We start from the raw sequence: 144,179 nt of genomic DNA, 5'->3' as shown, positions 1-144,179 counted from the left end.
ACACATAGTTATGTGTGGTATACATTATATTTCTATTGAATCATGCTGATCTACATAGTCCAATTTCTTGTCTATTACCACACATTGTGCAGCAAGAGAATGCCAACTTGGTAAGAGTGCTGAAAGCTTGAATTTTTTGCCCAGTGTTGTTCTTCTATTACAACCGATACTTCTATTACAACTGTTTAATACTGAGCTCACGAGACAGAACCAATTCCAGATTGTTGAAAGGAATTTTCAATTATTTATGGACTATGACCACATCACAAATCCTTTTTGGAAATCATATATGTCAACCGAGCCAATATTCCCTCACTGCTATATTCATGAACATGTGTCAGTGAAACACGAACGCACAAACCAATAATCATTCATAGTTTCCTTGTGTTCTGGAAAATCAAGCCTTTGACCACGTCTAGGATTTTTCTCACTCCTAGGCAACTGTTTGTGAGCTTGTACACATCAGGTTAGAATAGGTAACTATAGTTCAGAAAGAAGAAGGGAAGAGGAAAGAGATGGGAGGAGAGAGGGAGGCCAGGAAGAGGGAGGGCACTGGGGGGACCTACCCTAATGTGCATAATGCTATGATACATTTCTAAACGATTAAGAATAGAGTAGGAATGTCTTACTATGACAAATAAGTAAGCAAAGAGATAGTTACGTTAATCAGTCATATAGAAGCATTCCACATTGTATATCAAATCAGCACATTGTACCTCATAAATGCATTAATGTACACAGTTATGATTTAATCAAGAATTAAAAAAAGAATAGGTCTTATATTCTAAGAACAGGTACCTCATGCATTTACCATACATACATGTGCATGCACGTGCTCTTCACCCCCTCACATTAACCATTAGGCATTCCTGACTATTAATAGACATTCACTGATTCCCTATTGTATGCTCCACAGATGTGGGCTTGTATAATGGCCTTTGCACTGAGGAACTTCTAAGTTTCTTGAAGTTTATGTTTCATCTTCAGTAATGCCCAATGGTACCTTCCTGACCCTTCCCTATCCCTCACCTTTAAGCTGACCTAGTTCTCCTTGTGCCTCAGCTTGGGGAAAGAAGAACGAATAAATGGCCACTGGAAAAACCAAAGAAATTTTAGAAATTATAGGCTTGGGTCCAACCATGGCACCACAAGTCACAGCAAACTCATCTTGGACTAGCATCCTAGGAGTCATTATAGACCGATGTTCAAGAGCACAGGCTCTTTGGGTCTGAATCCTGATTTCACTTTTTACTAGTTGGGTGATCTTTAGCATGTTATTTATTTACTCTCATACTTAGTTTCTTGTAAAATAAGGATAATTATAATTATTTTCTTTTACAGTGACTGTAAGGATGCAATGAGCTACTCCCTATTAATTTTTTAGTTTAGCATGTTGGCTTTAAGGGAACAACATCTATCACTGTTCTGTCCAGGCTTGGCTTCACTTATCAGCAAGTAATCGTCTCAAATTTCATATTGCCCTCTGAAAAGTTTTCTTTTATCTATGAAGTGGAAGTTCGGCATTCTTTTCTATATTTATTTCCTTTCTCCTTTAAAAGTAAATAAAGATTTTATCATTGAATTTATGGGTAATTCTCTTAAGAACACTCTTAATAAAAAGACTAAGGACTTACTACTTTACTGATTTAAACACTGATTTCACTATTATAAACAATTGTCTCTGAAAACACAATTGTAGTGCACTCATAACATTCTTAAAGAACAATCACCAGGGCGGCGCCTGTGGCTCAGTCGGTAGGGCGCCGGCCCCATATACCGAGGGTGGCGGGTTCGAACCCGGCCCCGGCCAAACTGCAACCAAAAAATAGCGGGGCGTTGTGGCGGGCGCCTGTAGTCCCAGCTACTCGGGAGGCTGAGGCAAGAGAATCGCTTAAGCCCAGGAGTTGGAGGTTGCTGTGAGCTGTGTGACGCCACGGCACTCTACCGAGGGCCATAAAGTGAGACTCTGTCTCTACAAAAAAAAAAAAAGAACAATCACCAAATTTTCCATGGCTCTATGTGACTGTATGTGGGTATACATAGGACATAACAGTGAATAAACACACTAGGGTGCCTTTCAGCACTATACAATGTTATGGCTTTGTTTCTGTTCTGAGTTCAAGGACACACACACATACACACTCACCCCCACCCTATATGTATATATATATACATATATATATATATGTATTTTTTTCCTTTCTTTAATACACACACGTCTCACTCTGTTGCCCAGGCTGGAGTGCAATGGCATAATCACAGGCTGATACATATATATATGTATTTTTTTTCCTTTCTTTAATACACACAGGTCTCACTCTGTTGCCCAGGCTGGACTGCAATGGCATAATCACAGGCTGAAGCAATACTTTTGCCTTAGCCTCTTGTGTAGCTGGGATTACAGACTCACATTACCATGCCTAGATAATTAAAGGAACATTTTTATAGAGACAGGGTCAGATCTCGCTATGTTCCCCAGACTGGCCATAAATTCCTGGCTTCAAGCAATCCTCCTACCTCAGCCTCCAAAAGTTCTGGGATTACAGGCATGAGCCAATGTACTCAGCCAGAGTTCAAGTATATTTTTTATTATAACAAAGATACTAAGAATTTTAAGAAGTCCTTCCACCTACCCCTGACCTATTTATCCAGTTTCTTCTTGTCTCCTTTAGCTGATAGGGCCAATTATTAGGAGGTCCTTGTAGTAAGGAAAAAAGGTGCCAGTAATTAGTCCTCTTTTCAAATAAGAATTTACTGGATTAACCTGTTCTAAAGCTACATTAGAATTTTCTTTTTCTTTTTTATTGTTGGGGATTCATTGAGGGTACAATAAGCCAGGTTACACTGATTGCAATTGTTAGGTAAAGTCCCTCTTGCAATCATGTCTTGCCCCCATAACCAATGGTTGTCATAAAGAACTTGACTAGTCAATGTAAATATGGTTTACACTACAAATAATTTGGCACACACTTAACACAAACAAGCATATTTATCTAACATTAAGTTTATATATGGACTACTTACTTGGCAGAGTTCTTTGTTACTTATCTTTTTCAGCATCAGAAGCAATTCCAACTGAAAACATTTAAAGCAAAATTGTATGCTGTGTCATGTGCTCCCAGTTGGATGCTTTGCAGCTAGTCTATTCTTTTTCACGGTGTGTTAGTCAGGTCAGAAAGATGACTCTAGAATCATTCTAAATTTAGTTGGGCAGCCATCTCTCTAACAGATGTTTTTATACAATCTTTCTGTTGACCAGTGAGAGCTCATGAGACTATTAGCCATATGGCTGTGTCGGATGTATTTCATATGAGCCAATAATAGCTAGACATCAAATTGAGTTCCCTTCCAACAACATTATTTTCTAAGAGAGTTTATGACAGTTTTGATAGTTACTATAACCAATACGTACTTGTTCAAAGTTCTTTAGTATCACCTCACCCAACAGGATTCCCCTGTTTTGGGGTTAAGTTAGAAGATTGCCATTTCCCAGGGCATCTGGGTGCAGAATATTTTGAAGGAGGAGAGTGTGAAATGCCAGGAGGCAAATCCTTGACATTTGGAAAATGAGCCACTTCATTTGGAAGATGACATTTCTCTGTTGCTCCTTTCCATCATTGTTGAAAATGTCAGGAAGGGGCCAAGATTGTACAGTGAGTCTGCAGGTGCCACAGAAAGATAGGGCTGCCATGGTGTCAGCAGCAGAGATACGGTTTTTGCAATTTCCCAGTGTTGATTTCAAATGCCTGCAGAAGAGGCTGGCATAGCACCCTTCAAGTGGACTACTAAACATGCAGTCTTTAAGACCCCCAAAGGAAAAAAAGATATGTATTCTGGGGTGAAGGACAGGATATAACCTGGCCACAGGCAGCATATCTGGTGGCAAAGACTGGTCAAAAAGCTCTCAGGGAGAGTTGGACCTTGGTGCTGCAGGCAGGTAGTGTGTCCTAACTGCTGGCTCTGCTTGTTGAGCACAGAAGGCTGGATGGGGCTCAGCAGAAGGAGATGGAACAGAGCAATAGCGGAGGGCACCAGGCTGAGTAACTGCCAAGTCACGGAGTCAGCCAGATGTGACTCGGCCCTCTTGCCAGGCAGTGTCATGCCACCCAAAAGAACACAAAAACCCAGGTGGACAAAGCATGAACCCGTGCTGAGAAGATTATAACAGCCATCATTTGAGGGATAGAGGAGAAGAGAGCCAAACCGTAGGGCAAGGATCAAGGATACATCCTATAGATACTTGTCCATGCACAAAGAAATCAGGAAACCATTGAATATGATAGAAATACACACTACAAGTGCGCACATGGCACATCACCTACAATAACAACAGACTCTTTCAACACCCAACCCTTCATGAGGCCCCCAAATCTTTCTTTTTTGCTTGGTTCCAGAACAAATAGTCACTTACTTGACTATTAGCTGTTAGGACTCACAAATATAAACCCTTAACTCTTAACTTCCTTTGCCTGGATTGATTTCAGTGCATTTCTACATCTTTCGTTTTTGTTTTGTGATATGTTTTTTCAAAATAACAACCTAGTTCACATAACTGGACTCCATATGTGTCTTCTTATTTCTAGAGTCTAACCACAGCTTCACCTCTGAGCCCAAGGCACATTCATGGTCTTGGATCTATGTAGCAGACATTAAAGCTCATGTAGAAGTGAGAGTTAATTATAAGAAACAGCTTGATGATAAGAGCCTGGGGAAGGCTCTCCTTACCATGAGAGCTCGCGAGATGAGAACATCAGTGATCGGCGGCAGTCTCTACAGCTGTGGTGCAAGTAAGCACGAGATCACATCTCTAAGAATCTGCAGGAGAAGGCAGTCAGGGAGTATACGTCCAGTCTTTCATGGATTCGCTCACTCTGACTCTTTCGCTTCTCCTGCTCACAGTAGGCCTCTTAGTAGAGAGTGTCTACTCTCTACTAAGACTGCTAAAGATGCATTCTCTTACTAAAACTGTTTGTCTCCTTCAAAGATTGTTTCTCTTCCTTCTGCTAAAGCGAATAGCCCTCAGGCACCCAAGGGTAATTGTTCCCGAGCTACATAGCACAGTGGTCCATGTCTGGAACATAGCTAAGCCAGGGCCAGAGACCTGGCCAGTTCTGGCCCTGACACGTGGCCCCCCAGATGGGACAGTGAACAGCCACTGAGAGATCTGGCTGTCCTGCCTCTACATGACACCACTGTTCATTCTGCCCTGCTGACTGGCCCTGACCCATGGGTGCTCCTCCCTGGTTCACCTGGGTCCTTTCCCTTGATAATCTTATGTCATTCCCACTGACCTAATGGAGGTTTCTAGCAGCATAATCTGGAAACAAAATGCAAGTGCCAGTGATTTATTTGGGAGATATTATCAGGAAAAAGTAGTGGGAGGACACAGCAATGGGAAGTGATAGAGAAAGCCAGGAAAGATGAACTATGAAGAAAATTCCCACTCTGGGAAAAGGGAACTGAGTTTTCCCAGGGAGCCCTGGGAGACAGTATGGAACACACACCCCAGAGTCATCCTACCTACAAGAATGAGGATATTTACCCATCAACTCCTCTCTGACATTGTTTGAGAGCTATTCCACACGGTGACTACTCCCCCATGTTTCTGGCTTGCCTCACACGTAGAATCTGGTGGGCAAAGGAAATCTTTAAACAAAGGGTGGAAGCTGATGGCAGTTGATGATTAGTTTTCTACATGGCAATAATAACACTAAGGGGAATGGTAAGTACCTGCCACATCTGCCTCTTTCCTTTAGAAGAAATCAAACATCGTATTCCAGCCACACAAGCCTCTACATCCAGCTGTGACTTTGCTGTGAGCTCCAGGTGCATACTCACACTACCACGCTCATATTCCTGATGGTGTAATAAGTGCTCAGGACTCTAAGATGAATGAGTTATGCATGCTTCCTCCTTTAGGAAGTAAACTGTTTAGAATTTAAAATGATTTTTCCCTTCTTCTACCTATCAAAAGAATCCCACTTCCCAATGTCCTTTATGGATAGAGTCCTCATGTCCCTATGACACTCAGGTTCACTATACTGTACCTTCAATATCAATTTGTTGACACCTTCTTCCTCAAGTAATCTCTTTTTAATTTACCAATAATCACTTTCTTTCTTGATGTTTCCACCTTGGTCTGTTTCTTTCCATTCCCACTGCCATCATCCAAGCAGTTTCTTGTGTTTTTAAGTCAGCATCCAGTACTGGCTTTTTAATTTTAGAGACAGGGTCTCACTCTGTCACCCAAACAATAGAATGATCACAGCTCACTGCAGTATCAAACTACTGGGCTCAGGCCAGCCTCAGCCTCCCAAGTAGCTGACACTACAGGCATGCACCACTGTGCCCAGCTAATTAAAAAAAAATTTTTTTTTTGTAAAGATGAGGTCTCACTCAGGTTGATCTTAAACTCCTGGGGTCAAGTGATACTCATACCTCTGTTTCTTAATTTTGTTGGAATTATAGGTACGAGCCACTGTGCCTGGAAGCTTTTTTTTTTTTTTTAATAATGCCCCCAGTTAATAACCCTACCTTTCCATTGTTTACACCCCTATCTCAAAATACATTTATCCCCCACACCATGATTATTTTTCCAAAACACATCATTTTCTGCTGAAATGCCTTTCAGTTCCTAAATGCTTTATAAAGTCTCAAAATCATGTCCAATTTTTCCCAACTCTGCCTTGTCTATTTTCTGGGCAAGCAAGATAATCTACTCCATGTCACCTGAACAAAGCATGTTTATTCAATTTTCATACTTACCACTCACACCACTTTCCCAACTTTTCTTCCCTGTCCTAAATGCTGCACAGACTTGGAAGTGCTGCTCAGGTCACTGGAAACTTCTGAGCACATTGATTCATGCTAATCCTCCTTAACAGAGTCTGTTATTGCCTATAGTGATCATTGACATTTGTGACATTATTTGCATGTAATTTTATCTATTTTAGTAATCATAATACCTATTATCAAACACATTCCAAGATCCTGTAAAAAGTTATCTTTTTAAATTTTGTAACAGTACTATATTAGGTAACTCTTATTTCTCCCTATTTAAGATGAAGAAACTGAGCATCAGAAAGTATAGAAATTAGTCCAAGAAAAAACATGGAGAACTTTCAGAATTAGAATTTGAAACCAGATTGCTTAATTCTTAGCAGCTATAGAATCTTTCCAATAAAATTATAAATTTATGGGTAGCACCTGTAGCTCAGTGGCTAGGGCACCAAGCCACATACACACAGGTTGACGGGTTTGAACTTGGCCTGGGCCGGCTAAACAGCAGTGACAACTGCAACAAAAAATAGCTGGGCATTGTGGTGGGTGCCTGTAGTCCCAACTACTTGGGAGGCTGAGGCAAGAGAATCACTGAAGCCCAAGAATTTGAGGTTGCTGTCAGCTGTGACACCATAACACTCTACCAAGGGAAAAATAGTGAGACTGTGTCTCAAAATACATATATATACATATGAAAATTCATTAACCGTATGAATCAATCTTATTTCTTCTTTGTAAGTTTAATGCTTTATATGTACGAATGTGGTAAGAGTTTTAATCAAATTATTATTTAGATTTTGGGGAAAATTTCTTGGATGGCTTTCAAAAACATTGTACAGTACTTAGCTACAATTTGTTTTATTTTGTCTACATGGTTTAAGGAAAGCTAATGATTTAAGAAAATGGCTGTGCCCATGTTTGGTGAATCTGCTAGCCTTTAAATTTTATGAAATTGTCATTGATCATCAGTGTCCTTATGTGCCTACCACAAAAATTATTTGTTGAATGAGAATTTCAGAGTTAATATGTTCATATGAATTCTTTTAAACAAAAATGTCTAGAATATGGGTTATGCCAGTCATAAAGACGTGATATGGTCTTAAAGGGATTATAGATAGTCACAGAACTGAACAACTTACAGCAAACAGGATGTTCTGTTTGCCTCAGTTTTTGTCTCAGACTGGACTAATGCCTTCACAAAAGACATATGAGGTTGTTATTCCCAATTTATGACCTTTTTTGTGAGCAAAAAAAACTCATTCTGCCTTTCTTTGGATGAAATAATCTAACATCCATTTCTCATTCTCTGGTGATAGTCATCTCAAATAGCCCTCTTCCTGTTTACTTTCCTTCAAATGTCAGTACCTGAACTGATGACACGAATAGACTGATAATTGAAAATTTGTACCTCTTTTTGTCAGAGCTTCTTAAACTGGAGTCCATAGATGGTCTCTAAAGGTCCTGCAAACTCTTTAACATTGTCTACAAGATGTCAAATGCATACACATTTCATTTTCTGAGACGTCATTGTGACTTCAAAAGATTCCTGAAAAGGTTCATGACTCTGAAACAAGTATTATTGCTTTATGTAAACTTATTGAATTATAGTCTTGCTTATTATTTATTAATGAAATCTCTAATTTGTAAATATTTGCCCTATATCTCACATTCCTGGAATAGTGCTAAGTATAATGAGAGATGCCAAAACTTGCAAACAGATTTCTCATCAGTTTGAAGAGTAAGATGATCTCCTTTGGGTTAGTCTTTTTGGGGTTAGCTGGCACTTAAATTTACAACAGCTCAATTTACAATCACAAAAACGTGGAAACAACCCAACTGCCCATCAACCCATGAATGTATATGCATACCATGAATACATGTACCAGCCATAAAACGATGGAGACTTTGTACCTTTTGTATTTACCTGGATGGATTTGGAGAACATTCTCCCAAGTAAAACATCTCAAAAATGGAAAAGCAAGCATCCCATGTACTCAATACTATGCTGAAACTAGGACATCAACGACTACAGGCCCACATGAGAGAAAAACACAATTAAATTCAAGACGGGGGTGGGGGAAAAGGTGGGAGTGGGTTTGGTAAGATCCTATCTAACAGGCACAATGTGGGGATGTTTGGCACATTTTCTGGGTGAAGGACTCAACTGCAACTCAGATTTTACCTTGCAAACACAAATATTGCAACCTAATTATATATACCCTCACATTAATCTAGAAAAAATAATTCTGGTCCATTAGGCAGGAACTTGATATTTTTCTTCAGAAGTAACTAAGAACAGCTTCTCTTTACCACCTTCTCTAACCCACACAACTTGAGACATCTCATGTCGTATGAGCCCCCTTTCCAGGAGTGAGAGTACATTGTGAAACCACAGTGCTGATTTCTTGCCTATGGCTGTCCTTCACTGTCTAGTCTCCTCACACCTCCTGTGGATCAAGAGCATCCAAGGACAGGATGCTTAAGTGGACTTAGAAGGAATGTCAGTGGCCAATATCCAGAGAGAATGGAACCTATGATGTTAGCTCACTACCACTCCGTGCTGGCCAGACAGGAAGAGAATTGTGGTCTTCAGTGCCCCTGCAGGGTTGCTGATCTTCTGTGGGGATTTCTCAAGCAGACTTAAACACTTGGCCTTTGGCAAAATTACTATAATTTTTATTATATCTAAGGAGCATAATTCCTTTTTTTCTGTATTGCTGTATTATACTTTTGTCATCACTCAGTAGCAGTCCATTTGTTCAAGTATAATAACTACACTGTGTCGGGCGGCGCCTGTGGCTCAGTGAGTAGGGCGCCAGCCCCATATGCCGAGGGTGGCGGGTTCAAACCCAGCCCCGGCCAAACTGCAACCAAAAAATAAGCCGGGCGTTGTGGCGGGCGCCTGTAGTCCCAGCTGCTCGGGAGGCTGAGGCAGGAGAATCGCGTAAACCCAAGAGTTAAGAGGTTGCTGTGAGCCGTGTGATGCCACGGCACTCTACCCGAGGGTGGTACAGTGAGACTCTGTCTCTACAAAAAAAAAAAATAAAAAAAAATAACTACACTGTGGTAGTTAACACCTAGGAGCCAGATGTGTATTGCTTTTGTTTTTCTATGATAAGGACAGGACTCAAAAGAAAGATTTTCATCACAATCTCAACAGCCTCCCATCTCTAAGGTTTACCACCTTACTATCCAAACCTTAATTTTTATTCTTCTCTTCCTCTTTTTTATTTTTTTCTCCTTTCTTTAAAATGCCTAAAGAAGGGCGGTGCCTGTGGCTCAAAGGAATAGGATGCTGTCCCCATATGCCAGAGGTGGCAGGTTCAAACACAGCCCTGGTCAAAAAAAAAAAAAAAAAAATGCCTGAAGAAAACTTCTTAACTATAAAATAATATAAAATAATTTGACTTTATTATTTTCATCCTTAGGAATATCATTATTATTGTATCATTCACTTGATTAAGGTATATGAATTTTTTAATGTAAACATTTTTATGTCACAAAATAATAAAAATAAATGACTTGTCACAGACAAGCTTTTTATTTTTTTGAGACAGAGTTTCACTATGTTGCTCTCGGTAGAGTGCTGTGGCATCACAGCTCACAGCAAGTTCAAATTCTTGGGCTTGAGTGATTCTCATGCCTCAGTCTCCTAAGTAGCTGGGGCTACAGGTGCCCACCACAATGCCCGGCTATTTTTTTGTTATAGTTGTCATTGTTGTTTGGCAGGTCTAGCCTGGGTTCAAACCTGCCAACCCCAGGGTATGTGGCCAGCACTTCAGCTGCTGAGCTATAGGCACTGAGCCCACAGATAAGCTCTTTTTATGAAATCTCTCATTTCAGTATGTTGTAGCAGAAAAAATGGGCAAAATTAAGTAATTTGAAAAAGTAAGAAGGTATTTTGTCTACATTTCCAATGGCACTAAAAGAGACTGGCAAGGAAGTCTAGACTTGGATTTATGCAAAGACAGCTATTTCCTTTGAAAAACATGTCAAATTAAGAAAACTTTAAGAATTTTGTGGCCTGTCTCAGAAAATATTTAAGATCTCAAATCAGCACACCTTATACCCTTTGGTGGGTTAGAGACTAGATGAACATGCTAATTAATGTCTCTAAGTTGATTCGCAAAAATGTCTATAGATGTTTCTAAAACTATTATTACTGCTAGTATACAAATAAAACTCCAGTATTTCCTTGTCACTGAAAAAAAGATCTATATCTTTTTGAATATTTACCAAGTTAAAGAACTTGATTATTAAAAATAACCCATTTTCTGTTTCTTAAACATAGTTGGTCTAGATGAACTTCTGCCCACATACCAGTTAAGCCTCTCAGTCTACCATGGAGTAAAAATTCCAGGAAGGATGGTTTATGTGTCTTAGATCAAAGCTGAGTGGCTATGAATCTTAGCTGGAGGCAGAGTGGCATAAGAGAAAGACATGGGCTTGGGAGCTATAAGGCTTGATCTGATTCCGAGTGTCAACATCCAGTACTTACACAAGCTTGGAGAAGTGATTTATCCTCCCTGACCTTCAATTTTTCAACAGGAAAATTTGAACAATACAATAAACCTCTCTGGATTTTTTTAATAGTTAAAAATAACACATGTAAATAGTTTACAGTGTAAGCCAATGTTGTGGGCTGAATTGCAAACCTGTAGAGTTCATATGTTGAAGTCCTAACCATCAGCGATTCAGGATATGACTATATTTGGAGATAGGGCCTTTAAAGATGTCATTAAAGTAAAATGAAGTTATATGGGTGGCCCTGATCCAATCTGTCTGGTGTCCTCATAAAAAGAGATTAGAACACAGACACATGTGTGGAGGAAAGCGTGTGAGAGGAGAAAAGGTTTTCTACAGGCCATGGAGAGAGACCTCAGAAAGAACTAATATGCCGACGTCTTCATCTAGGATTTCTTGCCTCCGGAATGACAGGAAAATAGATTTCTGTTTAAGCCACCCAATCTGTGACATTTTGTTATGGCAGCCCCAGAAAACTAATAACGGCTCATCACAGATCCTTGATGGATGAGAGTTGCTGTTAGTTTTTCCATGGAGACACCCAGATATAAGTGGTTAGGCTGGGGAAAAAGGCTGGCTCACAGTTGATGATGAGTAACCATCCACTGAATAAATTAAAGAGCACAGCAAAGCATAAGTCCTTAAATTATCCCCAGCCAGCATGCCACAGTATTAGAAATCCCCAGCTCATTTAGGTTAAAGCAATGAAGGATCCTTTTCACATGCACATTAAGCTATTATCCTCCATTAACATCTTCAGACAAATAATTTAGAAGATTATAGCTAATCTCAGAGAAGAGGATCTTGAGAGCCCAGTATCTGGAGTAAGGAAGTTTTCAGAGTGGGTAGGGAAAAGGAAAGTGCTAGGACACAGGGCAACTTAGGTGAAGAAACTTTCCTACAGAGTCACCAAAGGCACGGCAAGAGTTGTGCCCACGTGTGGTCACGGAGTCCGCAGAGGGCACTGATGTCAGGAAGGTGCTGTTGAAGGGCCCCTGAACACAAGCTGTCTCAGACCTCTAGGTGAGATTTGCTTGTCTGTAGGAGACACTGTGTGTGTGTGTGTGTGTGCGCGCGTGCGCGCGCTCTCACACATTTCCCCTGCAGACTCAGAACAGTCACATGGGACTATGAATTAATACTCATATTCAGACCCTGAAGCTCAAATGATATCTTAGCTTTGCTACCCTTAAGGTACTTAGAAGGAGAAGTGTATAGAAGGTTGGGAAGAGAATTGAAGAAGAGAACGAGGGAATAAATTGAAAATATGAAGGCATATGGAGATCACAACAAGATAATAGAGACAAAGGAAATTTTAAACTCAGAAAAAATTATAGACTCAGAAAGCTCAAAATGTATCTTAAAAGCCTGTCATCACTATTATCCACTTTTCCCCAATGTTTAAGTCAAATCCCTGTCAGTGCAACTCACCTCAGTGAAGACTAGTTAATGACTTTATCTTAATAACTCTTCATGACTTTTAAAGCATCCTGTGACTTAGAGGTAGTTAAAACCAAATTAACTAAAGAAAAAAAATAGAATGGGAGAAAATTAAAGCAAGTGAATCAAATAAATTCTACGGAAAGCAGACAACTTTTACCTGACTGTAAGTCAACGCTGATACCAAACCTGTTAGTTAGTTTTGTTGGGTTGTCAACATATAATCAAATCTGAAATTTTAAATGGGAAGGAAACTTATGAACCTCATTCTCCCCACTTACAAAATTATGAGGTTGGAGTAGATGATCCTGACATCCATTTCATCCATATTATACCATAGATGTTATTTTATAACACCATAACTTAAAAATTTTTTTCTGCTCATTGGGTATTAGCCAAGATTGTGATGGCTTTTTGAGGATAAAATGAAATAACACAAAGCTTATAATTCTAAGGGGTCTATTATCAAAAGAACTGTGTGCTAAATCAGATAATTTTCCAAATACTAAGTTCAGTTTCCTCGATTTGGCTCTTATTTTTCATAAAACCAGTCCAAAATTTAGGTGTGAAGTCATTTCTTGGACTATGACTTTTTAAAAATTGAGGTCACTGAATCTGAGTTTCATTTAGAATTTTCTCTTTCCTGCCCATTTTTTGACAGTTCCAACCTACTCAACAACACCTTCTTTATCTGGTACAAACCATGGAACCCAAGAGGCCATGAGCCAAATAACATTGATCCTCCTGACTGAAAAAAAAACTTCATTCCAGTAAAAATATCTGAGATCCTGTTTGATACGCTGGCAATTAAAGAAAAAATACTGAGCTGTGGCACATACATGATTGCAAAATACCTGCAACAAAATATATTTCAAACACAATAACTTGCTTTAGAAATGAACAGCAAAACAAAAACCTGCTTTAGGTTTTAAAGTTAGTGAAATGAAAACAACAAAATACATGAACCCATGATGGCTCTGAAGTCAGTAGAAAATCAACCTCAATTCCTAGGTGTTGATGGAAATGAAGATAGGACAGTTGGTGGCTTTAAATCAATGTTTAAGATGACTCCACAGCACCAAATATGAAAAACTATTTCAGTCAAACGTATTTTTCAGTTTTCTTGAGAAGAAGAGTCATTTCTCCTTCAACTCTGTATTTTCAATGGCATTTAACATGCCTATTTATTTTTTCTCCGCCATCCTCCCCTCTCTCTCCCCTTTCCCCCTATTCTTAGGTTATAACTGGGTTATAGCTTTCATATGAAAGCCATAAATTAGTTTCATAGTAGGGCTGAGTACATTGGATACTTTTTCTTCCATTCTTGAGATACTTTACTAAGAAGAATATGTTCCAGCTCCATCCATGTAAACATGAAAGAGGTCAAGTCTCCATCTTTTTTTAAGGCTGCATAATATTCCATGGTGCACATATACCACAATTTATTAATCCACTAGTGGATCGATGGGCACTTGGGCTTTTTCCATGACTTAGCAATTATGAATTGGGCTGCAATAAAGATTCTGGTACAAATATCTTTGCTATAATGTGATTTTTGGTCTTCTGGGATTTAACACAACAGGCACTTTATATGCATTATATCAAAAGCATGTATGAGAGAGCTACTCTTATGAATCTGAATAGGTCAGAAGCATCAGAAATGTATTCACCTAGAGCTGATTTTATAAAAAGTAATATTGTTTGGGGAGTTCTTATACCAGCCAGGAATGGAAATGCCAGTAGAACAAAATGAACTAAAAAGGACTTGAGAAAAAGATATGTGTGCGATTCAAAATAGCATTACAAGTTTTTTTGATATAAGATATAGCGTAAAGTGTGAAATTTTGATATAAAATGTGCTGTGAAGTAATTTAAAGGAGTTAAATAATGTACATTTGGGAGACCCATTTGGTTTATTACACATTTGAATATGAGATTAAGTAATTATATATAATGGATCTGTGAACAGCTAGTAAAGCTTTACTGGAGGGCAGTTACCTATCTCCTCTTTATGAATGGGTGCTCAGCTTGGCTTTTCAACTCATGCTTTCAAGCTTAAGAAGGTTGAACAAGCAGCGTTGAGAGCTATAGTTTTTTAGTCCAGTTTTAGGAAGGAAGCATTCAGGGAAAGTCCTAAGCCCTTTGAAAGGTATCAGAGGCTACGGGGTAGATTGAATTAGGATTTGTTTCTTGCTACTGAAACCTTAGTATGACATATTAATTTGAAAGATGATACTGTTCTTTATTGCCATCCTGCATGAGAGGACAATATTCAACAAAACACATTGAAATTATTTTTTCTGGCTCCCTGGGGTTTCCATTCCTTATCATTGAAGGGAAGTCTACATATTTTACTTCTCCTAAATGTTTAATTATCAAACAGGCGTCCTATATGCTCTGCTTTTTGTAACAATGCTCAGGAGTAATTGAAATCAACAACCTACTTTAAGAAAACCAGGCTGTTTAAGCCATGAAACTAGAATAAAGATTCACTTGTTTAAATAATTTAAGTATGACATTTAAATCAGGTACGTTATGCACATTGTCCCCCCCCTGCAGAGGGGCATGTGAAGAACAGACAGATCTTGTTGCTCCCTGATAGGGTCAGAGAAGCTTAGCTAGAATATAGTGATGCTTAAAGCTCATTGGCTTTGCCTATGGTGCGCAAAACGGTTACCATGACTACAAAGCTGCAGTTGCTACAGCATCCACAGACTCATCCAATGTCATAGCTTTCAGGTGGCCCAGCAAAAAAGCTATTACTTTATGTGGTTTTCAAGAAGTCTCTGAATAGTAGTACATAGCTGAAATAATTCCCAGTAAATGAAGTTTTCTATACTTTTCTATGTAGACAGAAGGCTATTTATTCTTCCATGTGTAAGTAAATTATTGAACACAAATCTGTTCTCCTAACTAGATCATCAGAGAAATAGAAGACGAATATAAGTCTGTACAACCAGCATAAAGTACTGCATTACTTTCCATTTCTTAAATGTAAATTTAAATGTAATGGAGAATTTTTAAATGATCTTGCAAAAATCTATCAAGTATTTAGATGGGCAAGCCAAAGCAGCAACTCACTAGTAAGAATCAGTGGTGTTAACAAGCTGGAACACAGAGTCACAGAATGCATCAGAAGTGGCAACTCATCTATACCCTGGCCTCTAAAATAACCAGCATCAATTAATTATGTGTCTATGCCAAGATTAAATTCAGCCTTTTGGGTGTTAATGTTGTATAACGATATTCATGAATCTATTTTCTGTGTGAGAGAGAGAGAGAGAGTGAGAGAATGAAAGTGTGGATACCTTCTTAGGATATTGACTTTTAGGTCAGTTGCATAGTTTTACTACATTAGCCCTTTCTCTAACACTATCCCCTTCCTGGAAGGCTGTGTAACAAGCCCCTACCAGGGTGTAATACTGCTTTCAAGTGATATTGAACTTGTGCTTTGGTTTGTGGAGACAGAGGGTTTTAGAGTGAGATGAAAGAGAAAGGATAGAAGTTAAAATTTGAGTCTTTACTATTTGACAGATACTGTACTAAGATTACTTCATTTAGCACTTGAACTATCATAAGGTAGGTAAACTTATTTTCATATTATAGATAAGGAAGTAGACAAGTTAAGTACAAGTTCATAAAGTAAGTGGTTGGCCTGAGATTGAAATTTATGTGCCTGTGATACCAAGCCTTTTCCTTCTTTTTCTGTGTTGTGCTACCCCAGGCATGTTGTCTGAACCACAGAAATTCACATCTATTAAATAGGGCTTGAAAAATGAATGGTGGAAGTGTTCACAGCATCATGGTGAAACACTGGGAACGGACTTTAAAGATTTTATCTAACCCCAGATGCCTGAACCACCTATAGCCTTTACATAAACCCCAGCTATAATGTCAACCAGCCAGAACTCCTCAGCTAACCAGGAACTCAATATCTCCCAGGGCAAACACTTGTGTTAGAAAATTATTCATTTTTGTTTGTTTATTTTTTGAGAGAGAGCCTTACTATGGCACCCTCGACAGAGTGCTGTGGCATCACAGCTTACGGCAACCTCCAACTCCTGGGCTCAAGCGATTCTTCTGCCTCAGCCTTTCGAACAGCTGGGACCACAGATGCCCACCACAATGCCCAGACTTTTTTCCTTTGTTGCAGTTGTCATTGTTGTTTAGCTGGCCCCAGCTGGGCTCGAACCCACCAGCCTCGGTGCATGTGGCTGGCACCATAACCACTGTGCTACAGGTGCTGAGCTGACATGTCTCTTAGCTGGTCATGGGATCTGACAGGAATCCGGGCTTTGTCCTGCTTGGCTAAACCCAGGTTAGGCAGGCGTGTTGTATTCAAGGTGTGGTACATAGCCCTGGGCATGGCTGGGGAAAGTAGAGAGGAGGCTCTTCAGATTTACACTGTCTGGAACCATGAAGGGTCTAAGGTTTTACCCTACGTGTAAGGAAACAAGTTAGTTGGCCACAGTTTCTTACATACTGGCAGAAAACAAGAGACTTCTGGTTCAGAGATAAGAGATAGTTTATTATTCCCTGCAATAGCAATAGCCACAGTGTGAGCATTTGTCTAACCTCTCACGGGGCAATGTGAAAAGGGTCTGGTAATATCTGCAGATACAGCGGCTTGTATTATAGAAGAAAAACAATAAGTTTAGGGAATTTTTTATAATGGACAGTAAAGCCCATTTGAACTTACTCTCAGAGTCTCAGAGGAGGAAGCTATTTCTTTCTATATTCCAAGATTGTTTGCTATACATGTGTCCTTGGAAAGCTAGTCCAGGACAAAGTCAGCTAGTGTCTCTTCTTGTGAGACATATGGACCCTGTGCACTGGGGGTGGCAGGTTCAAACCTGGCCAGTGCCTGCTAAACAAAAAACAAAAAACAAAACTAAACTAAAAGACATGTGGAAACAACAGAAACCCATAGAGAATTATCTACCAAAAATACTTCCTCTTCCCTATATAGCATACGTTTTTTCTTAGAGACAGAGTCTCACTTTGTTGCCCTCGGTGGAGTGCTGCGACATCACAGCTCACAGCAACCTCCAACTCCTAGGCTTAGGCAATTCTCTTGTCTCAGCCTCCCTAGTAGCTGGAACTACAGGCACCTGCCACAACACCTGGCTATTTTTTGTTGCAGTTTGGCTGGGGCTGGGTTCATGCCCACCACTCTTGGTAAATGGGGCCAGCGCCCTACCCACTGAGCCACAGGAAATTTTTATAATATGACTTAGGAATGTTAGGTTTTGTGTTTTTGTTTTGGTTTTTGAATGGCTATTCCATATTGCTGCCTCATGATGAATTACTACTGACCAAATCTTCGTATTTTCCAGCATAGGTGCTACAGCTATACCAGGTCACCTCAAACTTTACTTGTGTCATTAGATTTTTTTTTTTTTTTTTTTTGGGCCGGGTCTGGGTTTGAACCCACCACCTCTGGCATATGGGACCGGCGCCCTACTCCTTGAGCCACAGGTGCCACCCATGTCATTAGATTTAAAAAAATTGAAATTCAGGGGTGGTGCCTGTGGCTCCACTGTGGCTCCACAGTCGGTAAGGCGCTGGCCCCATATACCGAGGGTGGCGGGTTCAAACCTGGCCCTGGCCAAACAGCAACCAAAAAATAGCCAGGTGTTGTGGTGGGCGCCTGTAGTCCCAGCTACTCGGGAGGCTGAGGCAAGAGAATCGCTTAAGCCCAGGAGTTGGAGGTTGCCGTGAGCTGTGTGAGGCCACGGCACTCTACCAGGGGCCATAAAGTGAGACTCTGTCTCTACAAAACAAAACAAAAATTGAAATTCAGGCCTTTAAATTCATTTTTAATAAAGTTCTTTTTCAGAAGAGTGGAGGCACCAGCATCCTAGTCCAAGCTGAACTGTGGTGATAACTTCCTAACTTGGTTGTTCACATCCTAGTTACTTACCTTGAAGTCCTTCTCTAAACCAGCAGTGAAGGTTGGAATTAACTACACAGAACTTAGTGTGTCCTGATTTCTGACTTCCATTTTCTATAAAATAAAACCATTTTGTACTTTCCCTTTGTTTTTGGTATAAAACCTAAATTTTATCACAGGGCTGATAAGGCCCTGTCTATATTCCACCCTCAGGATAAAACGCTCTTCTTCCTCTTTCTATTCCTGCCATAAAAGTTGTGGGGGCAGATCCTTAAATATGTCATGCCTCAGAGCCTTCACACTTGGAGTTCTCTTTGCCTGGGATACTCTTTCCTTGTTGCTACCCTTTATCTTAACTCATTTCTATTCTAACTTGCAAATTTCAGCTTCAAAGTTATTTCTTCATGGAAACCTTTTTTGACACCTATACCAGATTGCTTCCTTATGTTAAATACAATGTTGTCCCCCTTTTCACAGAATGCACCACGTTTGTAAATCATGTAAGTCTATTTTTTTAAGTTCATAAGACCAAGTCTGTTATGACTCCTTTGCCCAATGCCATGTCCATAACAGTGTTCAACCTACGTGCACTAACTGGTTTAAAAGAAAGTGTGAAGCTTATTTGGGAAGGAATAAATTTTCCAGTTTGCCTCATGTATAGGTTTATGGGCTGAGGTGGTAGATAAATTTGAGGTTATAGTGCCTAGAATCTTCCAAGCAAGACTGAGGCATTTATTGATTGAGTAGACAATGGGAAATCTATGTAGTTTACCTAGTATGAGGTAGAGTGTGACAAAGTCAAGAGTATATGCCCCTGACTTTTACCTTGGAGCCAAGGACAACACAGCCAGGCACACATACTGTGTTTGTCTGTCTTGTCCTGTTACATCACTGCTCCAGAGTCATGGCTATTCGTGCTTATAAACTTAGGCTTGTTCTTATATTCAGGATCCAGAATTTCCGCATTATGTGATTTACCAATGCAAATAAGGTAACCTGACAACACGGAGTTGTAAAAATTGTAGTATTCCTGATGCCATTGTGATTTTACTGCCAACTTGGTCTGGAAACAGAAAGACTAACTTAAAAATAACTCTAGAAAATGTCCTGAAAAATACATAGCCTCCCTTGGGCACAGCTCAGATTTTGTACAGGGAACAAAAACAGAACCAAACCAACACTAGCATTACTTACCCTGTTTTCTGCTTAAAAAAAAAGGGCGGTGCCTGTGGCTCAGTCGGTAAGGCGCCGGCCCCATATACCGAGGGTGGCGGGTTCAAACCCGGCCCCGGCCAAACTGCAACCAAAAAATAGCCGGGCTTTGTGGCGGGCGCCTGTAGTTCCAGCTACTCGGGAGGCTGAGGCAAGAGAATCGCTTAAGCCCAGGAGTTGGAGGTTGCTGTGAGCTGCGTGAGGCCACAGCACTCTAACTCTGTCTCTACAAAAAAAAAAGAAAAATGGTCATTATCCTACGAAAGTCGGCTGCTCTGCAATTAGAACTGCTCTGAAATCAAATCCAGAAATGACAGTGTAAATGAATATTATTTATTTAATTGGCATGTTTTTAATTGACATATATAATAGTGCTGAAACAAAAGAACTGCCAGCCTTGGTTTCTATACTAAATGACCTCTGAGTTATTTTGTCATCAATAGACTTACTAAACCAGTGGTTCTCAATCTTCCTAATGCCACGACCCTTTAATATAGTTCCTCATGCTGTGGCGATCTGCAACCATAAAATTATTTTCATTGCTACTTCATAAGTGTAATTTTGCCACTGCTATGAATCGTAATGTAAATATATGATATGAGGGATGTGTTTAGGTGACCCCTGTGAAAGGGTCGTTCAACCCCCAAAGGGGTCACAACCCACAGATTGAGAACCACTGTACTAAACAAACAAAAACAATAAAAGGAATTATCTAGGCAGAGAGAAAAAGAGCCTAGATGAAAACAGAAATTACAGTGGCAAGAAAACATGAGAGAAAGCAAATATATAGGATAAATAGAAATGAAATTGACCATATAAAACAGTATTGTAATAGTTTATGGTGATTAAAATATATATTGCGTTAGAATGCATGACAATAATGACACAGCAGAAAGATGGAAAGTAAATCTAAACTATTCTGTGTTTGCAGTCTTATGAAGTGGTAAAAATAAGTATTTGCATTTTTGTCAAGGATGCATGAGTTCAACCATGAAATTGTGCTTTCTAAAAGCCCAGTGAACATGGCTGACTGTTCCCAGGTCAGCTTCTTTCGATGTCACTCACTTAGCACATTGCCACTTTCTTCCACGCATCCTTCCACTTCTGCATCCTCTATAAATGTTCCAGGTCAGAATTCAAGGGCAGAGTAGTCTCATTATTTTCTGTGTCATCTGAGCAGTCAACTTGCAGCAAGTCAAGACTTTGTAAGATTCATTGCCTTCTAGAGCAAGACCAACAGCTGATGTCTAGATGTTTCTCTCATCATCCCTTCAATATGCCACCTCTCTGACGTGGACCATTAAAGTCTTTTACCTGGCTGGATGGTGTGTAGTAAAACCCTCACTCGTGTTACTCATTCATCTCTCTTCTTCTCTCCTCCACTCAGCACGCTTCTTCTCCCTTTTGCAGATCTGAGGAGCAAGCATATTTTACTTACTTCTATTCATTTTCCTCTCAATTCAATCTGCTTCTTTTGAGCAAGGAATATCCTTTCAGGAACATGTTCTCATTCCATTCCAGCAGATCTGGGAGACAGTGATGAGCTTCTGTTTATATTTATTTGTTGAAATTGATATTTTTTTAATTTGTGGACTGGTCATCATGTTCTGTGCATCTTTGTATCTGTCATTTCCTATACATTTCAAACCATTTCCTTCTCTCTCAATATTGACGTAGATAAAACAGAGACTTGAGTCAGATTGCCTTCCTTCAAAATCCCAGCTCCAGGGACCGCGAAATAGCCACAGCCATTTTTCATAATTTTTCCTCATCTTTAAAGTGACAATAAAGGAAATAGTAGTATCTATTCTTATTTGGGATTTGGGGTATTTTATTTGAAGTAATATAAATAGAACTCTTAATCACTTTTGCCAAACTGTCAATAAATACTGGCTTTTGTTCTCATTCCTTCTTTGTTATTTCTTCTCTTAGCTGCCCTGTTTTATGGTTGTATGTGATGATTTTTTAAAATTTCCTTCACATTTAAGTTTAGCAATTTTTCCAATCTCTGGCTAATTTGTTTTTTTTTTTTAAACAGAGTCTCAAGCTTTCACCCTGGGGAGAGTGCTGTGGCATCACAGCTCACAGCAATCTCAAACTCTTGGGCTCAAGCAATTCTCTTGCCTCAGCCTCCCAAGTAGCTGGGATGACAGATGCCTGCCACAGCATCTGACTATTTTTGTTGTGGTTGTTGCAGTTGTCATTGTTGTTTTAGGTGGCCCAGGCTGGAGTTGAACCTGCCAGCCTCGGTGTATGTGGCTGGTGCCGTAACCACTGAGCTACGGGCACTGCCCGATCTGTGGCTAACTTGAACAAAAAATTTTCCCTGTGTCAATTCCCAATTTTTCTCTCTATGCATGCTGTTCTCTTGTCACTCCACTTCTGCCTTTAAATGCTGCAGAAAACAGTTTTCTTTCCCACCTACAAGCTCTTCCAAAGGTGCCTGTTTTATCCCCTGTAAGTGGTGTTCTCTGTAACCTCCCTGTCTTCATTTCATCTCTCCTTCCATTTCTACCCTGTCCTATCACTTTCTTCTCTAGCAGGGAAGGTGAAGTGAATCTGCAATGCTGATCATCTTAGGATACTTGCACAATGCACATACAGGTGAGCCTTGAGCAATGCTGCGTTTTTTTGAACTACGTTGGTCTATTTATATGCAAATTTTCTTCCTTCTTTGCCACCCCAAGGCAACAAGCCCTCCTTTTCTTCTTCCTTCTCAGCCTACTCAATATGAAGATTAAGAGAATGAAAATCTGTATGATGATTCATTTCCAGTTAATAAATATTGAGTGTGATTTCTCTTCTTATGATTTTCTAACAGTTTTTTCTAGCTTACCTTGTAAGTATAAAATATATAATACATACCACATACAAAGTACATGTTAATCAACTGTATATGTTATGGTAAGGCTTCTGAGCAGCACTAGGCCATTAGTAATAGTTAAATTTGGGGAGATATGGGGAATTTCAATTCCTGTGCAGGGTCAAGCCCTCCATCTCTCACCTTAATGTTGTTCAAAGGTCAATTGTATTTTGCATTTGAATGTCAAAGACCTTCAATGTCCTGTGTTTCTGATTTGGAAGCTACTTAATGCTCCCAACGTATACAAGCAATCTAGCTTTGAAGAGCTAAAAATTAAGTTGCACATGACAGGAAGAATGTTAGGAGGCATCCTGTTTGGCCAAGGATGAGCCTATGCTCTACCAGGTAATAAATTTAGCAGCAGTAGGATCTCCAAAAGGAAGTGAGGGCAGGAGAGGGCAACATGAGGGCACCAAGCTGGAGAGGGAGGGATAATGTGGCCAAAATCGGGAAACCACATAAAGGCACAGAAGTCAGATGCTATCTTCCCATATCCGCCAGTTATTAGCCTTAGTACACACAACCACACTGGGGGAAAAAATGCAAGTGATTGATTTATTTAGTCAGCACTTCAAAGACTATAATTTAAATATTTGGGGTTTGGTTTGGCAAATTGAAAATACCCTCACAAAACACTTTCACACCTAGATGTTTAATAGGGTCTTGATGCCTTTTTATTTCTATTACCAACACGGTTTCTGAGAAAATCCCTTTGATGTCAAGGAAGCCTTTCTATGTAACTCCTAAGAGTATTTGTTGTTTTTTTTCTAAGAAACAGGAAGTTGCTCACTTTCTTTGAAGAAAATAAACCAGAATGCTAAAAGGCACGTTTTGCAGGTCACGACTTCAAGCCCTAGGTAGAACAGAGGACTCCATCACTCATTCATTAACTGAGATAATGCCAGGAAGGCTATGTTAACCATTGTGATGAAAATGTGTCAAATGGTCTATGAAGCGAGTGTATGATGCCCCATGATCATATCAATGTATACAGTTATGATTTAATAATAAAAAAAAAATTCTACTGTACAAAGCCAGCCCGTTTAGCAAATGCAGGGCTGTTTTCCCTCCACCCTACGGGGAGCAAGATATTACTTTAGTTCTACTAGGACCTTGTGTGCTGAGAGGCTGGCTGAGTCTTGCGCTCAGGAACAATTCAGGAATTATTCAACTGAATTTCCTAATAAACTCACTAACTTTCAGAATCAGATAACTTTTACAAGCCATTACAGTCTAACAAAAGAGTATTTATACACACACACACACAAAACATACACATGTGTATACATACACACACTACAAGTTGAGTATCCCTTATCTGAAATGCTCGAGATGAGATGTACTGTGGAATTTAGATTTTTTTTGAATTTTGGAATATCTGAAAATATGTAATAAACTATCTTGGGGATTGGATGCAAGTCTAAACACAAAATTCACTTATATTTCGTACACACCCTATAACATAGCCTGAAGGTCACTTTATATAATACTTTTAATAATTTTGAACATAAAACCAAATTTTGACTATATCTTGACTTGGATTCATCATGTGAGGTCAGGTATCAAATTTTACACTTGTGACATCACATTGGTGCTCAAAAAGTTTTGGATTTTGAATTTTTGGATTAGGGATGCTCAACCTATATGTAGTATCATTTTATACGGCAGGAAGGAACTAAATATTCTTCAGTCTTTATAATAGACATCTGTGATGGAGGATACACAGAGATGCTTAGTCATATTCCTGTGTTCAGTGTTGTTTTGCCATGCAGCTCGCTGAGGAGAGAGTACATAGTGGGCATCAGATTCTCAGAGGAGTCTTTGAAACTTCCTTAGACAGAATAAGCTAGGAATACTGCACTAACAAATATAATCTAGAGTAACAAGGACTTAGCATACCAATATTTCATCTCCTCCTTATGAGTATATGTGCAATGCAGTTTGATTGGGGGTAGGAGAAGGCCACTCAAGGGTCCAGAATAATGGAAGCGCCACCATCTGGATCATGGCCTTCTTGGTTACTATGGCAGGGGAAAAAATAGCATGGGCATCTCCCATTTGTCCTTCTATGATTCCTATGATGCTCCGTAGGAATACTTGCCTATTCCACTTGCTTTAATTTGTTAGCAACAACTCATCATGTGACCCCCACCTAACAATAATATGTCTGGGAAGTATAATTTTTTGTTCGCCTAGAAAAAGAAAACCAGATATTTGTTTTGCAAGAAGAACTTCTCTCATGGACCCTAAGGAGACCTGTGATAATATATTTATCAAATAATATTATGAAAAATTACAGCCTCCATTAGTAGCTGAAACTCTGACGGGCAACATTACCTATGTATAAATGGATAAAAAAAACATGTAAAGGATCTGCAATTAAGTTATAGGGGTCTTGGAGTTTTTTTCCTACTAACATTTATACTTGTAAACTGAGAAAAAGGAGGACAGGACCTAGAAATGCAGCACAGATTATAGTAACAATTGTGTCTTTGGTCATGTAATTCCATTTAGGAAGATAAAAATGCTTTCAATAATGTACAGCATTTTAGTATAAAAACTATTTCAATTTTTGGACATAAAAGCATAAAATGATTAGAATTACAGCGGAAATAGATTGTTGACATGGGGAAAGTACTTTACAATTTCACTTACGTCATTTTGGAATTAAAGGAGATTTGAATGCACCAGGAAAGTCCATGCTGAAAGGCATTCCAGTTCAGAATGGTATACATGCCAATAATCATAATTATTACTATCTGGTAAAAAAGTCAAGGCTAAGATTAACACAACTTTGTAGTAAGAGGAGAACTTTGAATTTATTTTTATTGCCCAGGCTCTTTCTCCTCATAGCTACTGGAGTTATCTCACCATGTTCTTCTGTTTAAAACCTTTCCGTTCCCTGTCAAGTACAGACTGAAATGCAAACTCTCTGACACACACTCCAGAGTTCGAGGTCACGTTGCCCCTGCCTTCTTCCATTTAAGTCTGTATCATAACCTCTTCATTTCTGTATCATAACCTCTTCATTCCATTATCTTGGAACCCCACACTACTTCCTCTAGGCTGTGATCCACTGACTTTGGGTATTTTACATGTAGTTAGTAACCACCATGGAGGAAAATAATTAGCAAAAAACATCATTAAAATATTCTGGTTGTAATCCTGCAAAGAGAAACTTTTAACTGCAACATGCTTTCTTATTTGAAGTAAAAACAAAGAAAATTCATGCTTGAACTTTCACAGGCTCATTTGGATCTCATATTCCATTTTGTAAAAGCAGAAATGTAGACCATTAATTAAAGCCCTGCGTCTTTTATAAGATTTTTTTTCCCATTCTGTATGTTACAAATGCTACTAATAAATGAAATTCAAAAGTATATTAGTAATAACACCTTAATGTTATGATATATAGTAATATTGACACAGGAAAGAAATTCTCAATTCTGGGAATCACTTGAAGTGGGTCTTAGCTTCACACAAGAAGGAATTCAGGACTAGGCTGACAGTATAAAGTGAAAGTGAGTTTTATTTAAGAAATAAAAAAATCTACTCCACAGACAGTCGAATCTAGTTCTTCCTAAGGAGGAGAACTGCCCCCCCAGGAGTCATTTAGCCCCTCTTCTTAAGCAATGGCTTAATCATAGGCTAAAGAAGGGGGAAAATATTCATGTTATTGCTTGGAAAGAGGTAGTGTTTTTCTAGAATTAGGGTGATGCCCTCCTTTTGACTAAATATGGTTGAACTGGAAGTGTCACGGCGTCAGGTGCATGGTGGGAGTGGGAGGCCTTCTTAGAAACTTCTATGGCAATGAGATATATAATGAGCAGCAAGGTCAAGAAGTAATCGCTTGCTATCTTGGCTCTAACCAATTTACTTGTCCTGCCCCTCATCCAGTTTTGATCAGGGTGCTTCAAAATTTTGAGAATTCCTGACTCAGTTAAGTAACTCCTGCAACTATTAAGCATGCCTGAAACAGCACCTGCCCATTGCCTGCCTCAATATCATACCAAGATGATTAATAATAATTTTGTACTCCTCCTTCAGTCCCCTCCTTTCCACCCCTTTACTCAGTCAGTACAAATAATCTTCCATATGTTATTCCTCATCTTTCTCCACATTCATGTATCAAAATATGTAAATGTATCAATAAGCCTTTTTTCCCCCCACTAATAGTAGAAAACTCAACCCAAACTCATTTGGATGAAGAGCACATATGTAGCTCCAGGTAGGACTCAAATAATACACTAAGGATTCAGTCCCCCCCACCTTTCCCGAGTTGGTGGCTACTCAAAATGCTGTACTAATACTATTATCAGCTGTTGAATTCCTCAGTTCATTCTCTCACATGAAAGCACGAGACACTTGTGAAGTAGCAAAAGCAACCAGCTTTAAGCAAGTACACCTCCAGACAGGGAGGGGGCGCACCGAGGAAGATTAGCAAGCCATAGTGCAAGAGCACCCTCCAGCAGTGCGGGCAGGGTAGGGGTGGGCACACATCCCAGGGACAGTGACCCTGGGGTCTCTGTGCCATTACTTTTTCTCCTGTCTGGCCTCTCCTCCTTTGTGATGTTGCTTATTATTTTTTTATTTCCCTTGATCAACACAGATGTTGTCCCCTTCCTGCTGTTGTGTGGAGGAAGTTTTCCACCTTCTGCGGTGTCTGGAAACCCCAGGGGGTGGGGGAACTGTACAGTATAATGATTCTGGTGTTGTGACTGTTATGTTTCGTGTGATAGTTGTGCCCCCTCATCTTGTTATTGTGACATTGTGTTCTCTTACTCAGCCTCGCATCTGTTCATGTGCTTTCGTGTTCCCTGCTCATGTCTCACTCCCCTTACACTAACACCCCACACTCTGGGACACGTGTGGCTACTCTTACCTGGTGGTGTGTTTGCTTACTCAGTAGCCCATTTGTTTGCCCAGCCTGGTCCGTACTTCCCCTGTTCATGTCTCAATATCCCACCTGTGCTAACACCACCATCACCAGTGTGCCCTTCTCCCGCCTGGGCTGAACATCCTCAAAGCACCTCCACCCAGTGTGCCCACTCAAGGCCTTCACTGCCGCAGACTTAACATGCAATTTCAAGTCTGCGAATCTCATTCTGTGCCATCCCAGACATAGACTGTGCCTTGCCATGCCCAGGATTGCTCAATAGTTATTTTGGCATCTATATGGTCACCACTACTCCTTAGAGGCAGGGATTATACACGTGTCTTATCTATTTATGTTTACACCCTCTGATATCCCCTGTGATGACTGATTACATGTGTCAACTTGATTAGAACACAGGGTGCACAGATATTTGGCTAATCATTATTTCTGGGTGTGCCTGTGAGGAGTGTTTCTGGATGAGATTAGCTTTTGAATGGGTCATCTAAGCCAAAGAGATGCTCTTCCTCAATGTGGGAGGGCACCATGTAATCCACTGAGGGTCTAAGTACAACAAAAAAAAGAGAGGAGAGAATTCAAGCGGCATCTGTGGCTCAGTGGGTAGGGCACTGCCACTGAGGGTGGTGGGTTTGAAGCTTGCCCCGGCCAAACTGCAACAAAATATAGCTGGGCATTGGGGCGGGTCTTTAGTCACAGCTACTTGGGAGGCTGAGGGGAGAGGATTGCCTAAGCCCAAGAGTTGGAGGTTGCTGTGAGCTGTGACACCATGGCACTGTACCGAGGGCAACAAATTGAGACTGTCTCTTAAAAAAAAAAGAAAGAAAGAAAGAGAGAATTCACATGTGCCCTATTTTCTCTCTTTCTCTCTCTCTGAATGCTTGAGTTGCAACATCCATCTTCTGCCCTTGCCATCAGAAAGTTCCTGATTCTCAGACTTTGGAAACTTGAACTGAGGCTACACCACCAGCTTTCCTGGGTATCTAGCTTGCAAACAGCCAATTTTGGGGCTTCTTGGCCTCCTTTTTTTTTTCTTTTTGAGACAGAGTCTCATTATGTTGTCCTCAGTGGAGTGTTGTGGTATCACAGCTCACAGCAACCTCAAACTCTTGGGCTTAAGCTATTCTCTTGCCTCAGCCTCCCAAGTAGTTGGGACTACAGGAGCCCGCCACAAGACCCAGCTATTTTCTTTGTTATTGTAGTTGTCATAGTTGTTTAGCAGGTCTGGGCCGGGTTCAAACCCACTAGAACTGGTGTATGTGGCCAGTGCCCTAACCCCTGAGCTATGGGCACCAAGCCAACTTTTTGGCCTCCTTAATTGCACACGCATACACAAAATAATTTATATATATATTATATATACATATAACAACATATGTTTATGTATATTCTTCTGTTGTTTTTTTTTTTTTCCTGGAAAATCCTAGTTAATATATCCCCTTAAACACATTTGTAGTTTAAAGGATTAGATAATGCCCTTCCACATTGAGGAAGATCATCTCCTTAACTTAGTTGACCCGTTCAAAAGCGAATCTCATCCAGAAATACCCCTAAAGTGATATTTATTGTGTTGAATTGCCAAACTGAAACCAAGATCAACACCATGAACATATGGGGTCTCATTCTTGCTCAGGCTGGTGTCCTTGAACTCCTGAGCTCAAGCAATCTACCCACTTTGGCCTCCCAGAGTGCTAGGATTGCAGGAGTGAGCAACCTGCCTGGCCACTCACTTGTGTTGCTTTGAGTCTATAACTCTGCAAAGCAATTAGTATTCCCCAATTAAAAGTATTTACCTTTGCCTTGACAAAAGATTCCATTTCTTTTTTTAAAATCCAATTTCCATACTGCCTCTAGAATTTTTTAATGTTTCCTAGAAAGACATTCATCCATATTTTGTAGATACAGCCCTATTGCATGTTGATATTTGGAAAATGGCCAATTAATTCTTTCATTGTGAACTTGGGCATGCAAATTTAAAGACTGGGTAGGTAAATTTTCTAGCTCCATTTTCAATTTTTTTATTCCTAGAGAATGTGAATGTCTTTGTGATTAAGTGATCTAAAATATATTTTTCTATCAAATTAAAAAAAACAACTCAGATCATTTATCTGAGTGGATGTATTCATGACTCAACTTTCATCTAATATCATTTTTATCTGAATTTGTAAATGGGTGAGCTGTTTGAAATTAAGCTCCTCTCACTCATCACATAATTGTGAGAGCAATGTAATATGTTATTGTAGGAGAAGAGATTATACTAAGTAGACTTTAACATACTTGTGTTTTATCTGTGGAAGACAGTAGAGAAATGACGAGGGAAGTGATCTGAGTACCTACATTTATTCTGACTGAATTTCATAGGTATGCTGTTTCTTACTTCAATTTTTTTCTCCACAGGAATTTCACTGTGTCACAAAACTGCCAGATACTTAGCATAGCAGGTAATACATGAGAGAATCTGTTTGTAGTTAGAAGGATCTTGGTAGGCGACTTAAAATGCACTTATGTTTCTTAAGAATTCCTCTAGTGTTTCAAAATCTTTAAAAATCAATCATTTTTCAGTAATTCAGTAATATCGTCAATGATTTCATATTTCAGTTAAAATAACAAAAGCAGAAGCCCAAAGAGGTAAAAATACACCCATAAGCCAAGGAGCCCGAATTAGCCCACAATTCATGGTCCAAGGCTACAAAATATTGGTTGCAAAATCATTCCTCCAAGAAACTGTTGAATAAAAACATGGTTAAATAGTCTTATGTTCATCTTCATTTCTAACTGTTCTTCTGTTTTTCTTAACTACATTTTAAAAGTTATAACCTCCTTTATTAAACCAGGTATTTACCTATAGGCCTTATTCACCTTTGTATCCTTAGTGACTGGCAGAATGCTTGCAGGTAACATGTTTGTATAACCTAATGTGTTTTTTTTACCTGAAAATTATTTTCAGATAATTGAGCTTTATCCTCCCACTTCCGTATCAATTGATTAGAGTGATATATTAGGATATCATCATTTTACAGATGAGGAAACAAGGTCAGAACAGCTCAATTACTTGTCCAAGGCCACACAAATAAGTAAAAGGAGGAACCTACACTTTATCAATCCAAATCTTCCAATTTCTAGCCTGGAGCTTTTCCGATGCCTTCCAGAGGTGGCTCAAGACCTTGGATGGGATCATTACTTACTCTTCGTATTGGTAAACAATGACTCAGGGCAAGTAACCCCACATGGTATTGTGTCTGTAATCAAAGAGCCATTTTTTTGTTTTTTCTTCTTTTTCTGCACTCTCTATCTTAGGCCATTTTGTACTGCAGTAACAGAATATCACAGATGGAGTAATTTATAATGATTTCTTGCTGTGTCATCCCATGGCAGAGGTGGGGGGCAGCAAAATCATCATTTTATAAGGAACCCATTTCTGCAATAACAGCATTAATAGATGTCAAGGACCTCCATTTATGCCTCATTCCTAACACTGCTGCATTGGGGATCAAATTTCTAACGTGTGAACTTTGGGGAACATGTTCAAACAGTACCTTCCTCCATGTCCAATTAATGCTAATTTTTAAATATCTTTAACAATGATCTCCTTCTTTCCATGGTGCTCTTGGCCCATCCTAATTCAGATACTCTTCCTGTTTCCTTACAATAAAGTCAGTAGTCCCCTTGTTTATTTCTCTGCCTTTAGTGTCTCACCCACCTTTCCCTTCATTCAGTGCCTTTGAAAATATTAAGTATTTCTTACTTGTCAAACACAGCATTAGGTAGCATAGAATCATGGGTGAATGAGAAACATCTCTGACCTTTTACAAGAAGTTCACTGCCTAGCAGGGAAAACAAACACCAGGAACAAATAATTTTAACTCAATATTTATAAGTGCAATGAAAGAAATACATAGCCACAGGAACGCAGAGGGTATCTTAAAATTGTTACCATGGTTTTATTCTCAAAGCAGATTTGATCTTAACAATACTTCAATGGTAACAACTTGTCTCCAACAAGGGTTATAGACACAAATGCCTGTGGATGTCCAGCAGGTGCACCTATGCGGGAAGTGGACAGGGAATGAGGGGAGTTTGCAAAACCGTGATGGACTGCGGAGTATGTGCCTGGACTAACGGGTCAGCAACCATTCAGCTCTAGCCAATTGGAGTGAGGCCCAATGTGTTAAAATGTAGTTTTACCCTCTCCCACCCTCCCCCTACACACCAAGAGAAGCTGAAAGTCTAGAATTTTATCTGTGGTCTCTCAATTATTAAAGTATTTTATATTTATAATTTAAATTAAAAGTAATAACCCTAAAACGCCAAAAAACAAATACTACAAAACAAACTGAAACACATCTGAGGCCAGTTTGAGACCTTTGGCCTATGGAGTGAGTCAGAAATTTGATAATGGTTTAGCAGGACTATTCTGATTTGGAGGATTTCATGAGATTGTAATCAAATTGTCATCATGGCTGCAGTCAGCTGAAGACTTGGCTGGAGTTCAAAGAACTGTTTCTAAGCTCACTCATAGAGCTATAAGAAGGTCTTAGTTCCTGTTGATATGAACCTGCTTGTGACATGGCATCTGGCTCCCCCCAAAAGAGTGGTTAAGAGAGAGACAAAGAGAGGAAAGATCTACAATACCTTTTGAAAACCTAGCCTTGGGAGTGACACGCCATCTTGTCTTCTACATTCTATTTGTCATACAGACCAACCCTGATAAAATATGGGCAGGAAGTACCCATGGGCACCAAAACTAGAAGGAAGGGATCTTTGGGGCTATTTAAAAAACTATCATGGTCTCCTATAGCCCCCAACAACTCATGTTCCTAGGGTAGGTTATTTTGAGAATAGGTTGGAAAAGAAGTTACAGCTTCTGGTAAAGAAGAAGGTATAACTATACAAACTTTTGATAAAACCTCAGCAAGATCATAGCTGGTTCCTCAGAGTACTTGTTCAAGGCTCTATGTGTGTAAACATTTTTGGGGTGTGCCTCACAGATTCTCCTAATAAAACAATAAGTCTGCAGGGTATAGTGGCTCACGCCTGCAATCCTAGCACTCTGGAGGCCAAGGAGGGTGGATTGCCTGAGCTCAGTAATTAGAGACCAGCCTGAGCAAGAGTGAGACTCCATCTCTAATAAAAATAGAAAAACTGGCTGAGCGTTGTGGTGGGCACCTGTAGTCCCAGCCACTTGGGAGGCTGAGGCAAGAGGATCGCTTGAACCCAAGAGTTTGAGGTTGCTGTGAGTTATAATGCTAGGGCACTCTATCCAGAGTAAGACTATCTCTCACTAAAATAAAATAAAATAGTAAATCTACAGAAGTTAAAGGTTTTTTCCTATAATTGTCTCAACAGAATTCAAAGCTAGAGAAGGATTTTTCTCAAATATATTTGTTGGGGTGGCTTTTATTTAATGGAACAAATTCCAGTGAGTTTCACAAGAGACTCACAAAGTACTTAAAAAAATTATATTCATAGACATGTTCCCTCAGCTGGGAAATATAGATAGTTTGCCAAGCTTGGAAAGTAAGGGATAGAAACACTACAAAATGAAAAGTGGCTTTTGGATCACCAAATTTGTACAATCAGGAGGTTGGCTAAAAAATGTACTCAAGTGCAAACACATGCAACTTTTCATGGGGAAATGAAGGATAAATCAGAGGGTGGAACCAAGAATCCATAACCTCAGGCTAAAGGCCATAGAACATTACTTCTAGGTCATAAGTCCTAATCAAGGAACTGCCAGTTTGTGCCCAGCCAACTTCACATTGCTATGAATTGGAAATCCATGATCTTCCCATTTTCACCTCTTTAAATGTCTATAGCCTGCTCTTGTTAGATATTGGGTATTTAAGGGGAAAATAACTTGCTCCTTTTGTTTGTAAATCTTGGATTGAAAGGAACAATAATTAAGGAGCTAAACTGAAAGAGTCACACTCAGTAAGCTTCATCCATGACTAGACCATAGTTAAACAATGACACTCTGTACTCTGAGATCAGACTGTTACAGGATGAGATGTTGGGGCCTTTGGAGGGGGTGAATATATTTTGCATGTGTGCTTCCTGCTGTATCTGGCTGGTCACACAGACCTCACAAGATACAAAGTAGGAGAGTTCTGAAAACAATCATAAATATTGGGAAGTGGGGGATCTCTGGAAACTATCTTGGAAGATGCCTACTTCAAGTGTTATGCTTTAAAAAATAAAATGGACCACACACAACAATTTATACATAGTAGATGAAAATGTATACAGCTTATGAATTTCTCTATATGATCTCTAAATTGATGATTAATAAAATAACAAGTTACCTATGACTGAATAGAGTTCCCTCAACCTTTTCCAACTTCTATAGATCCCCAGAGAACTATCTTTCAATCATCAGTAGCCAATAGAATATGGGCTTTTTATTTGAATTGCATGTCTTCAGTGGACAGGGTAGTTAGAACCACTGCTATAAAAAAATTTGGGCAAGAGTCCTGTGAAGTCCATCCAGGTCATGATACCAAGACATTAACTTTGACTCCAGTGACTGCTATGAGTAGAACAAAGGGCAAAGTTTGGGTCAGCTATCTTTGAATCAAGGGAGATGTAAAGGTGTGTCATACTAAAGTTTGTATCTGTCATCTATATTTTGCTTTCTTCCTGTAGAAGGACTCAAAATAAGTTTCAAGAGTCTAGAAAGGCTTCATGGATGTCCAGGCTATAGGAGTACAATTCTGTCAGCTTTCACAGGCTGTTATAATTGAAAGGATATTGCAATATGTTAGTGAACAGAATTTTAACTAATGATCCATTTTAAAGGTCCTTTCATTTTTTTTTTATTTTTAGACAAAGTCTTACTCTGTCACCCTGGGTAGAGTGCCTTGGTGTCATACCTCACAGCAACCTCCAACTCTTGGGCTCAAGCGTTTCTCTTGCCTCAGCCTCCCAAGTAGCTGGGACTTTGGGCGCCCACCACAACGCTCAGCTAGTTTTTCTATTTTTAATACAGATGGGGTCTCACTCTTGTTCAGGCCAGTCTCAAACTCCTGAGCTCAAGTGATTTCAGCCTCTGCCTAAAGGTAAGTCACTGTGCATTGCCTGAAAGTCCTTTCTCATCTCATTAGAATGTAATCATTTTGATGCCAGCCCCAACCCTCTGAAGTATTTCAGCAGATAACACCCTGCAATACTCCTTCAGCTGACAAGCTGGAGATAGGACTTCAGACAAGGTTAAAAAGCTGTGTCAGTGCCTTTGCTTGACCTTGGTTATTGAGGTTGCACGTGGTGGCTTTGCATCTTCATGTCAATGTCTCAAATACACAAGGATATAGGCAAGTCCAAAAGTCTTAGGTACAATTCACATAGCTTCTACCCTCAAGATTTGTGATTTTCTTTTTAAAGTTAGAACTCCCAAATTTTTCAAGGGAGCTAATCTTTTTAAAGCCACGTTAGAGGCCCTTTTATTTGGTGTGGGCTTCAGAGAGACAGAAAAGCAAAATAAAAGTATCAAGTAAGGTCCCTCAAATTGTCGCGAGGAGCAGGTGATTTCCGTACATATTAACCAAGTGCAATTATTAGTCAAAATGCAAAATCGCATCAATCTGACTTGTTGGCTTCCCAGGGCAGCTGTGAGGCCAATGTGGAGGCTTCCCAGCCTGAGCCTGCACATGTTTGTATCTGCAATTTCTTTTTTCTCATGAAGTTTATTGAGTAAGGAACAAATGGCATCAAGTGGATCGTGATTTTGTTCTTTCGACTTTTTGGGATTTTGTTCATTCTAGTTTTTAAATTTTCTCTGCCTTTCATAGGAAAGCAAGGGCATTCTCTTTCACCCTCCCCAGGTCCTTCTCCTGCCTTTACTCCCTCCCGCTCCTTTGCTGTAATTCTGCCATAACTGTCCTGTTTCCACATCATCTGCCAAAAGAAAACTCTACACAGTTTCCCAATTGCCACATTTGTACCCCTTTACCCAGGTTTCTCCTCTGTGTGTGTGTTTTTTTAAGGAAAAACAAAAATACAACCATCCTTTTAAGAAAATAAAGCTCTTTAAGGGTCTTTAAAGAGACTCTTTGGTGATGTTAATGCTTGTGTCTCAAGCGGCACTGCATCAACTGTTACAGTCAGATGATGAGCCATTCTCTTCCAATCTGCAGAGAAGGCAGTTCTGTTTGGTATTTATTGATGCTAGCAGCTTATCAAATTCTTGCTCTCCTCTTCCTCTGGAAAGAGTTTATTTCCTAAGTTCCCTTGCAATTAAGTGTGACCTTGTGACTGAGCTTTAGCCAAGGACCACGGATAGTAATAAAATAGCACCCAGAGACAAGTGCTCCCCCATACTCTTCCTCCGTCTGGCTGGGCTGGGGAAGAGGCCCCCAGGATGACCCTGGAAACCACCAGGGCAGTAGAAGATGGCAGTGCTTCCGTCACTCTGCATCTCTGAAGGATTGTGTAAAGGAGTGTCAGTCAGCCTCTGTTCATCCATCTAGTAAATATGAGTAAGAACATTGTTTTCAGGCCAGTATATATTTCTGGCCTTTTTTGCCACAGAAGCTAGCATTATTCTAACTAATACGATAGTATCTTAATAATATAACTGTCATTCTTTGAGTCATATGTACCATTCTTTTCTAATGACCCAAGCTTATAAAACCACTGATTGGTGGGATTACACCTGCGGTGCATCTTACAAGGGTATTTGTGAAACTTAGTAAATGCAGAATGTAAATGTCTTAACACAATAACTAAGAAAATGCCAGGGAGGCTATGCTCACCAGTGTGATAAAAATGTGTCAAACGGTCTATAAAACCAGTGTATGGTGCCTCATGATCGCATTAATGTACACAGGTATGATTTAATAAAAAAAAAAAAAACCCCAAAACCACTGTTCTTTCTTCAATATATCTTGGATATCTTTGCTGATAGTATAAGAGGCTTTGTGACTCTCTTTCCTTTCTTGCTATCTCAACTTTATTTTTATTTACATGTGTAACTTATATCTGTACAGAATCCACTATTTTCCTATTGGATTCCCCATTCTTTTTTTATTTCATGACTGCAACTATTATTTCCTTCCTAGACTTTTTCAGCAGCAATTTAAAGTTACTACATACAATTAAATTGTCTATCTTCTCATTCATGTATAAAGGTTGGGTGAGACAAATGTAAAGAGTAATTATTTTATATGGAATCTTGTAAAATGCTACATGACATCATATTGAAACAGTTGCTCACTTCTTTTATTGGGCCAAGATATTACAAGTATCATTTGACTATATACAATATCTTGTTTTTAAAATTACAATGTTGGGTTTTCTTTTCCAAAGAAAAATGGTTCTAGGCTGCTTTCCCCTTCTAAATGGCAGCAGGGTGCTTTAAGAATGTATTCTTACTTTAATTTTTTTCTTATAAAAGTAAACTGTGTTTGATATAAAGAATTCAATAAAATAGAAGTAAAACTTGACTTTCTCTCCTAAGACTGAGATTACGTAAAGTTCAATGCCTTCTTCCCCTAAAATATGAACTATTAGAGTACAAGTAACAGTGATATTGAAATAAGATATGGTAAACAGAGGTAGTGCCTATTATAAACAAAGTATCAACATTCTTTAGGGACCACTTTAAAGAATACTTGATTCTTTACATGAGACTGGATATTGCTGTCATGTGTGAGAAAGTCTAGTAGGTGGATAACTGGGAAGGAGAGTGGAGTCTTTATTTGGGGGAGACAGTATTTGTGAACTGACATAAAAATTGCTTGTGATGCCTGAGAAATCTGCAAGAGGGACCTGAAACCTTGCTCCATTGTTGCAGGTTGCTAAGAGAGCATGGCTTTAAAGTTGGGAAGAAAAATTAGAAGGACTGGCTCCTGAAAGGAAAGGAAAATAGATCCCACTTGATTCTGCAGAGCCAGTTTTGGTGTGTAGAAGGCACATAAATATGGCCGTGCATATGATGGTCCTTTCCAACACGGAGCAAAGACATGTGCACATCAGAGGATTGCAGGTGGAATTCAGTGAGTGGGACTCAGTTGGAATATGTAACCTAGTCTCAGGGTTGAGAAGTACATTGGGCACCCATTTGCAGTTGTATTTTGTCACTAGAGCCTGTTGGGCCTCCATCATCTGAGATCTAGACAAAGGCCTAGGTAGGTCGTGATGACTCAACAGAAACAGGATGGCAAATTTGTGACCATCAACATGGGAGGTCGCATAAAAGACATAATTTGTATACAGAAAGGGAAAGTCAACTTTCAAGAGACAGCCCTCTTCCAGCATGAACATGAGACTATTAACCACAGAGGAGGGGCAGGAGTTTGCAACAGGAGACCATAATCCTCCCTTCCCAACCACTCACCACCACATACCCTGGCAGTAAAGCTGCATTTTTACCCTTGAGAAGAAGCGGCAATGGTGTGCTGGTATATGTTTAACAACTGGTCCTCTGGAGGGAAAAATGGGATTTGAAGTGTTTGATGGCTGCCATACTCCCATCATTGCCAATTTCAAGCTCCAACAGGACAAACTCACTGAACTTTGAATTAGGAAGAAATGTACACACAATAGGCTCTTGTTAGCTAGTTCACCCTGGTATTATTGCACTATTGGAAAAGGCAATAGCTTTGAGTAGTATGTGAGATTATAGTTTTAGTATGGAAAATCTTAAGACTTAAGATAAATGAGATTGTTTTATCAATTGAATGCTGTGGCACCAGATTGAGGAGTGAGGAGTTGCTTGTTAGGATTTCTGATAGATAATAGGAAGGAGATATAGGTAGAGAATAAATGGTGGCAGCTACTGATAAAATAAAAGTTTTTTTCATGTTTATAAATTAATGAATGGGATTTTTAATCAACCTAGTCATAGAATTCTTGGATACTTAGCCATGTAGTAACCAAGAGAGAAAAGTCACCAAAGAAGGACCCCCAAAGAAAGCTTAAAGGGAGCTAAATTAAAAGAATTGAAATTTTTAGTGTACAAGCCTTTCACTTTCTTGGTTTAGTTTTTCCAAGTATTGTATTCTTTTTGATACTATTACAAAAGGAATTATTTGTTTAATTTCCTTTTTAGGTAGTTCATTGTTAGTGTATAGAGATACAACTGATTTTTGTATATTGATTTTATATCCTACAGCTTTACTTAATTCACTTATTAATTTTGATAGAGTTTTTATTTTCTTTTTTTTTTTCTGGTGTGGAGTCTTCAGGATTTTCTGCATATGAGGTCATGTCATATGTCATCTGTGAACAGAGGTAATTTTCCTTCTTTCATCCTGAAGAGTTGTCAAGGGTTGTTGGGGAGGGAGAAATGGAGAATTGTTGTTCAATGATTTTAACTTTTCAGTTATGTAAGATGAATAAGTTCTAGATATTTGCTGTACAACATAGTGCCTATAATTAAAAATACTATATTATGCACTTAAAAATTTCTCAAGAGGGACCAAAGGAAGAGAAGTGAGAGCAGAGAAATAAATCCATGCATTTATGGTCATTAAATCCTTGAAAAAATTGCAAAGAACATACAATGAAGAAAGGACAGTTTCTTCAATAAATGACAAGACAGGGTCCATATGCAGAAGAATGTAATTGGATCCTTATCTCACACTGTATATAAAAATCCACTCAACGTGGATTAAAGACTCAAAGATAAGACCTGAAATTGGAAGCCTACAAGAAGAAAACACAGAGGGAAACCTTCCTGACATTGGTCTAGGCAATAATTTTTTTAGGTATGTCCCCAAAAGCACAGGTAACAAAAGGAAAAACAGAAAAATTGATTGCATCAAATTAAAATGCTTTTGCCCAAGTAAGGAAACAATACAGTTTTGCAAACCAAATTTCTGATAATGGGCTATTATTCAAAATATATAAGGAATTCAGACAACTCAATTACAAGAAAACAAAGAACCTGACTTAAAAATGTGCAAAAGGACTTAAATAGACATTTCTCAAAAGACATAAAAATGGCCAATAGGTATATGAAGAAATGCTCCAGATTGGTAATTATCAGGGAAGTGCAAAGTAAAATTGCAGTTAGATATCATCTCACGCTTATTCAACTATTATCAAAAAGACAATAACAAGTACTGGAGAGGATGAGGGGAAAGGGAAACACGTATACACTGTTGGTAGAAGTGTAAATTAGTACAGCCACTATGGAATACAGTATGGAATTTCTTCAAAAAAATAAAAATTGAGGTATCATATTATCTGGCAATACCATTCTGGGTATATATCCAAAGGAAATAAAATCTGTATGCCAAAGAGATGTCTACAATCTGATGTTCATCAAAGTATATGGAGTCAACCAAATGTCCATCAGTGGGTGAATGGATAAAGAAAATGTGTGACATACATACAATGGAGTACAACTCAGACTTATGAAAGAAGGAAATCCTGTCATTTGCAATAACGTGGAAGACATTAGGCTAAGTGAAATAAACCAGGAACAGAAAGACAAGTACTTACATGCAGAATCTAAAAATATTGATTTCACAGAAGCAGAAAATAGAAGCGTGGTTGGTAGGGCTGGCTCAGAGGAGAGAAAATGGAGAGATGTTGGACAACTGGTGAAATGTTTCGATTAGAATGAATAAGTTCCAGAGAACCATTGTCCTTCATGGTCGTTATAGTTAATAATAACATATTGTGTACTTGAAAGTTACTTAGAGATCTTAAACATTCTTATCACATAAAAAAAAAGCATGAAAGGTGATGGATATGTTAATTAGTTTGAATTAATCATGTTATGATATGTACATATGTCAAAACATCATATATGCCATACAATATACAATTTTTGTTTCTCAATTATAACTTAATAAAACTGGAGTAAAATTCTTAAGAGGATAAGTTACACATTAAGGGTTCTTACAACAACAAAAATCAAAACAAAATGAAACAAAAAACCAAAAATGCACAAGGAAACTTTTGGAGGTGATGGTTAGGTCTATTGCCTCAATTATGGTAATGGTTCCATGGGTTTATGCATGTGTCCAGATTCAGAAAATTGTGTACATTAAACATTGGTCATTCCCTCTTTGAAAAATCCAAACTCCTTTGCATGGTTGTGGTAGACACAATAATATCCCCCTTCCAAAGTTATCCAAGTTCTAATGCTCAGAATCTGAGAGAATACTTTAGGTACATGGTAAAAGTGAATTAAGGTTGCAGATGAAATGAAGTTGCCAGTTAGTTGACTACAACATGGGGAGAGTATCCTGGCCCAATGTAATCACAAAAAACCTTTTAAGTAGAAGAGAGGAAAAAGAGAGAGTGGGAGAATGTGATGCAGTGTGAGAAAGATGATCACCTGACCACTGCTGGCTTTGAGGATGGAAGGGTCTGTGAGCCAGGGAGGGCAGGCAGAGTAGGAATTCTCTTCTAGGGCCTCTAGAAAGGAGCACAGCCCTGCCAATGCTCTGCTTGTAGCCTAAGGAGACCCATTTTTTACTTCTGATTTCTGGAACTATAGGGTAATAAACTGTACACTGCTTTAAGCCACGGAATTTGCACAATTTTACTGCCATCACATTAGAAAACTATGTTACAGCTCAGAGGAGTCTGTACGACTTGGCCATTGCTTCCCTCTGCAGGCCATGTGTGCCTCTCCTGCATGCACTGGGCTCTGGCCATCCTGGCTTCTCTTTGGCCTTCTATGCTGAGCTCTTGGCCAGGCTCAGAGCTTTCTTAAATCCCTTTACCACTGCCTGGTGTCTTAGTTCGGTTTCTCCTAGGAGGAAACTCTAAGAAATGTATTTGAGTTCAAGGCATTTATTTGGGAAGTTGTTCCAAGAAAGGCAGGTAGGAGAATGGGAGACTGGGTCCCAGGATCAGCAAGTATCAATGAGGGGCAAGTAATGAGCAGGTCACTGCCATGGACAGCTGGAGCTCACTCCTTCTGGGGAAGTCTGGAAAGCAGCATAGAACAACCCCATATGCAGCACATATTTTAGTCACTGAATATTCATTGAGCAAATAAATAGAGAACAAATTCAATAGAATTTTGCTCCTTTGCTATATTTGCAAATTTGTTAAATTTGAGGTCATGTTTTTCTTCTCTGTGCTAAATGCCTCAAAGTGACCACTGGGGCTTTCTATTTAATCACTTAATCCCTTAACTCCAGCTGACTTTGTAGAACAAATAGAGGTGGGGGAGCCTCTCATGATCGCTTAGAAAAATCTTTCAGTATAGAAATAGAGGTTGGGAAATGGACAAATACTAAGCCAGAGAGAAGAGGTGTATGTTCATTGGAAAAATTCCCTAAGAGATTTTGAGATGCACCTTTTCCTATGATACTGACATGAAATGAGCTAAATTATTATCACAATTTCATTATTCACTTCAAGGAATTACTGCTTTTAGTTTTTAAGCAATGACCTTTTCTGGATGTGAAACACTTACCAACAACTTTCCATTTCTGTATTATTTTTTGCATCATTTAAGCTTCTGGTCTTACATAAACAGAGACCTTTCTTATCCCCCCCAAATCAGCTTGCGAAGATGATGGACTAAATTGTTAAAGTGTCATTCTGTTAAAAGTCTCAGAGACACTGTAGCAGGTGGCTTTTACTCACAGAATTGTTCAATTAATGGTATTTCACTCGAGGGTGGAGAATCAAAATTAACTGAATGAATTGTTCAAATCATTTCCTTACATAGAAGGCACTTATTACACAGTGGGTCACCCTTATCTATGGGAGTTTATGATACATTTAAGGAGTATTGGGATGAACACAAAGGTGCGAGCTACTGTATAGAATCTTACCAAGATTAGTAGCTTGGGAGTGTTTTGTATAACATGAATTTCATTTGTATGATGTAATAGAAAACCAAAAATGTTTCAAAAGTCCTGTCCTCAAACCTACAGCCTTCCTGAGATAAGACAAAGCTGCAGTTAACACAACCCATTCAGAAAGGTGGCCTTGAGATGCTCCAGATAAGGGGGGACTGTATCTGTCATTTTGGTTTTTGTCCACTTTCCTCCTTGTGGTGGACTTTGAGATCATCCCTAATCATCCCAGAAGTGATAACAAAAGAAAAGGTAACCTCTTTCTCATCCCAGAATCTGTGTGTGGCACCAGGAACCATGTACAGTTTATGTAAATGAAAGTACCTCTCACTGTTAAAGGAAATCTTAGATTCCCTATAGGCCATTTAAATATGAAAATATATTAGGAGCTGTAAAAAGAATTTTGGCTATTGAGGCCCCAGCATATTTTAATTATTGACCAATGCTTGACTTTAATCAAGGAAAGAGAAGGTGGAACTTCACTTTCTTCAAAGCTTTACATTGACCTAAATTAAAATGAAGGCCCTGCAAGTAAAGTAAAGACAATTTTTGTGGCTGAGGTGATGAAAGAGGGCTGGAGGGGGCCATATGGTAGTATGACCAAGTAGTCTAAGAGGGCTACAGGTTCATGGGTGGAAAGGTTTGCGAATGTCAGGGTCATGGTGAACAAGAGAGTGAGAGAGGGACCTCGTAATAAGATACCTGTTCTCCTAAGAACTGATGTGGGGACCCTGCAGAGAAAGCTTTTAACGGAGTGATTCAAAATATATTGATGCTTTCTGCTCATCAAGGTGGTCCTTTTATAGGGGCTGCTGTATCTTTTAACAGTGTGGGTAAAATCAAGACCCTCATCAAAGGAGAAAAACAAGCTGGGCTATCAGAGAAAAAGGATAGGGACAAAAGTGGTAGAGGAAGAGGATGGGGAGTTAGACAGCAATAACCCCGGGTGTATTCCAAGGATTATGGTTAACACAGGGGAGGAGGGAAGGAATTAAGGATTCCAACTCCCAAACAAATGAGAAGAAGGAAATGCTTTTGTTTCAAACTTCTCTTTCCTTGGGATGCACTTGGAGGAATGTACTCCTTCATTTCTAGAGATTCATTCATTTAACATGTTTATTGGGTCACCCCCAAAACAAGACAGCATCCTTGCCCCTTTGGCATTTATATTTTAGATATAATATAAGTCAATCAATTGACACATAAAAAACCAGATTGTACGACACAGATGAACAAAATAAAACTGGATATAAACAGAGATCGACCAAACTTAGTTAAGGTGCAATTAAATAAGCGTCCAGGAAAAGCTTCTTTAAAAAGGTAATATTAGAAGAATCCAGAATAAAGAGAAGCAGCCAGCTTTCCAAAGACCTGGAAAGGGATTCCGTGTTGTGGAAGACTAGCAAATATTCCAAAGGATGCTCTTTTCATAGATCTTCTCACCTGTTTGTTTGCGAAACAAGTGTCTACTGAGGGCTTACTCAATGCCAGGCCCTGTGCTGGGGGTGGGTTGAAGACATTGGTGAACAAACCACCATGATCCTTCAGAACTTTGCAAAGGTTGGCAAGGCCCAATTCCAACACTTAGCCTTCTCACACTTGGAAAGGCCCAAAAGCTGAATGGTAGAATGGCATGAACACCTGATCTTTAAGAGCAGGAGAATGTCTCTTGTTTTGGGGTAAAAAGATCTCAGGAAATAATCTTAAATTTTTGCCACTAGCCAGTTGTACACTTGTCCTATTGTTTGTATTATGTCAAAAAGCTGTTGCGCCATCTCTGCCCTGCTTGCTAGCAATTAGAGAAAAAACTGGTTTGCATACATAGACTGGCTAATGCATTCATATCTACAGGTTATTTTGAGAGAAAGCATTTCTGTTTAGTAGAAACATCAGCTATGATTCAAATAAACTACTAAATTTATCAGTATGAGAGCCTGTAGCTCCTAATGTGTCATCTCCACGATTCTCTGAAATCACTTTTTTTTTATTAATATTAATCATAGCTGGGACACATTGGTTTTATAAACAGTTTGACACATTTTCATTAGACTGGTTAACATAGCTTTCCTGGCATTTTCTTAGTTATTGTGTTAAGACAATTATATTCTACATTTACTAAGTTTCACATGTACCCTTGTAAGATGTACCGCAGGTGTAATCCCACCTATCACCCTCCCTCAGCCCATTATCCCCCTCCCTCCCCTCCCTCTTCCCGTTCCCCATATTCTTAGATTATAATTGGGTTATAGTTTTCATATGAAAGCCAAAAATTAGTTTGGTAGTAGGGCTGAGTACATTGGATACTTTTTCTTCCATTCTTGAAATACTTTACTAAGAAGAATATGTTCCAGCTCCATCCATGTAAACATGAAAGAGGTAAAGTCTCCATCTTTCTTTAAGGCTGCATAATATTCCATGGTGTACATATGCCACAGTTTATTAATTCATTCATGGATCGATGGGCACTTGGGCTTTTTCCATGACTTAGCAATTGTGAATTGGGCTGCAATAAACATTCTGGTACAAATATCTTTGTTATAATGAACTCCAGTAAGATTAGCCCATATCACAAAATCCCAAGACCAGAGATGTTGGCGTGGATGTGGAGAAAAGGGAACACTTCTGCACTGCTGGTGGGAATGCAAATTAATACATTCCTTTTGGAAAGATGTTTGGAGAACACTTAGAGATCTAAAAATAGACCTGCCATTCAATCCTATAATTCCTCTACTAGGTACATACTCAGAAGACCAAAAATCACATTATAACAAATATACTTGAAATCGCTTTCCCTGGATGTCTGCCTGGGTTAGATACTTACCCAATGACACCTATATGGCAAAGATAAGGGAGGAGTGACACAAGAAGGACATGGCAGCTGGAAGCCACCAGAAGTTGAACCCATCTCTTTTGGTCAGTATAGCATTCCTGATATACTTAAATAATATTAATTATTATTAATTAATATGTTAAGGCAATTTTTTGCTTTAAAAAATTTATACAATGGTAGTTATCAACCATAAATTTCCTCTGTGTTAAGGCACAGATGGTTGATGTTGTTATTTTTCTCTTTGGAAAGCCAACTGGATGAGGCTTTGAGGTTTAGGCTGGCAGACAGAATTCCCAGAGTGGTGGACATGACAACAGTGTTAAGAAAATCAGCTGACTTGGGACAGTCCCCAAGGAGATTGGGATACAGCAAAGTGGGCTGGTATTTTTTAAGAGTTGGCTCATACTTAACTCCCTCTGTTAAAGTTCTCTCTTTGGAAGAGATGGGAACATTTTGACTGAGGTGGGAGGTAGACAAGTGAGGGCTGGGCACAGCCACCTGGGGTAGGGTGTAATCCTTCTCAGTGTCTCCTTTCTGAGAGAGCTGCAATAACTCTGTCATGCCTCTCAGTTCTCATGGGAATATTAAGGCAGTGCTTACTTTCCCCTTAGATGCTGCTTATTTTAAGCTTCACATGTCCCTCAAAAGCATTGCCAAGGCTGGTTGCCCTACATGTCGGTCACTGCCTCCCTCCTGTCCTGCTGCCCACTGTCCTCTGCCCCTTGCCTCTTCCACCTGGATCTCTGAGGCTCCTACTGAGGAAAGAAAATACACACTGGAGTGTGCACATGTGTGTGTGGGCAAGAGGAAGGAGGGATTCTCACTTCCCGTATTTCTGATTTCTGCAGCATTTTTTAAAAACACAACTCCCAAGTGTGTTCTTGAGATAGATGCAACTGTTTAGGACCCAAGGCCCCTCCTTTGGCTCTCATTTCTCTGCTGTCCCTTCTGTCCTGGCAAGCAGGTGCAGCAGTAGCTGGTAGATGTGCATTTAGGCTGAAGGGTGAGGGTGACAGTAGAAAGCACCCTGAGCAGGAAGTTATAAGACTTGGGTTTCTCATCAACCCTCTGTCGTGACACCAAAAATTTGATCTATGCAATGGTTCGATAAACACCTATGAGCACCTGCTGTGTAGTAGGTGTTTCCTAACCTCAGTTTCTTCCTCCAGGTAATTAGATTTTATAGGATGACCCTATGGTCTCAATTATGTCACAGATCTATAAAACAAAAAAAAGAAATATAAACTAGAAGAAATAAAGACTCAAACTCACCATTTTGACACGTAAGGAACTATTCAAGTCACGTATTAACTAGATGTGTGTAAATAAACTAGATTCATGAAGTACAGGGAAAGAATGTTTTCCTGGGTAAAGAGCAAGAATCACCTGACGACAAAGTAAGGTTTCACGCCTTAACAAAAAGCCAGGGCATGGCACTGAGTACTGACTATCAAGTAAGGAAGTTCAGCTCTCTAAAGACAGGGAACATCCTGTGATTGCTGGCCTGACCAACTCAATTCACACACGGGATTGTGTATCAACCATCTCTCTTCTTCACTTTGAATGCAAACTTTAGCTTAATTAGTTTCAAGACCTCCAGACAAAACTCCCTAACAAGAAGGATACAGAGGTGCCATGTGTCACAGAGCTGGAGAGTCTAGTATGCAATCAGAGGTACTTGGTAATCGGTGTCATTTAGAACCACTATCTCAGGTTGTATGTAAATTCTTTAGGGATGTGCTATTAAATCCTTCTCTGCACTATCGTTGGAAGAAAGAAACTTCAGCAGTGTTTCTAGGCTTCTTTTAGGCTTGACTCGATACCTACTATCATGAGAGTTTGGGTTATTCATTTCGTATTTTTGGACTTCCGTTTTCTCATCCAAAGATGGAGGTGGTTGGCCTCCAAATTTTCAATTTGTCAATGTTGCATTTTTAGCTTTGTTAAAATAAATTTGCATATAAGGGGATATGGATGGAATTCCACTACTGGGCTTGCATTAAACCATGCATGAGATGACATGTGGAGGACTCTTGTATGTAGCACCCAGGGATTGCTTCATAATTAAGACCACTAAGTTCTTCTTGCTTCTGTCCCACTGCCCACAAATCACCACCACACATGTACTCTCATATTCTAAATCAATGTTTTGAGTTCCCACCTGATGTTCAGTGAGAAACCAGTTCCCTTCTGCAAAAGTATCTTTGTGGATTGTTGGCAGGAGCAGTGAAGTGGCCCTGTGATCAGTTCCTATCAAACTTTCTATGGGATTCTCAGTCCCTGCTCTGTGTGTCTGCCTTGGTCACTGCTGCCCTGTGTGGGAGCATCATTAACATCCTCTTCTCACACCTGCACATCACCTAAGCATTCCATTCCTTTTTCTCCCTGAGTTTTATTAATACAAAGCAGTTGGATGAAGCTTGCTTTCAACTGAAGGTTTTGGCTAATACAGGAAAATGGAGGGAAATTACTACATATAATAGCACAGGATGGGCGACAATTTAAAATGGAATATTAAACAGCACTGCTTGAAAAAACACAGCCTTTCTCTGCCACTGGACATGTCTCTTAGGCTCTGATTCCTCCTGAAGTTGTCTTCTTAGAACTTTCTCTCTCCCTCACCACCTTAGCCTTCAACCCGATAATTCCCAGATATTTCTCATGAAGAGGAGTTTCATTTTCTACCCTCCCACCCAAATTGAGCTGGGATGCTCTGCTAAGTGAGCACCAACTAGTTCATGTCTCCATAGCACAAAACATGGGGAGAAGCTTTGAATTTATCATCTCTCCTTCAATATGATCGCATGTTTAGGCTGAACTCCCATCCTTGCAGACAGTTTAGGGGAGAAGGAAAAGTACAAAAATGTAAAAATGATATAAACTCTCCCTGTTTGGAGAGAGCTACTCCAAGTCTGTATCTTTCTTTTCTCTTTCCCAATATAAATATTGTTATTGACATTTTCATGTAACCATCAGCTATCCTGCTGACACCCAATATTTAAAACGGATTAGCAGTGTGCTGCTTGTCTGAAGCAGGAGATGGAGAACTTTCTACTCTTCATACTTACTAGACACTCAGTTCAGGTCACATGGCCTCTTTACCTAGTTGTCCTGGTAATGAAGGCCCATTCACTGGCTATGGTGAATGTATCCTGCTCTTACTCTGTAAATCTACCTTTCTCTTCCTCAATAAACTTTGTTCCATGTCTGGCTGTTTTTCAACCAAAAGCACTCCCCAGCTCTCCCCCTAAAATTCACTCACCCAGGTTCTCTAGGGGGTTGGGGAGAGAGTATTTCAGCATGGGTGTTTCTTCTTAGATATAAAAGGAACATTTTTTTAGTTCCAATTTTCTCATGGACAGGTAATTTTGTAAAATACGATAAAAATTAATTAGCCAAAAATTAAAAAGACACGTAATGTTAATTCCCAGACAGCTTTTTGACTGTGAGACACAACAGATAAAATAGCTATCAAATGGCTTTGTAGGTTTCTAAATGCATAGTTTTCATTTCTGTACTAATCTTGAAGCAGGGGAGTTAAACAATGGTTTATGGGACCAGCTGATTTCTAAGTTTCTGCCACGCTGTGAAATTCTCCTGTAAAACCTTAACACTGCAGGTCCTACGTATATGCATAGTAGCACAATAGGTGTGTGGAACGTGCAAGTCCCATCCTAAAGGAAATTTAATTGTGAAGCGTATTTCCAGCCTTCAAAGTTGTTACGGATTCATTCCCCACACTAAGCATGGTGGTGTCACCCAGATGGTGTGTCAATCATGGCCTCACACTGATGTACACAGTGGCTTTTTAGCTGCATGGATGCTAGAGGACATCATTTCAATTCTCAGTAAAATGATTTTGTTTCCTGGAGCATGTTGGGTTTTCTTTAATTTAGGATGGGCCCCGAGGCTAGGAACCTGTGACAATTTAGCATAGCTGGACTTGCTTTTGTAAAATTCTATTATTCTTCACTTTTCTCATTTCTCAAAAATTGAATGATCTGGAAAATAATACAGAGTATGGAAAACAGACAGGAAAGCACATAGCTATTTCTAGTTTGCAGTCTCTCCCTCATAAATTAACTAATTCTAAAAACTGAAAACTAGGAAATATCCTCAGTCCCAGGAGTTCTGGCATTTAAGGGACTGTGGAGAGAACTTTCTTATTACATGTACAATGTTTGCATCTATTGGCAGTGGGGGGGTAGGCGGAAAGATATAAGACAGAGAAATGACATAGGGATTAAATTCTGCAAGGAGCCTGCAGGGCCTTTTCCTGCGGTACCATCTCACTTCTAAAACTTGACCTCTTCTTTGTTTTCCATTTCCACTCCCCAATCTTCCAATGGTACAAGGGTTGAAGGGAAAGAAGAGAGAGATCTGGTTCAATTAAGAGTGAATAGGAGGCTTTAACACATTTCAAATTTTTCTTTTTAAAACAAAATTCACTTCAAATTCAATTTAACTGTCTAGCTTAGGTTTTTATTCTGCAAGTGGGCTTGGTGATTTTTAACTTTTTATAAACACTTTTTAAAGTTGCAATGATTTTATCCTACATTTGACTTCTTTACCTTAACAGAAAATGGTTCTTCACAACTTTTTTTTTTTTTTTTTTTTAACTTTCAAATAGACCTCTTGATGAAGCAGATCTGGTTCAACGAAAAGCCTACTTCCCCACAATTTTAGTTCCTGTAATTCTGGAACTAGAAATTCAGGTCTGCAGAAAATCTCAGAGATTTTAATTGTGGGCCAAGACTCGGTAAATAGACTTCAATTGTTCTTTCATTGTTTTTTGCTTCTTCTCAGGAGATTGTGTCTTTCTTTCACTTTTTCTTTTCTTTTTTCTTTCTTTATTTCTTTTCTTTTTTTTTTTTTCCTTTTTTTTGAGACAGTGTCTCAGTTGCCCTCAGTAGAGTGCTGTAGCATCATAGCTCACAGCAACCTCGAACTCTTGGGCTCAAGCCATCTTCTTGCCTCAGCCTCCTGAGTAGCTGGGACTATAGGCTCCTGCCACAATGCTCAGCTATTTATAGAGGCGGAGTCTCACTCTTGCTCAGGCTGGTCTCCAACTCCTGAGCTCAGGCAAACCACCAGCCTCGGCCTCCCAGAGTTCTGGGATTACCGACCTGTGTCTTTCTTAAACACGGTGTTTCAAGATGGAGCACTTTATGCCTCTGTCAGATTCAGTTTAGTTGCCATTTGTGACTGCTTACTGGGTGTGAGATACTGTGTTAGGCACCGATAACATAAATTTGTCTAAACCGGAGTTCCTTTCTTTAAGGATCTTGTGCAGGTCAATGTCTGTTGATTTTAGTAATTCAAGTTCTCATCTATTCCTATAAAACATACATAAGTAATTCTCACCCAAAATCTAATGTTTAGATTCATTACCATATTTGGCTATTTTTATTAAAGACTTTAAAATACCAGAAGTTAAAATTGTGATATCTCATCTAGGACAATTTTCTTTCCCACTACAGGTTGGGTTAGGCAATCTTCTTTTCAGGCTCCCAGCACTGTACTCTAATGTAACATTCCACACTTGCACATCTTTGTATTTCTCCGGCTTCCTCACAGGACTATGAGCTTTCTGAAGGCAGGACATGTGTCTCAGCCATCAAAGAGTCCTCAGAACCTAGAACATGTCCTAGCTCACAATAAGGCTCTATCAATGCTTATTGAATGATTGGATAAATACTGGAAGGAAAAAAGCTCCACTTATTTCATCTTTATTGATTTATTTTTTTATTTCAGATTAAACTATAAATGATTAGGTTACAATGTTTGCGTTTGTTAGGTAAAGTCCTTATAGTTGTGTCCTGCATTATTTAATCTTTTTTCTTTCTTTCTTTTTTTTTTTGAGATAGAGTCTCAAGCTGTTTCCCTGGGTAGAGTGCGGTAGCATCATAGCTCACAGCAACCTTCAACTCCTGGGCTCAAGCGATTCTTCTGCCTCTGCCTCCCAAGTAGCTAGTACTACAGGTGCCTGCCACAATGCCTGGCTATTTTTTTTTTTGGTTGCAGCTGTCATTGTTGTTTGGCAGGCCCGGACTGGATTGGAACACGCCAGCTCAGCCGCTTGAGCCACAGGCACTGAGCCTGCATTATTTAATCTTTAAATTGTTCATAGCTAAACTACTATTACAAATAGGACATTTATATATAAAGTTTGATATTCACTTATTCCCAGGAGTTCCATGTTGATTTATTAATAAGAAGAATGGAAGAGTTCTTTGAGACCAGAATCTCGTCTAACTCACCTTTAACATGGGTTTCTTGGCCTTAAGTATACGGCAGCAGCCATGTGGCTGGGACAAAATGGATACAGCATTGATATAAGGCCAGCAAACCCCTCACCTACGCCCCACCTCACTGAGGCAGCTTCCTGTTGTAATTGAGACATGGAACATATACAGGCACATTCTCTAGCTCTTTCAGATGTTACCACATCGTCTTGGGGGAAATGGCAATCATTTTGAGCCATAGTTCTGTCATCTGCAAAATGAGATAACAATAGTTACCTCATAGTGCTGTTGTGAGTAATGTTAAAGGCCAACTTTAGGCACATAAGTGTTTTGAACAGTTTATGTGAGAAAACAATGATTCATGATTCATGGATCAGGCAATACCAGACCACAAGAGGTTCAGGGCTCTTTAGAGGGCACTCAAAGGGAAAGATTTTACAATATTTGGATTATAAAAGAACATAGCAAGACATAAGACAAAGAGAACATTTAATTGGTTAAAGTGGAAACTTCCTAGTTAGAGGTTAGTTGGCAGTTTCTGATTGCTTAAGCTTAAGTTTCCTTTCTGGAGTTTGTGAGCATGCATTCTGGGTTGGGTTTCAGTTTGCTTATGTAGGAATCCACAGCACTAGAGCAATCTCAGCCTCATGATCTCCCATTAGTTTTTTCTTAACATAAATAGGAAGTTAGTATTTACAAAATGCTTAGAACACAGTCTTGCCCATAAATACTCAGTTAATGTAGCCAGTTGTGAAAGATACATTTACATTTCTCTGAAAAAAGTGTTTACCTTGTAATTAGTAAATGTCCAAGGGAACACTTTGTAGAATTCATTTTCATTTACAGATGTGCAATTGTGACTAACTGCAAATCTCTGTAGCCCAGGTGTGGATTGTTGAAATGAAATTGAACTGCAAAGAGCTGTATGCTGCTCAGGGTGGCAAAGGGAAGGGACAAAATTTTTCCTTTGTGATCACAGCAATTTCGATTAGTATCTGGTGGTTGATTACATCTGAGTCAGCACACGATTTCATTGAGAATAGAGGTGGCTTGAACCTTCATAAATGACATTATTGTCTACAATCAAGTTCCTTCGGCTACCAGGGAAAGGCCAGATAATCTAATTTCAGACGGACATAATTCTCTGACCTATAGCCTTCTATTTATTTAACATGTGACAACACAATTCATTTTAGATTAAGCTTAGCAGCATGGGAAGAACTAAGTCAGGAGTATCAGGCACACTGGATCCTGTTTACCTTTAGGATGATTTCTTTAAATACTTCAGTGATTATCTACTAAAAGACTGCAACTTCCCTAAACTCTCTGAATTCATGCATTTAACATCCAGCTAATTATGGGATAGTACTGAGAAATATTACAAGCATCTAGACTCAAAGGCAGGCTAAAAACGGTAGAGGAAAATTTGTATTTGATAAAATACATATTAAAAAATGGAGAACAAATTGTTTGTGTATTCTCAACAAAGACAGGATTTTTTTTTCACTTGCTATATAAAAACTTACATTTTCTTGATTGCAGTTACTGCATTTTGTGGAAAATAATTGCTGGCTATTTTGCTATATTTCCTGTTGAATTCAATGTCCTTTCATGTAATGTTTTAAGCAAAATCAAAAAATTACCATAATTGTAACAGCAATATTAAGGATTTTGCGATGCCAAATTGCTGTAAGGCATATGCATCATAGAAAAAGATGTCAATTACCATAATTTTACTGCAACTCTCAAAGTCCTTTCTTCCATTAGCAACTTTCTTCCAAAAGAAATCTTTGTAAAGGAGAAATACATTTTAAAAAACACCACCTTTATGGGAATTCACAACGAGCTATCATTCATTTCATGTGTGGGCACATAGGCTTATTTCTTATTTAAATTGGCTGAGTTTTCCACGAAGCAGGTTTTACTAAAGCACCCCCCCCACCACCACCACCAAGAACTAAGTCAGACTGTTTTTTGATATGTCTTCTTATCTAACTTTAAGTTTTTTTATGTTTATTACATGCTAGACAGTTTCCTTTTTGTTTACTAAAAAAGCCTAGAATTTCATTTTCTTTGAAGTATTATGTGCTTCTTTTTTTTTTTCAATTATATTGAATTATTCTCCCTCTACAATCTCTGAAATGATTAATGGGATCCAGAGCCTATTCTTTTGCTGTTTGTCTTTAGCTCTAGAAAATGTACTGCTTCTCTCATTTCTCTAGATATTATTTCAATGGACCATGAGACTTACTGAAGAGGAAATGCAGTGACTATAACAGCGAATAAGAGGTTCTCAATGAGGCCAGACCATACACATTTCTGTAAATCAGAGATTCTTGGTTGTCTGTCTTGTCTCTTAAAAATTGGAAATAATTTTTTAACTACCCTATGTGTAATGCTAAACTCATAGGTAGTAGGTTTTCATAAGATTCAAAGTTGCCATTTTCAAAAGGATTTTTAAAATTATAAATTCAAATCATGATGAGTATTATTTCTAAGACATTAATGTCGTGTTGATAGTTTACCTAATACAATACTGAGGTTTAGACATTTGGCACAGAGAACGTCTACAAAACCTTTCCTATTGAATAGTGGTAGAACTATTGTAAGCAATGCAGTTAGTTTCTGAAATGGGTGCCATATTAATTTTCTATCGCTGCTGTAACAAATTACCACAAATTTAATGGCTTTAAAAATTTATTTTTACAGTTCTGTGTATTAGAAGTCTGACATCATCTTTCTGGACTAAAATCAAAGTGTCAGCAGACTTTCATTCTTTGTTGGTGGGGATACAAAATGGTAAAGCTATTTTGGAAGGCAGCGTGGTAGTTTCTAAACATAATCTTGCCATACCAGCATTTCCCTTCTTAGGTATTTAGCCAACTGACTTGACACAGAAACCTTCATCTGAATGTTTATTGTAGCTTTATTCATAATTGTCAAAATTCAGCAAAAACCCAGATGTCCCTCAGCTGTGAATAGGTCAGCAATCTGTGGCACATCCATACCATGAAATACGTTTTGGCTGTAAGAAGGAATGAACTATCAAGCCACAAGAAGATGTAGGTGAATTTTCAATGCATATTGCTAAGTGAAGGAAGGCAGCCTGAAAAGGCTAAATATTCTACAATTCCATTTATATGACAATTTGGAAAGGCAAAATTATAGAGATAATAAACATAACCATGTTTTCTAGGGTTGGGGGGCAGAGGGTTAACAGAGTCTTTTAGGACAGTGAAACTATTATCATATGATACTATAATGGTGTAATCACTAAGTCTCACTTGTCAAAAAAAAAAAAGAAACAGCTTTATAGCATATGAAATTAACTTTAAAGGATGCAAATGAAAAAATGCTTAGGAGGTTGAGGAATCTCAAGTTGGAATGCAGAGTATGACAAAATAACATCACTAAAGTGAGTGAGGAAAAAGGTGGTGACCTATGTGACTTTGGAAATGATGGCATCTAAAAGACAAAGCACAAAGGAAACTTCAGAAACACTGCATTCTGTTGATAGAGTTACTCACTTTCCATGGGGATGAAGGATTTCTCAACTTTTTAAATATCACAGCATGCTTGAACCCATAGGTAAACTTCATGGCACACTTAAATTATGTTGATCCAAAAAAAGAGTATACTTGCTGTACTTTGGACTTCTTTTGAAAATAATTTAATTAATGATCTTTAAAAATTGTCATGACACAATGGTTGAAAATTAGTGGTTTATAGTCTGAAACCACTATACCTATATACTAGAAATGAACAGTAAGGGGTGCGCCTATGGCTCAGTGAGTAGGCGCCAGCCCCATATGCCCAGGGTGGCGGGTTCAAACCCAGCCCCAGCCAAACTGCAACAACAACAACAAAACAGCCGGGTGTTGTGGCGGGCACCTGTGGTCCCAGCTACTCTGGAGGCTGAGGCAAGAAAATCGCCTAAGCCTTGGGTGGCGCCTGTGGCTCAAAGGAGTAGGGCCCTGGCCCCATGTGCCAGAGGTGGTGGGATCAAACCCAGGCCCGGCCAAAAACTGCAAAAAAAAAAAGAAAAAAAGAAATGAACAGTAAAGTAAATGCATGGCAGATGTTGACAGTTAGGTTTTTCATTGTTGGGAGTGAGAGGTAATTGATAAGCAAGGGGGAGAAGATTAGAATGATCCATGTAGCAATGGATTAGAGCTGGAGATAGCAGTATAAACCATGCTTAGCTTAGTTTGGACACAGATAGTTACATATAGAATTATTCACTTAGGTTCAGGGTTGATATTTTCAAAAGATTTTTTAATATTCTAAGTAAAGTCATGATGAGTATTACTTGTAAGACTTTAGTGCCATATTGATAGTCTGTCTAATATAATACTGAGGTATTTTTCAAAATCTTTCCTTTTGAATAGTGGTAGAACTATTGTAAACAAGGCAATTCTTTCATGAAACGGGTGATTAATTTTCTGTTGCTGCTGTAACAAATTACCACACATTTAGCGGCTTAAAAATTTATTTTTACTTTTTGGTAGGTTAGAATTCTGACACTGGTCTTTCTGGGCTAAAATCCCAGTGTCAACAGAATTAGCCTGCACATGTGTTTTTCTTTGCCCTGTCAGCTAAGAGGGCCTAGAAACAATGGTCTCCTAAGTAGCAACAAATCATGTGAACTCAGATCTGGGTTTCTAATACCAGCCTCCTTTAAAAGATACCAAGTCACCTTGGAGAAACGGTTGATTTGACAACTATGTCAGGAAATATAAAAAAAATGAACTTTGAGCATTGTAAAGTGCCAGAGAATAAGGAAGTACAAATATACAAAGCCAACGAGCCAGCTGAAATAGCTCTCACTGGCCAACGCTGGAATACTTGGAGCAATAAAATAAATAAAGTAGAAATAAATTATAACTGAAAGTGTAAAGTAAATACCCATGAGTCCATACATATTTAAATAAATGATTGAATAAATAAACAGTAGAGAAATAGAAAAATCCCCCATGCATAAAAATTCCAAATAATTTATCTAGTAACTTGACCTTCAGGAAGGTGAAACATTGGAAATAACTTCATTCCTTAAGTGTGGGCTGTGCCTAGGGCCTTCTATTCAAAAAGTACAGTATGAAAGGGAGGGAGGAGTAATTATACAGTGGAGAAACCTGACAAACGTTACCTGAGCCAGCTGATCAAAAACAAGGCATATTGATAGTGTATACTCTTTCTTTCTCTCTTTCTTTCTTTCTCTCTTTCTTTCTTTCTCTCTTTCTTTCTTTCTTTCTTTCTTTCTTTCTTTCTTTCTTTCTTTCTTTCTTTCTTTCTTTCTTTCTTTCTTTCTTTCTTTCTTTCTTTCTTTCTTTCTTTCTTTCTTTCTTTCTTTCTTTCTTTCTTTCTTTCTTTCTTTCTTTCTTTCTTTCTTTCTTTCAGTCTCACTATGTCAGCCTTAGTAGAGTGCCGTGGCTCACAGCAACCTCCAACTCTTGGGCTTAAGCCATTCTCTTGCCTCAGTCTTCCAAGTAGCTAGGACTACAGGCACCTGCCAAAATGTCTGGCTGTTTTTTTGTTGTGGTTATTGCACTTGTCATTGTTGTTTTAGCATGACCCCCAACCCCACTGCCAGCCTCCGTGCATGTGGCCAGTGCCCTACCCACTGAGCTAAGGCCACTGCCAATAGTATGTATTCTTGATATGACATAATGAGAATGGTATTGTGGTCTTCTTCCCCTAATCTAATAAAAAGAAAACATCAAACAAAGCCCAACAGAGGGACATTCTATAAAACTCCTTAAAAAGTTCAAGATCATCAAAAATAAGGAAAGTTTGAAAAACTCACAGCCAAAAGGAGCCTAAGGAGATATGATGAGTAAGTGTAATGGGTATCTTATATGGACCTTAGAACAGGCATTTACATTAGGCAAAAATTAAGGAAATGTGAATAAAGTATAGACTTTGAGTACTAATAATATATCAATAATTTATCACCAATGGTGACAAATATACCATAATTATGTTAAGATATAATTGATTAAGATGCTAAGTTTGCAGTATATGGGATCTCTCTGGACTATCTTAGTAATTTTTATGTAAATATAAGACTATTCTAGAAAGAGGCATTTAAAAAATAAAATTTAATAGAACTTACAGTGAGTTACCACTACATCCTCACCAGACTGACTAAAATAGAAAGTTATGACTAAATTAAGTTCTAGTTCCAGTGAAGACACAGGTCAGTTGGAGTAGCTACACACTGTTGGTGAGAATGCAAAATGTTACAGCTGTTCTGAAAGTCAGTTTGTCAGTTTCTTAAAAAGTTAAACACACATTTACCATAGGTCCTCGCAATCCCATATGTAGGTGTTTACTCTCAAGAAATTAAAACTTACATCCATACTGAAACTTTTACAGCAGCTATATTTATAATCACCAAAAAAATTGAAAACCCATTATCCTTCAATAGATAAGTAAGTTGTGGTACACACATATGATAGTGTGTGAATACTATTCATCAATAAAAAATGAATAAACTATTGATCCACACAACATCTAGGATAATTCTGAAAGGCACCAAGCTGCTAAAAGAAGTTAGCATCAAAATATTAAATACTCTATGATTCAATTTTTATGACATTATTGGAAAGAAAAAATTACAGTGGTGAAGACAAATTTGTGGTTCCTGAGAGTTTAAGGGTTGGGCAAAGGTATGACACTATTGGGGTATCATAGTTTATATTTGTCATTCACTAATAATTTTAATGCCATTTACAATTTATTTTTCATATATTGACTCATTTGAATATCACAGAAATCCTATCACACAGGCTCTGCCTATTTTAGTGCTTTGTGAGACCAATAGTCAGAGAAGTTACATGATTTCTTCAAAAGCACTCAGCTAATAATTGGGGAAGTTGGAATAAATCTCAATTTTTGTCCAAGTCCCCAGAGGTTCTCAACATGTGGTGATTTTTGCCTCCACACCCACCCATGGGGACATTTGGCAATATTTGGAGACATGTTTCGTTATCACAAAGGGGAGAGGACGGTACTGTCACCTGTTGGGTAGAGGCCATGGGTGCTGCTTAAAATCCTACAATTCACAGGACAACAACCTCTACCCCCAACAAAGAATTATCCAGCCCAAAATTATCCAGCCCCAAATGACGAGAGTGTCACAATGGTGAGAGTCCATTTTCTGTTGCTTAAAACAGGCTACCTAAGGCTGGATGGTCTATAAATAAAAGGAATTTATTTCTTATGATTATGGAGATGGAAAGTACAAGGTTGAGTGAATGCAGCTGGAGACTTCTTGCTGCGGGGGGGGGAGGAATCTCTCAGGGATCACGTGGGGAGAGGGACTGAGCGTGTTCATATGCTAGCTCTGGTCTCTCTTCCTCTTCTTATAAAGCCACCATTAATCCATTAATTAATCCCTTCATAAAGGTGAAGCTCTCATAGTCCGACCACCTCTCAAAAGCCCTACCTCTCAAGACTGCCTCATTGGAAATTAAGTTTCAACATGAGTTTTGGAGGGGATACTCAGACCACAGTGCTCATCTCTCCACTACACTTTATTCTTCTTAAGCAGGTTCTACTTTTCTCTGGCTTTTCTTCTGCCTTTTGGCTGGCATATTCCTTTGCATTTATAAAGATATATTGAAGCCATAAATTGAAAGTAACTCAAATCTCAAAGGATTTGAATCATGCTAAGCTTAATTTTTTTTAATGTAATATTGCTTCCCCTCTCTTCTATTGTTTTTTAATGTACTTTCTTCCCTAGAGTCTATAGGGTTGAAAACATTTAGAGAGAAATTTTTATTTTCCTGTTATATTTGCAGAGAAATACTGTGACATTGGGATGAAAGAAAGGAAAGAGGAAAATTGGTAAATATTTTGAAGTTTAAATAGAATTTTTATAACTTGATTATTAGTGTAATACTTACAAAGTACGGTATTTTAGGGCATCCATGAAAGTTTTAGCACTTTCCATCCTGACAAATAAATACTTTAAACAGAGGGAAAGAAGTTCTTAGTAAGATTTGAGGCACAAAAAAGTGTGAGAATTATGATACATGGTCATTCTGTTGTTTTAGCAGAAGTGGATTTGGATCTAAACTCTTTTACTTTTAACATGGGAACACTCACTTTTCCCATGTGCAGTCCTATGCATTTTAACTCATGCATAGATTTGTGGGAAACAATGGTACCTTCAAAATCAAGAAGAATTGTGTCACCCTAAAAATACTGTTTTAAGCAACAGAAAATGGACTCTCACCATTGTGACACTCTCGTCATTTGGGGCTGGATAATTTTGGGCTGGATAATTCTTTGTTGGGGGTAGAGGTTGTTGTCCTGTGAATTGTAGGATTTTAAGCAGCACCCATGGCCTCTACCCAACAGGTGACAGTACCGTCCTCTCCCCTTTGTGATAACGAAACATGTCTCCAAATATTGCCAAATGTCCCCATGGGTGGGTGTGGAGGCAAAAATCACCACATGTTGAGAACCTCTGGGGACTTGGACAAAAATTGAGATTTATTCCAACTTCCCCAATTATTAGCTGAGTGCTTTTGAAGAAATCATGTAACTTCTCTGACTATTGGTCTCACAAAGCACTAAAATAGGCAGAGCCTGTGTGATAGGATTTCTGTGATATTCAAATGAGTCAATATATGAAAAATAAATTGTAAATGGCATTAAAATTATTAGTGAATGACAAATATAAACTATGGATTCTAACTGTGACATAGAGAGGCAGGGCTCCATAAGAGACGAGGCTAATACAAAGCAGTGTAACTCTTAATTGGCAGTAACTTTCCCAGGACACATTTGGCAGTATCTGAAGACATGTTAGTAGTCACAGTTGGGGTAGGGGTACTGCTGGCATCTTGTAGGTAGAGGTCAGGGATGCTGCTAAGTATCCTGCATTTCCCAAGATGGTTCCTTAACAACAAAGAGTCAGCCAGCCCCAATACCAGCACGGCTGAAACTCAGAATTCCTGATAGAAAGCATAGCCTTTTGAAGGGATCCTCTCCTTGAGGGCTTACAGCAACTCTGTAAGTTGGGGGTCTTGGCAGGAAACAAAAGATTCATTCAGCTGGGATCATAGAAGAGAATTAGGAAGGGGTTATTTCATTCATCATAAGACATGAGGAATAGCTTAAGGAGACTGTATCATGAGAGTGAGGCTCTTGGGGTTTAAGAGTGGCTGGAAGCTGCTGCCTCCCTAGGCATAAAGAATCCAGGGGCTAGAGATCTATTATGGGAGTCAGGTGAGAGCTGGAGCTGGGGGCAGGAGGGCTGCCCGAAAGGAGATTTGGTCACAGCTGCAGCTAGAACTGTGTGCTGAGGCAGGGGAGAAATATTCTCTTCTCTCTCCTTTTAACTTCAGGGCTCCCACTGACCCAGTGGGAAACTAGAGGACAAGGCTGCCTAGGAATTGCAGGCTTCAGGGGTTATGGCTCATAGAGACAGAGAAAGGCAAAGAAGAGCTGTGGCTACCTGAAGTGGGTCTGCAGGGATGGAGTTGGATGCAGGACTAGCAAACATGTTGTGACCAGCAGGGTGGACTTTCTTATTTTTTCCTTAGCATACCCCTCAGACATCTATAGCTAGCAAAGGGCTTAGCAAAGGGGACAGGAATCTCCAGCACCAATCTTTGTGTGTGAAGTAAAATGCAGGCAGTCCCTGAGTTACAAACATCTGACTGGAATGGAAGCTATCACAATAAGCTCCCAGGTTACAAACATCTGACAGATATACGACTCACACTTATGAAGAGAGGCTATTACAGGTAATAGGTAAATGTACCTGTTCCAACTTACCTACAAGTTCACTTAAGAACAAATCTATAGGAACCTATCTTTTCTGTAATCTGGGGACTGCCTGTACCATTTCCTAGGGTAGTCAACTAATCTTTTGAGTCATTGCCATGCTTTGCAATTTTAAGCAGAATCCAAGCTGATGCTTCAGTCCTCTATTTCACAAAGAACACGTGCCTTTTCAGCAGCTTAATGCTTCAAAGTCAGCAGGAGTCAGCCATGTGGCTCCTATGGAAGGAGGACCATGTTGTATCAAGAAGCCAGTGTTGAAACCAATTCTTCTCTTTAGTGGTGGTGTGCTCTGGGTAAATCCTCAGCTTTTCCATCTGAAAAATGGAGCAACTGCATAGAATTCATAGCAGAGCTAAATTGTACTGGAGAGATCTTCCAGTTCCATGTGAATAATCTGAGGCCCTCTGGGGTGAAGAGAAATCATTGTTTTTTCCAGCTGAAACATTTCCAGCTCTGTGGCAGGAGCCAATCGAATCAATCTAAAACCCAAAGCAAAAGCCTTCTTAGCTGCTAAGAATCTAATGGGGGAAAAAAGGATGCATTCCACAGTTTGAGAAATCAAATTACTAAAATGTCATTTTGCAATTTGAACAAATATTTACTGAATTCCAACTATAGGTCAAAGATGATTCCAGAAAGCTGAGCCTCCAGGAGTGTAACACACAAGCTCTCTTTCTTGAGGAAGTTCTCAGCCATGTGAATGAATTATTTGTTGTCTTCATATATCAATCAAAAGCGTTTTGTTTAATCAATTTAACATGCTTTATTATTAAAACACTCCCATTTAATGATAGTCTTCCTAGCACCCCTCAAAACCAGAGTTCTTGTCCTGGAAAGCTAAATCCCATTTGTTAATTTTTGTTGTTGTTGCAATGGCCACTGAAGTCTTTGTCATAAAATCTTTCCCCAGTCCAGCATCATCAAGTTTTTCCCACACTTTCTTTTAAGATTTTTATCTTTATCTTTTATCTTTATCTAACAATTCAAATTAGACCTCCCATTTGATCCTGCAATCCCATTACTAGGCATCTACCCAGAAGAAAAGAAATCCTCTTGTCATAAGGACATTTGCAATAGACTGTTTGTCACAGCTCAATTTATAATTGCCAAAATGTGGAAATAGCCTAAATGCTCACCAACCCAGGAATGGATTAACAAGCTATGGTATATGTGTACCATGGAATATTATTCAGCCATTAAAAAAGATGGAGACTTTACATCTTTAGTACTAATCTGGATGGAAGTGGAACACATTATTCTTAGTAAAGCATCACTGTGAGTTTTTCAAACTTTTCTTATTTTTGATGATCTTGAACATTTTAAGGAGTTTTGTAGAATGTCCCTCTGTTGGGCTTTGTTTGATGTTTTCTTTTTATTAGATTAGGGGAAGAAGACCACAATACCATTCTCATTATGTCATATCAAGAATACATACTATTGGCGGTGGCCTTAGCTCAGTGGGTAGGGCACTGACCACATGCACGGAGGCTGGCAGTGGGGTGGGGGGTCATGCTAAAACAACAATGACAACTGCAATAACCACAACAAAAAAATAGCCAGACATTATGGATAGATCAGCAAGGTTTTTGAAAGCAAAAGACAGAACAAAAAGTCAATAAAGGAAACAAGAGGCATACTTATTTTCCTCTTAGGAGTTCATGTCTTATTATTTTTTTTCTTTTAACAAAAAGCAATGCATATTCTGTAAACAATACAAACAAGTAGAAGGTTAAAATAATCATTTAAATCATACGGTGACTCTTTTGTGCTCTAATCCACATTATACAGATTAAGAAATCCACTTTAGAGAGGGTAAATATGGTCCAGATTCATTGTCATAGGCTGACTGTGTCTTCCTTCCACAGGCATGTTGAAACCACAAATCTCAAAGTGACAGTTCAAAGGGCCTTTGGGAAGGGCCTCATTATTTTTAAATGCCATAAAAGTGGAGCCCTCATGGTGCCCTTATTAGAACAGACACCAGAGTTCTCTCTCTCTTCTTATCCCCCTGCTCCCCGCTCTGGAACAAAGAGGTCCTATGAGAACAAAGCAATGAAGGCAGCCAAGTAAACCAGCCAAACCTCCCCAGAAACTGAGAATGCTGGCACTTTGATTTTGAACTTCTAGCTTCTGGAACTGTGAGAAAAAAAAATATCCATTGTTAAGCCATCTAGTTTATAATATTTTGATATGGCAGCTTGAACTGACTAATACACTCATGTAGCTGGCAAGTGTGAGTTAAAACTCAGGCTTACATTCTAACCATGAGAATAAATAAAAAGAATATAATCTACTCCCCAAAGTAAATAATAATTAACAACAACAATAATAACAGCAGCTAAGCAATGTTCTAAAGATATCGACTCATCACATCTTTACTATCAAGTTTTAAAGTTGGTTCTACTATCATTTCCTAATACACGAATATAAACATTTAAAAATATATTATAAAAAGAAAATTTAAACCTCAAAGTAATAGGGAATGATTAATTACCTAAGTTGAATTGATCTTTTAAATGATAGTTTGGATTCAATATGCAGAGTGATACTATACACAACTCTAAATGAAATAATAAGATTGGGTGGGTTTTTTTTTTGTTTGTTTGTTTTGTTTTGCTTATAATTAATTCCTAAGCCAGCAGTGTTCCTGGAACAAAATTATTTCTATCTCATGCTTCAGATACTCATGATAAAACATTATGATGGCCTTGAAATAGAAGAACTCAAATGTGTGACAGGCATATACACAAGGGAAATGAATAGCAGGCTGCCTTGCTCTGAGAAATGTTTGTTTAGAAACCTAAACTTAAAGTTTTGTGAGGAAATTCACAAGGAGATACCTGACTGAGTGTTCTAAAGCACACACAGCTATCACACATTATTGTTGCTGAAACTGCAAGGGTTTTTTGGAGTAGGTTCGACTGATGGTCGCACAAAGAGCCAAAGAGACAATTACTGAACCAAAGAGTATTGCCAAGGAAGAAAAGAATTTGCAATATGATAGATGTCTTGTCGGGAGAATGGACAAAGCTGCCTCAAATCCATATCACAGACAAAGGCTTTTAAAGGAGGGGCCATATGTCTTGGGGAAGGTCTTTGTTTAACTAATAAGGTGAGTTACACCTTACATTAGTGGCAGATTGTAGGGGGATGGTCAATCTTGGTGTCAGGTAGTCTGCCCAGGCACCTTCAGAATCTCAGATCCTTTGCTGTGCAGAAAATCCACTATTTCTGGGAAACAACTCAAAAGGTCAAATAGGTAGTTAAAAAAGAGGATTATAAAAAGAAAAAAAAAACATTGAAATTTGTTCATGGGGCCAGTTGCATTATTATATAGAGAATAAATGATCTTAGTTAAGTGAAGACCTTGTCACAATGGAAAAATTGCTAAAGGGGAAAGATGCACACTTATTTGCCAACTTGGAAAGATCATAAAAGGGCTAGAAAAGCATAGAAAAAATAATATGAAGGAATGAGAGAATGGACAGTTCTTATAAAATTATAATAGCTTTGAGAATTAGCATTAAGAAGGATCAATTAAAATTGAATAAATCAAAGCTTTACTTAATCAAACGCACTTCTCCCCTCAAGCTCTCTTGTGCATTCTTCCATCTTTTTATGTTTTTGTATCCCATTCTCCCTTTCTCTTTTGTCCTCAAAGTTCTTTATTTTGTTTCTGAAAGGCAGCCATTTTGATTTTTGAGCAGAAAATCTCATTTTAGGTCATTTCTCCAATCCTACAAAAACAGTTTTTAAAAATTAAACAATAACAACAATAATAAATTTACATAAAGTTTAGGCCTGATCCATTTTTGATAATGTGATACTAAGTGCTTTAATCAAACAGCTTAAGCCCATAGGAATCAACTTGTCATTCCATAGTATGAACCAATAAAGTGCATGTCTTATATCTATAAAATCAATTTAACAAATGCATGTATTCCTGTATTGTTAGCAAGATCAGATTAATCACAAAACATTAATATAATAATGTAAATTATACTTACAGAATTGTCTGCAAGTAATGGATCCAATAAAGAACATCCTACTTCCCAGCTTAAATTATAAAACACTTGAGATAAGACAAAAGGAACAGTGAACAGAGACCCAAATAAATCCTTTGGTAAAAATATTCTGTTAGGAAATCTGGCATACATCTGCAGACATGTGGGATTTCTCACTAAATCCAAAGATTTGGCAGCCTAACTGGTTAGCTTGAGACTGGGGAGACCTTCATATCTATAGAGACAGGGCTTGTTTGTGGAGAAGTGAGGATGAGACTCATCACTCACAGGCAGTCAGTTCGTTTTTTTTTTTTTTTTTTTCCCAAAGAACCCATTCTTGGCAAAGGAAAACATCCCCAGTAGCAGTCAGCTCTTAAGGAAAAAGCAAAGGTCTTTGTTTTTTATTTTATTTATGTGGTAAATTACATTTATGTATTTACATATGTTGAATCAACCTTGCATCCCTAGGATAAAACCCATGTGATCATGATGTATAATTTTGTTATGTGTCTCTGTATTCTGTTTGATAGGATCTTATTGAATATTTTTGCATCAATATTTCATTAATGATATTAGCCTATATTTTCTTTTTTTGTTGGATCCTTTCCTGGCTTTGGAATCTGGATGATATTTACTTCGTAGAACATGTTGGGGAAGATTACTTCCTTCTCTGTGTTTTGGATTAGGTTATACAATACAGGTACTAGTTCCTTTTTGAAGGTTTAGTAAAATTCTGGTGTGAAACTATCAGGTCCAGGGATTTTCATTTTTAGAAAATTTTGTATTGTTAATGCAATCTCATTGCTTGATATAGGTCTATTCAAAATTTCTAATTCTTTCTGGATGAGATTGGAAGGTGGTGTGTTTCCAGGTATTGGTCCATTTCCTCCACATTTTCAAATTTCTGGCCACAGAGTTTTTTGTAATAATACATGCCAATGCTTTCTTTCAAACTCTGTTAGGTCTGAAGGGACAGATTGCCCAAGAGTATTAAGTGATGTGATGTTCCTCTGTGTGGAAGGAAACACCACAAGTTTGGAAAAGGTATTTCTCTGCTCACAATCAATATACGCTGATAATGTAGTCTCACCAGAGAATATTTAATTCATCAACTCAAAGAGCTTTTTGATCCAGGTCCTCACCTCTGATGTCATACAAAAGACAATTATCTTGGTGGAAAATGCTCTTTTTATTCCAAAGGTGTAATAAAAATAATCAGATTGTCTCACACCTACTAAGATAGCTTTAATAAATCCATATAAAATCACAAATGTTGGAGAAGATGTGAAGAAATTGGACTCTTGTGCATTGCTGATAAAAATTTTAAATGCAGCCACTGTGGAAAACAGATTCTTTTTTCTTCAAAAATTTATACATAAAATTATGGAAGTCCATTGCTTAGTTTTGTCTTTTGCATCAGTGTGGAAACTAGGTTCTGTCTTTCAATTTATGGGTGTTTACTTTGCTGAAGATCCATTGTGATGGTCAGTGTATAGAACAGGTTGAAATATTTCCTGTAAAACTGGTCTTGTGGCAAATTTCCTCAATGTTTGCATATATAATAAAATTATTATATAACCCTACAAATCTACTCCTAAGTATATGTTATTGTTAATTTTATGTATCAATTTAGCTAGATTCTGGTGCCTTTATTGGGTCAAATACCAGTATAGATGTTGTTGAAGGTATTTCTTAGATGTGATTAACATTCACATCAATAGACTATCAGTAAAGCAGATCATCCACCATACTTTGGGTGAATGGATTTCATTTAATTAGTTGAAGGCCTTAAGGGAGTGTTTTTCATCCTTTTTTATCTCATGGCACAGTATCTTATGGCACTTTCTCTCCCAACACACTTGAACCTATAGTTAAATTCCACACTTAAATTATGTTGATTTAAAAAAGAGTAAGAAAAAACAATATGCTTACTATGCTTTGCACTTCTTTTGAAAATAATTGAATTAATGATCTTTAAAAAGTTTCATGGTACAGGTGGCGCCTGTGGCTTAAAGGAGTGGGGTGCTGGCCCCATATACTGGAAGTGGTGGGTTCAAACCTGGCCCTGGCCAAAAACTGCAAAAAAAAAAAAAATCTTTTGTCATGGCACACTGAAGAACCTCTCAGGGCACGCCAGTTGAAAATCACTGCCTTAAGGCCTTAAGATCAAAGACTGAGGGTTCCAAAAGAAAACAGTGGTCTATTCAAGGCTGCAACATAGAAACCCTGCTCCAGTTTCCAGCTTACGGGTCTGCAGATGTTATCAGAATCATCATGGAGTCACTGTGTCAAACTTGAACAACTTAAATAAATAAGGCCCAAAGGCTAAGAAGGGAGACACCTCACACACACAAGTGCACACACATGCCTATAATAAGAATATTACAAATAGTCTATGAAGGGTTCTCAGATGCATATGCCTGTACAAAAACTTTTGGCAAGGACTTTCAAACTATAGCTTGCTACATGAGTCACAAGGACGACTACCTGTATGCCAAAGAGCGTTTGCCTGACACACTGTCTCCAATAATGAATTTGCATCACCTCCTGTGATAGGTCCCTATAAACAATGTTTTCTTTATATCATGCGCAGTTTACTCTTTTGTCTTTGAAAGCTTCCCCTTACCTTGGCCTCTATGGATATGTCCACATTTCCAAAAGCATCTTATATTTGCATATCCCCAGCAAAATACTGAACAAACTCATGACCATTGGAAATTTCTTGCTGTCTGCTATTTAGGTTGACAACATCAAGTCTTACCTGAATTTATAAGCTTCCTCAGTCATATGAGGAAACTTCTTCTTTTTTTTTTTTATTAAATCATAGCTGTGTACATTGATATGATCATGGGGCATCATTCACTAGCTTTACAGACCATTTACCAAGTTTCACATATACCCTTGAAAGCTGCACTGCTGGTGTAATCCTACCAATCCCCTTCCCTCTACCCACCTCCCCCTTCCCTCCCCTCCCTTTCCCCCTTCCCCCTATTCTTAGGTTGTAACTGGGTTATAGCTTTCATGTGAAAACCCTTAATTAGTTTCATAGTAGGGGTGAGTACATTGGGTACTTTTTCTTCCATTCTTGAGATACTTTACTAAGAAGAATATGTTCCAGCTCCATCCATGTAAACATGAAAGAGGTAAAGTCTCCATCTTTCTTTAAGGCTGCATAATATTCCATGGTGTACGTGTACCACAATTTATTAATCCGTTCGTGGATCGATGGGCACTTGGGCTTCTTCCATGACTTAGCAATTATGAATTGGGCTGCAATAAACACTCTGGTACAAATATCTTTGTTATGATGTGCTTTTTGGTCTTCTGGGTATATGCCCAGTAGAGGGATTACAGGATTGAATGGCAGATCTATTTTTAGATCTCTGAGTGTTCTCCATATCTCTTACCAAAAGGAATGTATTAATTTGCATTCCCACCAGCAGTGCAAAAGTGTTCCCTTTTCTCCACATCCGTGCCAAAATGTCTGGTCTTGGGATTTTGTGATATAGGCTAGTCTTACTGGAGTTAGATGGTATCTCAAAGTTGTTTTGATTTGCATTTCTCTGATGATTAAAGATGATGAGTATTTTTTCATATGTCTGAAGGCCGTGCGCCTGTCTTCTTCAGAGAAGTTTCTCTTCAAATCCCTTGCCCAGCCTACGATGGGATCCCTTGTTCTATTCTTGCTAATGAGTTCGAGTTCTCTGTGGATTCTGGTTATTAAACCTTTGTCAGAGACATAACCTGCAAGTATCTTCTACCATTCTGAGGGCTGTTTGCTTGCTTTACTTACTGTGTTCTTGGCTGTGCAGAAGCTTTTTAGTTTGATCAAATCCCAGTAGTGTATTTTTGAAGCTGCTTCAATTGCCCGGGGCATCCTCCTCATAAAATACTCGCCCTACCCAATTTCTTCAAGGGTTTTCCCTGCACTCTCCTCTAGTATTTTTATAGTTTCATGTCTTAAGTTTAAATCTTTGATCCAGTGAGAGTCTATCATAGTTAATGGTGAAAGGTGTGGGTCCAGTTTCAGTCTTCTACAGGTTGCCAGCCAGTTCACCCAGCACCATTTGTTAAATAGGGAATCTTTTCCCCACTGAATGTTTTTAATTGGCTTGTCAAAGATTAAATAATGGTAAGTAGCTGGATTCATCTCTTGGTTCTCTATTCTGTTCCAGACATCTACTTCTCTGTTTTTGTGCCAATACCATGCTGTTTTGATCACTATTGATGTGTAGTATAGTCTGAGGTCTGGTAGCGTAATTCCTCCTGCTTTGTTTTTATTTCTGAGTAATGTCTTGGCTATTCGAGGTTTTTTCTGATTCCATATAAAATGAAGTATTGTTTTTTCAAGATCTTTAAAGTATGACAGTGGAACTTTTATAGGGATTGCATTGAAATTATATATTGCTTTGGGTAGTATAGACATTTTAACAACATTAATTCTTCCCAGCCATGAGCATGGTATGTTTTTCCATTTGTTAATATTTTCAGCTATTTCTTTTCTTAGAGTTTCATAGTTCCCTTTATAGAGATCTTTCACGTCCTTTGTTAGATAAATTCCCAAATATTTCATCTTCTTTGGCACTACTGTGAATGGGATAGAGTCCTTAACTGTTTTTTCAACTTGACTGTTGTTGGTATATATAAAGGCTACCGATTTATGAATGTTAATTTTGTAACCTGAGACGCTGCTGTATTCCTTGATCACTTCTAAAAGTTTTGTAGTAGAGTCCCTAGTATTTTCCAGATATGCTATCATGTCATCCGCGAAGAGTGAAAGTTTGATCTCTTCTGACCCTATATGGATACCCTTGATTGCCTTTTCTTCCCTAATTGCAGTGGCTAAAACTTCCATTAGAATGTTAAAAAGCAATGGAGACAATGGGCAGCCTTGTCTGGTTCCTGATCTGAGTGGAAATGATACCAATTTAACTCCATTCAATATGATATTGGCTGTGGGTTTGCTGTAGATGGCCTCTATCAGTTTAAGAAATGTCCCTTCTATACGGATTTTCTTAAGTGTTCTGATCATGAAGGGATGCTGGATATTATCAAAAGCTTTTTCTGCATTGATTGAGAGAATCATATGGTCTTTGTTTTTCAATTTGTTTATGTGCTGGATTACATTTATAGATTTACGTATATTGAACCAGCCTTGAGATCCTGGGATAAAACCGACTTGGTCATGATGTATAATTTGTTTGATGTGCTGCTGGATTCTGTTTGTTAGGATCTTGTTGAATATTTTTGCATCTATATTCATTAGTGATATCGGTCTATAATTTTCTTTTCTTGTTGGGTCTTTTCCTGGTTTGGGGATCAGGGTGATGTTTGCTTCATAGAACATGTTGGGTAGTCTTCCATCTTTTTCTACCTTTTGGAACAGGTTGAATAATATAGGTACTGATTCCTCTTTAAAGGTTTGGTAGAATTCAGACGTGAAACCATCTGGTCCCGGCCTTTACTTTTTAGGGAGGTTTTGTATGGTTGATGCTATTTCTGAATTTGATATGGGCCTGTTCAACATTTCACTTGATTCTGGCTAAGTCTTGGAAGGTGACATGCTTCCGAGTATTGGTCAATTTCCTTCAGATTTTCATATTTCTGAGAATAAAGTTTCTTGTAATATTTATTAAGGATTTTTTTTTATTTCTGAGGAGTCTGTTGTTATTTCGTCTTTGTTGTTTCTGATTGATGAGATTAGAGATTTTACTCTTTTTTTCCTGATTAGGTTGGCCAAAGGTTTATCTATTTTATTGACCTTTTCAAAAAACCAGCCCTTTGATTTATTGATCTGTTGTATTATTCTTTTGTTTTCAATTTCATTTAATTCTGCTCTAATTTTGGTTATTTCTTTTCTTCTACTGGGTTTGGGGTTGGAATGTTCTTCCTTTTCCAGTTGCTTGAGATGTCCCATTAAGTTGTTAACTTCCTCTCTTTCCATTCTCTTGAGGAAGGCTTGCAGTGCTATAAATTTCCCTCTTAGAACTGCCTTTGCGGTGTCCCAGAGGTTCTGATAGTTCGTGTCTTCATTGTTGTTTTGTTCCAAAAAGTTGGTGATTTCTTTCTTAATCTCATCTCTGACCCAGCTATCATTCAGCAGAAGGTTATTTAACTTCCATGTTTTTGTATGAGTATGCAGATTCCTGTTGTTACTCAGCTGAAGTTTTATTCCATGGTGGTCCTTTAAGATACATGGAATAATTTCTATTCCTTTAAATTTACTGAGGTTAGACTTGTGACCTAAGATGTGATCGATTTTGGAGTAAGTTCCATGGGCTGATGAGAAGTATGTGTATTCAGTTTTCTTGGGATGAAATGTTCTGTAGATGTCTGCTAAATCCAAATGTTGGATGGTTAGGTTTAAATCTAAGATTTCTTTGCTCAGCTTCTTGTTGGAGGATTGATCCAACACTGCCAAAGGAGTGTTGAAATCTCCGACGATTATGGAGCTGGAGGAAATCAAGTTGCTCATGTCTGTTAGAGTTTCTCTCATAAATTGAGGTGCATTCTGGTTGGGTGCATAGATATTAATAATTGAGATCTCATCATATTGAGTATTACCCTAACAAATATGAAGTGACCATTCTTGTCCTTCCTTACTTTTGTTGGTTTAAAGCCTATTGTATCTGCAAAGAAAATTGCAACACCTGCTTTTTTCTGATTACCATTTGCCTGAAATATGGACGACCATCCTTTCACCCTGAGTCTGTATTTGTCTTTTAAATTAAGATGTGACTCTTGCATGCAACAAATATCTGGCCTGAGTTTTTGTATCCAATCAGCTAACCTATGCCTCTTTAGAGGACAGTTTAAGCCGTTCACATTAATGGAGAATATTGATAAGTCTGGTGAAGTTTTGGGTATTGAGTTTTTCAAAAGTCCAGTGGGCATTTTTAATCCTTTCGCCAGTGTGGAAATTGGAGTTTGATGTGAAGTTTCTGAGTGAGTTTACTTTTGTGGTATAGGATTGGGTTGGTCATTATGGTGGATAGGTCTGAGAATATCCTGAAGAGCTGGTTTGGTTATGGCAAATTTCTTCAACATATGAATGTCATTAAAGTATTTAATTTCTCCATCATAAATGAAATTCAGTTTAGCTGGATACAAGATCCTGGGTTAAAAGTTATTTTGCTTTAGGAGATTAAAAGTCAGTGACTACCCTCTTCTGGCTTGAAAAGTTTCAGCAGAGAGATCTGCAGTCATTCTAATATTCTTCCCTTTGAAGGTAATGGTTTTCTTTCTCCTGGCAGCTTTGAGGATTTTCTCCTTCATATTAACTTTACTGAAGTTCATTATGATATGCCTCGGGGATGTCTTATTGGGGTTGAGTTGTGCTGGGGTTCTGAAGCTGTCTGCTATCTGAATTTCAGAATCTCTAGGCATGTCTGGAATATTCTCTTTCATAATTTCATGCAGAAGGGCCTCTGTGCCCAGCGAGGCCACTTCATCTGTTTCTTGAACTCCTATGATTCAGATGTTCGCCTTCTTCAAATTATCCCAGAGCTCTCTGAGAGAATGATTCGTTTTTGCTGTCCATTTCTCTTCCTCTTTGAGAGATTGGGAGCGTTCAAAGGCTTTATCTTCGATGTCAGAAATCCTTTCTTCTGCTTGCTCCATTCTGTTGCTGAGGGATTGTACTGTATTTTTCATATCTTTGAGGGCTGCAAATTCCTGCTTCAGTGTGTCTAAGTCTTTGGTGGTTTTGTCTTTAAATTCATTAGATTCTTGAGGCAACTTTTGAATTTCTCCTCAAATTCCTAATTCCACTTTGTTAATCTTGTCTGCAATCCAAATTCTGAATTCGATTTCTGACATCTCAGCCAGTTGTTTATGAATGGGATCTTCAATTGCATCTGCCATATCTTTCCTTGGGGGGGTTGATCTATTCTGGTTTTTCATGTTACCAGAGTTTTTCCGCTGATTCTGCCCCATGGTTGTTTTACTCCCTCTGATTTTTTGCCCTGGGGCTTTGTCGAGGGCCTGTACAGTGTTTTGGCCTGAGAAACTGGGGCCCTGTCTGGTGTGGTGGGGCTAAGTGGTTCTGTCTTGTTTTCAGCTGGTTTCTGTTCCACCCTAGTGAAACAGATACTTTGGATTGAAGTCTCAGCTGTGGAGAAATATCAGCAATTAAGTAACCCCACCCCCCCACCGGCAAACAATTGGAAAAGAAAAATCAAACCTTCCTACCACCGTGCACCTAGGGCACCACCTGATTTGTCCTCAGGCGATTGGTTCAGTTCAAAAAGGTCCAAATCGATTGTCTCAGTCTGCACCTGTCTCGGGTGAGAGAGTTTAAGAGGTCTCTGGGAACTGGATCACAGGGGTCTGGTTACTACTCTGGTGTGGCTTGCTCCAGTGCTGTGTGGAGTCAGGAGAAGCCACTCAGCCAATAAATCAGTCTGGGAAGGTTGGTGCCTCCTTCCCCACCTTGCACCACTTCACATCCTGTCACTGATAGCCCTGCAGTTGGCTGACCCAGTTGCCTGTAGTGAATCGGTACTCCAAGAGTTTGTACCTGCCTGAATCACAAGGAAGTCTGCCAGGCCGCTGTGCTCTGCCTCTCTCCATCAGGAGGAGGTGAGGCCTGACAACCTGGGGCGCTTGATGAAGGTTGAGGGGTTTTCACTGAGGTCCAGTCTCAGCCCTGATTAATGTTACTGACAGAATGGAACAGAAGAACTCTGCGGTTCCCCTGCAGAAGAGAAGCTGAATTGAGCTCCAGATCAGCTTTTCTTTGCTCTTGTATTGTCTATAAGTTGACGATCCCCTGAGGGCCAGGTGCGTCTTAGGTTTATTAAAGGGGACCTCTGGGTCATCCCTGCCCTGGGAGTTTCCCTGGTTTGCAAGTTGGAGTTGCCTCAGCCAAACTCAGAGTCTCTGGTTGCCCAGGGAGACAGGGATTGTAGCTTCAGAATATTCGGTACTGAGCTGTATTGCTAGCAAAAGAGGGCTGCTGTTTTATGGCTCAGGTAACCACTGCTCCGGTGTAGCTCCCCTCAGGCCAACTGTCCTCTCTCTGCTCCTGTACCCCAGAGTCTGCACCGACAGGATGTAGCCCAGCACTGTCTACACCCCTCGAGCAATCGCCCAAGAGTCTGGACCCCTGGGGGATATGCCTCTAGACCTTGGAGCGAGAGCAGAGGGCAGTGCAGGGAGCGCTGGGAGCCTGGGGTTGTGGGCAGAGAACACACACAGCTTTACACAGTTTTATGCCTGGCCGTATTGTCACCAAAAGACAGCTGTTGCACTGTGCCTCAGGGAACTGCCACTCCGGTGCAGTCCCCTCTCTTCCGACCGACGGGGACTGGCCTCCAGACCCCAGTGTGAGCGAAGGGGAGTGCTGGAAGGTCAGAATTCCAGGTGGAGACTATATACAGTTTATACAGTTTTATGCCTGGCAGGAGGATGCTATGGCACCCTAGTAGGGGAGGTAGGTCCAGTTTTTAGAGGGTCTCTCCCAAGGAGTGTAGTGGGAGGACCTTTGAACTCTTACTGGTTATTTGTTGGGCACTCTGAGCCATTCTCATGGGGGAGGGGACTCCCGTCAACTTGGTGATGGATTTTGTACCTTTTGTTTGTATCCTTGTGGTCGCAGCTCACCTCAGCGGGGTTGACGTGCATTCTACAGCCTTCTCTCTTAGTGCAGCTCAAATCCACCAGGTTACTTGCTGAATGTTTGTCCTTTAACTCTCCTTCTGGATGGGAGCCTCTGTGGAAAGCTGGCTTCTGTCAGCCATCTTGTCTCCTCCCCAGAAAACTTTTTAAAGTCTCTCTCTCTAAACATATATGTGTATGTACACACACACACACACACACACACACACACACACACACAGTTCACCTTTGAACAATGCAGGGGTTAGGAGCACTGACCCACACGCAGTATAAAACCTGCATATAACTTTTGAGTCCCCCAAATTTAACAATTACAGCCTACTGTTGACCAGAGTCTTATTGATAACAGAAATGGTTAACAGGCGTTATGTATGTTATATGCGTTATATAGTGTATTCTTATAACACAGCAAGCCAGAGGAAAGAAAATGTTATTATGAAAACCAAAGGAAGAGAAAGTATATCTTGATTAAGTGCAAGTGGATCTTTATTAAAGTCTTCATCCTTACCGTATTTATGTTTATTGGGCTGAGAAAAAGGTAGAAGAGGAGGGGTTGGTGTTGCTGTCTCAGTGGTGGCAGAGGTGGAAGAAAATCCACACACAAGTGGACCTGGGTATCTCAAACCTGTGCTGTTCAAAGGTTAACTATATGCATGTGTGTGTATATGAGTTAAGACAATTAAGTTTGTGAACTTGCCACCCATGAAATTACGTTAGCAGCACTGTACAACCTGGTAAGGTTTTGTAACCTCACAAACACAGCTGTGTTTGTATTGATGTGTGGCTGCGTCCTGCTGAGTGACGTTCACTATTATTGTTGCATGTTTTTGTGTGCTATTGCCAGAATGTCGGAGCTTGAATTAGAGCAAAGAACAAACATTAAATGTCTTGTTAAACTTGGCCAGAGTGGAAGTAAAATCAGGGATGTATCAGTTCAAGTTTATGGGGATAACGTCATGTGGAAAACAGCAGTGTACAAATGGATTAAATGTTTTACAGAGGGGAGAGAAAGCATCACTGATGAAGAAAGGTCAGGGCAGCCAGTAACAAGCAGAGCTGATAAAAACATTCATCACATTATGTGTCACAATCATTGGCTGACTGTGAGAAGCACAGCAAACCAAGTAAATATCAGGAAACAGGATGATCTTAACTGAAAATCTTTGCATGAGAAAGTCGTGTACAAAAATGGTCCTGAAGGAGCTCACTGATTAACACTGTCTGTGAAGGAGTTTTTAGCCAGTAAACAAATAACTGTATCAGAACACCCTCCCTACTCACCTGATCTGGACCCCAGTGACTTTTTTCTTTACTCAAAGAAAACATAAATATTGACAGGAAGACATTTTGATGACATTCAGGACACCCAGTATAATATGATGACAGCTCTGATGGCCATGCCAGAAAAAGAGTTACAAAATTGTTTTGAAGGGTGGGCTAGGCACTGGTGTTGGTGCACGCTTCCCAAGGGGAGTACCTTGTAGGTGACCATAGTGATATTCAGTAAGTTAGTGCATTTTCTAGGATGAATTTGTGAACTTGTCACATCTTATATGTATACAAGGGCTTTCCGAAAAGTAGGCAGCCATTGTTTTTCATATTATATAGCTGGATACTTTTCAAACAACACACACACACATATATATCCACACACACTAATACATGTGCATATATACACACATACACATATTCCATTGGTTCTTTGTCTGTGGGAAATCTTAACTAATACAATATATACTCAAAAGAATTGAAAAAAGATACTGAAACAAACGCTGTGGATGAATGTTACTAAAAGCACTATTCACAATAGCAGAAAGGTGGAAAACTCAAATGTTCATCACCAATGGAGGAGTGGATAAACAGAATGTGGTAATCCATGCACTGGAATATTATTCTGCCATAAAAAGGAATGAAGTGCTGATGTATACTACAACACAAATGAACCCCCAAACAGATGACAAGTGAAAGAAAGCAGACAGGAAAGTCACATCCTTACGATTTCATTTATACGAAATATGAAGAACAGGTAAAGCCATAGATACACAAAGCAGATATGTGGTTGCCAGTGGCTAGAGAGAGAGAGGCAATGGAAATTGGCCACTTAATAGGTACATGGATTCTCTTTGTGGTGATGAAAATAATCAGGAATTTGATAAAAGTGGTGATTATGCAATACTGTGAATGTTCCAAATGCCACTGAATTGTACACATTAAAATTTTATGTTATGTAAATTTTACCTCGATTTTAAGAATGCAGTAGAACCTGGTGAGCAATTAGACACAGAGGAGCAGAGGGCAGAGTGAAAGGGAAGATAAACACAGGGGAGGTGTCCAGAGGCTGAGTGTGTGGGTGGCCAGATGCCATTAATAACGTGAGGAGCTACAAGTTCTAGAACAAGAAGGACATGCTGAGATTGATACTATGGGGCATTCAAATGTAAAAAAGCTGAAGGTATTTGAAAAGTTGAAGCTTGGATACACATACACACACAAAGAAAAATGGAGACAGGTGACAGATTGGGGCAAAAGTCGTAAGTAGGAGGGAAATAGTCTTGTCCTTTGTCTCAGTAGTCCTTCCAGATTTTTGTTTAAGATTACTGACTGCAAAAATATTGAAAACAGTGTGAATGTAATATACATGTAAAATAATATTTAGTATTATATTAACTATAACACTACATAATATTAATTAGTATAATACATATGCCATGCGTCTAATTAATACAGCACTGGCTTTCATCTTGCATTTGTGTTAACACTAGTGCTTTTTAGAGCAGTGTCCCGTGGGAGGCTTCCTTTGGATTGTTTCGGTCCTGGGAAGTAGCATGAGAAATTTGAAGCTCAGAGTGATACCATTCTTGAGGTCACGCTGATAGTAAGGGGCAGCCTGATCTCTCCCCATCTCAGCCTCCGTGCTTCATATTCCTATCTTAGATTAGAATTCATCTTTGGGGTCTGTCCTGGGTAATCAAGTCAAAGTTTTTCATTTAATTTTGACCCAGTATCAAGCTCTAAAGTCCAAAATATTCAGAGCTATTTTACAACATAGTAAATCTAAAAATTTATTTGCATCATATAGCTGCTTTGCCTAAGTGGAATTTTTTAATTTAGTTAAATGCATGCTGCAGAGTTTATGAACTATGACAGATAAATCTTCGATTCTGCAACATTTTTGACATTTTCATTGTCTAATACAGTAATTCCTTTCTTTCTCTGTCTGGAACTAAAATCAAGAATTTGAAAATAGCCCTAGTTCTGACTTCTCCCTGTCATCTAATTCATCTCAGGCAAGATCATCGTATTCAGTTTCGAGTCAGTACGAGAGGGTGGCCAGTAATCTCTAGGGTCTTCACTGGCCCTGGCATTAATAACCCCATTATCCGTTTCACTTTGGTAGGCCTACTCAATAATTAACTCTAAGTAAGTTTGATTTGTTTAGATTTTTCTTTGCACACAGCATTTTTCATTCCATATTATGTTTGTTTAAAAATTATAGCTGTGGAGACATGTACTCAATGCTTTAACCCAAGGGCTTCCTGAACATTCCAAATTACTTTCAAATGCGATTTTGTTTAGGAACAGCTCTCCATCTATTGCCTCACAACTTATTTTTTTCTTTTAATTTTTTAAACACATATATAATAGACAGGATTGTTAATCCATGCGTTTTTCATTTCTTTATCCTTAGCTCATAGGATTATAAACTCATAACAGTGTAAAGCCTAGCAATGTTCAAACTTGTCTTTTAGAAATAAAAGTAAAGATTTTACAAGAAAAATGAACTCAAATCCTTGTTCCAATTTCTATATTCCCTCCAAGGTATCAAACACGATGGGAGAAAGAGCTTGCCATCATCTGTTTTCTCTTTTTCTTAGCCCATGTGATTTTTACAGGTGGTCAAAGAAGGTGTTTTTTTCCTATGCCATTTTACCTGTGAGCTATCTCAGTATGCCAGATAGCGGGGTCTTTGTTACAATAAATGGAAGGCCTTTCTTTCTATCTTACTGTAATGGAACTGATTAACAGAAAAAAAAAACAAAAACACAACAGCTTGTTTTAAAGACATGTTTTTAAGCCATAGTCATTTTGAAATAAACTAAAAAATAGTTCTATAGATCAAAATACATTAAGAAAGAGAAACTTATTAAGGTGTATCTTATAAAACAGACTTCAGTAGTATGAAAATTCAGTACAATGAATATAAATAAATTTATAATATGTTGAGTAGCCTGGAGGGATGTGATCCAGGACACCACAGCACAGACCCCACAGTGACAACACAGTAGCAAATTGTTGTAAACAAAATTGCATGTAATACAATTTTGGTATAGAATGGAAATGTGACATTGATAGGCATCTTAAGTAGGTTTCTGTATTTTTAGAATGTTTTAGCAGCAAGTGAAAAAACTGAACTTGAATGGTCTAAAACAATGAAGATATTAGGTTTCACAAGAGAAAATCCTGAGATAGAACCAGTTGAATTCAGCAGTTCGTAAATGTCATCAAGGCTGAGCTTCCCTTTGCTATCTATCTGGGGTGTCACTTGACTCCTTTTGCATGTGGTTACAGGATGGCTGACTTTTTCATGTCTGGCGAAGCCACATCTTCCAACAAATGCTTCTTGTGCCAAATTGGATCAGGTGTTCATTCTAAAGCCAATCACTGCTAAAAGGGATGAGAATACCTTATAACTAAACAGGTCATCTTCTAACTAAGGTCAATTCCCCAACTCTACAAAATGCATTTTGATATTCAGTGGAGGAGATTGGTCTAGATATTGGGGAGGAAACCTCAGCATGCCCTACAAACAACTAAGTGGACCTGCTGTACGTTGGAGGCCTGTCAGTGGTTATCATGGCACTACGCATGCACAACCCTCCTACCATGAGTAGGAATAAAGAAACAAAGGGAACAGCAGACATCAGGCATCTCAGCTGTTCTTCTCATCTTGTTTTCAAGTTTGGGTGAATTAGGGGCTTGGCAAGTCCACTTGCCAAACAATTCCAAGAATCAGAGATTAGTGAGCAAGTTCGGATCATGGTATTCTTACTTCTGACCCTGAGAGGCTTTTTCTCAGCACAGGCAATGTTAGCTGGGTGTTATAAGAGTGGGGAGCAGGCTGCCAAAGCAAACAGTGTGTTGATGAGGAGGGGAATGGTCCCCTCCATAGTCCAGATGGGAGTGTCATTGTGGAATCATTCACCACCTGCTGTAGATAATTTGCTCCCTTTCTAGTGGCTGTGAGAAATTCCTGGAATCAGTGTGAAGTGAGGACAACACCCACAGCACAGTGAGTAAGCCCTTTAGAAATTCAGGAAGGAAAGGAAAGCACAGACCAGGTTTTCAGCCCTGTGCATTTCTTTTCCACCCCCTCTCTCCAAGGATTAGAGCAGGGAAATAGATTCATTCTTAGGTGAGAAAGCATTTTCCTCACCCAGGTGTGGGCTGAAAATCTGCCATCTCTTATCTTCCCTCCATTGTCTGTCCATGTGATTTGAACTTGAAAGTGACCCTTCTGGCCAAACTGAAAAGCTCAAGTTGTTTGTTATGTTTACTACACTACTGTTTGCAGATTCTTGTAGGTTCATTTAAACTTTTTGTTGTTATTTCACTTCGGTAATAATAATCATTTCCTATTGTTCCTATTCAATTTCTTCAGAGAAATTGTTATTTGTGTTCAAGAGTGTAAGCACCAAAGAGGAAATGCTCCAGAAATGATTAGATAAGTAACATTTTAATGATTTTCATGTACTGAGCGGCACCAGTGGCTCAAAGGAGTAGGGTGCCAGCCCCATGTTCCAGACATGGTGGGTTCAAACCCAGCCCTGGCCAGAAACTTAAAAAAAAAAATAATAATAAAAGTAAAAATAAATAATAATAATTTTCATGTACCAGGTATTATTAGAAATACTATTAGGAATAGATTTAGAGGCTACACATCTATTAAGTGGTGTATATATATATCATTTAATACTCATAAGCATATGACATATAAAAATTATTTTAGTGTCTTTTAATATCCCTCATATATACCTGCCCATGACAGGCTACAAAGAGACAGACAGGGAGCAGCCCACAGAGCCAGGCTTCAGAGCCTGTGCTGTCAGAGCTGAGCTATGCTGTGCCACCATGTTGGCTTCTGACAGCAAACCTGCCCCTCCTCCCCTAAGAGCACCAGCTCTGTGCAGTGGCGGTATCATGTTCTAAGTGCCCCCACTCCTCCATCCCTCCATCTCTCAGCCACCCAGCACATCCCGCTGAGCGCCTGCTATTGCCCGGCTGCTTGCCCGATGCTGAGGATCCAGTAAGCTAGACCCACAGGCTCCTGCTTAGCCATAATGAGCCTCAGATTCTCCCAGAAATTCTCCTGGGGACCTCAAGAAACCTTGATTGGTAAATGACCCTTCTTCAAATGCTGCCCCTTTGGCCTTCTCTTTCCCAAGCAGAACATTCCTGATTATCACATTTCCTTTCTTGCTAAGGGCATGCCGGGGTTAAAGCACTGTACTTTCTGTACTTTGAAGGTGTTGAAAGAATATGCTCAATCCATGGGAGAAATTAAATCTATGAGGACACGAATGGCAAGACTTTTATCCTGAGAATGTCAAGGTTTGGGGTAGACATTTTCTTAACATGTTGTATGACACAATTTGTCTGGTTTAGGAATTCCTCTCACATGCTCTTTGATCTTCATGAGGCGGAACTTGCACATTCATCACTAGAATTTTTATTGCCTTTGAAATATATTCCTTATCATAGAATTGCGATGCATAGTACAACAAACATGGCAGTGAAACATCAGTCCGTGGTCCGTCATCTTTCTTTCACCAACCTTACCTTAATTCCTTATCTGGTAGGATTATTCCATATGTTAATACAAAACACCAGTGGAGACCAGAAAGTGGGATGTGAGAAATACTGAGAATGATTATAATGGTCTAAAAATAGTTCAAGTCCTTGGGTCAGTCCTTAGGCCCTTATTTATCTGCCTATTCTTTAACCTTTGACCTTATCTCTTGCCACCTCTCCACAGATAACTCTTCACGCCAGCTGTGTGGGGCTTTTGTTTATAACAACGTATCAATATTGGTTTATTAATTGTTACAAACCATGCTAATGTAAGCTATCAACAAATGTGATTTCTCTAGCAGGGCTTGCTGTTTCATGCCTTAGTTACTCTGCTCAACGGCTGCCTCCTGCCTCAAGGCCCAGCCCCTCACCTCACCTATTTCTACACTGTTTTTCCACGCTCAGCTCAGGTCCTCACTGAGCCTACGTCTGCTGAAGGCTTCCCTTTTTTCCTATGGCCCTCTTGCAACCCACACTTAATTCATTCAGAGATTTTCATGCTGCTCTAGGAGCTAGCCCCGCTATTCAGTGAGATTCCTGCCACAAAGGACCACATCCTGTTCATTTCTCTTTTTAAAGATTCGAGGTAAAAACTTTATTACATGCGTAGTTCATAGTAATTTGAGTCTCATAAAACCCTGCCTCTCCAAACTTACTCAGATGATAAAACTCTACTGGAACTCTGTGTTCTGACACATCCGATTGAAATCTGAGGATTCAAAAGAACACCCTTGCCTTTTTCTTTCTGAGGGAGCACAGTCACTGCCTGTTCATTTCTGTATCTCAGTTCCTGGTTCACAGCAGATGCTCAACAGATGTGTATTGATTATGAAAAGAATCCCTGAAAATCTTTCTCCCAGAATCAGGCTTACAGCCTTAGATCAGGACAGCCCTGCAGAAATGGAAACTAGGGGGCTTGAAGGTCTTCAGTAAGTGGGTTGAAGAGAAAGCCTCTTCCTACCATCTTAACATCAGTAAGCACAGCTCCCCCTTCATATACCTCCTAGGCAGAGACATTTGTCTGTCCTTCTTGCTTTGTAATACACTAAACATGTGCTATCACTCATTGACAAAACATCTTAGGTTGACCTGTAGTGTGTGACACACACTCAGGACAGGGACTGTCCCTAAGGAATATCCTCCAAATTTCTCTAACTTCACAGCAAACTCAATACATTATCCAGGCATATCCTGTTATCCCTTCTTTTCCTTACCCATTGCCCAACTATGTTACCATTCGAGTCTTTGTTACTTTTTAAAGTTTTTTTTTTTATTTCAGAATACTATATGGGTACAAACATTTTAGTTACATAAATTGCTTTTGGACAGTTTGAATTAAAGTTTTAAGTGTGCCCATCACCCAGATAGTGTGTGTTGTGCCCGTGAACTGGGTATTTACTCATCCCCTTCTCCCCACTTCCACCTGCTTGATTCTGAGGAGTGTTATTTCTCTGTGTGCACATAAGTGTTGATCCATTAATTCCAATTTAACAGTGAGAACACGTGCTGTTTGTTTTTCCATTCTTGTGCTACTTCACTTAGAAGAATGGTCTCCAGTTCCATTCAGGTTAATGCAAGAGGTATTAGTTCGCTCTTTTTGAAAATCCTATTTTTGATAACCTTTTCATTTTAAAATAGTTTTAGATTTATAGAAAAAATTTAAAAGGTAACACAGACAGTCCTCATATATCCCACGCTCAGTTTCCTCTATATTAACCTCTTACATTAACATAGTATATTTGTCATGGTTAATGAGCCAGTATTGATATATTAGTAATGAAAGCCCATATGTTATTAATATTTCATTATGTTTTAGAAGAGTATTTTATTTTTATTTATTTAGTTATTTATTTAGACAGAGTCTCCCTTTGTAGCCTTGGATAGAGTGCCATGGCATCATAGCTCACAACAACCTCAAACTTTTGGGCTCAAGTAATCCTCTTGTCTCAGTGTCCCAGGTAGCTAAGACTACAGTCACCTGCCACAATGCCTAGCTGTTTTGTAGAAACAGGGTCTCTTGCTCAAGCTGGTCTTGAACTCCTGAGCTCAGCAATCTGCCCACCTCAGCCTCCCAGAGTGCTGGCATTATAGGTGTTAGCCGTTATATATGCCCAGCTAATTAGGTTTAGAAAAAAAAAAAAAATATATATATATATATATATATCTGTATATATATAATGCCCTTTTTTTTCTGTTTCAGGATCCCATGTTGGATGCCACATTACATTTTTAGGATCATGCATTTTTTTTAATTAGATCATAACTGTGTACGTTACTGTATTTATGGGGAACAATGTGCTGATTTTATATATACAACTTGGAATGTTTACATCAAACTGGTTAACATAGCCTTCACCTCACTTATTTAATTGTTGGGTTGAGACATTTATACTCTACTCTTAATATATTTGACATGTACCCTTGCAATAATCACAATAGGTGAGGTCCCACCAATTACCTTTCCTCCATCGGGCCACCCTCCTCCCCTTCCCTTGTCCTCCTCTTCTCTCTTTCTTTCTGGGCTATAATTGTGTTTTATCTTTCATATGAAAGTGTGGGTGATTATATATTGTTTCATAATAGTACTAAGTACATTGGATATTTTTTCTTCCATTCTTGAGAAGAATATGATCCAAGCTCCATCTATGTAAACATAAAAGAGGTGAAGTCTCCATCTTTTTATGGCTACATAATATTCCATGGTATGTATATATGTGTATATATATATATATTATAATTTCATAACCCAATCATGGGTCAATGGGCACTGGGTTTGCTTCCATGACTTGGCAATTATGAATTGGGCTGCAATAAACATTCTGGTGCAAATGTCTTTGTTGTGAAATGATTTTTGGCCATCTGGATATATACCTAGTAAAGGAATTTCAGGATTGAACAGCAGGTCTACTTTTAGTTCCCTAAGTGTTCTCCAAATTTCTTTCCAGAAGGGACGTATTAGTTTGCACTCTCAGCAGTGTAAAAGTGTTCCCTTCTCTCCACATCTATGCCAACATCTGTAGTTTGGGGATTTTGTGATGTAGGATAATTTGTGGTATACCAAAGTAGTTTTGATTTGCATTTCTTTGATGATTAAAAATGATGAGAATTATTTCATGTGTTTGTAGGCTATGCACCTGTTTTCTTGAAAGAAGCTTCTGTTCAAGTCTCTTGCCCACAATAAAATGGGATCACTTGTTCTTTTCTTATTAATTAGTTGCGTTCACTTCAACTAATTCTAGTTATCAAACCTTTGTCAGAAACATAACCTGCAAATATCTTCTCCCATTCTGAGGGCTGTCTGCTTACTTTACTAACTGTTTTTGGCTATGCAGAAGCTTTCAGTTTGATCAGATCCCAGTAATATATTTTTGGTCTTGTTTCAGTAGCCAAGGGTGTCCTCCTCATAAAATATTCTCCCAGGCCAATTTCTTCAAGTGTTTCTCCTGTACTCTCTTCTAGTATCTTTATAGTTTCAGGTCTTATGTTTAAATCTTTTGTCTGGTGAGAATCAATTTTGTTAATGGTGAAGGTGAGGGTCCAGTTTCAGTCTTCTACACATTGGCAGCCAATTCACCCAGCACCATTTAGGGAATCATTCCCCCGATTTATGTTTTTGATAGGCTTATCAAAGATCAAATGACAATAAGTCACTGGGATCATCTCTTGGTTCTCTATTCTGTCCCATACATCTACCACTCTATTTTTGTGCCAGTACCACACTGTTTTGATCACTATAGATTTATAGTATAGCTTGAAGTCTGGTAGCATGATTCTTCCTGCTTTGTTTTTATTTCTGAGTAATGTCTTGGCTATTCAAAGTGTTTTTCATATAAAACAAAGTACTATTTTTTTCTAGATTTTTAAGTATGACAGTGGTGCTTTAATAGGGATTATATTAAATTTGTATTTTGCATTGGGAAGTATTTAACAATACTGATTCTTCCCAGCCTTGAGCATGGTATATTTTTCCATTTGTTAACATTTTCAGCTGTTTCCTTTCTCAGAGTTTAATAGTTCTTTTTATAAAGATCTTTCACATCTTTTGTTAGGTAAATTCCCAAATATTTTATCTTCTTTGGCACTATTGTAAAAGGAATAGAGTCCTTGACTATTTTTTCAGCTTGACTATTGATGGTATATATAAAAGCTACTGATTTGTAAATATTGATTTTGTAACCTGAGACATTGCTGTATTCCTTGATCACTTCTAAGAGTTTTGTAGTTGAGTCCCTGTGATTTTCCAGGTATAAGATCATGTCATCTGCAAAGAGTGAGAATTTGATCTCCTCTGACCCCGTATGGATACCCTTGATTGCCTTCTCTTTCCTGATTGCAATGGCTAAGACATCCATTACTATGTTGAATAACAGTGGAGACAGTGGGCATCCTTGTCTAGTTGCAGATATGAATGGAAATGTTCTCAGTTTTACTCTATTCAATATGATATTGGCTGTGGGTTTGCTGGAGATGGCCCCTATCAGTTTAAGAAATGACCTGTCTAAGCCTATTTTCTTAAGTGTTCTGATCAAGAAAGGATGCTGGATATTATCAAAAGCTTTTTCTGCATCAATTGAGAGAATCACATGGTCTTTGTTTTTTATTTTGTTTATATGATGTATTATATTTATAGATTTATGTATGTTGAACCAACCCTGTAACCTGACATAAAAACAACTTGATTTTGGTGTGTAATATTTTTATGTGCTGTTGAATTCTGTTTGCTAGGATATTGAATATTTTTACCTCAATATTCATTAATGATATTGGTCTATAATTTTCTTTCTTTGTTGGATCTTTTCCTGGTTTGGGGATCAGGGTGATATTTGCTTCGTAGAATGTGTTGGGACATATTTCTTCTTTTTCTTTGTTTTGGAAAAGCTTGTGTAATATAGGTACTATTTCCTCTTTAAATGTTTGGTAGAATTCTGATGTGAAGCCATCTGGACCCGGACTTTTTGGGGAGATTTCATATAGTTGATGCTATTTTAGTGCTTGATATAAGTCTACTCAACATTTCCAATTCTTTCTGGCTGAGTCTAAGAGAGTGTGCTTCCAGTATTGGTCTATTTCCTCCAGATTTTCATATGTCTGAGAATAGAGTTTTTGTAGTAATCACTAAGGATTTTTTTTTTTTTTTTTTAGTTTCTGAGCTGTCTGTTGTTATTTCTCCTTTATCATTTTTGATTGATGTTATTAGGGATTTTACATTTTTGTTTCTGGTTAGGTTAGTCAAAGGTTTATCAATTTTGTTAATATTTTCAAAAAACTAATTTTTTGATTTATTGATCTTCTGAATGATTCTTTTGTTTTCAATTTCATTTAATTCTGCTCTGATTTTGGCTATTTATTTTCTTCTGCTGTGTAGGATGCCACATTTTATTTAGTCATCTGTCTATTGGCTTCTCTTAGCTGTGGCGGCAGTTAGTCAGACTTTGTTGTTGATGACTTTGAAAGTTTGAGGAGTAAAAGTCAGATATTTTATAAAATTTGTCTATTGTTTTCCCATGACTGTGGGTTTGGTCAGGGAAGACCACAGAGTTAGAATGCCATTCTCATTACATTCTATCAAAGGCATGTACATGCCATCAATAAGACTTATTGCTGATGATGTCAGCCTTGTCGCCTGGCTGGGGTAGATCTGTCAAGTCTCTCTATTGTAAGATTACTCCCTCTCTTTTCCATAATGCATTTAGGAAATCACTACATGTGGCACACACTTAAAAAGTGGAGCGGTATTGTCCACTTCCTGTTGCATGGAGAAGCTACATAAATTATTTGGATTTCATATTCATATCAGTATGGATTTATGAATATTTATACTTTGGCTTATAATCCAACATTACTTTATATATTTTGTTTGCTCAAATTGTTTTGAATTTGGGCAAATAAATTTGGACAATTGGGAGCTCTTTTGAGCTTCTATGTCCCTCTGATATGTTCCTATCAATAGGTTTTGGTTTTTGCTGAGCATGTCCTTACTTTCAGGTTCTGAGACATACTCCACATTCACCTTCTATATTTTCTGTCCAAGTCCTGGAATCTAAGAAGCCATTTCTCTAAGAAGCTCTGCTCCTTAGACAGTAGCCTTCTGGCCACATCTATTTTAGCTGGGATGCACTGCTACAATTCAGAGGCCTTGATGAAATATTACATGTACAATTTCTGATATGATAATGTAGAGCAATGTGAGGGCAACTGTTACTAATGCTTTTGTGTTCTGTCTCTTTGTTCTCTCTTAGGGAGCCAGATTTATAGGATCCTGAGCTCTGCATCCTGTGAAGCACTAATGTCTTCTCTAGTCTGTTCTTTTCTCTATTGTCCTCACTCTGGCAATTAATTTTCATTGCAAATGCATAAGTCAGATACACATAAACTGTACAAAGAAAAATATTAGTCTAAGATTTGTGCAGCTACCTGAAAAACAGAGGTGAAAGGAAAGAGTAGAATCAGTCCACATTTTAAAGTCCCTATCAGTTGTTTATACGAACTTACTGTTTCAAAGACACCTTGACTTAAAACTGTCTGGGATAATCATCTGGAACATGTTTTTCTCTTTCTGATTCATGCAAACTGCAACATATCGTGCAAATTCTGTTCCTAAAGTAGTTGTAAATGTCTTTTACATCAAACCTATAAGCTGTTTGGTAATGAAGATTTTATAAGGCTCTTGCTAAGGTAGTCATGAGTTCCTACCCTAGCTGTTTACAAAGTATGTGCCAACACTGTCTGAGAGCACTGTTGAGCTCATACCTTCAGGGTAATTTAAGTGGAAAGAATAGAGAGGTCATAATCTGAATCCAATCAACAGATTGGTAGGCATCCAGTGACTGTTCTTACATGACATTTAGAGCTCAGAGAAAATGCAGTGATTTGTGGTCTGGTTTCTGTTATTCCTTATCCCTGTAAGCACTGGGCAAACAAACTTCAGCATAACAAACTTGAGGCAAAACAGAAAAAAAATGGCTATTTACCTGAAGGCAATTCATGTGCAGGAGGTCTGTCTTAAACATGCTTAAGGAAGTATTTCACATCCATAAAGCATATTGACCTCTCTTTCTGGATGAAGACAATTTCATAGGAACTAGCTGTTTAGTTCTTGGTGACATATTTTTACGTATAAAACCAACTTTAATGGTTGACTGTGTCTTTAAATAGAACATAAGCTTTTTGTCAAAGTTTGAGAGTTATTTTCAAAATGAGGAAGATCAAATTTTCAAGCAAGGAGATGTTTTATTCTTCTATATAATTTTTAGCATGCTTAGGTAGGGACATTTCTAGATGACTTTTTAAAAAGAAAAGGAACAAATCTATGTTAAGCTTGAGAAATATATCATTATATATTGACATATATTGGTTTTAGAAGTTACAAGACCCTAGGGAAAATTACTGTAACTGATGCTTTTGTAATTATGAAGAGATTTTATTCATTTGCATCCTAACAAAGGTATACTGTCACAAAAATTCCAGTGAGTATATAAGTGGATAAAATGAAGTCACGATGGCAAATGCAGCTTGTGAGAGACACTGTCCATGCTGCAGAAACAATATTGCTCTTAGATCCAAAAGTTTCTTGTCCCTCTCCATCTATGTCAGTATTCCACCTTTTTTTTTTTTTTTTTAATCTTATGGCACACTTGAACCTACAGTTAAACTTCCTCTGCAAACATAAATCATGTTGATCAAAAAAAAAAAAAAAAGAAAAAAGAGTAAGTAAAAGAGTATACTTACTGTGCTTTGAACTTCTTTTGAAAATAACTTAATTAATGATCCTTACAAATTTTCATGGCCATACCTAAGATCCTTTCATGGCACAATGTACACTGGTTGAAAATCACTGATCTATGTCCTAGCCCTGTGTCGTTAGCTCTTCACTTGTCTTCCTTTACTCTTAGTTTCCTTCTTTCTAAAATAAAAGATTATAATACACTTTACAGTTGCTGAGAGATAACCTGGAAATGTTATTGAAGAATCCAGGAGCTCCTTTAAGCTGAGTCTCACAGACTCTTAAATCTCAAGTTTGTGGTCACAAACTTGACACCATAATTAGAGGGTTTGAGGGGGTCAAAGGGATCAACCAAAATCTATTTTGACACCATAATTAGAGGGTTTTTGGGGTCAAAGGGATCAACCAGTACTCCACACACCTAACAGAGAAAAAATTATAAACCACATACCAACAGATGAATTTACAATGAGAAAAAGAAATACAAAAGGCACTATACTGCACAGATTTACTGGCCAGTTCATATTCTTTGTACTAAAATCTCTGGGGCACTCCAAATCATAGTAAGAAAAGCAGTGATTATGGACCTTGTGCCAAGAAGCATGAGAATATTTTTTCCAGTTCATGGTAAAGCCTAGTAGTTCATCTTAGAGAAGAAAAGTTTTCTCTAGTCATCAGATGTTCATTCTCTCTCAAATACAATATCCCTTCTCCCTTTTCCAGCCCACTCACCTCTCTGTCTCTCTTTTTTCCCCTGGTGGAAAGTCAGTACTCAGTAATAATAACAACACATTTTGAGAATTTTTTTCTTTAAAAGTTTTAGATAATATTAAGTCTAAAAAGAGAGATAAAAAGAATAAATAGTCTCCTATTAACAACTTTTCTCAGACTTACTACCATGTAATCAATCAGGTGTCAGGGTTTTGATTTCTAACATATTCTAGTCTTGCCAACCGTAGTTGCTCCCAACTCACTAAACTCAAGTGTTTCCCTCTCCTCAGGTCAAATATTTATACATAAAACCCTTTGTTACTTCTCCCGATGATATCTCACGTGTAACATATAGAGTTTACCAGTTTGAGAAGATAGGCTTAATCAAAATCCTTATTGAAGCCCCTTCATTTTACAATCAAGTTAGAAAAAAATCCATAAATTCTAACTGTTTAGGACTAATAAGAGAAAACCGTCAACATGGGACCAACTGAGGATCATCTGAGGCAAGGATTATCATAGTTTATTTTTGGGGTCCCTATTAAAAATGCCAGTTCCAAAGTTTCAGGCACTGAGATTCCAGTTCTGTAAGAATTTCAAGTTTTACCAGATGGTTTTAATGTTAGTGGCAAACAGAAACTGCTTCTTTTAAGGCTTTTTACTTGCAAAGTTGGATTGTATTTTAATTTATTTCTTTAGGGAACAAAGTCAAGTTTTAATACGAAAAAAGAAAGCCTCAAAATAGAGGCTTAGATTGGCTCAAGTGCTGAGAGGGCCTTATTGAGATTTTAGAAAGAAGGGCCTGCCACACAGGGGTACAAACCACTTCACAGCAATCCTCTATGACTAAAGGCAGTCAGCTCTATAAAATCTCTGTATGTTTAAGTTTATTCTATTAACGTTAAATTGGTGATTAAATATTCAAATACCAATTCTTTATAGGGTACTTAAACTGGGCTAGAACCAAGAAACGAAGGGTGAGATATAGCCTGCATTTTAGATAATGAAAGGATGGCAGGGAGTCCCCCCTTTCACATTTAACTTTAATAGAATAGACTTAAACATACAGAGATTTTATAGAGCTGGAATTTTCTGTTTTCTTTTCTATATCTGCCACTAGATTTTTGAGTTCCAGGAGAGATGGGGACATGCTGTCTTGTTCATTGTTGTTTCCGTAAAGCTCAGCAAAGTGAGGAGCACGTGGCCATGATTCAAATATTTGTTAAATGAACAAGAGAAACATGAAAATGAAAACAGAACTACCTGGACACTGTGCAACCAGAAAGCCAAACTTCTTCCCTAACAAGTTCAACATATGCTCTGCACAGTGAGACTTTTTTTCGCCTCTCACTTTATGTCCCATGTCAAGACTCAAGGTGACTCATTTGTATTGATCTAATAGAGTATATTATTATGGCTGGGCTGGGGCACCAAGTTCTATGTACAGACTGTGGACTTTGGGGGAAGAATATGAGAAAACAGAATAAAGAGATTCTCTGTGAGAGATCAGGTGATTGTCCCTGAACAGGGAATATGAGATTTGACAATTAAGTTCATGATCTCATCCTAGAGAAAGTGCTACCTATCTCATTGCTGACTATCAGTACTGCCATCTTTGAAGTACTTCCCTTGCCCATTTGGTGACCATAATGATATTCAGCAATGAGGTATGTCACACTTTTTCTAGGATAAGTTTGAGAACTTAATTGTCTGACCTCATATACGCAGGGCTGATTACGAAAGTAATACCTAAAAGAAGAAAAAAAAAAAGAATAATCTTATAAGCTTGGAGACAGTCCTCAAAATGATGGTTTTGTTTATTGAAGTGCCCGGGAAACACTGAAAATCATGAGCAGGTCAGCTAATGCTGACCTGCATTGGCAAAGCATCCTGCATTGAATACGAATTACTCCATGTCAGTCTGTTTTAGTTTCTTTTCGCATTACTTCAGTACTTGCCAGGTTAACTAAAACAATGGTTATTAACCTTGGTTGCACTTAAAACCCCCTCTAACACTTTCAGCAATCCTGATAATCAGATCATACTTAAGACCAATTAAAACCTGCTATCTGGTAGGTGAGACCCACATGCGACTATTGATTAGAGCTCTCAGATAATTCCAGTGTATAGCTGGGAATAAGATCACTGCTATACATGCAAAGGCCTAACTAAAATATCTTTTTAGATTAAATTGAAATTTGCCATATGTCCATTAGCTGCTAACAATGCAGACAGAACCATTAGAGACCCTTTGGAAGGTTTAAGTTTGCCTCCATCTTTGCTATCTCAGATTCTCCCACCTTGTCAACAAAGCTTTGTTTCCTTTAGATTTTCCTCTCTTTCTATGTTTCAAAGCAAATTCAGATAGTTCCTTTACGCTCCTCACAAGACAATTTCCCACAGATATATTCCTCTTGATTGCATAAATGGGTCCTTTAATTATATCTTTTGTAAAGAGTCTTCTACAAAAATCTGAAAGACAGATGATTATTTTTTCCATGCATGACAGACACCAAATGCATCTTCCTCCTTTTGATGCCATGAACAGATATACATTTTGATTTTTATAAGAAACTTTCAGTGTGTCTCATTACAATGTTCCTTCCTCAAACCATAGTGCTAAACCTAATTTCGTAAAAATCTGAAAGGGTGCAGATTCTTGGTGCCCACCTCATACTTTACTGAATCAGAGTCTTTAGGGTTTGGATTTATAGAAATCAGTATACTCACAAGCATCCCAGGTGATGTTTTCTTAAATGCCTTTGACTTAGAGAACTACTAAATGTAAGCTTTCTTTCAATGAGCTGCCATCTTCGTTATAACTTCCATGGATCTAGAAGCAATATTTGTTTCTGTGATTTGTGCTGACATCTTGTTTCCTTATCAGATTAGCCTCTCCTAGCTGTTCAGCACTTTTTTTTTAAATACTAATTTATCAAGCCAGCCCTTGATAAAACCTGTGATGGTTTTATTACATGTCAACTTGACTAACCATGGGTACCTGGATTAAACATTATTTCTTCATTTGTCCATGAAGATGTGTCTTGATAGGATTAGCATTTGAATTGGGGTGCTCACTAAAGTATTAATAGATTGCCCTCCTCCATGTGGTTGGGCCTCATTCAATCCACTGAAAGTCTGAACAGAAGAAAAATTGAAAAAGGAAGGATCGGTCCTTTTTTCGTCCCTGCCTCACTGCTTGTGCTAGGACATCTCACCTTATCCTGTCCAGTCTTCAGACTGGTATTTACATCAATGACTGTCCTTGATTCTCAGGCCTTCAGTCTTGAAGTGAATTACACCAACACCAGCTCTCTTGGTTCTCCAGATTGAAGACTGTGGGACTTCTCAGCCTCCATATTCACAAGAGCCAATTCCTTATAATGAATCAATCTCTCTCTCCCTCTATCTTTCTCTCTCTTGCAGTCAGTCTTGCTCTTTCCATCTCTTTCACATATGTCTGTATGCATATGTATCTCTGAAGATGATACAGATGTAGATGACATGAATATAGACAAAGATATATAGATATAGCTCCTACTGGTTCTGCTTCTCTGGAGAACCCTACTTAATATAAATCCTAAATTTTGTTCCATATGGGATGTGTTTGCAGAGGAAGATAGTCCTACATTGTGTGTTAGTTGAACAGTGATCAATGTTAAGACAGACAAAATGAAATTAGAAAACATAGAAAATCATATTAGTAAGCTGTTTCTAGGGTTTGGTCCCATAGAACAAGGGCCAGAAACAAAAAATGAGCTCAGTTAAGTTTGGATGGAAGAAATTAGTAGAGCCCAGGAGCAAACATTAATATTACACCATAGCAAGGAAATAAGGGCAAGCCAGAGGAAGTCTCTGTCAATTGTAAAGCTTATGCATACTCTGTACAGATAGTTTGAAATTAATTAAACCAGTTTTTAAAAAGTTCAGAAATACATAGCTAAAAGCAAAAAATGAACCTTTTGAAAAATGAAAATAAAGCCAAGTACATTCTATTGAAAAAGAAAAAACAACATGGCTGCTGTGGCTTTTATGACTTTTAGAATTTATTAAATTATTATGTGTGTTTTTAATCATGTGAATATGCTGTGGCTTAGAGTTAAAAATAAAGTTTGTAGTCAACTTGAAAATGAAGTGAAGCACATGCGACACAGAAAACTGGGGGTTACAAAAAAGGCAAGATATAACCATGGAAACCATGACAAAGAAATGTAGAAGCAATATATAATGTTTGGAAGAAAAAATTGTCAGCAAGTAAAAATGAAGAGCTTCTTTTTTGCACAACTGAGGCTGCAATACATTTTCATTAACTCTTGGAATGTTAACTCTGGTAGTCTTTTATGTTTTTGAAAAAGTTAAACTAAAAAATAGAGCAACAGAATGTAGGCAGTGTGATTCCAAAGCCAATGTATGATATAAGTAAGTAAGTTCTCAGGAAGAAAAGTAGAACTTAATAGACAGTGTCTTCTTAGCCTTAGAAGCTTGTGGATATGTAAATTTTGTACAAGATAAGTAATTTTCTCAGTCTTAAAAGGCTGAAGTTTTTCTCAACTCTAAAAGGTAAATTCAGTGTTCAGGGACCCTCAGTGGATCACAAGTGTTAAAATAAATAATGAATAATTAATGAAAGCTAACTACATGTATGTTAAAAACAGATAAAGACAATGCAAACCTTCTTCCAGAAAGGGAGGAAAGAATGACTTATGGAAAGGATTTGCCTGAATAAATGTAAGTGATCCTTCAGAAAAATTTCTTACTTGGGAGATTTTAAAATAGTCCCAAGTCTAAGTGCAACTTCGAAGAGTCTGTCCTATGGATTTGGGAAATACAAAAGCAGAATGAATGAAAAGGAAGCAAGCTAAAGCAATAATTAAAAATTAGGATTACATCTTTAGGACTGAAAAGCAAACCTACTTTGGGAATGGATTTAAAACACAGGACTAAGTTTTCACAAGTTTCCGCACCTCCTTGCTCATATATATTAAGGAAAGTTCTTAGTATTTATACATAGCTAAGGTGTTCAAAATCAATGCCAGAAATGTCTTGAAAATGCCAGGAAGATACACAAGAAACTACTTACAGTGACTTCCCTGGGCAGGAGACAGGAGGAAGGCCTATTTTCTCCAAAATGCCTTTCTTGGCATAGGCTTTCCTCAAGCTACCTGTCCACAAGGGCTGAGGCTTCCCTGATCTGTACCTTTTCTTGATTCTGAGAGCAGTTTTAGTTTTAGCAATCATATATTGCTATATACCAAATTACCATAAAATGTAAGTTCTTAAAACAAAAAACATTCGTTACCTTCTGCAGTTTCTAAGGGCTGATGGTTCAGCCTCAGAGTACAAAGGATTGCTCTGAAGATACTGGTTAAGGCTGAGGTCTTCAGAAGTCTTGCCTGGTCTTTGGGATCCTTTTCCAAGTTCACTCATGTGACTATTGATTATGGGCCTCAGTTACTTGCCTGCTTTTGGCTAGAGGCTTCAGTTTTTCATCTGTGGGCCTCTCTGTAGGGCAGCTTACAACCTGGCATCTGACTTCTCATACAAGGGAGTTATCTAAGAGGAAGAGAGAGTGAAGGACTGAGATGGAGGCCACGTTGTCTTTTGTAACCTAGTCTCATAAATGCTGTACCATCACCCATCATGTTGTATTGCTCATGGGGACCAACCCTGGAAGAACACGAAGACAACACCAGAGGATGAACAGCAGGAGACAGAATCATTAGCATCCATCTTGGAAGGGGCCTTCCACAAGTGTCATTTGACACTTAAGAGTTCTTTACTAATCTTTTCCCCTACCAGATTGTCAATTTCTTGTGAGTAAAACCTAAGTCATATTACCCTTTTCATTTTTTCTCCTTCAAAAGACATTCCAGGAATTTTTCTTGGTTTCCTCCACATCTGTATGACCTTGATATGGGAGGAAAAGCAAAGTCTCTGATCCCATGTGTATTAGAAGAACATAAGGACACAATGATGGGATATGAAAGAGCAATTTCAGATTCTAAGAGGTAATTCAGATTTTTTAAAAAGTGTTTCCAGAAATAATGTAAGGAACAGGTGGACAAAATATGAATTTTGCTTTTTCTTTAGATTTTTTCATATCTTTAAAAAGTCTTCCTTCATAGCCTCTTGCATCTAGATGATTTTCAAGAGTCAGCTTTAGACCTCCTGAGAAAATCTTGTCTACTAAAATCCAAGCATGGGGTTTCTGAGATGCTGTCCTAGATACTGGGAATTTTGTCATACAATTGTGTAAGCAGAGCTACTTTGGTTCTAAAAAAACACTCACTGAACATCACCGTTTGCACTGTTTGGAACTACTTTAAAAGATATAAAAGTGAGTTTGACATGGAATTAATATATGAACGCATGATTGTCAAAATGTCAATAAAATTCTTTCCAGCTAGTGAAGCGTCTTGAATAGTCTGAGATTTTTCATTGTTCCATGGCATTTGACTGTGTCTCCCTCTCCAACTCCTTCCTGGCACCATTGTGGAGAATTATTTCATGTATAAGTTCAGGTTTTCCCATACCTGCAGAGTAAGGAGCAGTTGTACTGTAGGTTTAATTGAAAAACATTTTTTTAATTCTGTAATGATAGCAAAAGTAAAAAAAAAATGTTTAAAACAAGAAGGGGAAGGATATTTATTTAAGCAATGTAATCTTTTTTCACTTTTTATTACTTTTATTTTTTAATTTCAGGTTAATGTGAGGCTACAAACAACTAGGTTACGATATTTGCTTATGTTAGGTAAAATCCCCCTTGTAGATGTGTTCTGCACCCAAAAGGTGTGCCAATACCTTTACATGTGTCCATTAAGTGGGAGCACACCAAACCCCTCCTCTCCTGACCTCTCCCCCCTTCCCCAACTTGAATTGAATTGCATTTTCCTCTTACCTGAGTATGTATTAGACTGTCTACTGGCTTCATATTAGTATTGAGTACATTGGATATTTGCTTTTCCATTCTGGTGATACTTTACTGAGAAGAATGTGTTTCAACTCCATTCAGGTTAATACAAAAATGTAAAATCTCCACCTTTTTAAATGGCTGAATAGTATTCCCTGGTATACACATACCACAGCCTGTTAATCCATTCCTAGGTTGATAGGCATTTAGGTTGTTTCCACATGTTGGCAATTATAAATTGAGCTGCAATAAATAACCTAGTGCAAATGACCTTAAGATAAAATGATTTTTTTCTTCTGGTTAGATGCCTTGTAATAGGATTATGGGATCAAATGGAAGATCTAATTTGAATTCTTTGAGGATTCTCCATACTTCTTTCCAAAGGGACTACATTACTTGCACTCCCACCAACAGTGTAAAAGCATTCCCCTCTTTTCACATTCGTGCCAGCATCTGCAACTTTGAGATTTCGTGATGTGGGATATTCTCACTGAAGTTAGGCGATATCTTAGGGTGATTTTGATTTGCATTTCTCTGATGATTAGGGATGGTGAGCATTTTTTCAAATGTTTGTTAGCCATTCATCTATATTCCTCAGAGAAGGTTCTGTTCATATCTCCTGCCCAGTGATAGATGAGATTGTTTGCTCTGTTTTTCTTATTTAATTTGAGTTCTCTATAAAACCTAATTATCAAGGCTTTGTCAGATCTGTCACATGCAAATATCTTTTGCCATTCTGAAGGTTGCCTATTTCCTTTCACTGTTGTGTCCTTAGTTGTGCAGAAACTTTTCAGTTTAATTAAGTCTACCATTTGTTTATTGTTGTTGTAATTGCCACTGAAGTCATCTTCATAAAATCCTTCCTCAGGATGACATCCTCAAGAGTTTATCCCATACTTTTTTCTAGGATTTTTATTATTTTGTGTATTAGATTTGAATCTTTTATCTATCTTGAGTCAATTGTTATAAGTGGTGAAATATGTGGGTCCAGTTTTAGTCATATACATTGTGGTTATCCAGTTCCCCCAGTACCATTTGTTGAATAGGGAATCTTTTTTTTTTTTTTTTTGAGACAGAGTCTCACTATGTCACCCTCGGTAGAGTGCCATGACATCACAGCTCACAGAAACCTCAAATTCTTGGGCTTAAGTGATTTTCTTGCCTCAGCCTCCCAAGTAGCTAGGACTACTGGTGCCCGCCACAAAGCCTGGCTATTTTTTTGTTTCAGTTGTCATTGTTGTTTAGCTGGGTTCGAACCTGCCAGCCTTGGTGCATGTGGCTGGCACCATAACCACTGTTCTACAGGCACCAAGCCAGTAAAATAGACATTTTAACAATGTTGATTCTTCTCAGCCAAGAGGATGGTATGCTCTTCCATTTGTTAACATCTTTAGCTATTTCTTTTCTTAGGGTTTCATAATTTTCATAATTCTCTATGTAGAGGTCCTTCACCTCTTTTGTTAGGTATATTCCTAGGTATTTCATTTTCTTTGAAGTTGCTATGAAGTGAATTATGTCTTTGATTGGCTTCTGGCATTGACTGTTACTGGTGTATACAAAGCCTACTGATGTGTGAACATAGATTTTTATACCCTGAGACATTACTGTATTTCTTGATCACTTCCAGGAGTCTTGTGGTTGAGTCTCTCAGGTTATCAAAGTACAAGTTCATATCATCAGCAAAGAGTGAGAGTTTGACTTCCTCTGCCCCATTTGGATGCCCTTAATATCCTTCTCTTGCGTGATTGCATTGTCTAGAACTTCCAGCACTATAGTAGTGGTGATAGAGGAAATTCTTGTCTGGTTCCACTTGTAAGTGGAAAAGCTTTAAGTTTTTTATTTTTATTTTAAGTTTTATTCCATTCAGTATGATATTACCCGTGGGTTTGTGATAGATGTCTTCAATCGGGTTAAGAACTATGCCACCTATGCCTATATTTTTAAGTGTTCTTGTTAGAAAAGGATGCTGAATTTTATCAAATGCTTTCCCTGCATCTATTGAGAGGATTATATGGTCTTTATTTTTGCTTCTATTAATATGGGGAATTGCTTTATGGGTTTGCATATGTTTAAATAGCCTTGTATGCTTGGGATAAAGCCTACTTGATCATGATGGATAATTTTTTGAAAGTGTTGCTGTAGTCTATTTGCTAAGATTTTGTTGAGTATTTTTGCATCTGTACTCATTAGTGAAACTGGTCTGTAGTTCTCCTTTTTAATTGGGTTCTTTCCTGGTTTTGGTTTCAGGGCAATGTTTGCTTCATAAAATATGTTGGAGAAGGTTCCTTTCTTCTCAATGTTTTGGGATAGGTTCTGCAGTATAGGTACAACTCTTTGAAGGTTTTATAGACTTCTGGTATGAAGCCCTCTAGTCAAGGGCTTTTTGTTGTTGTTGTTGTTGTTGGAAGATTTTTTAATTGTTTCTTTGATCTCAGTGCTTGATATTGGAGTGTTAAAGAGATCTGTTTTTTCCTGGTTAAGTCTAGGGAGATAGCATGATTCCAGGGATTGGTCCATTTCCTCCACATTGTCAAATTTCTGGGCATAGATTTTCTTGTAGTAGTCAGAGATAATCTCTTATATCTCTTTAGTATCTGTTGTTACTTTGCCTCTTTCAATTTTGATTGAGGTTATTAAAGATTTTACTTCTCTATTTCTAGTTAATATAGTCAAAGGTTTATCAATTTTATTTATCTTTTCAGAGAACCAACTTTTTGTTTCATTAATTTTCTGAATAATTCTTTCATTTTAAATTTCATTTATTTCTGATTTAACTTTGGTTATTTCTTTTCTTCTGCTATATTTGGGGTTGTATTGCTCTTCCTTTTCCATATCTTATGTTTTTGATGTGCTCTCTTTTTGTTTTTCAAATGTAGGTATTAATGCAATAAATTTCCCTCATAGGACTGCTTTTGTAGTATCTCACAGGATTTGGTAGCTTATAGCTTCATTGTTACCATGTTCAAAAATTTAATAATTTCCTCGTTTATCCCTTCCCTGACTCAACTGTCATTCAACATAATATTGTTTAATTTCCATGCCTTTGTGTGAGGATGAAAATTTTTTTGGAGTTGCACCTTCATTGCCTTGTGCTCTGAGAAGATACACAGCATAATTTCAATTCTTTTAATCTTGTTGAGGTTTGATTTGTGTCCTAGGATATCATTTATTTTGGAGTATGTTCTATGCGCTGATGAGAAGAATGTATATTCCTTAGCTTTGGGATGGTGTGTTCTGCATATGTCTAGTAAACCCATTTATTCCAGGGTCTCATTTAGGTCCCCTGTCTATTTGTTTAGCTTCTATTTAGAGGATCTGTCCAGTTCCATTAGAGTTATACTGAAGTCCTCAGATATTATGGTGTTGTAGGATATCATAGGGCTCAAACCATTTAAGATCTCTTTCATATATCTGGAAGCATTTAAATTTGGTGCATAAATACTTAGAATTGAAATGTCCTCTTGTTTTATTATTCCTATGACCAGTATGAAGTGACCATCTTTATCTTTCTTAACTTCAGTTGCTTTAAATCCAGTGGTATCTAAAAAGAAGATTGTGACTCCTCCTTTCTTCTGAATTCCATTAGCCTGAAATATTGTTTTCCAATCTTTCACCCTGAGTCTTGCTTTTTCCTTCAACATTAGGTGTATTTCCTGCACAGAACATGTAGGTAGCTTGTGCTTTTTTATCCAATTAGCCAGCCTGTGACTTTTCAGTGGGAAATTTAAGCTATTTGCATTAATTGAGAGAATTGATAAGTGTGGTGGATTTCTATTCATCTTATTTTGTGAAAGTCTGTTGTGTAGTGCTATACTTTGTGCCATTGTGGAAGCTGGGTTTTGTTCTTTAGTTTCTGGGTGTTTACTTTGTTGGTGGTCCATTGTGATGGTCAGTGCGGAGATTAGGTCTCAGTCTGTCCTATAGAGCTTGTCTTATGGTGAATTTCCTCAATGTTTGCATGTCAGCAAAAGATTTGATTTTTCCATTAATTTTGAAGCTTAGCAGGATACAAAATCCTGGGCTGAAAATTGTTTTGTTTAATAAGATTAAAGGTAGATGATCATTCTCTCTGGCTTGGAAAATTTCAGCTAAAATGTCTGTTGTTACCCTCATGGTTATGTCCTTGTAGGTCCATTGATGCTTACTCCCGGCTGCTCACATAATTTTCTCTTTTGTCTTGACTTTGGATAGTTTGATTACAATGTGTCTTGGAGATGCTCTACTTGTGTTGAGATGACCCAGAGTTTGATATCCCTCCAAAAGGAATGGTTCGGAATATTTAGTGAAACTTTGGAAATTTTCTTTTATGATATCCTCCATTAGTACCTTCATTCCTTAGGGATGCTCTTCTTCCCCTTCAGGGATTACTATAATTTGTATGTTTGAATGTGTCATGAAGTCCTATAGTTCTCTGAGCGAACATTCTGCTTTCTCTCTCTCTTTTTTTTTTCTGCCTCTTTAACTACTTGCATTAGCTCAAGAGCTTTATTTTCAAGTTCTGAGATTCTCTCTTCTCCATGGTTTAATCTGTTATTGATGCTTCCTACTGCATCCTTAAGTTCCCTGATAGACTCCTTCAATTCCTCAAGTTCCATCATATCCTTTCTATGTTCTTCATATCTTTCATCTATTTTTTGCTTCTGTTTTCTACTTTCTTGGCAATTCCCTTTATTGCCTTTGTCAACCATATTTTACATTGCCTTCCTGTAATTTCCATTAAATCGTCTTAAATTGTATCTTCTGCAGTGGCTACCTCCTGATCCCTTGGAAGGGTTGCTCTGTACAGTGTTTTCATGTCACCAGAATTTTTCTGCTAATTCCTTCTCATGTGTTTTCTTTTTTGTTCTCTTTCTTCTCATACTTTTTCCTTTCACTGCCTCCTTCACTTTAAATTACCTTGTCTCTGAGCTTAGGAGTTGAAGTGGCCTTTAGGTATAAGGCCAAAAGGAAGAGAAGGGTAAAAAGCAAGAAGGGAGAAAGGAAAGAAAAAGATTTAGAAAATTTTAAAAATGAAAGGGACTGAAAGGAAAGAGTTGAAGAAAGGGAGAAAAGAGGGGCAGAAAAAGGGAAAGAGAGAGATGGGGAAAATGGTGATGTTTGGCAGGGTGCTTTGACCCACACACAAATTCAAGACATCAACTGGCCATGCTGCATGGGTCCCTCATAGTTAGGATCTCCTACCAGCCTGGGCAAAAACAAGACCCACCCTTTTTCCAGAGGCCAAAGCTAGAAGGATACCCTAAACTATGACCTCCTGCCCTTCCAAATCCAAAAAAATGCCATGACTCCCCCAGCCAGACCAATGTTGTGATCCCTTGATCTCAGAGCATAGAAAAAATTAGTAAAAATATCAAAAGTTAAAAAAAAAAGCAATTATATAAACTGAAGGAAAAGAAAGGAATATCTTAATTGTATGAGAAATTTATGCAAATAGGATAAGAAAATGAGAAAAATCTCTACAAAGGAGGAAAAGGGTAGGGAACTAAGAAAGAAATAAAGAAGAAAAGTGGCTGGAAAACCACAACCCCTGCTATTAAAAAACAAAAAAATAAAAATACACTCAAACCAAACAAAATGAAACAAGAAACAACAAAAGCAACAACCAAAAAAGAAAAAAAAAAAAAACAAACTAAGAAAAAAGTTGAGAAAAAAGCAAGAAAAGACAGATAAAATATATATGTAAGTATTTATATATTATATATTTAATATATAATATAAATTTATATTTATAATATAAACTGGAATATATTGCCTGGACATCAGATTACACTATGGTGTTAGATGAAGCGAATACATGCTATTTTCTCTGTATAATAGCAACGGCTGAAACTTTTCTTTTTTTACTGTTTCTTCTTCTCCTTATTATTATTATTAAATCATAGCTGTGTACATTAATGCAATCATGGGGCACCATACACTGGTTTTATAGACCGTTTGACACATTTTTATCACACTGGTTAACATAGCCTTCCTGGCATTTTCTTAGTTATTGTGTTAAGACATTTATATTCTACATTTACTAAGTTTCACAGGTACCCTTGTAAGATACACCGCAGGTGTAATCCCACCAATCACCCTCCCTCTGCCCATCCTCCGCCCTCCCTCTTCTCTCTCTCCCCCTTCCCCCTATTCTTAGGTTATAACTAGGTTATAGCTTTCATGTGATAGCCATAAATTGGCTATCATTGGATACTTTTTCTTCCATTCTTGAGATACTTTACTAAGAAGAATATGTTCCAGCTCCATCCATGTAAACATGAAAGAGGTAAAGTCTCCATCTTTCTTTAAGACTGCATAATATTCCATGGTGTACATAGACCACAATTTATTAACCACTAGTGGATCAATGGGCACTTGGGCTTTTTCCATGACTTAACAATTATGAATTGGGCTGCAATAAACATTCTGGTACAAATATCTTTGTTATAATGTGATTTTTAGTCTTCTGGGTATATACATAGTAGAGGAGTTATAGAATTGAATGGTAGATCTATTTTTAGATCTCTAAGAGTTCTCCAAACATCTTTCCAAAAGGAATGTATTAATTTGCATCCCCACCAGCAGTGTAGAAGTGTTCCCTTTTCTCCACACCCACGCCAATATCTCTGGTCTTGGGATTTTGTGATACGGGCTAATCTTACCGGAGTTAGATGATATCTCAAAGTAGTTTTGATTTGCATTTCTCTGATGATTAAGGATGATGAGCATTTTTTCATATGTCTGTAGGCCATGTGCCTATCTTCTTCAGAGAAGTTTCTCTTCAAGTCCCTTGCCCAGCCTACAATGGGATCATTTGTTCTTTTCTCGCTTATACGTTTGAGTTCTTTGTGGATTCTGGTTATTAAACCTTTGTCGGAGACATAACCTGAAAATATCTTCTCCCATTATGAGGGCTGTTTGCTTGCTTTACTTATTGTGTTCTTGGCTGTGCAGAAGCATTTTAGTTTGATCAGGTCCCAGTAGTGTATTTTTGAAGCTGCTTCAGTTGCCTGGGGAGTCCTTCTCATAAAATACTCACCCAGACCAATTTCTTCAAGGGTTTTCCCTGCACTCTCTTCTACTATTTTTATAGTTTCATGTCTTAAATTTAAATCTTGAATCCAGTGAGAGTCTATCTTAGTTAATGGTGAAAGGTGTGGGTCCAGTTTCAGTCTTCTACAGGTTGCCAGCCAGTTCACCCAGCACCATTTGTTAAATAGGGCGTCTTTTCCCCACTGAATGTTTTAATCGGCTGTCAAAGATCAAATAATGGTAAGTAGCTAGATTCATCTCTTGGTTCTCTATTCTGTTCCAGACATCTACTTCTCTGTTTTTGTGAAACTTTTTTTGAAAAAAAAAAAAAAAAAGTTTCAAAAGTAAGAATGAGGAGCAAGGAATGTAAACAACATTAAAATGCTACTAATCTGCATTTTTCTTTGTTGCTATTCATCTCCTTTATTTCTACTTGCCTTGTGCTATGGTCTGAGTGTTTGTGTCCCCTTCAAATTTATAGTTTAAAATTCTAACTCCCAAGATGACAACATTAAGAGGTGGGCCTTTGGGGGGGGTCATTAAATCATGAGGGTGGAGCCTTCATGAACAAGATTACCTCCCTTATAAAACAGACCTCAGGGTGCTCAATTGGCCTTACTTTTTTTTTTTTTGTTATTAAATCATAGCTGTGTACATTGATATGGCCTTTCTGAAACTACTTAGATTAACGTCATATGGGGCCATAGGCAAGAACTGTGGTAGAAGTCTGACTTCTACAGAAGTATAAGCATAGCTGTAAGTCAACCAGCTGTTGTTTCTTAGCCATTCTCTTATTGCTTAGGAGTCGAGTATCCCTGCCTACCGTAACATTTGTGACTTCCCTTTTTGCTTCTATAGATAATATCACTACTGTAAAGCCTCAGACTGGTCTTTGAGATATTGATCAGACTCTACATTTGGGGGGACCAACTGCTTCCCACTGGACCAGTGGCCATACTTGGGAACTGACTCAATAGATCTTGTGACCCCATATTCAGAAACTACTTCCATGCAAGGAGACAATTTCTGTTTTCCCAACCCTATAAGATCATTTCTGGCTGATCAACAGACCCAATTCCCTAGCTCTTTGTCCACCCAACTACTTTTAAAAACCTGGCCCAAAATTCTTGGGGAGTTGGATTTGAGAAATTCCTCCAGTCTCCTAGTTTAGCACCCCATGATATTAAACTCTTACTCTGTAGCAAACCTCCTGTCTCAGTGTACTAGCTTCTTCCTATGCAGTAGGCAAAGAACCTTGTTGGATGGTAACATTTCCACCATGTGAGGACAGAGAGAAGGCATGTCTGCGAGCCATTAAGAGGGCACCCCAGACAGCAAATCTGTCAGTGCCTTGATCTGAGACTTCCTACCTCTCAACTGTCAGAAATATATTTCTAATGTTTATAAACAACTCAGTTCATGATGTTTTGTTATACATCCCAAATGAACTCAGACACCCTCATTTGCAGATAGAAGACAGCAAAATATTTTAAGTTGTTTCAATCTCACTTGTCAGATTTTTCAGCCAAGAAATGAAGTTTATCACTGGGAAATGTCAGAGATAACTCTTGCCATTTCTGGGGAGGCAGTTTTTAACTAAAAAATGGCAGACTAGGAATGAATTATATCCATTTTTATGTGAAAATAATACATAAAATAAATAAAAATTAAAGATAAAAAGACAATTTAAACATAAAGAAGTCCAAATATTATAAATAAAGTGGTTTTCAAAAAAAAAGTGGTTTTTAATTTTTTTTTTACTTTGAATGTTCTTGATTATATTAAAAGAAGAGCATTATGTACAAAAGCATAATAAAGCAATAATATATGGTAATAACTAAAAAAAAAAAAAAGAAACAGTGTTGGCTGGAACCCACTTTTCAGTTTTGGAGGAAAGCAGAACCTGTCCTCCTGATCTACTTGTCCCCAGTGAGCAACTGGTCACTTTGCCAACACTCAGTTTCTGGGGATTAGGATCTGAAAGCTCTCACTAGATCTCTCAGGTGGCAGATATTGACCTTTCAAACAGTGTTCTTGATTACAAAGTGATTTTCTAGGGTTGGGAGGTGGCGCTCATCTCACCCCAAAGATAACTGCCCAAGCTCAGCAGGTGCGCCAGAGCCAGCCATGCGCTAGGACCCATGGGACTGTTTCTCCCACCGGCTTTCCCATAATGGCGGCCTGCCCATAGCCAAGCCAATGGGAGCTTCACTCTGCCTGGCATTCAATTTCAGCTGCCTAATGCTTCTTGAGTTACTTTGCTCATTCCAGCTCCTCTAATGTTGTCCAAGGAATAGTCCAGTCCAGAAACAAAATCACAGGACAGCCCTTTCCCAGCTCCCAACCTGCATGGGAGGGCCACTGGATACCCTCTGCTCTCTGCCTATACTCACCTGCCCTCTGTGTTGGTCTTCCTCAGCTCCAGACCTCCACGTTGGCTCCTGGAGTCTCCTATCACTTCACTGTGCCCGTGGAGCAATGTTTCTGGGTAGGTTTCCCAGCCAGAGATGCCTGTCTCACTAACACCAGCTGGCAAGGAGATGTTTTAGTCTACCATCTTGCTCTATTCCCCCTCCAAATAAGTTATTTTGAATACTGAATTTACGGTAAACAAAGAATGACTATGTTCCCAACACCTTAAGTCAACCAAAATCAACAAGACGCTGATAGAATTAATGCAACACAAAACCTGTTTTCTGTCCTAAGGAGCTATTATTGAAGGAGCATATCTGCTCATTATTAAAGTGGCTTTGCAGTTTTAAAGCACTTTTATCTTTTTCAAAGTGCTTTAAAATTGTCATTTTATCTATTCAACAACCCCCCAATCAAAGAAAATGACAAACACTTAGAGCTAATTTTTCTGTCCTTTATGGTTCCCATGGTCCAGAAGCCTTTAAAACTATACTTTTTTATTTAGGTCACTGGACTGTCAATTTTTATGGCTTAAAAGATACTCTTCTTATTAATTCTATTCACATGAATGCAAGACCTTTTCCATTTGATTCTTTTTCAAGTTTTACCTCTGAGTAATTTTAAATGTTCACTATCATTTTAATTTTCCTTTTCCTTTTTCCATAATATTTCCTTCTCAGGTCATTTTGAATTTGAAATAAACTGAGGCTGGCCCTTTGTATTATTGGTGAACAAAGAAAAGATCCTCCAGAGAAATTCAAAAAATTGCCTGAAATCACATACACCAGGATCTAAATTGCTATAGCTATTATATGGCTTCTAATGAATAATCTAATGATATGATCTAAATTTGTATTTACCCAGAGAAACTTTATTAATTCTCTCAGAGCCACCAATATTTCTCCTCAAAGATATGATTACCCTATCAAGAAATAGTACCACTGTCTAATATTGATTAGATGAACATTCTCTACCAGAGAGTGTAATGTATGCCTTACCTAATTTATGTTTTGCAAAACACTGTGAAATGAGTATTTTTCTTATTTCATTTTTCAGATGAAGTATTCAAGATACAGAATAACTGTCTCTGCCCAATTCATGAAGCCATATATGAAAATATACCTCAGGCACTAGGAGGCATGTGAAGGATGTGAGGCTTCTGCTCGTTCCTCTTTCACCATTATGCCATGTTTAAGGATAAAGCATGAGATAGCTTTTGTTCTCTACCAAAAAGATTGGATAAATCCAAAGCAGATCATTTGGAGGCATATATACTGTCTCCAAGTACAATGACAGGGGAATGTTTACAATATAATACAGATAATCACCTTGGTTAGGTAATGGAGATTGTAAAGGAAAAAGAATCCATGGATCAGAGGTAACATGTTTTTCTCACAAAAACAAAACAAGAGAAAAGGGTCAATGTGGAGAGGAGGCAGAAGCTGTATTTGAGATGAGAGGGCCTTTTTATACAAGGGTTGCTAAGAAAGGCACTTGCTAAGGCTGGGTTCTGGCTCAAGGAATGAGCATTCCTGTACTTCTACCCTAAACATCATCTCTTGGTTTTCTTTTGAATGACCATGAATTTTATTAGGTATACACACACATATCAAGAAGGGAATTTGGGGGGGAACATATTTATATGTACAGTTTGCAATTTCTATAATATAAATACGCCTTTACATATGTGTTTTTTATTCTGTATAAATTACCCTTTTCCTATAATCTTACGATGAGTGAAATGTAAGCTCGTGAGAGGAGAGGTAATGTAAGCTCATGCCTTTATCTGTATAGTTGACTAACCACTGTATTTGCAACTCCTCAAAAAGTGGCCAGGCACATAATAAGTACTTAATAATTTTTTAAAAGAATTATTGAATAATTGGATTCTACCATGATAGTTGGATGCGATTCTGCCTTTCCTGAACAGTAGATATTCCTGGCAGTGCTGGGAGATGGCTGGGCTGGTACAGTCAGGACAACCTCATTGAAAAGTTACATCTGGGGATAGTGTTTTAGATTGATTACCTGCTTTGTGCTTTCCAGAGACCTTGCCAGCACTTTGTCTCAGCTGATTTGATAACAACTCTACAAGAACAGTCTTGTTATACTCATTGGATGGATAAAAAAAACTAAGGCACAGATTTTTTTGAGTGATTAGCTTAAATTCATAAAACCGATATAGAACTGACAAACTACAGAACTGGGAGGAAAAACTGGGTGTCTAACCCCTGTTCTTTCCACAACCCAGTGTGGCACTTAATGAAATATTGTAATACTGACCAAAAAAGAAAAAAACAAAAAACAAAACATGAACAAGGAATTAAAGGATCTTTATAGTCATGTTGTCAATGGATGAGACCCAAAAGAATAAAGCCCTATGATGCATTTGCTTTTTCAGAGTTAAGAACAGTGAAAGACGGGGAGGGGACAAGATGAAAGAAAAGTAGACATTTGCTGTTTCCATTGTATTAAAAAAAATACTAGCAAAAAAACTCTCAGGAAATAACTCATAAAAACATAAAACGAACATGCTAATGAAAAAGTCATGAGCGGCTAACCCAGTCCCTCAGCATTAGATCTTTCTATAAATAATAAATGTCTTATTTGTGTGTGAAAATAAAATCCAAAGTGTGTGTGGAGTCAGGGAAAAGGAAGAAACAAAACAAATAGACTCTGCAGGGGAGATAAACAGGAGAAGATTTAAGTAACAGCTTTTGAAAACTTGTATGTACCCCAGAGAATCCTTCTCCTGTTCCTTAATGAAGTCCCTTCACTCTCTGATTTTAAATGAGTTCTGGTCAGTAAACACTTTGGGAAATGAGTTCTTTTGAGTGTAACTTTCTGAGAAAGAGAGAAGCCACAATATTGAAATGTACATGGTACTATCCAACTTTCATTAAGACTTCAGCAAAAGAAAGTGCTGGAAGCACACTTTTCATTCTCTTAGCTCTCTAACCTGTATGAGAAATAAATATTTTCAATTTATATTCATGAAAGAATCTTTCAGGGGAAGCAGATTATTGTATTTCATTTGCCACATTCCATCTAATCTTGCATATATTCGTTAACCCAACAAATATTTATTGAATGCCTACTATGCAGCAGAAGTTAATGGCACAGCAGACAAACCTGTGTTCTCATTAAGTGTGTGAAGACAGACAAAAATCTATAGAGCATATTTTGGTAAAAATTATCAGCCACTTTTTTATATGTATTTCATCTTTCCCATCTTTATCACAATCATCTTTGCCTGACACACTTTGGTGCCTCTCAAACATGGACTTGCTTTTTATCTCTCCCTCTATTATCAAATCAGCAGAGACCCTCTATTGTCTCACGTATGTGGCCCGATCTTTGATATCTAGTGGGAAATTGTTGTACATGCCAATTGATTTGGCTTTCCAGGGTCTTATAATTTTGGTCTGAAATTTATCTGGTGAGGAACCTGAGCCACAACTCAACACTAAAAAGAAACTCCATGATGTATAATTTGTTTGATGTGTTGCTGGATTCTGTTTGTTAGGATCTTGTTGACATTACTCAGAAATAAAAACAAAGTAGGAGGAATTACGCTACCAGACCTCAGACTATACTACAAATCAATAGTGATCAAAACAGCATGATATTGGCACAAAAACAGAGAGGTAGATGTCTGGAATAGAATAGAGAATCAAGAGATGAATCCAGCTATTTACCGTTATTTAATCTTTGACAAGCCAATTAAAAACATTCAGTGGGGAAAAGATTTCCTATTTAACAAATGGTGCTGGGTGAACTGGTTGGCAACCTGTAAAAGACTGAAAGTGGACCCACACCTTTCGCCATTAACTAAGATAGACTCTCACTGGATCAAAGATTTAAACTTAAGACATGAAACTATAAAAATACTAGAGGAGAGTGCAGGGAAAACCCTTGAAGAAATCGGGCTGGGCGAGTATTTTATGAGGAGGACCCCCCGGGCAATTGAAGCAGCTTCAAAAATACACTACTGGGACCTGATCAAACTAAAAAGCTTCTGGGAGAAGATATTTGCAGGTTATGTCTCCGACAAAGGTTTAATAACCAGAATCCACAGAGAACTCAAACGCATTAGCAAGAATAGAACAAGAGATCCCATCGCAGGCTGGGCAAGGGATTTGAAGAGAAACTTCTCTGAAGAAGACAGGCATGCGGCCTTCAGACATATGAAAAAATGCTCATCATATTTAATCATCAGAGAAATGCAAATCAAAACTACTTTGAGATACCATCTAACTCCAGTGATACTAGCCTATATCACAAAATCCATCCCAAGACCAGAGATGTTGGCGCGGATGTGGAGAAAAGGGAACACTTTTGCACTGCTGGTGGGAATGCAAATTAATACATTCCTTTTGGAAAGAGGTATGGAGAACACTTAGAGATCTAAAAATAGATCTGCCATTCAATCCTGTAATCCCTCTACTGGGCATATACCCAGAAGATCAAAAATCACATCATAACAAAGATATTTGTACCAGAATGTTTATTGCAGCCCAATTCATAGTTGCTAAGTCATGGAAGAAGCCCAGGTGCCCATCGATCCACGAATGGATTAATAAATTGTGGTATATGTACACCATGGAATATTATGCAGCCTTAAAGAAAGATGGAGACTTTACCTCTTTTGTGTTTACATGGATGGAGCTGGAACATATTCTTCTTAGTAAAGTATCTCAAGAATGGAAGAGAAAGTACCCAATGTACTCAGCCCTACTATGAGACTAATTTAGGGTTTTCACATGAAAGCTATAACCCAGTTACAACCTAAGAATAGGGGGAAGGGGGAAAGGGAGGGGAGGGAGAGGGGAGGTGGGTAGAGGGAAGGGGATTGGTGGGATTACACCAGCGGTGCATCTTACAAGGGTATATATGAAACTTGGTAAATGGTCTGTGAAGCTAGTGAATGATGCCCCATGATCATATCAATGTACACAGCTATGATTTAATAAAAAAAAAAGAAACTCCATTTTCTTAAGGGGAATCAACCACACTCTTGATTTGGTGATGCACTCAGTGTGTACAATTCTAAATTCTACATATGATACAGTATTGGGCATTTTTTTTTAATGGGGTAAAATCTTAAAAGGAAGGCCAAAAGTTGGACATGATTGCATTGAAGAAGTAGGATTCCTGGTAGGGATGGAGGTGGCTCATTTCTCCTCTTCTTATGAGAATCATAAATTCTTATTTTTTCTTATTTTAAAAACAAAATATATTTTTAAATGTATAGCAAACTATTTCAGACAAACAAAAATGAATAAAGATTTACACGATATAACAAATAACTGCACATCCCAACTAACCTAAGAATCTACTTGCCTTATGCAAAATTTATTTATCTTTTTAATAGGTATGTATATCATTTATAACTATTTTGCCATTACAATGTTGTAATAAGGATTACAGTACATTTTCCTTTTAGCAGATGTGAATTTCTCCAAGGTTTATTTCTAAGAGTGAAATCCTGTCTACGTGCATCTCCAGCTTCACCACATATGGACAGTTGCACTCCGAAGGGACAAAGCAGGTTACTTTCCCTCCAATCAGTATATGAGGGTGCTCATTGTTACAATACTTACCAACATTTGGTACTATTGCTTAAAAACAATGATTTTGGGTCAATCTACTTGATGTGAGGTACTAATTTACTATCATTTAAATCTGCATTTCCATGATCGCTAATGAGTTTGAGGAACTTTTCATATGTTATTGACCTTCCATTTATACCACTTATCTTGATGCTAAATAATACAAAAGTTATGAGGAAAAATATTCCAAAATTTTGTCTTTTCATTATGCATAATTCTGCTATGTCAGTACAGATGCTTATCTCAGAAGGCTTTGGATGACTGATTTAGCCAGCGTGAGCTTCACTTTCCTCATGAATAAAATGAAACTATTGATAGTGTCTCTTATACTTATTAAACAGAGTAAATGTGATAATGAATTTGAAGTGCTTACGTGCAGTACCTGGTAGTATCATAGTATTTAATAACCTGCTCATCTGCTCCTCTTCTCTGCTGTAATTAATAGTCTTTCTACCAGGCAGTGACTCTGCTGGTCTTATTCTCATTGCAGGTCCACCAGGGAGCATAATGCCTGACACATGATACATATTCAAAAATTATGCATTGAATGAATGAATGACTATTACTATTATTAGCATACTTTCTAGAATTTCTGTATGCATATGCAAACATGTAGGAACATATGTGTTGTGTTTATATTTGTGAGTATTTATAAAAATGTGTTCAGACTCTACACATTCTTCAACTTACTTTTGATACTTCATATATTATGGACAAGTTTTCATATCTAACAGTTCGATGTATTCCACTATTGACTATCTCCTTTCAACTAGAACTGTATGGATAGACAGGCTATTGTGTGAGTCTGAACAATGCTGTGGTAATCATTCTTTTACTTACATTATTATATTAGTTGTAGATCCTTAGTTTCATTTACTGCCTAAATTAAGCATCACCTTCACTAATCTTAGAACTTAATCCCTTTTTGGAGTCCAATCTCGTTTCCGAAATTTTGTTAAACATTTTAAACTTGGTGTCTCATGGCCCTCAAATTCAATTTATCCAGATTCAAAATAAACTTTACCTATACATAGTTTTTTGTCATGATTTCTCCATCTTTGTTACTGGCATTGGCACATAAATTTTGGAGTCACTGGTCCTGAGCATAGTTGTTTGGGCTCATTCCAGCATGGAGGACTATGTGAGCCTATAAGCCCACAAATCCTGTACATTCATCCCCAACTCATACCAAACTGTTCATAATTTGAATGTGCTTTCTACATTTGCACTTCGTTATATGTCCCTGCTGCCATCTTAGCCAACTTTTTCTACTAGTAAAATCCTACCTATTGAATGTCACTTCCCTCCTTGAGTCTTTCCAAAATGACCTCACATGACTCTCTTAGCCATTTAGAATCTAATGACCTGAACAATCCCATTTCCGGACACATGGTGCTAATGCTTAAGGGTCATTTTCCCAAATCTGTTTTAGATTTTATACCTACTGAGGGCTTTAAGGTTTTCAAAAGGATTATTGCATTTAGGAAGCCAGTCATTTTTCTCTCCACATCTAGAAGGCACCAAAATAATTTTCCAACAGTATTCCATTTTGAACCATTGCTGCTGCATATGCTTCAAGCATGTTTATATTTGTCCTGTTAAAACAATGCAGCTTTCTCAAATCTGCACCCAAGTCTAGCCACCACCTTTCTTTCTCATGTATAGGCAGCTCCTTTAGTATGCAACCCTGCTGTCTTCATTTTCTTAGGATCCATTAGTTTGTCAATCCACTTAGATTTGTACAATCAACACTCTACTACAAGCTATTTTCAATGATTTATTTGCCAAGGCATCTCATTTGCCCTTATCATACTTGATTACTTTCAGACTGTTAGGTGTGCCATATGATTAGCCTACTTTCTTACCATAAGTGTGTTTTTTCTTAATTTGACTCTATCTTACCTGATTATTCTATCTCAGTCTCATTCACTTGCTTGTCTCTCTCTGTACAACTTATTCACTGGAGATGACAATTGAATGGTTCAAATATGTGACACAACTTACCTCAATCTCTCTCTTTTACCCCTACAACTGATTCAGATCCCTGAAACTGAATCCTTTACAGTCCAGTGATCTGGGCATCTACTACCAATTGATATAAGGTGAATTAAATGTTGTTCTTTCCCAGAACTTTGTCCTTTGCTAATTTTTACTTTTCATGCCTTCATTTAAATACTTTTCATCCTGCTTTTATGCTCAGGGAGATGTTCCCTGACATACATATTTAGGAGTCATCAACATTTTTTAGTCATTGAAATGGATGAGATCAACAAGTAAAGGAAGAGTAGAGAGAAAGTGAAATGCTATTGTTTTTAAGAATCTACTACAAATACAAGACCAGATAAATAAAGGGTACACATGTCATCTTTGAAATTTATATTATGAAATTGGCTTAGGAAAAGATGAAGGAAAAGGCAACCATGGTAGGTGGTTCAGGGATGAGCATTTGACCCAAGATGACCTTAATGGGTTATTGAGTTTTTTCCTCAATATTTGCTGACATAATTAATTTTTATATCTTTCCACATGTTTTCTCAGTGAGAAATAAAAGTATAAACTGAATTCATTGGTATTAATCTATATACAATGATGTCTAAGATTCTATAAATGCTTATTTTATTTTAGTATTGTGAAAGTATCAAAATATTTGTTTGTTTTTGTTTTTTTTTTTTTTTTTTTGTGGTTTTTGGCCGGGGCTGGGTTTGAACCCGCCACCTCCAGCATATGGGACCAGCACCCTACTCCTTGAGCCACAGGCGCTGCCCGTATCAAAATATTTGATTCACCACATTTTTTCTTTCTTCTTCCCTGTATTTTAAATGTTTTATTTTTATTTTTTATTTCAGAGTATTAGAAGGTTCACATGTTTTGTTTAAATACTTTGCTTTTTGTACAGATTGTGTCAAAGTTACAAATGTGCCCTTCACTTAGATAATGTGCACTGTACCCAGTAGATGTAAATTTACACATCTCCATCTCCTCTCAGCCCCCAGCCTGATTTTTATTGAAATTTACTTCCATATGTGCACTTACATGTTGATCAATTAGTTCCAACTTGGTATTGAATACATGTGTTTGTTTCTCTATTCTTGTGATTTTTCACTTAGAAGAATGGTTTCCAGTTACATCCGGATTGTCACAAATATACTACATCACCATTTATTTTATGGCTGAGTAGTACTCCATAGTATTCATACAGCACATTTTATTAATCCATTCATATATTGGTGGGCACTTGGATTGTTTCTACATCTTTGTGATTTTGACTTCTACTGATATATACATGTGAGTGCAGGTGTCTCTTTTTATAAAATAACATTTTTATTTTGAGTATATACCCATCAGTGGGATTGTGGGATCAAATGGTAGGTCTACTCTAATTTCTTTCAGGTATCCCCATACAATTTTCCGTAGAGGTTGTACTAGTTTTCAGTTCTACCAACAATGTATAAGATTTCCTTTCTCCCTACATCCATACCAGCACCTGTTGTTTTGGGACATTTTAATATGTATGAACCATTCTTATGTGGTTTTGATTTGCATTTCCATGATGATTAGCAATATTAAGCATTTTTAATATGATTCATCCACATTTATCTATTGAAATCCCTCAATGTTTATTTGGTTGGCTTTACTGTGTCTGGAATTCTCAATGGCCATTCTTTTATTAGGTTCATGAGATCACTTTTTAGATCCAGGACAACTTCCTGAATTGATTTGATTTTCCTCTCTGAAATCTTACCTCAGGGGCGGCGCCTGTGGCTCAGTCGGTAAGGCGCCGGCCCCATATACCGAGGGTGGTGGGTTCAAACCCGGTCCCGGCCAAACTGCAACCAAAAAATAGCTGGGCGTTGTGATGGGCACCTGTAGTCCCAGCTACTCGGGAGGCTGAGGCAGGAGAATCGCTTAAGCCCAGGAGTTGGAGGTTGCTGTGAGCTGTGTGAGGCCACGGCACTCTACCGAGGGCCATAAAGTGAGACCCTGTCTCTACAAAAAAAAAAAATAAATAAATAAATAAATTATTTAAAAAAAAAAAAAAAAGAAATCTTACCTCAGAGACAAAGCCTGATTTCCTATCATCTTAATACTGACTTAAGCCATTCATTCTGTCTCTCTTGGGATTCTTGCCCCCCTGTACTCTAAAATATTGGGTACAGGTTCATTCACCTGAACTCCTCGTTGTCTTTCTACCTTGCAGAAAAGTTCAAACATATGCAGGCTGAAAAATAAACCCATTAAAGCAACATTTTGAAAGATTACTATTTGTCAAATTTTGTGCTTTGTAAGTGCATGCGGAACAAGTCAAATACTCTATAACAATATCTGGAGGAGTTCTTGAACTCTAAACATTTGGAGACAACAAAAATAAAATTAAATTTTTTTTTTGTTTAGTTTTGTCTTCATAGTTATGCTGAATAATTATGTTCAACATAAAATCAATCCAGCAGTCATTTGATATTAGTTTCTAATTCCCTCTGAAATAAAAAACATGACAGCTCTTACTCATTGTTTTAGAAGTAGTCTTTGTATTTTTATGGTTTAGTTTTTTAAACCAAGTTCTGTTGATCTTCTTCAAGTCTGATCTAGCATGTTTTTACTTATCTGGGAACTTTTTGATAATTTTCAAAAAGTTCTTAGACTTTGCCAATGCACTCTTCCAATATATATTCTTCTTTTTCTGAAAAGATCACAGCTTGTCATTCATCCTGAGCCCTATAGGCAGAGTTGGAAGCTGAGACATTTCCAAGGAGAACATCATTAGATATTCCCTTGGAGGAGAAGTTCAGAACTTTAATGGTCAGAAAATTTTTTGAAGCTACTGTAGTGTAGCTAATGCAATAAACAAGTCTTTTGTCTCTCTCTCTTTTTTTTTTTTAGTGTTCTTAGTCATCACTATGAGGTAATAAAGATAGCAAAGTTGCAAAGATTAAAAATCTACAAAACTTCATCCACTTTACAAAATTCTTATAATCAAGTTTATTATTTCTATCTCACGCACATTGGTTGATAGAAACTGCACTTTAACTTCTACTAAATGGCTTTATTCCTGAGGAACATCTACCAAATATTCATTCTTTCTTTTGACTCTCCTTAAATTAAAGTATTCATTTAATTAACCAGTTGAGGTATAGCTGTTTAAATGAGTTATTTGCATTTCTGAGGCCCACCAAAAAGGAGGAAATCTATTTCAGTGGTTTTATCTGGGATCTTGCTATATTTTCTTAGGGTATCTGGGTTTTATTTGACAACTCAGGGAACACTTTGGGACAGTACTTCTCACAGGTTTCCACTCAAAAACCTTCAAAAATAGGGGAGAATTAACTAATATGTGGTAAGGTTCTAGAAATAGCCCAAAAGAAAACACTCCCCCTAACACAGGAGTATGTTTATTAATTTGCCAATTCAAAGAGTTGTCTTTCCATGAATAGGACTATAATTTTAGATTCAGTCTCTCCATAAACATTCCCCAATATAGCTTGTGCCCTAAAATAAAAGACAGTGAGATGTGATATGCGAAGAACCTGGGCCTTATGTTAGATGATCATAAATTCAATTTATAGCCCAATAATTTACTACCTGTCTGGCTTGAAGATTCAGTCTGAGTGTCAGTCTTCTCATGGAGATTATAATAATATCTTATTCCACTAGGTTATTGTTAGGATTAAATCAATGATGACATATAGGGTTGTGCTTAGTATACAGCCAAGTATATTTTAGAAACTCAATAAATATTATCTTCTTCTTCTCCTTGCATTTTTTCCTCAAAACTTTACAAACTAGAAAAAGGAACATTATGAAAGAACAAATGACTCTACTTACTCTAATAGATTCCCAAATGACCATTTTATTTAGTAAACCTATAGACTGAAAAGAAATTCAGAATTCAATCTATGAGAGAAGGATTTTTGAATATGCAATTAACACTGTTCTTTGCTCACCAAATGAGATTGGCATTACTCTTGACTTTGAACAATTAAAAGAATTTGGTTCAGAGCCTTTACTTAAACAAGCCACTAACCATTTCCCTGAGGCCATCTTATGAAGAAAAGGCTCAAAGAATTTAATATTTTTATTTCCAAAAGATATCTTAAATGTGTGTGTATTACGTGTATTACATGTATGCAGGGCTGAAGGACATCAACTCCCACACAGTCAAAAATCTACATATTACTTTTGACTAATAGCCTACTGTTGACTAGAAATTCAATGATAACCCAAAATATCCATTAACACATATTTTACATATCATATGTATTATATGCTGTATTCTTATAATAAAGTAAGCTAAAAGAAAGAAAATGTCATTAATAAAATGTTAGTAAAATTATAAGGAACATAAAATATATTTACTATTTATTCAGTGGAAGTGGATTGTCATAAAGGACTTCATTTTCATCATCTTCAACATCTTCACGTGAGTAGGCTGGGAAGGAGGAGGAAGAAGAGACATTGATTTTGCTGCCTCAGGGTGGCAGAGGAGCAAGAAGTGGAGGATACAGAAGGGGAGGTGGGAGAGGCAGGACCACTCTTCACAACTTCACAGAAAAATAATTTCTGTTTGAATTTGTGGTTTTTCATTTCTATAAAAATGTTATCATATAGTACCAATCCTTCAACCATTTGCTGTAGTTTCAGAGCCTGTAGCATAGAAATATGTTAACCAGTTTGATGAAAGTATTTCAAATTGTATATAAAACCAGCACATGGTACCCCATAATTGCATTAATGTAAAAACTATGATTTAATAAAAGAAGAGAAAAACAGTCTTGAATAAGCAGAATGTTTCTGCCAGATCCTTTAGTATCAATTTGTTTTCAGTCACTTTCTAAATTCTCTTCCTCATCATCTGGCACTGGTTCTAGAACACTCTCTCTATCAAGTTGTCTTCTGCTAATTCCTCTGGCGTGGTGTCTATTAACTCTTGAATTTCTCCAAGAAACCCTTCACCTCCTCTGCCCCAACTTTTTTTTTTTTTTTACCATAGCCATGAATGATTTCTTTGACTGGCTCTATTGTAAATCCTGTGAAGTCACATATAACATGTGGACACAGTTTTCTCTGGCAGGAATTTATTGTTTTATTTATTGACTTGATGGCTTTCATAGTTTTTAAAATATATAACATTGATGGCATCCTAAGTGGTATAATACTTACAGAATTTCATGATGTTCTCTTTATCAGGATTCTTTTCCGTATCATTGATAATCCTCTCCAGAGACTACTGCATATAACAAGCTTTAAAGGCCCTCAAAACTCCCTAATGTAGAGGCTAAATTAGAAATAATGGGTTTGGGGGGAAATAGACCACTTCAAAGACTTTGGTGTTGAATTCATGGGGTTCTGAGTGTCCAGAGGCATTGTCCAATAGCAAAAGAACTTTAAAATCCAGTCCCAGAGTTTAGGAACATTAATAAAACCAGTCAAGAAAAAGGGTTCTTGACCAAACCTTCTTGTTGTACAATAACAACAAAAACTAGCAGCTTGTTTTTATGTTTGCCCCTTCAAGACTTTTGGGTTAATAGCTTTATAGATAAAGGCAGTCCTAAATCATAAACCCCACTGCATTTGCCCAAAACAGTAGAGCAGGCCTTAAATGCTGGTGCTTGCTTCTCTTTATTACTAAGAAATGTCCTTTGTGGAGTATTTTTCCAGAATAAAGCACTTTGCCTTTATTCAAAACCCATTCAGGCGGATATCCTATCTCCTCAATGATTTTCTTTCTTTCTTTTTAGGAAATAGAATTTCATTATTTTTTTATTAAGTCAAATACACATAGATTATAAATACATTTATGCATATGTGGGGTACAATGTGGTGATTTTTTTAAATACAATCTGATATGGTTACATCAAACCAATCAATATAGCTTTCACTTTATTTACTTGATTATTGTGTTAAGACATTTATGTTCTACACTTGACAGATTTGACTTGTATCCTTGCAATATGCTCCATAGGTGTGTCATGGAAGAAGCCCAAGTGCCCATCGATCCATGAATGGATTAGTAAATTGTGGTATATGTATACCATGGAATACCATGCAGCCTTAAAAAAAGATAGAGCCTTTACCTCTTTTATGTTTACACGGAGGGATCTGGAACATATTCTCCTGAGTAAATTATCTCAGTAATGGAGGAAAAAGTATCCAATGTACTCAGTACTTCTATGAAACCTACATATATTTCCTCAATGATTTTCTTAATGGCAGCTGGAAACTCCTACTTCCTCCTGGCTGACAGAAGCCACTTCTCCTGTTATCTTCACATTACCAAAGCCTAACCTCATTCTGAAATTATATAACCATCCTTTCCTGGTATTTAATTCTCTAGCATTAGATCTTTTACTTCTTTTTGCTTTGCCTTGCCATATAATGCCTTTACTTTTTCTCAAATCATATTAGAGTCTATAGATATGCCTTTTTTGTAGTAATCCTATACCCACATAAAAACTGAATTTTAATACAAGATAAAAAGATATTTCACAAAAAGTACAGTTTTGATATCTTCTGGCATGGCTGCAGTTAAGTTTTTACAAATTTCCTTTTCCTTTTTTCACAATGGTCCTTACACTGGATTCATTTATCTTGAAATTGTAGTCAACCACAGCTGTGGACCTCAAGCTATAGTATATACCAGGCAATTCAACTTTTTCCTGTAATGTCATAACTTTGCTTCTTGGGAGCACTTTCTGCACCCCTACTGGCACTTAGTCTGGTCTCATGGTGTTATGTGAGGTTTACATTTTTGCACTGAACATAATAAAAAATATGCAAGAACTGAGAGTGATCATCTTTGACTTTGTGTAATAACTAATTTACTGAAGAGAGAAACTGCTCATACAGAGATGATTAGAGCCATACAGCATTTTAAATGGATACTGACAACACTGGAGCTCACCACAAAAACAAAAGCAACAGGAAGTGGCTATAAAGCTATTAATAGTATGTGCTATGGTTAATTTACATAGTTATGATTTAACACTATAACTTTATATTTGTCTACATTTTTCTCCACTGTGAATGATGCCATGTATGGTCTGTGAGTGCTTGTGTACGTAAATTTTAATAAATTTTAACTTTTTATAGCAGACATGTATATTTTATAGTAGTAAATAATAAAATAGGTTACTATCTATATATATTTTATACATTCATGACACACATAAGTTATTTTTAACTTTGTCCATATTTCTAGGTTGTATAATTTGGCTGCAAACATTTTCCAGTTGTTGCAAATCTCAAAAAAATTTTCAGTATAATTATTGAAAGAAATCTGTCCATGCAGTTCAAACCCATGTTGTTCAGGGCCAACTGTATGTTCATTTGAACTTCTGTTTTTCCCTTCATCTTGGCTTACTCTTATGGTATACTTGAGGCTCATTACACTATTAAGGTAAAAACTGGCATTATAAATGGACTAGTCTTGATTTTCTTGCTAAGGACTATAAATATACTACTGTAGCTCCTGACCTGCCAGCCAACTAATAAGCTCATGCCCAATTTTCACAAGAAGATAAAGAAACTCTGAAACACATTGACTATATTTGCTAGTGCTGAGAATGAGCAGGACTCAGCTGGCAAAAAGACAAATAAATAAATAAATAAACAATATTTATTAATCCCCAAATATAACATTCCTAATTCATATTTTTTAATATTTCCTATTTTTTAATCCCCAAATATAGACATTCATAATTCATGGCAAAGCTTAATGGGGCAGTATAAGATGATCCTAAGCAAAAGTCACAACCAAGATACCATCATTACATTGCAACTGATGCCTCTGCTCACTAGATGCCACAGATCACTGTTTATTCAAGTGTGGCCTAAGAATCATCTTAATGAGGACCAATAAGTTGACCTAAAATGCATATTCTAGGACCTAACGCCAGACCTACTACATCAGCATGTAGGTGGCTCTGAAATATACCAAAATCTGAGAACCTCTGCCGTGAAGAGATACCAAAGGCCAAGGAGTTAGTTAAACAGGGACATTTGGATCTCATTGCTTTATACTTTCTTTACAAACTTCTGTAGTACTTATTGTGTGATAGGCTTATCCAAACCTCCATAGGAATTGGAAGAAGCACAAGTCATTTTTAGGTTCTGAGATCCTGAAATATAAAAAATGATGAGATACCAAAAAAGAATTATGAAATGAGCAAAACTGATTTGCTTCAAAATCAATTAACACACCAGTAGCATTCCCACACATTGGTAAAGCTCCTCAGTAAGTACTTGTAAAATAAAAATGAAGATATTATTTTCAGAAGCAACAAGAATTGTACATTATTCAGAAATAAATTGAACAAAAGATATGTAAACATCTATGGAGAAAAATTATAAATAGCTTTATAAAATTATAAAGAGTAAAAGGAAAAAGATCTGATTTAATGAACAGATGAGATGAGAAAACTCAATATTGTAAAAATGACAGTACAAACCAAAATTAATCAAATAATTTAATGCACTTTCAATCAGAATTTCAAGGTTTTTTTTTTTTTTTAAGAATTTGGCCAGATGATTTTAAATTGATATAAAATAATAGAGTTAGGGCAATATGAAAAATAATAAATGAGAATACACACTCTAATAGAGAGCATAAGTCAATACTTCTTGGTAATTAGGCAGTGTGGTATTGGTTGAAGAATAGAAAAACATGAGAGAAATAGAATTAATTGCCCTGAAAAAGGCCTGTCCATCTATGGAAACATACAGAAGTAGAACTAGAAATCAGCAGGACAAAGTTAAAAAGATTGGTTGCACAAATGCTGATAGGACAATTGCACATGGCAAAAACAAAGTTAAGATGGCAGGATAGCAGAATAGAAAGGAGCAAAAGTGAACTCAGTCACATATGCATTTGGTTCTCAAAACAAATTTTTGAGATAACTATTACAACTTCATTCTACATATAAGAAACGAACCCTAAGATCACTGGATGGCCCTTCTAACTGAACAGAACCAATTAAGTGGAGAAACAGGGTTTCAAACCAGATTTGTATTACTATAGGATTTATTATTTTAATAGAAACACACCATTTAAAAAAACAAATAGATAAAATATAAAAACAGAAATTATCCATTAGCACTGTATGTAAACATTATAATGTATATTGTCAAATTTTTTTTGAAATACCAATGTTCATGACTATTAAGTTTTCAAGTCCTCGAGTTTTGTGAATTTTGATACTTCTGTGAAAGCTTTAAAGAGCTACACAAAACTTGAGAGAAACCTTAAGGTGGTTGGTGTGAACTGGAAGCTGAACAGATTGATTTTTCAAGAGTGTTGGATAGACTGATCTAAAGACTGATCCTGTATGGTTTATCAGACTGGAAGGGGATTGCTACAACTAGGTAAGAAGGAAAGCCAAGAAGATGCTGTCTGAGGTAAATGGAGGTGGGGAGAGGAGATGAAGATAAAAGTAACCTAGACAGCTGGAGACCTAGATCCAGCTTAGTGGTGGAGTCAGAATCAGCCTCGGGTAGAGGTAGGAGGTGTTGGTAAGGAGTGAAGGGAAATAGCTGTAGTCAAGGCAGCATGAATACCCACCTCCCTGCCTACCTTGCAGTGCTATTGACTATTTTTCCAAGGCACCCACCAAAGCCCAGTGTCCTGCCTTAGATGAAGGAAGCTAGGGGAGACCCAGGCACATGAAGTGTTGGAGAAGCAGCCCATGCCTTCTCTGAGCAGGACACAAATGTTCTGGTCCACGATAGCCACCCAGAGGAAATGTCTTGCAGACATACATGGGAAGCAGGAAGATGAAAATTGTGAGATCTCCCCAAGCACTAAGAAGCTCCAAAGCAAGTTTTTCAGACAGAAGGAGGATGATAGAGGACAGAGACATGGAAGAGTTCTTCTTACCCTCTTCCACATCTGAGGAAATGTAATCCACTTCCTAAATTTTAACATGGTACCAAGATTTGCATCCTTCTCCCTAAAAGGGAGAATTACTTTGACAACCCCTTGCCTTCTTTCAAGGAGCCTGACAGATAAGGAGAATTTAATGGGCAATAGTCCATCCCCCAATTTTCAATAACTGCACTTTCATCTGCTGCTCTTGAATAAAACATCATAGGACTCCTCTGCTTCTTTCTTTCTCCTTGAGCCATATGTAATAGTTTAAGGTTTTACCCAGAGTTTTGAGTGGATATAAATTCTGTGATAGTTTCTCCACAGATTAGGATTTGATCAAGGGATTAGTTGACAGAGAGTTCCAATTCACCAGACAGTAGTTCTGTATTATATTTGAAAAATGAAGGTTTTTCCCAAGCTGTGAGTCATGGCTAATACTCAGAATAAAAATGCAAATTTCAGACTCATAGCCCATTGCTGCCTGGTCTAATAAAAAAAATGCATTCATTATTGATTTGCCTTAAGGGGTAAAAAACATAATGTAAAATAAGTCTCTCTTTGCCAATCCAGACATCAAAGATATAAAAAGGCAACTCTGGGGAGAACTTTAAAATTTAACAGTAATGAAATAAACAAGAATATTTCCATGTTTTCACAATATGCTGAGTTAAGGAACTGAAAACCTTAGGAAGACTCTATAAGTGTTGGAATTATAGATGAACCTAATACAACACTGTAATAAGTAGTTTCCTCAAATGACTTTTATTTCAAAGGATATTTCAATAACCAATACAAAAAGATTGTCTTATTTTCTCTGAGGATACTTTAATCAGGGCCCCCACTAGCCTACATGGTGGCTTTGTGTGAATTGGAAAAGGGTGCCCTTTCTGGGGAGAGCCAGCCCAGGTGACACTCAGCATGTGGTGGAGAGCAAAAGCTGGATTTCAGCTACCCTAACACCTTGACCTCAGTGCACTGTGGCATAGCCATATGCTCCAGTTAAGTTAACATTGGTTAAGAACCTATTCCCTGGGGAACGGAACCAATGTGGGGAGTCTAAAGAAACATGAACAATTTGATTTTGGAAGAATGCTCTTGGTTCAGTAGAAATCTTCATGAAAACCAGTTTTGGATCTTACTTAATTACTCTGTATGTCTAGTCCTTAAATACTTTTTCACACTAACTTTCAAGAATTTTCAAAAATATTTATCCAGATGCACCAAAGGATAGATTAAAGGCCAAGCCATACACTTGTAGTTTCCTGATCAGCTATTCTTTTGCCTTCCAACAAAAATTTTGCAGAATATAATATGTACTCATTCAGGTAATTACATTGTTTTCAAAGACAAATGAGACTGCCTTGAAGAAGGCTGTCACACAGATTTTACATTTCAGATGTACCACTGTTACTAATGTGTTTGCAAAACATAGGGAGGATGCAGCCTTCTCTCCATCTGACACCTTAAGTACAACCAAAGGAAGATCTTAGTGTGTAGAGTAACACCAACATTAAAGGTAAAGTGAATGGACAGGTAGCTGATGTTCTAATAGTGCTTTGGGGGAATTTTTTACTCTATAAAATAATTCATATTCATTCTAAAGCATCCAAACAATACAAAATACAGTAGAACTTCTTTAAGTTGACCATCCCAGTGACTCTAACAAACTGGTTAACACACAGAGGTGGTCTACATAAGGAACTAGGCTTATTGTACTGAATGTGTGTGGTGCTTGTCCAGTCTATGAAAATTAGGTCAACTTAAGGAGGTGGTCAGTGTAGGGAGGTGGTCAACTGTGGAGGTTCCACTCTATATGGGGTAAAATATAAAAATCCTCTTCATTTTCCCCCAAATCTCACTCCTCTCACCAGTGGAGACCACTGTTAATAAGTGAATATGTACTACTAGACTTTTTGTTTCTAAGAAATTATGCACACATGTATCTATACACACATCTTTAGGTATCATTTAAGTAAACTTTTTTTTTTTTTTTTGTAGAGACAGAGTCTCACTGTACCGCCCTGGGATAGAGTGCCGTGGCGTCACATGGCTCACAGCAACCTCTAACTCTTGGGCTTACGCGATTCTCTTGCCTCAGCCTCCCAAGCAGCTGGGACTACAGGCGCGCGCCACAACGCCCGGCTATTTTTTGTTGTTGTTGTTGCAGTTTGGCCACGGCTGGGACCGAACCCGCCACCTTTGGCATATGGGGCCGGCGCCCTACTCACTGAGCCACAAATTGAAACACATGTAACACACACATACAAAAGTACATCTATCACAGTTTTAAACTTCAATGAATTGTTATAAAGTGCACATACAAATATAATTATCACCCAAATCAAGAAATAGTTCATTATGAGAATCTCAGACATGCTGAAACATTCCCTCTCAAACTATACATGGATTTTGTGTATAAATACAATCATAACATTCATGTTTCTGTGCCATTTACTTTTCCCCCTTAATATTTTTTATGCCAAGAATATAGACACTCGTTAAACCACTGTAAAATTTTCTTAGGTATGGACTTACTATAAGCTATTTGACATTACCATATCTATAGACATATAGGTTATTTAATTTATCTCGTATAAAATTTTAAGCTCAGGGTTTTCGATTCTTAGTTTTACTAAAATAAAAGCCATTCTTTTAAATGTTATTTTACAAAATAATTCCACATTGCTAACTAGATAGTAATATTCTTATGTTTGTTTTTCTTTTTTGTTGTTGTTCATTTGTTTTGAGACAGAGTCTTACTCTGCTGCCCTGGGTAGAGTGCTGTGGAGTTATAGCTCACAGCAACCTCAAACTCTTGAATGTATGCACCACATACATTCAATCTCAAGTGATCCTCTTGCCTCAGCCTCCCAAGTAGCTGGGACAACAGGTGCCTGCCACAATGCCCAGCTAATTTTAGAGATGGGATATTGCTCTTGCCCAGGTTGGTCTCGAACTCCTGAGTTGAAGCAGTCCATCTGCCTCTGTGCCCCCGAGTGCCAGGATTACAGGTGTAAGCCACTGTGCCTGGCCGGTAATAATTTTTTGAACATAAGATTGCAATAACCTATGGATCAAAAGGGGCCTTCCAAAGATCATCCATATCTTCCTCTGTGGTAGATCATCAATATCTACCTTAGTACATACTGTTTAACACAGGGCAAGCAGATTGACTTTGTTTCTTGTCTCTCTTTCAGGGGCAGGCATGTCTGGGGATGGCGTGAGTAAGACTAACCAGGGCTGCCTTTTGACTCCTAAAGCCAGTGCTCTCCAGGAAAAAGAATTCTGATTTGCAGCATTTGCCAAATACTGTGGTTTCAATACTTCCACCATGACAGATTTCAAGTGACTAATATGATGTCACAAAACATAGAGATGCAAACAATCTCTTAAGACTTGCTATAAGATGACTCCCACACACCTCTGTCTAGGGTCCTGGGAGAAGAGAGCACCATGCAACTGAAAGAAAAGGGGTGCTAGTTTCAACTATAAAATGAAGTAATGATTTAAAATGAAAATAATTGCCGATGATAAGGAGAAATGAAGAGATGTCTTGGGCATTGCTTTGAATAGGATTGGAGTATCTAAGAAGTTCCATTTTGTTTTAATAGCCCCATGATCCTTTGTATATGAGTGATCTATGTGTCCATTCAACAAGTAAATTTTAACTTTCTTTCAATAAAATAATCATAGGTTGTAGTGGAAATATGTATATTGTGGAATTTTCTGGTCTGCAATGTCAATAAAGAGAGGAAACAACCCCCCCCACACACACAAAAACAAAACAAAATTGAGACAAAGCAATTAGATAGCATCTCCTCAAAATTGTCTTTAGTCAATACAAATTTATTTTTTGCATACTATATACCAAGGCCTGTTCTCTGTGTTCGGAGAGACTGGTTAACAAGAAATAGCAAGTAGGGCGGCGCCTGTGGCTCAACGGGTAGGGCGCCGATCCCATATGCCGGAGGTGGTGGGTTCAAGCCCAGCCCCGGCCAAAAATAAAAAAAAAAAAAAAAAAAAAAAAAAAAAAGAAATAGCAAGTAATAGAAGGAAACTTTGATAAGTACAGAAAGGTTGTGAAGCGGAAGAACATTCATTCAGCACACTAACATTCCACAATCATGCTAAACTGGGGGAGCAATTGATGGGGAGTGGAGAGATTTAAAGCCTTTCTAAGCAAGATATAAAATCCAGAAACCATGAAATAAAAGACTGATAAATTCAATCATATAGATAAAATTCCTAAATTGCAAAAGTATGCCGACGACTAGGTGTAAACAAACAAACCCAGAGCTCTTATGCATTCTGTCACTACTGTGTTTGTTAGGGCTACCTTAACAAAATGTCACAGATTGGGTGCCTTAAACAGCAGAAGTTTGTTTTCTTGCAGTTCTGAAGGTTGGAAGTACAAGATCAAGGTAGCAGCAACAGCTGATTTGTAGAGAGAGGACTCTTCTTATTTTGCAGACGGCTGCCTTCTGGCCGTTTTCTCTCTTGGCCTTTTTTCTGTATGTGCACAAGGAGAGCGAGACCTCTGGTGTCTCTTCCTCTTCTCATAAGAGGAACCTTACCAGATTAATGCCCCAATTTTATGACTTCATCTACCCTCCTTAAAGGCCCTGTCTCCAAAACAGTCACTTTGGGGAGTTATGGCTTCAACATACGGATTTTATGGGGGCACAAATCACTCCGTAACTCTGCTATAACAAATCACATGAATTTAGCAGCTTAAAACAACACAAAATTATTATCTCACAGTTCTGTGAGTCCGAAGTCTGGGTTGGCTCTACAGGTTAGTTTCTCTGCATGGAATTTCACAAAGATGAAATTGTGGTATTGTCTTGCTGAGGTCTTACCAAGACACTCTGGGAAGGATTCCCCAGCTCACCCAGTTTGTTGGAGGAATCAGTTCCTTGCATGCAGGAGTCATGGTTCTCTGTTTCCTTGCTGGGTGTCATTTATTGGCCATTCTTAGCTCCTAGGTCCTCATCAGGTTCCTGTATGTGAACTCTCCACCGTGGAGTCAACAATAGTATATCAAATTCTTCTCATACTTGGAATCTCTGATCTGTTGTTCTGTGGTTTTAAGGAGTTGTCTGATTATATTGGCCCCACCCATATAAACCAAGATCATCTCCCTATTTAAATTCTGCAGCTTTAATCACACCTGCAAATTCCTTTTTTCCATGCAATATAAAATCTTTATAGCTTCTCAAGATTAGAACATGAACATTTTGGGGGCCCATTATTCAGTTTACTACAATACCTTATATATGAGAGCTTCAATTCTCTTCTAAGAGAGATTTTACAACAATAATAGTAATAAAAGATCTTGATTTGTTCCTGCCTTGTTAGAATAGCTCTAACATTTCATCATTCAGCATGATACTGGCTTTTGACTTCAAATGTGTGAGTCTATTTGTGTCTGTCTGTCTATCTTTGTCTTTGTGTCTGTGTATATCTGATTTTCCTGATTTTTTTTATGTGTGTCCCATATAAACACATACATATATTTTTCTGCTCCACGATTTCTGTTGGTAAATTCATTAACAACATCACTTGAAGCACAGAAATAGGCCCCATTACTTTTTTTAATAAATTTATTTTTATTTCAGAGTATTAAAGGGGTACACACCTTCTGGTTACATAATTTGCATTTATACACTTTAAGTCAAAGTTATAATTGTGCCCTTCAGCCAGAAAATGTGCATTGCACTGGTGAGGTGTGAATTTACCTTACCCCTCCTCGCCACTCCCATATACTTAATTCCACTGAGTTTTACTTCCATATGTGTAAATAAGTGTTGATCAACTAATTGAATGGTTGTTTTTCCATTCTTGTGATACTTCACTTAGAACAATGGTCTTCAGTCCTTTCCAGGTTATTTACAAAAACATACTAGATCATCATTTTTTTTTTTTTTTACTGCTGAGTAGCACTCCATGGTAGACATATTCCACACTTTATTAATCTGTTTATGTATTGATGGGCATTTGATTTGTTTCTACATCTTTGCGATTGTGAATTGTGCTACTGTAAACATTCTCATCCAAGTGTCTTTATGATAGATGTCTTTTTTTTTTCCTTTGGGCAAATACCTTCTAAAGGGATTCCTGGATCAAAGGGCAGGTCTACTTTTACTTCTCTCAAATGAATAATGGATGTTAAACATTGTCAAATGACATTTTAGCACCTATGATAATGCTTATTTTTTATGTTTTTAATTTATTAATTTTGTATATTTATCATATTAATACCTTTCTTATTATTTAATTATCATTGCATTCTGGGGTTGTAATATGTGCCTAAATTCATATTATGTGAAACGTTTTGTAGGTAGCTTTCTATATCGTGTTGTTTTTTGTTTGTTTGTTTTATTTTCTCATGAAAATTGAGATGAATCTTTTTCTCTATGCCCTAGAGCTGTTTATATATTATACTAATCATCTGTTCTTTAACAGTTTAAAAGAATTCCATGGTATGTGTATACCACATTTTGTTAATACATTCATGTATTGTTGGACACTTGAGTTTTCGCGATTGTGAATTGTGTTGCTACAAACACTTGAGTGCAGGTGTCCTTTTTATAAAATGACTTTTTTTCTTTGGATGTATACCCAGAAGTAGGGTAACTTTGACTTTATCTGTACAAAAACAAAATATGTACACAAACATGTTACCCCTAATATTTTAATATTTTAAAAAAGAGTTTAAAAGACTTCATCTGCAAAACTCTTAAGGCTTGGAACATTTTGAGGGAGAATATCTTTAACAATTTTCTTAGATTTCCCTTTGTTTTAGGTCTTTTTAGATCAGTGCTTCATTTTAAAAATCTGGTCTGTTACTGCATTTTATTTCCCATATTAAACACTTATGCACATTATTTGAATAAATACTGTCTACATATATGTGTATATGCACATGTACACATGCGTATATCAATATTTTCATGCTCACTATCTTCTTTAGGTGAAAACCTCAATAACAATGCTCATTGGACCAAAATATGTCTAAACTGTCTTACTAACATTCATAGCAGAGAAGCATATCTTTCAGAAGTATGTTTATGAGAATGGAAATGATATGTTAAAGCAAATCTGTAAAAAAATATATATATATATATTTTTTGAGACAGAGTCAGCCTGGATAGAGTGCTGTAGCATCACAGCTCACAGCAACCTCAAACTCCTGGGTTAAATCAAGCCATCCTCTGGCCTCAGCCTCCTGAGAAGCTGGGACTACAAGGCATCCGTCACCATGCCCAGCTAGTTTTTTCTATTTTTGTTAGAGATGAGGAATCTCACTCTTGTTCAGGCGGTCTCTAACTTCTGAGTTGAAGTAGTCCACCCCCTTGCCTCCCACAGTGCTAGGATTATAGGTGTGAGCCACTGCGCCCAGTCATTCATCTAATTCTTGTTATTGATTCATAACTGAATGAAGAAATGAAGCTGTATTTTCAAAATCCATATTCAATTTCTCACTAGCTCTCAATTCTAATAGCATCCTTTTATGTTATAAATTTATATTAAGTCCTGATAAAAAATAGATACAAAACTAACAGATTTCTGAGAGTTGATTTTCTCTTGATAGGAAATAAAATGTAAAACAACCTATTAAATTAGGAAATTTTTTAATGGTAACTTTTTTCAAGTGTCCAATAGTCAGATTATAACCTACATTGTGGTTTATTATTAAGTTGTGGAACATGTCACAATGGTCTGTTGAAACTATTCTTCAAACTTTTAGCTTTAATTTTTCCTCTTTCATCTGTCATTGAAAGCATGTTGCATTCGTTTATTGTATGGAAGTACTGACATTATTAACAATACATAAGATATTAGGAAAAAGTAAAGCTGGATGCCCATTTGTATCTTTAAAATGCTAAGACTAAAACATTAAGAGATTTTTCCATAGCTCAAACATTCTCAGCACAATTGTTCCCCTTGATAATCTTGTATGGCAGCATTCAGGAACAGTTGTTAATGATCAACTTCCATGACAAATTACATAAAAAGAATAAAAGTTATGAACTAATCTTTACATAATGAAAAATTTTAATGCATTAGTGACACACTGTTTAGGTCAGCTGACATTTTTCATGGCAATGATAAAATTTCTCAATGAAGAAAGCAGTATGTCGATTTATATGCTTGCAGTATGTTGACATTATGATAGTCATTGATTATACTGTACATTATATCCAATATTCTTATAAGCTTTCTTGGTCTAGGTAATGAATTCAGAATGTTTTCCTGTTATTGCAGCTGCTTCATCAAATTGGACTCCTACATGAAACTTAAATTCCAAACCACGTTTGTTGACAAAAATAAGCATGATTAAAAATTAAAGTGATTGCAAAAAGTAGCAAGTTATAAAAAGAAATAAGTGCTTATATTTTCTCATTACTTGACCATTGTGGGTTGCAGTTAGCACTTACTTCAAAATATCAATACTGCTTTTGGAGGTGGGGAGCCTTTGTGTACTTACTTTCAATAGGATTTTTTATTCTACGTTCTAATCAATTAATAGTGTTTTAAATGATTTCCTTGGGTTGACCAATATATAATCATATTATGTACAAATAGTAAGTATGTTGGTCTTTCCAATATTTATACTTCTCATTTGTTTCTCTTTTCTAATTATCTTGGGTAGTCTATCCAGAATTGTATTAAACCAGAGTCTGTTCAACTTCAGCACTATGGATATTCTGGGTTGGACAGTTTTTGTTGCCAGTGAAGGGAGGGGCTGTCCTATGCACTGTAGGATAGTTGGTGCCATCCCAGGTCCCTTCTCATGAGGTGCCAGTAGCAACATGATATACTCAAAATATGAACTGCGAGTAAAACAGCAAAGAGGTTAGGAGTAGAAAGTGACTATTGAAAAGTAAGATTTCCAGGGAGAAGTATAATTTGTTACCTACCCGTGTTCATATTCCTTTTACATGTAAATATTTACTTACATAGAAATCAGTAATATGATATAATTTCATCTATTAAAAACCTGAAGAAATAAAGACTATAGGAAAAACTTCCAAATTATCACAATTTCTATTTCTGAGTAGAGGATTCTTAGGAATTTTTTTAACTTTTAAAATATCTTTTTAAAAGATTTGTTGGATTAATTTTTTAATTCAGCATATGTATCTCGATAATAAAATAACATCATTTAAATATCAATAGACATAATTTGGTAGATGCTGTTTGATCATAATTAAGTTAAAATCTAGATCATTAGAAAATCAAATAAAATATTAAAAATAGGGGGACTGGGCAAGATGGCCAACTGCAAGCAGCTTCCAAAAGAGGCTCCTCTCCAAAAGGGAAGATAACGTCCAAAAACAGTCCAATTAAGCTGAAGACTGGGAGCCCAGCTGAGAGAGAAATGATACCCGCAGGTCACCTCTGCTGAGGCAAGCTGCAACTTCAAGAAACCAAGCTTCAGGTACAAAATTCATCCGAAAGTAAAAGTGTCCGTCCCCTCCCCCAAGAAAGCTGTGGTCTTTTTGTTTTTCTCTCTCCTTTCTTTTTTCTCTTCATCTGCTCCTGCGGGTTTTCTACAGACAAATGGTGGACTGTGGACCTCTTGTCTCACCCCACGGGTGAGAGCTGCGGGCAGTGGGGACTACTTTCTCAGAGAGACCCTGCTGTGACTCTGAACACTCTCTCACTAGGCAGAAAAACTGAACTAAAGTCTTCACTGCCATTCTGAACTTCCAGTACACCCTTCCTCCCTTACCTAATGAACCAGAACCTTAACCCCTGCTGAGACTAAGGGAGGAGATTCTTGATCAGTGACCCCCTCCCTGTCTGCTGGACCAAGCACTCCCCTAGCAAGAGACTCCTGTGGCTGTGCCAAGTCCCCCCAAACCCTCCCCAGCACACCCCTGCCAGGGACTCTGCCAGTGCCCACATGACCCAGCAGCCCATGCCAGCCAGGGCCAGGGGACTCCGCCGGCACCCACACAACCCAGCGACCCACACCCACCTTGGCCAGGGGACTCTGCTGGTGCCCGTGCCAGCCAGAGACCTGCATCCACCCAGCCAGGGGACTCTGCTGGTGCCTGTACCCAGCTCCCACCGGGCCTCTCCCTGACCCAGCCAGGAACTCCGGGAGCTGCACAACCCATGTCCTCTCTCCCATACCCTGTTGCTGGATTCGGGTGTGCCACACTCCGGAGCTGCACCCACAGTTAGAACTCCCTGGCTGGGGCAGTCCCAGAGGAGCTACACAGGGTCAGTCCCTACAAAGATCCAGCAATAATAGAGTGATCTTGCCAGGGTCTAATCTCAGAGAGACACCACCCCAACTCTGAGGATAGCCACAGGCAACGGTGAAAAACAATCATGAGGCAGAATGGAAAAAATCTGGCAAATAGGAATAATCAGAGTAGATCAACTCCACCAAGGAACAACAAAGCAGACACAGTACAAGATCCCATGCAGAAACAAATGCTGAGATTCTGAGATTCGGTCAGAAACCGAATTCAGAATCTGGATAGCAAATAAGATCGAATTAGAATTCCAAGCAGCAATCCAAAAGATGACTCAAGAATTCAATGAATTCAAAGACCAAATGACCAAAGATTTTGACACATTGAGAAAAGAAGTTGCAGCCCTCAAAGATCTGAGAAATACATAGAATCCCTCAGTAACAGAATGGAGCAAGTAGAAGAAAGGATTTCTGACATTGAAGACAAAGCTTTCCAATACTCCCAAACTTTTGAAGAGGAAGAGAAATGGAGGGCAAAAAACAGATAATTCTCTCAGAGAGCTCTGGGATAATTCAAAGAGGCTAATATCCGCCTTATAGGGATCCCCAAAAATGATGAAGTAGCTTCACAAGGCAAAGAGTCTCTACTTCATGAGATTATGAAAGAACTTTCCAGACATGCCAAGAGATTCTAAAATTCAGATAGCAGACAGTTTTAGAATTCCAGCATGATTCAACCCAAATAAGACATCCCCTAGACACATCATAATCAATTTCACTAAAGTTAATATGAAGGAGAAAATACTGAAAGCAGCCAGATGTAAGAAAACCATAACTTACAAGGGGAAGAGTATTAGAATAACTACAGATCTCTCTGCTGAAACCTTTCAAGCTAGAAGGATGGTCATTGACTTTTAACCTCCTAAAACAAAATAACTTTCAACCCAGGATCCTGTATCCAGCTAAACTGAGTTTCATTTATGATGGAGAAATTAAATACTTTAATGACATTCACATGTTGAAGAAATTTGCCACAACTAAATCAGCTCTCCAGGACATTCTTAGACCTATCCTCCATAAAGACCAGCGTAATTCTCCACCACAAAAGTAAACCCACCCAAAAAATTTTTGATCAAATTCCAACTTCCACAGTTGCAAAAGGATTAAAAATGTCCACCGGTCTCTTGAAAGGCTTATCAATACTCTCAATTAATGTGAATGGTTTAAATTGTCCTCTAAAGAGTCATAGGTTGGCGGACTGGATACAAAAACTCAAGCCAGATATCTACTGCATCCAAGAATCGCATCTTACATGAAAAGACAGATATAGACTCAAGGTGAAGGGATGGTCATCTATATTCCAGGCTAATAGAAAGCAGAAAAAAGCAGGTGTTGCAATCCTGTTCGCAGACGCAATAGGCTTTAAACCAACCAAAATAATTAAGGATAAGGATGGACACTTCAGATTTGTTAAAGGTAATACTCAATATGATGAGATCTCAATTATTATTATTTATGCACCCAACCAGAATGCACCTCAATTTATAAGAGAAACTCTAACAGACATGAGCAACTTCATTTCCTCCAGTTCCATAGTAGTCAGAGATTTTAACACCCCTTTAGCAGTGTTGGATAGATCCTCCAAAAAGAAGCTAAGCAAAGAAATTTTAGATTTAAACTTAAGCATTCAACATCTGGATTTAACAAAAATATACAGAACATTTCATCCCAACAAAACTGAATACACATTCTTCTCATCAGCCCACAGAACATACTCCAAAATCAATCACATCCTAGGTCACAAGTCTAACCTCAGCAAATTTTAAAAAATAGAAATTATTTCTTGCATCTTCTCAGAGCACCATGGAATAAAAGTTGAACTCAGTAACAACAGGAATCTGCATACTCATACAAAAACATGGAAGCTAAATAATCTTGTGCTGAAGGATAGATGGGTCATAGACGACATTAAGAAGGAAATTTCCAAATTTCTGGAACAAAACAACAATGAAGACACTAATTACCAGAACCTCTGGGATACTGCAAAGGCAGTTCTAAGAGGGAAATTTATAGCACTGCAAGCCTTCCTCAAGAAAACAGAAAGAAAAGAAGTGAACAACTTAATGGGACATCTCAAGCAACTGGAAAAGGAAGAACATTCCAACCCCAAACCCAGCAGAAGAAAAGAAATAACCAAAATTAGAGCAGAATTAAGTGAAATTGAAAACAAAAGAATTATACAACAGATCAATGAATCAAAAAGTTGGTTTTTTGAAAAGGTCAATAAAGTAGATAAACCTTTGGCTAACCTAACCAGGAAAAAAATGAGTAAAATCTCTAATTTCATCAATGAGAAATTGTAAAGGTGATATAAGAACAGACCCCTCAGAAATTCAAAAAATCCTTAATGAATATTACAAGAAACTTTACTCTCAGAAATACGAAAATCTGAAGGAAACTGATCAACTTGGAAACATGCCAACGACCAAGACTTAGCCAGAATGAAGTGGAAATGTTGAACAGTCCTATATCAAGTTCTGAAATAGCATCAACTATACAAAATCTCCCTAAAAAAGAAAAGCCCGGGACCAGATGTCTTCATGTCAGAATTCTACCAAACCTTTAAAGAAGAACTAGTACCTATATTACTAAACCTCTTCCAAAATATAGAAAAAGAAGGAATACTACTCAACACATTCTATGAAGCAAACATCACCTTGATCCCTAAACCAGGGAAAGACCCCAGAAAAAGAAAACTATAGACCAATATCACTAATGAATATTGATGTAAAAATATTCACTAAGATCCTAACAAACAGAATCCAACAGCACATCAAACAAATTATACACCATGACCAAGTTGGCTTTATCCCAGGGTCTCAAGGCTGGTTCAATATATGTAAATCTATAAATGTAATTCAGCACATAAACAAATTAAAAAATAAAGACCATACGATTCTCTCAATTGATGAAGAAAAAGCTTTTGATAATATCCAGCATCCCTTAATGATCAGAACACTTAAGAAAATTGGTATAGAAGGGACATTTCTTAAACTCATAGAGGCCATTTACAGAAAACCTACAGCCAATATCATATTGAATGGAGTTAAATTGACACCATTTCCAAATAGATCAGGAACCAGACAAGGCTGCCCATTGTCTCCACTGCTCTTTAACATTGTAGTGGAAGTTTTAGCCATTGCAATTAGGGAAGAAAAGACACATAGGGTCAGAAGAGATCAAACTTTCACTCTTCACAGACGATATGATTGTACATCTGGAAAACACCAGGAATTCTACTACAAAACTTTTAGAAGTGATCAAGGAATACAGCAATGTCTCAGGCCAACACCCATAAATCTGTAGCCTTCACATATATCAACAATAGCCAAGCCAAAAAAAAGTCAAGGACTCTATTCCCTTCACAGTAGTGCCAAAGAAGATGAAATATTTGGGAGTTTATCTAACAGAGGACGTGAAAGATCTCTATCAAGAGACCTATGAAACTCTAAGAAAAGAAATAGCCGAAGATGTTAACAAATGGAAAAACAAGGCGGAGCAAGATGGCAGCCGAGTAACAGCTTCCTTGCATCTGGGCACCGTGAGTCTGGGGAGATAGGACTCCAGGCATCTCTGGCTGGTGGGATCTGCCTATCATCACCCCTGAGAGGATACAAGGAGTCAGCGACAGACTTCTGGACCCCAAGAGGAGGACTAAAACAGTGGAAAACCAGCAAGTGGTCGGGTGTGTTCAATCCGTCTAAACCCGCCCGCAACTTCCACAGGCACGAGAACTTAAAGAGCAAGAGGAAGTGAAAGGAAAATTAGGGCAAGGAAACAGATAAAAGAAATCACTCATGAGGAAGAATCAGCAGAAAACTCCAGGCAACATGAAGAACCAGTCCAGAACAACCCCGCCAAGGGACCATGAGGTAGCTACTGCAGAGGATTCCACCTATACAGAAATGTTAGGAATGACAGAAAGGGAATTTAGAATATACATGTTGAAAACAATGAAAGAAATGATGGAAACAATGAAGGAAACTGCTAATAAAGTGGAAAATAACCAAAAGGAAATTCAAAAACAGAATCAAATAAGAGATGAACGATATGAAGAATATAAAAAGGATATAGCAGAGCTGAAGGAAATGAAACAGTCAATCAGGGAACTTAAAGACGCAATGGAAAGTATCAGCAACAGGTTAGACCATGCAGAAGAAAGAATTTCAGAGGTAGAAGACAAAGTTTTTGAGATAACTCAGATAGTAAAAGAGGCAGAAAAGAAGAGAGAGAAAGCAGAACGTTCACTGTCAGAATTATGTGACTTTATGAAGTGTTCCAACATACGAGTTATAGGAATGCCAGAAGGGGAAGAAGAATGCCCCAGAGGAATGGAAGCCATACTAGAGAATATTATAAAAGAAAATTTCCCAAATATCACTAAAGATTCTGACACTCTGCTTTCAGAGGGCTATCGGACCCCAGGTCACCTCGACTCTAACCGAGCTTCTCCAAGACACATTGTGATGAACCTGTCCAAAGTCAAGACAAAAGAAAAGATTCTGCAAGCTGACAGGAGTAAGCGCCAGTTGACCTACAGGGGCAAATCCATCAGAGTGACTGCAGACTTCTCTAATGAAACTTTCCAAGCAAGAAGACAATGGTCATCTACCTTTAATCTACTTAAACACAACAATTTCCAGCCCAGAATTCTGTACCCTACTAAGCTAAGCTTCAAAATTGATGGAGAAATCAAATCATTTACGGATATACAAACATTGAGGAAATTCGCCACAACAAGACCAGCTCTACAGGAAATACTTCAACCTGTTCTGCAAACTGACCACCACAATGGATCAGCAGCAAAGTAAGATCTCAGAAATTAAAGGACAGAACCTAACCTCCACACTGTTGCAAAAGATAAAACTAAGCAATGGACTCTCACCAAATAAGACGAATAGAATACTACCACACTTATCAATTATCTCAATAAATGTTAATGGCTTGAATTCCCCACTGAAGAGACATAGATTGGCTGACTGGATTAAAAAACACAAGCCATCCATTTGCTGTCCGCAAGAAACACACCTGGCTTCAAAAGACAAATTAAAGCTCTGAGTCAAGGGTTGGAAGACAATTTTTCAGGCAAATGGAATTCAGAAGAAAAGAGGAGTTGCAATCTTATTTTCAGATACATGTGGATTTAAAGCAACTAAAGTCAAAAAAGACAAAGATGGTCACATTATTGGTCAAGGGAAAAATACAACGAGAAGACATTTCAATTCTAAATATCTATGCACCCAATTTAAATGCTCCCAGATTCTTGAAACAGACCTTACTCAGTCTGAGCAATATGATATCTGATAATACCATAATAACAGGGGACCTTAACACTCCTCTTACAGAGCTGGACAGATCCTCTAAACAGAAATTAAACAAGGATATAAGAGACTTAAATGAGACCCTAGAACAACTGTGCTTCATAGACACATATAGAGCACTCCATCCCAAAGATAAAGAATATACATTCTTCTCATCACCCCATGGAACATTCTCCAAAATTGATCATATCCTGGGACACAAAACAAATATCAACAGAATCAAAAGAACTGAAATTTTACCTTGTATCTTCTCAGACCATAAGGCACTAAAGGTGGAACTCAACTCTAACAAAAATGCTCAACCCCACCCAAAGGCATGGAAATTAAACAATCTTCTGTTGAATAACAGATGGGTGAAGGAAGAAATAAAACAGGAAATCATTAACTTCCTTGAGCATAACAACAATGAAGACACAAGCTACCAAAACCCGTGGGATACTGCAAAAGCAGTTTTGAGAGGAAAATTCATCACTTTAGATGCCTACATTCGAAAAACAGAAAGAGAGCACATCAACAATCTTACAAGAGATCTTATGGAATTGGAAAAAGAAGAACAATCTAAGCCTAAACTCAGTAGAAGAAAAGAAATATCCAAAATCAAATCAGAGATCAATGAAATTGAAAACAAAAGAATCATTCAGAAAATTAATGAAACAAGGAGTTGGTTTTTTGAAAAAATAAATAAAATAGATAAACTATTGGCCAGACTAACGAGGAATAGAAAAGTGAAATCTCTAGTAACCTCAATCAGAAATGATAAAGGGGAAATAACAACTGATCCCACAGAGATACAAGAGATCATCTCTGAATACTACCAGAAACTCCATGCCCAGAAATTTGACAATGTGAAGGAAATGGATCAATATTTGGAATCATGCCCTCTCCCTAGACTGAGCCAGGAAGAAATAGAGCTCCTGAACAGACCAATTTCAAGCACTGAGATCAAAGAAACAATAAAAAAGCTTCCAACCAAAAAATGCCCTGGTCCAGATGGCTTCACTCCAGAATTCTATCAAACCTTCAAGGAAGAGCTTATTCCTGTGCTGCAGAAATTATTACAAAAAATTGAGGAAGAAGGAATCTTCCCCAACACATTCTATGAAGCAAACATCACCCTGATACCAAAACCAGGAAAAGACCCAAACAAAAAGGAGAATTTCAGACCAATCTCACTCATGAACATAGACGCAAAAATTCTCAACAAAATCCTAGCCAATAGATTGCAGCTTATCATCAAAAAAGTCATTCATCATGATCAAGTAGGCTTCATCCCAGGGATGCAAGGCTGGTTTAACATACGCAAGTCTATAAACATTATCCACCATATTAACAGAGGCAAAAATAAAGATCACATGATCCTCTCAATAGATGCAGAAAAAGCATTTGATAAAATCCAGCATCCTTTTCTAATTAGAACACTGAAGAGTATAGGCATAGGTGGCACATTTCTAAAACTGATTGAAGCTATCTATGACAAACCCACAGCCAATATTTTACTGAATGGAGTAAAACTCAAAGCTTTTCCTCTTAGAACTGGAACCAGACAAGGTTGTCCTCTGTCACCTTTACTATTCAACGTAGTGCTGGAAGTTCTAGCCAATACAATTAGGCAAGACAAGGAAATCAAGGGAATCCAAATGGGAGCAGAGGAGGTCAAACTCTCCCTCTTTGCTGACGACATGATCTTATACTTAGAGAACCCTAAAGACTCAACCACAAGACTCCTAGAAGTCATCAAAAAATACAGTAATGTTTCAGGATATAAAATCAATGTCCACAAGTCAGTAGCCTTTGTGTACACCAATAACAGTCAAGATGAGAAGCTAATTAAGGACACAACTCCCTTCACCATAGTCTCAAAGAAAATGAAATACCTAGGAGTATACCTAACGAAGGAGGTGAAGGACCTCTATAAAGAAAACTATGAACTCCTCAGAAAGGAAATAGCAGAGGATATTAACAAATGGAAGAACATACCATGCTCATGGATGGGAAGAATCAACATTGTTAAAATGTCTATACTTCCCAAAGCAATCTACCTATTCAATGCCATTCCAACATCGTACTTTCAAGATTTGGAAAAAATGATTCTGCGTTTTGTATGGAACCGGAAAAAACCCCGTATAGCTAAGGCAGTTCTCTGTAACAAAAATAAAGTTGGGGGCATCAGCATACCAGATTTTAGTCTGTACTACAAAGCCATAGTGCTGAAGACAGCATGGTACTGGCACAAAAACAGAGACATAGACACTTGGAATCGAATTGAAAACCAAGAAATGAAACTAACATTTTACAACCACCTAATCTTTGATAAACCAAACAAGAACATACCTTGGGGGAAAGACTCCCTATTCAATAAATGGTGTTGGGAGAACTGGATGTCTACATGTAAAAGACTGAAACTGGACCCACACCTTTCCCCACTCACAAAAATTGATTCAAGATGGATAAAGGACTTAAACTTAAAGCATGAAACAATAAAAATCCTCCAAGAAAGCATAGGAAAAACACTGGAAGATATTGGCCTGGGGAAAGACTTCATGAAGAAGACTGCCATGGCAATTGCAACAACAACAAAAATAAACAAATGGGACTTCATTAAACTGAAAAGCTTCTGTACAGCTAAGGAGACAATAACCAAAGCAAAGAGACAACCTACACAATGGGAAAGGATATTTGCATATTTTCAATCAGACAAAAGCTTGATAACTAGGATCTATAGAGAGCTCAAATTAATCCACATGAAAAAAGCCAACAATCCCTTATATCAATGGGCAAGAGACATGAATAGAACTTTCTCTAAAGACGACAGACGAATGGCTAACAAACACATGAAAAAAATGTTCATCATCTCTATATATTAGAGAAATGCAAATCAAAACAACCCTGAGATATCATCTAACCCCAGTGAGAATGGCCCACATCACAAAATCTCAAAACTGCAGATGCTGGCGTGGATGTGGAGAGAAGGGAACACTTTTACACTGCTGGTGGGACTGCAAACTAGTACAACCTTTCTGGAAGGAAGTATGGAGAAACCTCAAAGCACTCAAGCTAGACCTCCCATTTGATACTGCAATCCCGTTACTGGGCATCTACCCAGAAGGAAAAAAATCCTTTTATCATAAGGACACTTGTACTAGACTGTTTATTGCTGCTCAATTTACAATCGCCAAAATGTGGAAACAGCCTAAATGCCCACCAACCCAGGAATGGATTAACAAGCTGTGGTATATGTATACCATGGAATACTGTTCAGCCATTAAAAAAAATGGAGACTTTACATCCTTCGTATTAACCTGGATGGACATGGAAGACATTATTCTTAGTAAAGCATCACAAGAATGGAGAAGCATGAATCCTATGTACTCAATTTTGATATGAGGACAATTAATGACAATTATGGTTATGGGGGGGGAACAGAAAGAGGGAAGGAGGGAGGGTGGTGGGTCCTTGGTGTGTGTCACACTTTATGGGGGCAAGAGGGACTTTACCTAACAATTGCAATCAGTGTAACCTGGTTTATTGTACCCTCAATGAATCCCCAACAATAAAAAAAAAAAAAAAAGGAAAAACATACTATGCTCATGGCTGGGAAGAATTAACATTGTTACAATGTCTATACTACACAAAGCAATATATAATTTTAATGCAATTCCTATTAAAGCTCCACTGTCATATTTTAAAGATCTTGAAAAGGTAATACTTCATTTTATATGGAATCATAAAAAACCTCGAATAGCCAAGGCATTACTCAGAAACAAAAACAAAGCAGGAGGAATCACGCTACCAGACCTGAAACTGTACTAATAATCAATAGTGATCAAAAAATCATGGTACTGGCACAAAACAGAGAGGTAGATATCTGGAACAGAATAGAGAACCAAGAGATGAATCAAGCTACTTACTGTTATTTGATCTTGACAAGCCAATTAAAAACATTTAGTGGGGAAAAGATTCCCTATTTAACAAATGGTGCTGGGTGAACTGGCTGGTGACCTGCAGAAGACTGAAACTGGACCCACACCTTTCACCATTAACTAAGATAGACTCTCACTGGATTAAAGATTTAAACTTAAGACATGAAACTATAAAAATAGATGAAGAAAGTGCAGGGAAAACTCTTGAAGGTATCAGCCTGGGTGAATATTTTATGAGGAGGACTCCCCAGGCAATTGAAGCAGTATCAAAAATACATTACTGGGACCTGATCAAACTAAAAAGCTTCTGCACAGCCAAGAACATAGTAAGTAAAGCAAGCAGACAGCCCTCAGAATGGGAGAAAATATTTGCAGGTTATACTGCCGACAAAGGTTTAATGACCAGAATCCACAAATAACTCAAACATATAAGCAAGAAAAGAACAAGTGATCCTATCTCAGGCTGGGTAAAGCACTTGAAGAGAAACTTCTCTGAAGAAGAAAGGTGCACGGCCTACAGACACATGAAAAAATGCTCATTATCCTTAATCATCAGAGAAATGCAAATCAAAACTACTTTGAGATATCACCTAACTCCAGTAAGATTAGCCCACATAACAAAATTCCAAAACCAGAGATGTTGACGTGGATGTGGAAAAAAGGGAACACTTCTACGCTGCTGGTGGGAATGCACACTAATACATTCCTTTTGGAAGG

The sequence above is a fragment of the Nycticebus coucang genome, chromosome 1, assembly GCF_027406575.1.
Source record: "Nycticebus coucang isolate mNycCou1 chromosome 1, mNycCou1.pri, whole genome shotgun sequence".
NCBI lineage: Eukaryota > Metazoa > Chordata > Mammalia > Primates > Lorisidae > Nycticebus > Nycticebus coucang.
Note: the sequence above shows the minus strand (reverse complement) of the source record.